The 144,179-nt window shown below is 49.6% G+C and overlaps 2 protein-coding genes and 1 pseudogene across 12 annotated transcripts; 1 reads left to right on the top strand and 2 right to left on the bottom strand.

The window, feature by feature from the left end:
• The first annotated feature begins 14,540 nt into the window (after positions 1-14,540).
• On the top strand, positions 14,541-16,207 carry LOC306658603 (arginine/serine-rich coiled-coil protein 2-like; annotated as a pseudogene). Its single transcript has one exon. The product of its transcript is annotated as an arginine/serine-rich coiled-coil protein 2-like (transcript).
• Positions 16,208-35,730: 19,523 nt separating this feature from the next.
• Positions 35,731-50,809, bottom strand: ASB1 (ankyrin repeat and SOCS box containing 1). Of its 2 annotated transcripts, XM_079133955.1 has the most exons (5): positions 50,649-50,808; positions 47,545-47,686; positions 45,402-45,704; positions 37,440-37,825; positions 35,731-36,283 (listed from the first exon to the last, which is right to left on the bottom strand). In XM_079133955.1, exons 1-5 carry the CDS (start codon positions 50,695-50,697, stop codon positions 36,156-36,158), a joined length of 1,008 nt encoding a protein of 335 aa, XP_078990081.1. In that variant the 5' UTR covers positions 50,698-50,808; the 3' UTR covers positions 35,731-36,155. The 2 variants fall into 2 exon arrangements, with proteins under 2 accessions (XP_078990081.1, XP_078990082.1); XM_079133956.1 differs by lacking the exon at positions 45,402-45,704 and having other exon boundaries at positions 50,649-50,809.
• Positions 50,810-71,594: 20,785 nt separating this feature from the next.
• TRAF3IP1 (TRAF3 interacting protein 1) lies at positions 71,595-135,296 on the bottom strand. Of its 9 annotated transcripts, XM_079133931.1 has the most exons (18): positions 135,062-135,290; positions 131,740-131,808; positions 131,165-131,326; positions 129,426-129,569; positions 128,923-129,333; positions 125,863-125,934; positions 124,647-124,722; positions 122,222-122,323; positions 120,754-120,849; positions 116,331-116,393; positions 113,849-113,869; positions 112,380-112,461; positions 111,937-112,020; positions 110,646-110,769; positions 110,403-110,439; positions 101,353-101,429; positions 75,694-75,917; positions 71,595-73,741 (listed from the first exon to the last, which is right to left on the bottom strand). In XM_079133931.1, the coding sequence occupies exons 1-18, from the start codon at positions 135,182-135,184 to the stop codon at positions 73,576-73,578; spliced, it is 2,133 nt and encodes a 710-aa protein (XP_078990057.1). In that variant the 5' UTR covers positions 135,185-135,290; the 3' UTR covers positions 71,595-73,575. The 9 variants fall into 9 exon arrangements, with proteins under 9 accessions (XP_078990057.1, XP_078990058.1, XP_078990059.1 ...); XM_079133932.1 differs by lacking the exon at positions 125,863-125,934 and having other exon boundaries at positions 135,062-135,291; XM_079133933.1 differs by lacking the exon at positions 122,222-122,323 and having other exon boundaries at positions 135,062-135,289.
• Positions 135,297-144,179: the final 8,883 nt, after the last annotated feature.

Here is a 144,179-nt window from a genome sequence, read left to right as displayed (position 1 = left end):
TTTAATACCCTCGACACACACAGGCTGCCAGCTCAGCATTCTTCGCAGCATTTCCAATTTTCTTGGTCCAAAATAAATAAATAAAGTGGCTTACTATGAAACTACAAATGAGATCAATATAAAGATATTTTTTAAAAGTTCACTTTGTTCTGACTGGGACTCCAATAAATATCTGTTAAATAAAGACCATCCCAGAACATTTCATTAAGCATCAGTCCTTTAAATTCCTGGTCGGAGCCAGCCTGCAGGAGGAATCGAACTGAAGGACCTCGAGAGCGTCCACTTGGCAGGCAGTGCTGGCCATCACAGGGCCCTTTGTGTGGCTGCACACATTGCAGCTTCGGGAGGAGAGAGCACACTGGCCAAGGGTCATTATCACCTTCGCCCGTGATTCATGCCACTGCTTCCCGGGAGGGGCTGTTACGATTCCCAGCTCCAGCTCCTTCCGACCTGTGGTGGGCTGGCTGCATTCCTGCCACGCTGGGCTGTTCATAAAGCACAAACGCCCCATTCACCATGCCCTGGGGGCCTCTGGAGGCCCGCGGCTCCCCCTCCCAGCCCAGCCACCGCCCTCGCCCTAGGTGAGCTGGCCCAGGGGTCTGCAGTGGGCCAGAGCTGGGGTGCCCTCTGCATCCAGACCAAGTCACAGAACACCTCCAGGCTGGCCCTGCAGGACCCTCACTCCTCCAGGAGAGTGAGACCATCCCCATTCCAGGTGGCCAGCTCCCCTGTCCCTACAGTGTGTCCCAGCTGTGCCGACTGCACCGGGGTCAGACCCAGACCAGGCACAGCATCAAGAAAAGAGGTTTTCTTCCTGGTAAGGTCTGCAGGGAGCCATGCTTTAGAGGGACAGCTCACCAAAAAGTATATGAAAGTCAGAACACAGACTGCCAAGAACATGGAGTTCCCGGTGGGTGCTCCCGGCCTTAGGCAGGAAACAGCAGTTTCAGACATGGTTACCACATGTTAATGGTCAAAACAAACGTTCGGACATCTGCCCACACAGCAGGAGTCGGTGTGGCTGGGGCCTTTGGGACCTGTGCAGTGTCCAGCACATGCCTAACACTGCCAGGCCCTCCTTCCCCACCTCCATCACTAACTCCAACAGCTCCGTCTCTCCTCCTTGAAGGGTCAGGAGAGATCCATTTTCTTCCTGAGACATGCAGCCTGGAGCCATCCGGAATGGCCAGAACCCTCATCCAGGAACCCAGAGCCTAATGGTGAGGGCCTTGCATGTCACCGAGGGTGTGGGGTTGCTGCTGATCTTTAAAGAAGCCAGGAGCCCACCAGAAGACGACCGTGGGAGAGGCCAGGGGAGCAGCATGTGGGGCAGAGGGGAGTGGGCCAGGCTCACTGCTTCCCTCGACCCTGCCAGGGGTGGACACAGGGAGGACCTCCCTCTTCAGGCTGGCATGGAGAATCCAAGTCACCTGCCCCAGGATACCAGTGGTCAGCAACGCGCCCCAGTGCTGCTGCCCTACCATGCGGTTGCGCCTGATGCTCTGCAGGGCGGCTGCACCAACATCCTGGCGCCCTCAGCAGAGCCGGCCAGCCAGCAGCCCCTGTCCTCCAGCTGCCATCCACAGGGAGTTCTGACCTCAGCTTCTCTGCCACGCCAAGTCCTCCTCGCTAACTCCGCAATGTTCCGGGGACTCCACAGCCTTCTGCCATCCCTCCCTGGGCCTGCAGCAGCCCCTCCCCTCGTGTCCTCAGACACGGGTGCAGACAGCAAGGGACCAGGGAGTGTGGGGTCCAGAGCAGTCCCCTTCATCCCCAGGCCCAATGCTGGGACTCCGTTTCCTAGGCAGGAATCCACCGCCGGTGAGGGGTTCACACAGCCTCCCTGTAAACTCTGGACCAGCCGCATGCCGCCCGCCACCTCCCCGTGGAGCAGCAAAAAGTGGTCTCAAACCCGGTCCGGGGGGATACTGGCGATCCAAAGACATTCTGTGCACAAGAAAAGGCACCTCCAGCCTCCCTGTCAAGTCCTGGTGAAGAAGGAAACCTGGCTGCCGGCAGCGCGCACCTCGGATGCCCCGCGTGAAGACCCAACTCCTCCCCCAGGCGCTCTGCACCCAAGGCCAGAACTGCCAGGACTCGGGGGACGTCGCGCCGAGTGGGACCACGAGGGCTGCCGTGGTTGTCCTTTCCCCTAGGCCTGTAGTCTTTCAGTAACAGGTGTGGGGGCAAAATGGAAGTAGCTGGAATATAATACAAATCTGCTTTTGTTCAGCTTGAAAAGAAAAGGAGCGGAGAAGGGAAAGGAAGTGGCAGAGAACGTGCTTCAGTGTAAATACAACCTGGTTCTTTGGTTTATGGACTCGGGGTCCCTCGCACCTGGAAATGACAAGACCCAGGAAATGCGCTCTGTGCCCTGCCTGAGAGGAAGCCAGCTTTCCCTGGAGCAGCCCAGGCCACAGAAGTGCCCGCCTGGCCTTGCCATGCCATCACATGTGACCACCTCCCCGTGACCACCAGACCACAGAAAACCCTCCTGTGTGGACAACAACCAAGAAATTGTGTTTCCCAAGACGATCACCAGAGGCAGGTGATGAGGAGGGAATCTGGGAAACAGGCCAGGCACACGGTGTGTCCAAGAGACGGCATCTGTCTGTGCTTCGGGAAGAAATGACTGTAGGTGGTGGGGCTGTCCTTGTGACAGCCATGAGAAGAGAGCCAGAGAGAACCTCTCCTCAGCCTGCGGCCCTGCCTGCATCACAGAGGAAGGAGGCCCAGGGAGCCGCTGCAGAGTCCCTGCTCCCAGCCTTCCTGGGCCAGGCAGGGGCTTCTGACTCAACAGCTGACCGCTGGGCACTGACAACTAGAGCGGAACAAGGGGGAAACTGGCAGCTTCCTGGTGCTGACTCCATGAAGCACGCGGGTTGTGGTGGTTCCTTCCTTTGCAACCACTTTCCTGGAGGAGGTGAACATACAAAACTTCACAGGAAATTTGGGATCCAATATCTAAACACACGTTATGAGCAGAAGAGTTATTTTACTGTTGGGTTCTGTCCCGGCAGCCCTGGAGATCTTCCTCGGAAGATCTAGTTCTTCCCTGACATGCCTTCTGTTACTCACTGATCTCCTCAACACAAATACTGGGCAACACTTGGGGACATGCTCTAAAGGGACTTGGTGAACGTGGACTCCGGGAAGAGGAAGTAAACAAAGCAGAAGCAGGGATTTCTCCTGTTAGATAAAACTAAAACACACACGTGCCCATCAAATTGGAGAGAAGGGGGAAGACCAGCTGGGGACCTCGGGCCCAGGGGAGGCTCATGGCAGGTTCCACGGCTTTTCTTTTTTAGACTTAGGGACAGAGAAGCCTGCAAACAGTAGGCACAGACCAAAGAAGACCCAGTAAAAGCCTGCCCTCTCTCACCAGAAGTCAGAAGAGGGCAGCTTCACAGGACAGCAGGCTTGGGTTCAGCAACAGCTCTGAGGCCCCCCAGGAAGGCTGGGTCCACACTCATACCCATAGCAGGAGCCAAGCAGGGAGCCCCAAGTTCCACCCTCCACACTGGCACGAGGCACGCCTCCCCTTACCACCACCAGTGGAAGGGAGTCCTGGGCCCTGTCAGCAGATAGGCTGCTGAGGGCTCGAGACTCCCAGCTTCAGCTTGCAGCGTTCCACACTTCCGTTTCCATTTCTGCCTTATCGATAGACATATCTGATATCCAGACATCCGCACCACAAAGCCAGCTTCTAAGAAGCAGAAATGAGAGATCGTCCTGGGATGTGGCTAAGGAGCTTTAACTGGGCAGTTCTGCTTTTGGCACGATGTGGAGGTCTGCAGGACAGGTGGGCCGGGGCCTTCCACTCTGGCAGGCTCACTGCTGGGGCGGAGATGTTCTTCAAGTATCAGCCTGTTGATTCCTTGGAGAGGACCCAGGACAACCGAAGGGTCTCTCATGGAACCCCTGGAGAGTTCCCAGGGTAGGGGCCGCCTTCTTTCCCCTGACAGACATAAGATGAGGCTCCATCTAGGCCCCGGTACAAGCTCAGGGCAGCCTGCAGGTTGGCAGGCACAGGCCTTCATCTGCTCCAAATGCCGCTCCACAGAAGCGTGCTTCTCATCACACATAGCAGATGTGGGTCCCCACCAGCCTGGGGCTTCCTGAGGACCTGGCCATATCCCCAGTGCTGGCACATTCCAGGCCATGGGACCACCTATGGTCAGGGTCAGTGACTGTAAAAGGACAAGGAGGCACAGAAAATAAAGAAGATTCAAGTATTCTGAAGGTCAGACAGGGGTCACAGAGCCAGGGTGTCATGAGCCAGCTAGCCACTGACACAGACCAGACGTGTCAGTCTTTCCGCAGCGTCGGAATTTATTGAGGAACAGGAAATTCACAAGCTACGCCACTTTCATCAACTTTAATTCCCAAAAAGTGCTCGCGGTCCACGTGGTGTGGTGACCGAGGCAGCACAGGCCTCTATTCCGTCCTGACTCGATGACTGGCGTCTGCAGCGCTCAGGCCTCCCGTCCTACTTCACACAGTTACATGTCGTGGCTGGACGGGTCTGTGTTTCTACGTGGCTAAGGAAGGGTTCAGGGGCCACAGGGCTTCGAGGTGCCTACGGGAGCCAGGCAGAGAGCAGATACAAAGGGCCGCCGCCCGCAGTCAGATGAGACTAAGGACCAGCCAGAGGACTGAAGCTCTTCAGGGTGCAGAGCTGTCCAGGGTGTAGGACCTGTCCTAGGCAGCTTCCACAGGGCCTCCTCAGGCAGGGGCACGGCTGGGCTGCAGCCCCAGGGACAGTCAGGAGTTCCCCACCATGGTGATTCTCATGGGAGGCTCATGACAAGTGACCAGGTGACAGCGTCAGGGGCCGCCATGCCCAGTCTTGGGAGGTTCCTCCTTTCACCTGCCTCAGGCGAGGGCGCTGCATCTTCAGGTGGTCTGCTGTGTCTGATGAGCTCAGGGCCCGGTGTCTCTGATGTGGGGTGGAGACACCCGTGCGTCCGTGTGCCTCTGGTTTAATTCTGTGAGCTCACAGGGGTCCTGTTTTGTTAGTGTGACCACTTTATCCGTCAGTGTGTGCCTGGTGATTGTGCTGTGTGTGGGTCACTCCACCTGGCCAGTTCTGCAGGCCCAGCGTCTGTGGTCATCCACGTGCCCAGACAAGGCACTGAGCTGTCAGGCCTCAGCACTGGCACTTGGAAGTGGGTAGCTCAGGGCACACTGCCTCTGTACAGAGCTGGATAGCTCAGGGCTGGGCACGCTGCTGTGCACAGCCTGGAGGGTTCGCCACATAAGCCAAGGAACCTTGGTGGGAACAGGAGAGGGCACTGGGTGCGGGGTCAGGCCTAACCAGCTGCCCTGGCTGTGGTTCCTGTTTCTGGGCTGCAGGTGCCTCGCTGGTCTCTGCCCGCAGCACGGCACTGAGCGACAACCACTCTGATGGCTTCCTTTTTGTCCCACACATCTCCCTGCACCCTTGAAGGTGTTTGAGACACTTGGAGAATTTGTTCAGAGCAAGCAGCTTGCTCCAGGCTGTGAAGTGCAGGAGAGGGGACTCTGGATGCCCAGCAGCCCAAGCCTGCGGTCCCCCAAAGCAGTGTGGTCAAAGTCTTTGGAAGAAAGTCTCTTCCTTCACACACACGTGGTTCTTAGTCTTTCATTTATCCACGCCTCCACTGGCCCACAGGGATGCACACTAGTCACTGGAAGGGGATGATTACAGGTCTCCAGCATCTGCACAGCTCCCAGGGCTGGATCAGACGCTGGAGGGGGCATGCCCCCTCCAGGGGCACCAGCCCTGGGGCAGAGGAATCCCTCTACAAGATGCTGCTAGCAATTTGTGTATTTTTCCTTTGAAAGGAGCCAGGGCAGTTCTAAACGTCACTGCTGGGGACAGGCCCTGCCAGTGGGGAACCAGCACAAGGGGAGATCAACAGGTTCTTCAACGCAGTTGGTAGCCTTCATGGTCTCTGCGGCCCTGGTGAGGCCCGCTTGAGCGTGGCCTGTGACAGGAGCCGTGTGGGCTGAGGGCACAGAGGACCAGCAGCCCAGGTCACTCTGGCCTTTGCTCCAAGCCTTTCTGAGGGGAGTGGTCTGCTGGGGAGTGGAGGTGGGTGTCTGGAGGGAAGGAGAAGTTGGTCAAGACTGATGGTTCCCAGAACTTCACAACCACTCAGATGTGATCAACAGGCGGCCTCTCCCACTTTTGAATAATTCTTAACACTTTGGAAGAATGTGGACTCCACCTCCAGCCTCTGGCCATGCAGGCCAAAGGTGAAGCTGATTAGAAGCAACTTTGGAAAGGCACTGGAGTGTGTGGGCTGTGGAGCAGGCTGGTTAGAATCCTCCAGGATGACATCATTCAGCTCGAAACAGGAACCGAGAGCCTTTGTACAGGCAGCCATCGGTCCACCCTGCCCAATCCCAATCTTGTAGCTTTTTCTGGAAAAAATCTTAGCATCCAAAGGTCACCCCCATTATGAGGCGCAGGCTCACAAGGGCTGCCGGCCCCAACACTGACATCCCTGCGGGAGCCGGGACCCACAAGCACGTGGCCCAGCCTGCCGAGACACTTCCATTATCTTTCTGTTGGTCACTGAGCTGAAAGTCCAGGAGGGCAGGACAGCACTGTCCCTTTCACCCAGCACCTGGGGCAGTGGCTGGTGCTCAGGAAATGCTCAGGACTTGGGCTGGCTTCCTGTGGCTGCCACAGCAGATTACCTCTCACTAGGTGGCTTAAAGCAACAGAAATGTATTGCCAGAGTTCTGGAAGCCAGGAGTACATAGGGAGTGTTGGGCCGACTGGAGGCTCTGAGGAAGAACTGGTCCCAGGGCCTCTCTGCAGCTCCTGGAGCGGTCAGCAGCCCTTGGTGCCCTCCTGGCTGCGTCCCGCAGTCTCTGCTGCAGCCTTCTCTGTCCAGGTCTCCCTCTCCTTTCTCTTTTAAGGACACCTGTCATGATCGAGCTGTGCCATTAACACAGCTCAAACAAACACACTTGTGTCTTTCCACAATGTCAGAATTTATTGAAAAGCAGTAAATTCACAAGCTGCATCGCTTTCAGCAACTGCAATTAATACTCGCAGGCCACCTGAGAGCCATAAGCTGGGTGGTCCCAAGTTCTTTTATTCCACTTTAATTACTAGTATCTATATTTTGGTTAGCTTTTTGTCACTGCCACCACAAGACCTGATAAGAGTGTAGAGGAGGGAAAGCTCATGTTGGCTCTCGGCCTCAGAGGTTCAGCCCATGGTGGGCGACTCCACAGTTCTGGGCCCTGTGGGAAGGGGCAGAGCATCAGGGCAGAAGGGTGTGCAGGAGGGAAGCGCTCAGGACATGGCAGCAGGGAGCACACGTAAACCCCCAAGGCAGCTCCCAGCCCCCAGCAGCTCCCAGCCTCCACCTCCTCTGCCACACCCAATGCCTCAGGCTCTGTGCAGTTAGTCCATTCAAGGGGATCAATGCACCAATCTGATTACAGCTCTCCTAATCGAATCATTTCACCTCGCAAAATCCTTACATTGTGTCACACATGAGACTTGGTGGGGGGTGGGCACCTAAACCATTAGGTCTATAACCTCGAGTCACATCGTACTTTCACAAAGGCTAAGAAAGGATTAAGGTGGCCACAGGTTCAGGAGACCGAACTGAGAGCCCGGAGAACAGACACAAATGCGGAGTCTCTGGGGGTGGTCCGGAAGAACCTAAGAACCTGCTCGGGCCCAGAGCTGTCAGAGGTGGAGCTTATTCTAGGCCAGGCTCTGGAGGGATGGCTGTTCAGTGTCAGCCTGCAATGGGCCATGCCTGGTTGTCACAGGCAGAGAAACCTGCTGGGCTCAGGTCCAGAGACAGAATCGGCTTCACTGTGTGGTGCATTTCCTGAACAAGGCTGGCTGACGAGTGCCGGGGGAGGAGCCAGGTTGCTGGTCCATCTCCGATGTCCCTCTTTCCATGGGTCTCGGGTGAGGGGGATTTTCATTTGGTGGTGTGTGTGTGTTCAATAGGCTCACAGGGCTGGGTGCATTGGTGCATGCCTGTAATCCCAGTGACTCGGGAGGCTGAGGCAGGAGGATTGCAAGTTTGAGGCTGCCTCAGCCACTTAGTGAGACTCCAGGCAAGTTAGCAAGACCCTATCTCCAAAACGAAAACAGGCTGAGAAAGTGGCTCCGCGGTAAAGTGCCCCTGGGTTCAATCCCAGGTACCAAAATAATCATAGTGATAATGATAATAATGATAATAATAAGCTCATGGCCCTGATTTCTCTGCTATGGGATTGATACACCCATGCATCCAGGTGCTTCTGATCTAATTCTGATAGGGGACAAACACACGAATGGTGGGAACCTGGTTCTGTAAAATGGTCCGCTGTGCTGGCCACCACATGCTTTAATTTTCAAAAAGCAGTTTGCCCACAGCCCTGCCTGGCCTCCCTGGACAGAACATGCTGCATTGCTTAGCGAACTGCCCGTTACCTGCAGGAGAAACGCAGGCCTGAGAGAACTTCCACAGGGGGACACATGTGCCCTTCACAGACCAGACCCAGAACCCAGGGAGATGAGGTGACTCCCTTGACCATGAACTCTGTGAGAATAGGTTCCAGTTAGAACTGGTCAGCGTGGGCCAAAGTGACTGAGTGGTCATGGCTGCAGGGACTTGAAAGTCTGATGTCATCCTGCTGTCAGTGAAAAGTCAGGACCTGAACCTGGGAAGGACTCTCTGGAAACTTCTCTGGGACCTCCAATAAAACTAGAGGGCAAGCTTGGTGCAGTGGTGCATGCCTGTAATCCCAGGGACTCGGGAGGCTGAGGCAGGAGGATTGCAAGTTTGAGGCCAGCCTCAGAAAACTTAGTGAGGCCCTAAGTGACTTAGCAAGACACGGTCTCAAAATAAAATCAAAATTAAAATTAAAAAAACACTGTGACTCAGTGGTTAAGTGTGCTTGAGTTCAATCCCTAGTACCAAACCAAACAAAAAAACCAAACCAACTAACCAACCAACCAAATAAACAAACCCCACACACAGCACAATCACCAGGCACACACTGACGGATAAAGTGGTCACGCTAACAAAACAGGACCCCTGTGAGCTCACAGAATTAAACCAGAGGCACACGGACGCACGGGTGTCTCCACCCCACATCAGAGACACCGGGCCCTGAGCTCATCAGACACAGCAGACCACCTGAAGATGCAGCGCCCTCGCCTGAGGCAGGTGAAAGGAGGAACCTCCCAAGACTGGGCATGGTGGCCCCTGACGCTGTCACCTGGTCACTTGTCATGAGCCTCCCATGAGAATCACCATGGTGGGGAACTCCTGACTGTCCCTGGGGCTGCAGCCCAGCAGTGCCCCTGCCTGAGGAGGCCCTGTGGAAGCTGCCTAGGACAGGTCCTACACCCTGGACAGCTCTGCACCCTGAAGAGCTTCAGTCCTCTGGCTGGTCCTTAGTCTCATCTGACCGCGGGCGGCGGCCCTTTGTATCTGCTCTCTGCCTGGCTCCCGTAGGCACCTCGAAGCCCTGTGGCCCCTGAACCCTTCCTTAGCCACGTAGAAACACAGACCCGTCCAGCCACGACATGTAACTGCGTGAAGTAGGACGGGAGGCCTGAGCGCTGCAGATGCCAGTCATCGAGTCAGGACGGAATAGAAGGCCTGTGCTGCCTCGGTCACCACACCACGTGGACCGCGAGCACTTTTTGGGAATTAAAGTTGATGAAAGTGGCGTAGCTTGTGAATTTCCTGTTCCTCAATAAATTCCGACGCTGCAGACTGCAGTCTGTCTACGCTGGCACAGCTTGCTCGTGCACCCACCCTGTCCTGCCTGCCCTCACCTGAACTTATTTTTATCTGTGAGGAGCCTGTCCCAGAGAAGGTCACACTCACAGGAAAGCCAGGCCAGTAGCTCAGCACCTGCTTTTGGAGGACACCACTCGGTCTGCCCCAGGAATGCATAACGGAGCCTTCTCAAGCACTCTTCTCCCTGGGCTCAGCCGAGGCCTTGGTGGCAAGCACTTCTGAGTGGGAGGTGTGAGTCAGGAGAGCAGGGGCCACCTGAGGGGCAGGTCAGGGCCTCCCTGAGTCACCAGTGCCCCACCTGGACTCCGTTATGACCTATCCAGGACACAGGACAAGCCACTGTGGTGGGAATACACACAGGGGTTGGCCTGCCTGTGGGCATAGGGGTGGCTCCCTGGGTGTGGGTGGAAGCCGTGGGTAGTGTTAGTGGGTGGTCTGGGTGGTGCGGCATGACAGCTGCCTGGGGTGTGGTGGAGGGGAGATGGGGCATGGGTTGTGTATGTGGGGTGGGTGTGAGTAGTGTGTGTGCTGTGTGGTGCACGGTGTGTGGTGGGTGGCGTGCAGGGTGTCATGTGGTATGTGCTGCATGGCCTGTGGTATGTGCTGCATGGCGTATGGTGTGTGGTGCATGGTGCATGGTAAGAGGCATGCAAGGTGTCACATGGTGTGTGGTGTGTGCTGCATGGTGTGTACTGTGTGGTGCACGATGCGTGGTTGGTGGTGTGCAGGGTGGCGTGTTCTGTGTGGTGCATGATGCACATTAGGAGGTGTGCTGCGTGGCACGTGCTGTGTGGTGCGTGGTGCGGGGTGGGAGGTACGCAGGGTGGCGTGTGGTGTGTGGTGCATGGTGCATGGTACGAGGTACGCAGGGTGGCGTGTGGCGTGTAGTGTGTGGTACATGGTGTGTGGTTGGTGGTGTGCAGGGTGGCGTGTGCTGTGTGGTGCATGGTGCACAGTAGGAGGTGTGCTGCGTGGCACGTGCTGTGTGGTGTGTGCTATGTGCTGTGTGGTGCCTTGTCGGGGTCTTAAGCCCCCTTACTCTTCTCGACCAGCGGCAAGGGAAGGGGACACTCCCCAACAAGGTCAGATCGGGATAGGTAGGGCCGACTGACCGCCCGCTCCCAGCCCTCCGGGCGGAGGACAATCAGAGCATCAGGGAGACCCGTCACAGCAGGAACTGGTTTATTGAGGAAGTCGCACAGCTTTTATGTAGGGTGGGGGCTAGGCAGGAACCAATCAGCTTAAAGGTCAGTAAGGGGGGGGTCACGCAGGCGAGAGTCCCATAGGACTATATGACAAGCACGAGCTGATCACGTTCGCAGAACTCTTGTTAACCAATCCGACGGTGGTCCGATTCATCGTCACCAACCCTTGAAACCGCCTTTGAGGCCCTGATCCTGCTCACCCACCAGGAAGTAAGGAGTGAGCCTGAGTTAGTTAACGTGTCATTAGTCCCAACAGTGCCTGGTGCGGGGTGGGAGGTGTGCGGGGTGGCGTGTGCTGTGTGGTGTGTGCTGCGTGGCATGTGCTGTGGGGGTGCAGGCGCCGTGTGACAGGAAGTCCTCCTCGTGCTGTCCCGGAGCAGACTCCGCAGGCCGGGCGCCCTGTGCTTGGAGACGAGGGCCCCCTTAACCAACCAGAAGAGACGCGCTGATTCCCCAGCGGGTGGGGCAGGAGGCCCGGTCGGGAGGTGGTTGGTGCGAACTGGCCAGCAGGCTGCCTGCAGAGAGCGTGCAGGCGCTGGTGGCACAATGTGGCCGCTCTCTCCGTTCTGGGCTGCAGAGGCAGGAGCGGCAGGCCTCAGGGCTGGCTTCTGAGGGCGCCCTCCAGGCTTCCAGGTGCCATCTCCTCACTGTGCCTGCCGGCCACCCCTCGTCTCCGCCTGCTGCTGCTTCCTCTTCTTTAGTCGCTGTCCCCGTGAGGGCCACCCTGGTGACCACGCAGCCGCGATCCCACTCCCGGCCCCTTCACCAGGGCTGCCACGTGTGGATCTGAGCAGCCCATCAGCCCATGACGAGTGACTGGGGAAACGGACACCAAGCCCAGCGTCCCCACCCAACAGCCATGAAGCTCGGAGGAAAAGGGATGTCTGAGGTGCAGGAAGGAAGGTGGGATGTGTCCCCTGGCCTGAGAAGCCACGGTGCAAGGTGGTGGCCTGGGCCAGCGCCAACAGGAAGCAGAGAGGAGCTCCTCTGCCCCATCAGGGCCCAGTGTGCCCAGGAGGGTGTGAAGAGCACGCCCACGAGGAGCGCACTACCGGGTCTCCCTCACGGAATCCCTGGTTGTGGACACGTGCACCGAGGGCGAAGGAGGCTTCCCAGGAGATCAGACACAGACCCAAGGCAGCCTGGAGCTGAGAGAGCTCCAGGAGAGGCCCAGGGGCCAGGGGCCATGGCACCTGTCCTGGGATGAGGATGCACAGATGCAGCAAAGCAGCCACAGGGTGCCGTCGACCGTTCCTCACTCCCTGGGGGCAGCGCTGGGGCAGCTACAGCTCCTCTGGGGCTCGTTCCTCACAGCACACTGAACATACAGAGGACCCTGAGGGAGTCCCCTGAGGAGGACACCGCCCCTCACAGGGCTGGCGTGGAGCCTCCCTTTCTGGCCTCCCATCAAGGCTCAGCCCCAGAAAGGCTGGAGAACCATCTCAGGGCGACACATCCCCACAGGGCCTCAACCTCTCATCCTCAGAGCCTCTGCCAGCAAAGGTGACCCCAACTGTGTTCTGCTTATGAAATCACTTTATAAATTGTTCTCACCATCCAGGAAAGGTCCACGATGCACCCCTGTGGCCCTCTGCATTGAAGAGGATCAGAAGCAGGCTCTCCTGGGTTCCTGAGCCTCTTCGACAAGGCTGGTGGCCACAGCTCCGCTTCACAGTCCTAAGCTCAAAGGACACGGCCACGGCACAGTTCACCTCAAGTGTTGCAGGTTTGTCTGCTGCTGGAACTTCCTGTCACTTAGAGCTAAAATGATTGCATGCACATGGCATTGTTTAAATAGAACTTCACTCACGTTTCACTGAGGGCTTCCTTTTAACTGAGTGACTGGACCACCACCCACCAAGTTCCTCTGTAGTTACTGCTGTTTCCTGTTCCCTACGCACAGCTTGGATTTCATTAGCTGGGGTCAGGTACAGTGAAAGGGGGTTTCAGGGTTGAGTAAAGGTTAGAAGATGGTCTATGTATGTAGTTATGTCAACTGTCAGCCATTTAACTCCTCCAAGCCTCAGCATTCCCATCTGTGAAATGGAGACAATAACTCTGCTAATTACCTCACAGGCTATTAATATAATCAAAACTGAGACCATCTAACAAGCTCTGTGAAACGCAAACCATGGCTGAAACAAGTGGTCAGGAATCACTACACGAATCAGCTTCTGGCATGACAGAACAGGTTGTATCAGACCAGATTCGCTGCCAAAAAGGACGGAAAACACTGGACAAAACACAGAGATCACAGGGAGACGGAACCGCACTGAGGTGAGTCTGACGTTCCGCGCTGCTCTCCCCCCGCAGGCACTGGAGACTCTATTTGAGAGAACGAGACACCAAGCAGAAAGCGGCTATGTGGATGAGAGAAGTAGAACAGACTTTCATCAACATCAGGGGCTGAGAAGTGCAATCCAAGGCTATCTACCCAGCCAAGAGCCGAGAACCTTCAGGAACAAGAGAAATGCAGGGAACTGAACCCACACTCTGCACCACTTCTCTCCCAAGGTGATGGCTGGTTTGCAATAGTAGCCCAGAGGCTGATAAGCCCTGGAGAAAGCAAAGGTCAAGGGTCTGAAAGGCCAAGCAGAGCTGTGGGCACTCTCACCTGCTGTGGGGAAAGCAGAGCTCAGTGGCACCAAAGAGCAGCAGTTATGAATAGGGATGATCCAGAGACAGATGTGGCCTTACAAGACTGAAAGGGACTTCAATCAGCTCACTAAGTGCTTTGACTACAATGATCTGCTTCTACTCTAACAGCTGTCATAGGCAAAAGTAAACTTTCTCTAGAGGAAGATAACGTCATTCAGAGCTGCAACAATTCATAATCACAATGTTCAGCATTCCATCAAAAATTACCAGACACACTGGATATAACACCAAGAGGGAAAAGTCACAACAGAGTACTATTGTGAAAACAATCTGAATGTCCAGCAACTGTAGAATCAATACATAAAAAGTGATATATTAATATAATGTTACATGACTACAAAAAACACTACTATGGAGAACACATGAATGAATCTTAGACATAATTTTGAGCAAACAGATACAAAAGTGCATATTTATAGCAAATTCAAATACAGATTAAACTAATTCATAATAATAAAGATTCTTGAGAACTTTCCTTATCTCTTCCTGAGCCCCACGTTCCCTTCGGGCCACGGAAATGTCTCTGACCCACCCTGGTAGTTGTCATTGAGTTTTCTTCGAGCTTGAGAATTTGCGTTCGCCAAGCAGAAAACGGCTGGAGAAGAGAGAAAAACTTGGAACTCATCTCTGAAAAGCGTGGGGTCAGAAAGGCGGTGTGTGTAGGGAACGGAGTGCGGGAGGCCGCCTCTGGTGACCGGGTGCCTGGTCGCATGGCACGGTGCACTGGGACAGTTCCGGCTGTGCCCGCCGTTTGCACCGTGGTCGGTCCCCGGCGGGAGCTGGGGTGGTCTTGGGGAAAGAGCGAAAATTCCCCCGACTCAGATTCGGAGCTGTGATGATCAGGCTAGTGATACAGAACGAGATGGACGAGCCCCAGAAAAGACATCCCCAGATAGAGATAAGAAAAAAGAGCAGTCAGATGTATCTGTTTCTCCTAGAGCCTCAAAACATCATTACTCTAGATCACGATCAAGGTCAAGAGAAAGAAAACGAAAGTCAGATAATGAAGGAAGAAAACACAGGAGCCGGAGCAGAAGCAAAGAGGCAAGAAGACATGAATCCAAAGATAAATCCTCTAAGAAACACAAGTCTGAGGAACATAATGACAAAGAACATTCTTCTGATAAAGGAAGAGAGCGACTAAATTCCTCTGAAAATGATGAGGACAGACACAAACGCAAAGAAAGAAAATCATCACGAGGCAGAAGTCACTCAAGATCTAGGTCCCGTGAAAGGCGCCATTGTAGTAGAAGCAGGGAGCGGAAGAAGTCTCGATCTAGAAGCAGAGAAAGGAAGAAGTCACGGTCCAGAAGCAGGGAAAGAAAACGGCGGATCAGATCTCGTTCCCGCTCAAGATCAAGACGCAGGCATAGGACTAGAAGCAGGAGTAGGGCACGGAGTAGAAGTGGAGATAGAAAGAAGAGAATTGAAAAACCAAGAAGATTCAGCAGAAGTTCAAGCCGGACTCCCAGCCCACCTCCCTTCAGAGGCAGAAATACAGCAATGGATGCACAAGAAGCGTTAGCTAGGAGATTGGAAAGGGCAAAGAAATTACAGGAACAAAGAGAAAAGGAAATGGTTGAAAAACAAAAACAACAAGAAATAGCAGCAGCAGCTGCAGCCACTGGTGGTTCTGTTCTCAATGTTGCTGCCCTGTTGGCATCAGGAACACAAGTAACTCCTCAGATAGCTATGGCAGCTCAAATGGCAGCCCTGCAGGCTAAAGCCTTGGCTGAGACTGGAATAGCTGTACCTAGCTACTATAACCCAGCAGCTGTGAATCCAATGAAATTTGCTGAACAAGAGAAAAAAAGGAAGATGCTTTGCAAGGCAAAAAGGAAGGGGACAAATCCCAGTCTGCTGAAATATGGGAGAAATTAAATTTTGGAACCAAGGACCAAAACGTCAAATTTAGGAAATTAATGGGTATTAAGAGTGAAGATGAAGCTGGATGTAGCTCTGTTGATGAAGAAAATCACAAGACTTTGAAGCAACAGGAAGAAGTGTTTAGAAATCTAGATGCTCAGTATGAAATGGCAAGATCACAGACCCACACACAAAGAGGAATGAGTTTGGGTTTCACATCTTCAATGCGAGGAATGGATGCAGTTTGAAAAAGATCACACTTTTAATGTTTGGGACTTTATAGACTTCTTGTTCTGTTGTGAGGTCCTTGTTCACCAAACAGCTAGCATTCTAGCTTGCATGGGTGTTGTATTGACTTTAATTTATTGAAAAATACGATTTTTGTAAATATCAAATCAGTGATACTGGTGTTAGTGTTGTAATCAGGTTAAACCCACTTCCATTAAACTTGACAGGACTATAGAAAGACAATATTTTTTAGTTCATGAATTCTACTTTTCAAAAATATATTAAAGCTGCAGGTGGGATAAAATCTCATACATAGATTTTTTTCGTGTCCACTGTCTTGTGTACTTTTGTACTTGACCTTGTACAGTTATTTTCATCTCTTGAAACATGAAAGAAATGTTATGTAGATGTTCTTTAGAAGATCTGACCATTTGGTACATAATCCAGCAAATAAGCTGGGTGGTGATGATAATAAAAATGGTTTTCTCAAAACTGGTGTTAAAAAATAATAATAATAATAAAGATTCTTAAAAATTGGTTATCTTTAAGGTAAATATCAAATGCAAGGGACATGAGGGAGACTTTTGGATGATAGTAACAAAATATCTTGATCTAGGTGATAATTATTTGCATATAGAGATAGAGATATGTGTGTGTATAACAATTCATCAGGCCTAAAAAGCACTTGAGATGGTCTACTTCATTATACATAAGTTATACCTCATTGAAAAAAGAAAAAAAGAACTTATTGTAAATAAATAGAACGCAATAAATGACTTTCAAAGAAGATTAAACATAAAGAATTAGAGAACTGGAAAACAAGTCGGTAGAAAATTATACAGAAATAAAGATACAAACAAAAAATACAGATCATTTTAAGAGAAACTTGGGACAAGGAACATTTCATATATACAAAGAAAAAATAAAGTGATAGGTAGATTGAAACTCAAAAATATCACTATCTACATGTAAGTAACTAAATGTAAGTTTATTAAACTTATCAAAAGACAAATTCTCAAAGATACAATAAGAATACAAAGTTCAACTCTGTGATGCTTACAAGAGAGATAAATACCTTAAATATAAAGATACAGAGAATATAAAAATAAAAGGATAGAAAATAATATTCCAAGCAGACACTAACCAAAGGAAAGTCCAGGTAAAGCTATAATATTGAATTAAACTCAAAAGCAATAAGCATTAGTGAAGATAAAGTAGGATATTTCATAATAATAAAAGAATCAGTATAGGAGGAAGACATGACAATTTCAGATTTATGTGCATCTTACACAGACAGTCCCTGAATCACAACTATTCAACTTGTGACTTTTTTCCAACTTTACAAAGATGTGAAAACTATACTTTGAAATTTGATTTTTCCTGGACTAGCAATTGAGGCAGAATATCCCTTCTGATGATGGAAACAATGAGTCATAGCCAGTCAGTCACATGCCACAAGGTTAATGAACCAATCGACCATATTCAGAGAGAAGTTTTATGAATTTAAATGCATATAAGAAAAAAGGAGACCAAAAAACCAATGATGAAAGTCTCCATCTCAAGAACTGAAAAGAGAACAGCAAACCAAACCCAAAGAAGGAAAAATCAAAGCTTAAGGACTTCTCTAGAAGTCATCTGCAAATGTACCTTCTGTCTAATGAGACACACCCCCAGTAATATTTGAGAATTCTATATGAGCATAAACACTGCTAACTTAAGCTGAAAGGAAGAGACATAGCACTGGATGAAAGGGATCACGGGCCTGCAGGGATCACGGGCCTGCATACCTTGCCCAGCCTGACACTGCCTTCTTGATGTGTCCTCACATGGCAGAAGAAATGAGCTGTCCTAAAGCCTCTTTTACAAGGGCACTACTTCAGCAGGGCTCTACCCTCAAGACCTAACCACTTCCCAGAGCCCTACTTCTTAATATCATCACTTTGGGGGCTAAATTTCAACATGTGAATTCGGGGTTGATACAAACAGACTACAACAACATTCAAACTGTCCCAAGTGGGTGTGGGGTCAAGGTTTTAGGAATTTGTTATGGAGGTGAGTTTGTAACAATGGTCACCCACCCTTCACAAGTCATCTCTTGACTTCCCCTCACTTTGCCAAGCATTCTAAATCCTAAGGAAAATGAAAACCCAAATGATTAAGAAATTAACTGCTACGTAGCCTTTCTTTAAATTGATGGAACCCAGAACATTTGGTGACCTTCATATAACATTTGAAAAGGCAATACCCCACTTATTCTTTAATCCTGCACATCACTAACATAAAGCATGCAAATTGCAGCAGGGTTTAATGGGTAGGAAACTGGTATGTCCATCTACAATTACAGGAACTAGTTCCAAGAGGTCAAGGTCTATTGCAGTGTTCTAGCAAGAGACATGCATCCTGGATGAGGAAGATTGTGCCCAGCATGAAGATCATGCCCACTGCCCCTGCACCTCCCTCCCCTTCCTATAAAAGCCCGTTTGTGTACCTGAGTTCCCTACAGCGGTCTTTTTCGGGGGACAACAGCTCCCCCCACTTCTCAGGGTTCCAGCCTTCAAATAAATTAGATTTCCTTCTTAACCAACTTATCTCCCAAATACTGGATTTTGTGCAGAGAGTTCAAGGACTTGGGTCTGCTAACCATTCGAGACTCCAGTATAGGTCAGGAGAATCTACTATGCCTCTCAAGATGAACGAGAAAGCTACACAGCTGTGGGTGTGGGTCAAGGAAAGGGCCCGCACAGTGGTGCACACCTATGATCCCAGTAACTAGGAAGGCTGAGACGGGAGGGTCACAAGGTGGAGGCCAGTCTTGGCAATTCAGTGAGCTCCTGTCTAAAAATAAAGGATAAAAAGAACTGAGGATATGTAAAGCACCCCTGGGTTCAATCCCCAGAACCAAAAATAAAAAGGAAAAAGAAAAGTGGGCCCAGAGCCCACCTCTGACTCCAAATCGTCAGGTTTAGCTGACCTCCTCCTCATCCTTTGCTAGACGTTTCAAAGGTCCTTGAAATCAAGCATTTCCAAGACCAGGCCAATCTGGAATACATATCACTCAGTGAATAACAAGAGCAGAAGTCCAGGCTTTGTCCCACCACCATCTGCTTCCTTGCTACCATTTTCTATCTGGTTCAGTCCCCAAGTTCAGAACCATACTCCAAACTGCCACTGTCAAAACTGGATTCCAGCAATAACAAAACTGTCAGCCCCCGATGGCAAGGTCAGCTCCTGGCGTCAGAGTGCTCTTTCCAAAGTGCAGTTCCCACTGTGACCACACTACTTAAACTCCTCACGGTGCCAACCTGGCCCAGTGGATGCTCCATGGCCTCCCTTGATCCTCTGCATCCAGCCTCACTGACCTTCTCCACTGAACCCTCAAGGTGAGGGTGCCCCTTCCCTATCACCCTCTGCACAGGCTGCCCTCAGACCGGCCTCTTCAAGGAAACTCCTCGCAAATGTCAGCTGTCAGCCAAGCGCAGCCTCCCACGGAGAGCCCTCTCACCCCACTCGGATGCAGCCTGCTGAACAGTGCTTTGCCTGGGCCTCACCTGGTGAGAGCAGGAGCCAGCTCCTCACACAGGCACTCAATAAATACTGGCTGAGTGAGCCAACGAAATAAGCATAAGCGTGCACGTTCTCAGTCTCCCTCCACAGAGGGAGGCCCAGAGAAGCAAAGATGAATGGCCAAGGCCACAGAGCTGGGGGCAGGTCTCTCACTGAAAAGGAAGAGGAAGCTCAATTCACATCTGATTAATGGAGAGAAGAAAACACCTAGCTCCAAAATCATGATACGAGGCCCAGTGGAGAAATGAAGTGCTAGGGCTGGCAGGGGCCTTGCTTCTACCTCTTCCCTCCCTCAGTCTTCTCCTCTGTGCCTGCATGCAGTAGCTCATGTGCAGCTCTTTAAATACTTCCCAAGGAAGCAGCCTGAATGGTCTTTCCCACAGTTCTGAAAATTCCTTGCAGTAAAAATGTCAAGGGTGAAATAAGACGATGCATTTTCTCAGCTCTACATCAGGCCAGATTACCTATTAGAGGGCCAGCATCTGAACAATAGAACTCAGAATGAGGGTCACCTTCAGCGTGCTGGAACCCTGCTTAAGGCTGGGATTAAAGGCTCGGGACTGGAGCGAGAGTTGTCATTCTCCAGGGCTTTCCAGACACGCGGCACAAATCCACTTGGCCTCCTCCCACCTCCTCCGGGGCTGGCCTTGGCTCCCTGCTGCTGCCAGAGCCCATGCAGGCCTGGAGAGGTAGTGGCGAACTCTCTCTGAGGTCAATCACTGACAAGGCCAGAACTTCCTGAGCCTGTCCTGGGTCCACCTACCAGAGGACAGAGTCCTAGGGCCCTGCCCCTCTCCTAAAGGGCACATGGGCCAGTCCTCACCCAGGTCTTCCCTCTGTCCCAGCACCAAGCTGCACTTTGTTTTTCTGCTGATGAGCAGCACACCTTTCTCCAGGGCCTTTCCTATGCGAGGAGACAGTGGGCAGTTCCTCAGAGCCTCTGACCACATGGAGTCTGCTTAGGAGCCAGGAAACCCATAGAGGCACAGCATCCTCCCTGGTCCAACCCAGGACAATTCAGCCCCAGAGGCTGACAGGCTGGAGCCAACTATCCCCAAGACACCCCATAACAGGCCAGTGTCAGGTAGTCTCTCAGATTCCTATAGAGCTGGACCACAGCAGAGCCGATTTCAATCTCAAGGGACCTGGGGGGAACCACACATTCCTAGGGTTGACCCTGACAGGGCTGTTCCACGGATTGCTAATCCCTAAGTAGCCTGCTCTTTCCATCCTGACTACTGGATCCAAACTCCCCCTAGTGGCCTGAGCAAATGTAACTTCCCTAATCCTGGATGCCTCCCTTCCCGCCCTGATTTCCCCATCAGACAAGAATAAGGAATATCAAAGATGATTAGTTATTCTCTGGAGATTATCAGTGTCTCCTCCTTGATTTGCCAAGGAGGAAAACAGGACCCAGAGCAGAGATGACCTACCCAAGGATAGAGACCCTACCAGCACCAGACTCAAAGCCCTAAAGCCCTCCCAGCAGGTTCTCTGCTCACAGGAATACTCTCTTTAGGATGTTGCAGTCATCTCCTTCATCAAGAGTCTACAGGGCTCAACCTCTGTAACCAGGCCAGTAGCCTCTACTCCTTGACCTTGCCCATCCAGTTCTATAAACCTACTACCGTTTTTCACCCTATTTTCTGTGAAGATTCAAGATAATGCTTTGCCGCAACCAACACGACCAAACTCTCAGGTCGGCAAGAGGCAAAAGGGGACTGGAAAATAAAGATGCACAACCAGATTTTGAAGATTAGGCTGGGATCAGGTAGAACTCTGCCCTCTGATGGAGATGCAGATCTAAAGAGTTTCGCCAGCAATCTTTATTTATATCTGTCTCATTATCAGGTTAAAGACTATGCAACCATTATTCTTTGTATTCAAGAAAGTTATAGAAACTAGGACATCTATGTAGCTTTTCCAGAGTTGCAATCCATGGTTGCAAAGTGCTATGTTGGAAGCTTTGTGTAGCTTTCAAGAAAGTCCACTGTTTAAAGTTACTATAAAGCCAGCAGGAACCGGAGAAACATAGCTGGTGAAACACTGTGGTTGTCTAGCCTAACGGTTCCTTCCTTCCTGGAGCTGTGTGCCTGAGATCAAGGTCAGAGCTCATAGGACTCTTGCACAGCCTCCTCATGCAGGGCATTGCCACGGCAGCTGAGCATCCTGTGCCCTTGCACAGAAACATTCCCAGGTACCAGGCAGGCCACAGCTGTGAGGTCACCAGAGACCCCCAATCCCAGTCACTGCTCTCCCACCCTCTGTCACCACTCTCCACAGTGCTTGAAATCTAAGGCAACACTGGGAGTATGGCTTCCTGTGAGATGGCTTCTTCTGAGTTCAGGTAAAGAAAAGCGGTCCCTCCAACCAACAACCCAGGGTGGTGTCAAAGAAGTCCATGCAGGACTTCTTCCCCCACTGCAACCCACATCCATCCCCTGGGTGTCAACAGAGACTGAGAGGGGAACCTGGACTTCCACCTCTTCTGACCTCTCCTGCTCAAATAATCAGGCATCAGAGGAAGCCTGCTAAAACAGAAAGAGTCGGGGAAGATCCAAATGTCCAGGCAACAACTGAACATCACTCATCACACCAAGAAACAGGAACATCTCAGTTTGAATGAGAAAAGACAGTAAATTGATACCCATATCAAGATGACACACACTGGAATTATATGATGAGGATTTTAAGGCAGCCATCATCAAAATGCTTCATAAAGGAATTGAAAACACATTGGAAATAAACTAAAAAACAGAAAGTCTCAGCAAAGAACCAAAGATACAAAAAAGAAACAAATGGAAACATTACAACTGAAAAATACAACAATCAAAATAAAGATGAAAACTTACTGGACAGGCTCCACAACAGGATGGGGAAGGCAGAGGGAAAAAAATCAATGAACTAGAAGTCTGAACAACACAAATTACCCAGTCTGAACAGAAGAAAAAACAGTCTGGGAAAATGGACAGAGACTCAGGGACCTGTGAGACTATAACAAAAGATGCGACATTCACATCCTCTGAGTTCTGGAAGAGAAGAGAAAGAGGGAGGGACTAAAAAAGTACACAAAGAAAAAATGGCTGAAATTTCCCCAATTGGCGTATGGGGGGAGCTATAGATTCAGGAAGCTGAGTAAATACCCTGACACACACACACACACACACACACACACACACACACACACACAAAACACACCAGGACATATCATAATGAAACTCCTTAGAACTAAGGAAAAAGAAAAATATCTTGAAAGCATCATAATAGACATGTCACTTTACCTGTAAGAAAACTGAATGACAGCAGATTTCTCATCAGAAACCATGGAGGCCAGAGGAAGTGGTACAATAGTTTTCAAGTGCTAAAAGGAGAGAACTCTCAGTGAAGACATTCTTCAAAGATGAAAAGGAAATCAGGGCACTCACAGAGGAAGAAAAACCACAAATTTGTCACCAACTAACCTATCCTGACAAAATGGCTAGAGGAAGGAAAAGAAATGGAAAGGAAATGAGAAAAAAGGAGAAATTCTAGAATGTCAGGAAGGAAAAAGAACTGCAGAAAGGATAAAAATATCAATATACAAATACAACTAACCAGGCTTTAGGGGCATATTTTACTAAACACTCTTGTTTTTCAGGCCACTGCAAAGTTTCTATTGGCAGATACATGAAGGGTGAGCACCAGGGAAATTGCTAATTCTCTTTAGATTGTTTGAAAAAGTCAATTTAAAAGAGGTTCATTCAGGTTTCATAAAGAGAAAAATCGATATCTCCCTGGTCATTCTGTTTCCTTTTTAAAATAGTCAACATCTTTATAAGTCAAATTTCCCACGGAGAACATTACCTATTCATAAAAACTCTAATTTCAAGTTTATTCCAAATAGAGCTGCCACATTAAACAAATGAAAATATAGGAGGCTCAAACTAAAGTAGTATTGAATAAGAATAAAATTATTCCGTTTATCTAAAATTCAAATTTAAGTGGGTACCCTGTGTAGGCTGGTAACCCTCTGGGGTCAAATCACCAGCATCTGTGGAACAGGGACTCTTCCCAACCAGAACACACAACTCTTCCAGATCCTCATCATCCAAGAGGCTGCCAAGGGACCCTTCCATCTCAGACTCACAGTCCTGCACAATAAATAGAATTCCTTCCCCAGAAGTGACCCATTTCCATGGTGCACTGATTGGAACGTGTATGTCCCACCATGTTGTACGCTGGAAACTAAGCCCTCATGTGATAGGATTAAGAGGTGGGTCTTCAGGAGGTGATTAAGTCACAAAGGCTCCATCCTCATGAAAACCTTTATATCTTATAAAAGGACTTGAGGGAAATAGCCAGGACCTTTATCTTTTCTGTCCCTTCTACCTGTGAGGACACAGCATTCAAGGACCCAACATAGAAGCAGAGACTTGGTCCTCACCAGAAACCAAACTTGCTGGTACTTTGATCTTGGACTTCCTCCAGAACTGCAGGAAATAAATTTCTCTTCTTTTTAAATTACCCAATCTCAGGTATTTTGTCATAGTGACAAGGTTAGATTAAGACACGTGAATAAGGATGTCATTGGGTGAAGTTGGGTCAAACTTAACTGGTCCTAGTGGACTCAGAGGAAAGCTACTGTCAAGCAGAGGCACCAGGGGTGTCTATAAGGTAGAACCCAGTGCACCTCTGCAGTGCCCACTGATCTTCATGTATTCACCAGGCACCCACTCCAGCTCCTCAAGGTAGGAGAATCCTGCACTCTGACCCTTATAACAAATGCTTAGCTGGGGCATGCCCTAGATCACAGGCCTTGGGAACATGGGAAGATACCACTCAGCCAGAGCGGAGTGTTAAGTCTGGCAACCACACAGGCACCTGAAGCGGGCAGCCCCTAGAGACAGCATGTGGTTGGGTGGACAGAGGGGACATCTACCATCTGCCAGTTACAATTACCACAGTCATGGATCAGGAAGTGGGAGCAAGTGAACTCTGCAGCACTCATCCGTGAAGCTTTTCAAGGTCTTACATGTTGACTGCAGTTTTTTTCTCACACACCTGGAATTCCGATTGGGTTTTACAAGTCATGAAATATGAGCTCTGCAGTGGAACAGGACCCCTCCTGGCCCAGCCCCATGGTCTCCAGAGCAGCCCTGGAGCCCAGAGCTCATCACGTCTTGGCCCAGGGCCACCACTACTCCTTTAAAAACAGCATGGACAGCCCACTTGGGATTTCAAAACCATAAATGCACAATTTTCAAGAACCCCTTCCCAGGGCTGCTGGATGTGAAGCCAGACACCCCAAACCCAAGAGCTGGGAAGGGAGGAAGTGACCTCTGGGAGTCACAGGCAGCCCAGGGTAGGATGGTGGCACATCAGGGCTCTGCAAGCAATTCCCCAGTCAGGTTTGATATGCGGAACCAGCCTATAGAGAGCAGACTGGAAGTGCCAAGTGAGGAAAGGTGACAGTCACCTCCTGTGTTAATCAACCTTTTGTCACTGTGACCAAAATACCTGACAAGAACAATTTAAAGGAGGAAAGATTCATTTTGGCTCAGTTTTCAGAATTTCAGCCCATGATCTGCTGGCTCTGAGGCTGAAATCATGGCGGAAGTGTGTGATGGAGCGAACTGCTGAGTTCATGGCAGCTGGGAAGCAGAGAGGGAGGGAGAGGGACCAGGGACAATCTATAGTCCCCAACGGCATGCTCCCAGTGCTACTTCCTCCAAACATGCCTCACCTACGTACAGTTTCCACCTCGTTCCAGTAGTCCATTCAAATTATTAAACCATGGAATGAATTAATCCACTGATGAGACCAGAGCCCTCATGATTCAGTCATTCCCAAGAGCCCCACCTCTGAACACTGCTGCACTGGGGACCAAGTTTTCAATACATGAGCTTCTGGGGAATGTTCCAGATCCAAACCATAATACCTCCATTCTTCCAGAAGCAGGGAGTTGAGGTTTCCCACCTTTTAGAGGTTCAATATCCCTTACCCAAATTGTTTGGGACCATAAGTGTTTTTGAATTATTTTCAGATTTTGGGATATTTGCATATATAGAGATATCTAGGAGATGGAACCCAAGTTTAAACATGAAACTCACTTAGTTTCACATACACTCCATACACATAGCCTGATGGTAATTCTTGGCAATGTTTTAATGACTTAGTGCATGAAACAAAGTTTAATGGTACAGAATTTTCCACTTGGGGCATCATGTTGATGCTCAGAAAGCTTCAAATTATGGAACATTTGATGTTGGATTTTTAAATTAAGGATATTCAGCCCACACCTCCACAAGTTGTGGTGAATGACAGGAACCTCAGAGCTAACATCAGAATATGGGGAGCAGGACTCTATCAACAGCACAGAATTCACAAGAGCTCAAACTACATACAGGAGCTCCCCAGGTCTCTGTTTCTATGCTGGGTGCAGGAGGCCTACCTTGTGTGTGTACAGTTTCATGTGGGAACTAACAGAACCAAGAGCAGCTTGAAGACCCAAGGTCTGATTCTCCCCGGACTATGGCCCCAGCTGACTCACCAGCTAAGGTGCAGCACTTCAAAGTCACAGGGTGCTTCTCTCCTGATCTTCAAAGGGCTCCATGAAAGAAGTCTCAAGCTCTACCGGCCTTTACTGAGAGGAAGTGGCAACTGAGTGATGAAATGTTGCTTTTTAATTCAGGAGACTTCTTCACCCACATGCCACCACCTCCATCGCAGGGAGCACGGCGAGTTAATGGTGGTGTCAATTTGCAGCAAGCATTTTCAGCGTGGCCTCCGATCAGCACAGGAATCCTGGGTGCAGGAAACATGGGCCATATGTTCTGCTAAGCATCTGCCCTGCACTGGGTCCTGTATCCTTCACCATAGCCCACAAAGCGCATCAGCCACCCACATGCGTGGGCTCCATATACACCGGTTCAACCAACCATGGATCAAAACGGGACTTTTTTTAATCATTACTCCCTGAACAATACAGTGCAATGCCGTTTGCACAGCATCGCATTAGATGTTGTTAGTAACCCAGAGGTGACTGAGAGATCACAGGAGGATATACATAGTCATGTGCAAACACAGCCCTTTTTATCAGTGACTGGAATGCCTATGGAGTTTGGTATCCGCAGGTGTCCCTGGAACTGATTCCTGAGGGAGGGCTGTACAGCACCTTGGTAGCTCCACTTTACAGATGGGAAACTGAAGCCCAGTGATCCTTGACTCTCCCAAGGGAGTGTCAGAGCCTGATCTTAGCTGTGCTGGATTCCACTCAACACTTAGACCTGTGGTGTGAGGGGAGGAGAGGCCACGGTAGTCTCTTCTCCAGGGTGACAGCCCTCACCTGCTTGCCCAGAGACAAGGCTTGAACAGACCTGTTGTGCTCTTGGGTTCATGCAGGGCTCAGCTCACTGCTAGGGGAACATGGGATGTTGGTACTCAGGACTAAGTACTCAGTAGCAGCATCAGAATTAACGGAGCGGCCTCCTTCAGTGGGCTGTGCAGTGCCAACCAGGGCAAGTGCTGTGGGAGCCACAGCAGGTGCTCGACGAGGCTTGTGAGCAGCAATGAGGACACGGGGACTGCAGTGCATGGGGTGTCTCCTGAGCACTTCTTGCTGCAGGAGAGAAAGTGACAAGCTCAAGTCTGTCGACTGACCGTCAGCACACACCAGAGTCGGGCGGGCAGCACAGGGCAGCACTGCAGCCAGCCCGTCCCCGTCGCAGGCTGTGTTCCCAAAAACAAACCTAAACACATTGACTGTGAACACAACAGAGTCATAGTCCCAGCAGCATCTCACAGGGAAGCAGGCATTGGCCGGGACAGAATCGTGGAAGCCCGAGGGAACACTGGGTGGGACCCAGACGAAACTCAGAGAAACTACGTCTTAATCGTTCTTGTCACTCTGAGCCTCCGTGCTAGAACCAGTGCGACCCATACTGTCACAGAAGACTATGCTCCCTTTGAAAATCCGGGGACAACCTCATCAGGGGCGGAGGACTGGAGAGGGACGCTCACTCTCCATACCCACGATCACCCTTGTTGCCACCAGATCTGTGACTAGGGCCAAATCACAGCAGGCTCCAGAGGGAGGAGGAAGCCCAAGAGCAGCTTATAAAAACAGACAACGAGCGAGTCTTTCTAATATGAATCAGTAGGTAGGTGGGAAACGCGAGGACACGGATTCCCAGGATGTGAGGCCAAGGCAGGTAGACCGCACACCAGAGCAGGCCACGTCTCTCCGTGCGGCGCCGCCCTAGAGCAGCTAGGCGGAACTCCCGCGTGGGCAGCCAGCGCGGCTTGAGCAACTCACCTGACTGCCTCAGTGACACTTGAACTGAAGAATGACCTCATGGGTTTCCCTGGCCTGAGGAGAGGCCGCGAAGGCATGGAGAGAAAGGAGATATGTGCGCGAATGCTGCTCCCAGCAGTGCAGAGCCCAGCGGCACTCCTCCCCCCAAGGCCCTGAAATGGCTAAAAGGAGCACTTGGGGCTGCTTTCCTGGGACACAGGTGAGGTGGTGGAGATGCTGCCACTCAGGTGGGCTCTCTGACTTCAACAGGCATCAAGGGACTCTGGAGGAGCAGAATCCCACCGACCAACGTGACCACCCAAGGCAAGGGGACTACATCTGCCAAGGGAGAGGAGTGGACACATGCCGGTTACCAAAGCACCTTGGTCCACGGGGCTTTGGTGATGGTAACTGATCGCAGTATCCCTGGGAATACACGATTACTAACTGACCAAAGAGAAAGAAAAACAACTTTCTTTCTGGGAGTCAAAAACCTGAGTTGTCACAATGTGGACGGTGACGGCCTCTCCCCCGGTCCCTGGCTGAGATCCTGTGACTAAGGGAGGAGGAGTCCTGCAATACTGCCTCCAGTGAGCACATGGCAGGAGCCCTCTCCAGCCCCCAGCCCGATTCTCCAGGGCCCGTGATGCTGGGACCCAGACTCCTGGCCAGCGGGCCCTGCTGCAGAGCTTGCCAGTAGAAGGCACTGGAGATACCCTGGGAAGAGGACGGTTTGTCCTCCTGGCCCCACCGGACCCTCCTTCCTCTCACCACCGTGGCTCCTGGCCAGGATGTGGGACACCCAGCATCACTCACCTTCCCAGATGCAGCTCCATCACCACGACCCGCAGGCAGCTGCTCAGCATTCCCAGGGAGGCCGGCCCGGTGCAGCCAGAGCCCGGGAAGTTCAACACCGTCCCCTGCAGGCAGCCACCCAAGAAATTTCTTTACCCCAACCCCAGAAACAGTTTCCCGCTCACCAGTTTTGGACCCCCAAATATGAAGCACTGACCCAAAGCAACCTAATAAGTTCCCACGCTGGGTAGGCTGCAAGCTGTATAGAGCCTGTAGATGCTTGCTCTGACAGTGAGTGAAGCCGTGGAGACACAGCCTGCGTGTCGTCTCACAGGACAGTCCCTGTGGCTCCAACAGTGCGCCTGAGCCAGGTGTTGTGCAGTTCATGTGGCTCTTGGTTCTGGAGGCTAGGAAGTCCGAGGCTAGGCGACATGTTGCCTGCACTCATGGCAAGCAGGCAGTGTTAGAGAGGCAGGGCACGAGGGCAGCCTGATGGTATGACCTGCTCTCCTGGTGGCCAGTGCGGCCCACTCACTCAGTCCCAGGAGACTGTGAGTCCAATCACAAGGGAGAGTCCAGCCCCAGCCCAGAACTCCCACTAGGCCTCGGGGACACGGGCCACCTAAAACCACGGCAGTCACACTGTTCCACGTGGGGCCAGAGCTTCAGCTCCCTTACAGGTGACACGCCAGCTTCCTGTGGTGAGGACTAAGTGCCACCCTCTCTGGAGCAGTGGCCGCCATGGTCACAGACCACATGCCACCTGCATGGTAGTTTGGTAAGTTACACACCCTAGAGCTCTCCCAATTCTTCTAGACTCCCGCGTGCACCCTCACGCTGCCCACGCCGGGCACCTCTTTTCCTTGATGAGTCTCTCCCAAGCTTCTCTTTAGAGAGAAGCAACTTCAGGCTCTTTCGCTGCCCTCTGTTGTCCATTTGGGACTTTAAAAATCAATCTCTGCTCCTGCATGCTGCGCCCTCCTGCCCCACAAGCCCCTTCAGCTGCCACTTTCTGGCTCACTGGTTTTCGGCCTGCCTCCTTCCGCTCGGGCACCTTCCATTGGCACCTCTGTTCCCCTATCGTCCAGCCAGGCATCGTACCAATGCCCAACCCACGCTGAGAGAACCACGTGCACTCGCGGCAGCTGGTCCGGCGGTTCGTTAGGCTGACTCTTGCTTGTTCAACTTGTTCTTCTTGTGTCCCTTGGTTTCCCAGGACCTGGTCACCATTGCAGCCCCCACCGTCTGATCTTCCCTCAGTGTACAAAGGCAGCAGGTATTCTCTAAACCAACCCTCTGGAGTAAGGACTGACCCAGCCAAGCTGTCACGCCTGGGCCTTGCCTCTCCTCGTCCGTGCCTTCTCCTTTCTTGGTTTACTCTCGTTTTTGTGAAGTGTATCCTCTAATAACTTCCTAGGAAAGGGTGTGTGGAATGCAAACTTTCAAAGAACCCATGAGTCTCTCGGCATGACTTAATCTACCTGGAAATAATGTCCCTTCAGAGATCTGGAGCTCAAGGTCCACACTTCTCCAGTTTCTGTGAGGCCTTCTAGGATGCCTCAGCTATTCTGAACCCTGGCTCTGGTTCGGGGTGCTATGCCTTCTCTCCAGAAGCTCCCCAGTATGCTGGAACTCCGCGACGACATTCTGCCAGCCAGCCTCGGCTCGCCCTGGCAATGTGCACACTGACACCTCCGTTCTCTCGTGGCATCTGCTGCAGTTCACCGTAAGATGGGTGTGGCCATTACCTTGGCCACAGCAGCAGCATTATTTTCTGGTCTCTCCTCTGAGGCTGCTGAGAGTCCTTACAGGAGGTCCCTCTGCTTCCCGCCCTCCCCAAGGACTTCACATGCTCAAGACTGTTGGGCTGCACACTTTCTGTCCCCCAGGCTGGAGGGGGCACAGCTGCCCAGTGGAAGGAGCATGAGAGCACCTGCTTCTCAAAAGGCTGCCACTCAATCCTTTCTCCAACCCCTCCCCAAGGTGCCTGGAACTACCAATTCAAATTCTTGGGATCTCAGATTCTCACGTGTACCCATTTCCTTTTAACAACGCCATTTTCTTAGATGTTTCTAAGTCAGTTGCCATTCATCGAGTTTCTTGAAGAGGTCCTGATTTAGCTGCTAGTTTAAGTCATCCTCGTGAATACATGCTTTTAAAAAAAAATCCAGTCATTCCGATGGAATTTCAAGAAGGAGCCATGGAAAATGGCCACGTTTAGCCACACAGGTGGCTGGAAAATGCTGCCTGAACTCTAGGAATCCAAGTGTCCATCCCAAAACAAAGAGTTCTGGTGTCACAGGGGGAGAACCAATGGTGATGCAAAGTGGCAACCTCTACCGCAAACCTGGTGAGGCGAGGGACTGGGGCTGGGTGTGACAGAAGTCCTGCTGGGAGGGCGTGAAGGCTCAGCATGAGGAATGACGAAAACACCAGAAGTGACAAAAACAGAAGACACGCCGTGGAGCCACCAGCAAGATGAATAGACAGTTTCTTTATTCAGTTAATTCACTCTGGAGTTCATCCCAAATCTCCACACCCCCAGGAGCCCCAACACATGGACAAAACCGGTCTCAGAGAACAAGGGCCAGCAACAACATTCTCGCCAGGTCTCCCTCGCCCCCACCCACACACACTGCACTGCCTCACTGGCTGGAAAGCGGTGGGCTGTGAACACCTTGCTGTCAGCAGGTCAAACCTGTGCACAACATCTGGGTGCCTCCCTGGGCCCTGGCGCACCTTCCAGAGCCCGACCCCCAGGCATGGCAGGCTGTCCAGAGCCACCGTCGTGAGCCGCGCACACCAACATTTCACAAGGCCGGTGCTTCCACCCAGTGAGGCGGTCCAGAAAATTAAGGCATTTGGGGGGAACTAGAAGGGGGAAAAGCATTTATTAAAGTTATAATAACATACCAAAAACGTCCATCATACTTTTTTGGGGGGAATCTGGGGATGGAACCCAGGGCCTCATGCCTGCCAGGCAAGCAGTGTACCACTGACCACATCCCCAGCCCTTCATCGTACATTTGAAAGCTTTAACTAGGCACAGGAGCAAAAACAGCCATGGTCCTAGCCACTGCAGATAAACTCATGCTCATCACCAAGGCAGAAAGTGAAACAGGGTTGGTGGGAGCATCTCTCAGCATGTCCCAGGCAGAGGCCCCAGTGCCTATCACAACCAACACAGGTGGTAGGAGCTATGCAGACACCACAGGGCAAAGCAGGGTGCTGCTGGCTAAACTGCAGCTGCAAAATGTCACCCTGTATGTAGAACGCTGTGTTCACACACATCACATTCAAACAAGACTGATGCCCTTTTGAGGTTATCTAGTATATCTCAGAGACCTCAAAATCAAAGCAACTTAAGGAAGAAAAAGACCCTGAGCAACACACAGTAAGGCAACGGAAGTCCCTCCCGCCACACTCGCTTCTCCCACTGACAGCCTAGAATGGTTGGAATTCTGCGGCAGGACCTGAGTCCCACTATTCATGCATGCATATCAATTACTTTATTGCACACCGAGGGTGTCGGATTTAGAGCAGGAGGAGGCAGTGAGACCTAAGTGAGCAGGGAGAGAAAGGAGGGCCTGTGGGAACAGGCACTTCCAGGAGTACGATCTGTGCTGGCACAGAATCTAAACTCCTGGAAGCAGCACTGGTTGCTGAGGGCCTGGTGGGTGAGCAGGCAGGAAAGGAGGCAGAAGCTAGAGCCTGTAGCCCCGGTGCCATCAGTTCACTGAGCCACGCTTGGCACCATCACCAGCATCCAGGGGTGCCGTGGTCTCCCAGGGCCTGAGGGAAGGGGCAGTCCACCCTGAGAAGTGTCTGCACTTCCTCAAGCTTAAAAGGATCTCAGGTCTGGTCCTTGGGCTACAGGCAGCAGGAACAAGCAACACTCTGTCCCCATGGGCAGGCAACTACAGACCCAGAACTCTGGTGCAGACGCATGCTCACTGAGCTCGGCAGGCCCTGCGTTTCGGGCTTAAAGGAGGGCAAGCTCAGGGAAACTGGGCTGATGAAGGGCAGCTGACACTGTTCCATGACCAAGAACATCTTAAAAAGCCAAAACACTGCCCTCTGCCACTTCATTTTATAAAAGGACATTTTATCCTCCTAAGAGAAAGGACATGATTTCAGAATCAAAGACAATCCTGTTGGTTGAATAAATGTGTCCTCATCCTTCTCACCTGCACAGAGCCTCACCGCCCAGTGCCACACTGTGGGCCACATGAATCCAGTCACCCTGTGACAGCTCTAGGTCAAGCTTGGGCCTCCAAGTCACCAGCTCTCCCAGTACTGTCACTGCCTCAAAGGCAGGTCCACTAGGAGGAAGGACAGCAGTCCTGACAACAGCAACTCACAGCTGCAGGCTGCTTCAGCATGGCGCATGCAGCCTGGGAGAGGTGCTGCCGCCCTTCCACCACCGGAGCCCCACTGCTCCCAGGCCTGCCCGCCGCCACATGGACAGCAGTGCAGCAGAGGCCGCAGCAGCTCTTGGGCAGGCCCCTCCTCCATGCAGGCCCATGAGTGCTATAAATTTCTCTTCCACAGATTTTTTATTTAAAGAATCAATTGACAGAAGAAGAAGAAAAACTTAAATTTATGGTACTTAAGCCTGATGACAGAAACACAGTCAATGTTAGAAACTGCTAGTGACAGATGACTATTAGGACACTTTGACCATTACCAAACATCAAAACAGAACACCAAAGAACAGACACTGCTGCTATAAACCCTTTTCTGGAACAAGGCAGAATATAAATAAATAGCTATATAAATAACACCCACTGATGGGTTTCTGGAAATACATCTAAAACCCCTCACCAGGACTCCAAAGCTGAACTCTCAGAAGCACTGATGCCCCCACCACCCATGCTCACAGCACCACAGCTGGGGCGGTGGAGCGGGAGGAGTCTAGTGGCCAGCAGCTGCCCAAAGCAGCGAGAGACAACACTCAGCAGTCCACTGAGCCCCTCTCCTGCACTGGGCCAGGAGGCAGCAGCCTCACTGGCTCCACATTTCCTTGATATGTGGGAGGCAGGTGCGCCAGCACTTAGAAGCATGACTTCATAAAGTGCTCAGGTGGAGAGAGCTATTTTTCTTACCCTGTATCCTAGCCTTGACAACACAAGAGAAAAGAAGTTTTAGTAAAGTGAGTGTCACTAAAACAGGAAGATGACCTTTGTTAGTTACCAACACTATTTTCAGATCCAGGTTTGGCAGCTATGAAGTCTCAAACAAAAGGCTAAACCTCAAATTTGTGATTCAAAAAAAAAAAAAACTGGCAAAGGGGAAGCTGAACATGTCCTCTGCAGATGAAGAACTGGGACCTAGCCAGGCAGGGTAGCCTCCACTGTAATCACAGCAACCAGGAGGCTGAGGCAAAAGATTGCAAACTGGGAGGCCAGCCTCAGTCATTTGGCAAGCCCCTAAGCAACTTAGACCCTGTCTCAAAATAAAAAATAAAAAGGGCCAGGAATGTAGCTCAGTGGTAATGTACCCCTAGGTTCAATCCCCAGTACCAAAAATAAATAAATAAAGGCCGTGACGCTGGCCACCTGCAGACCAGCTGGGGTTACCACCCATGCCAGGGGAGGACCAGGAGTGGGTCACTTACCCTGGCTCACTTTCCCCCAGAGACACATGACCTCCTTGGCCCAAGGAGGATGATCAGTTTAGTCCATTCTTCTAGAGATCATGGGAAGGGTTCAATAACCAGAAGCGAGCCCTGAGCGCGAGGTGCCGGCATAAAGGCAGTCCTGCACAGCAGCACTCCGGGCCTGCAGCCTGAGAACACAGCCACCTCCGTGTGCGACGGGCTCTGGCATGCCGCAGCTGCGGGTCTCTCCTGAGCAAAAAGGCAGAACCAGGAAACCTCCCCAGGAAACCACGAAATGGCTCCGAGTGGGGTCAGTGAACTGCCCACTCCTGAAAGCACTCTCAGCCTTACCAAGGTGAGAGCCATGGCCAACCCATCTCCAGTGAAAGAGGGCCCTCCAGGGTAAACTGTCTATATGCAGGTGGCTCAAACATTCACATGAACCTTCCTGAATTCAATAAAGCTCCTGCCTCAGCCATAGTGCAACTCGGGTCCTAGTCCCACATTGACTGCCTCAAGGAACACACCTAGTCCCTCTCCAGGACTGGAGAGCACGGGCACGTGGCTCCAGCTGTCTCGGTCCTCATCTAACCCCTGCCATTCCTCTCCTCTCCTAGGAAAGTTCTCTCCAACTCAGTCTGACCTGTGCCCAAGTCCCACGCAGGAGCAGCACAGAGACCCATCTCAGGCCTCAGGAACCCAGCCAGCTCATAACCACATCCTTACAGCCGGGTAAATGCCCTAAAACTGGTTTTGCCCTCTGAATCACCTGCTGGCTTCTCTCCCTCACAGCTGCATGCATCCACACATGGGTGGGCACAATGCTCTGGCAGGGAGCCCACCTAGGACTCCCAAAGAGGTGAAATTCCATCTTTAAGCTGTAGAACATGAAGGCCATATTTCACCTGCCTGGTTGGCTAAAACACATGATGATGCTAATTATTAAAATATCATCAGTTTAATTTTTACAAGTTAGATTTTCATATGGCAGAAATTCTAAACACTTCTGAAGTTTAGAATCACCACAAATCCAAACAAGAGTCCTCAGAGTCTTCAACTAGCTAAATGACATTTCACTGGGAACAGTGGTGGAAATGCTCTGAGGTCACAGCCCCTGGCCTACCTGCCAGTGACCTTTACTCCTGGCTAAAGAGTCTTGAGTAAGGGAGCAAGCCCCACCCACACAGCCGGACACCCGCAATGACAGGTCCTTTCTCCACTACCGCCAACTTTGGCCTCACTGCTCTCCCCTTCCTTAGACTCTAGACACAGCTACCAAGGCAGCCAGGCCCAAAAAGAGGAGGACAGTCAACCAACGCCAGATGTGCTGTGCACTGGACACCTGCAACTAAAAGCCTGGAACCACTCGGAGGACCTCCTGGTATGTGCAGGGACTGAAGACAGCGCCGCAGATGCTTCTTATTGTGACTGGCAGTGAATGCTGTAGGGATGGTCCTCCTCTAAATGTCGGCAGTCATTTCCTGGCTGGTTCCTGTGGGCCTCCTTAAGTCAATCACAGTCTGGAAGCTTCCTGAAGTGAAAGACAGAAAACTCCTGACGCCACTGGCACGAGGCGAGGTACGGGATGTATGCAAACAAGTCGTGCACCATGCCCGCCACACCAGTGATACGGACAGCCGCACAGCCAGGAAACCACCCGTGAATGGAGACAACTCACAAAAAGAGCATGAGGTGACAGGAAGTGGCGGGTGTTGATCACACACACCAACCTCAGCAGCCGAGAAAACACACAAGCAAGTTCATGACTGCGTTTCTGCTTCCTACTTCTTTTTTTTTTTTTTTTTTTTTTTTTTTTTTTTACCAAAACTCCATTTTCATTAGGTTTTAATAGAATAATCAAATTGCAAAGTAGAAAAATAAATAGAAGCACAGTTCCGGAAAGTGCTAGGAGTCTTCCCTACTGGGGAAATCGGCAGGCCTCCAGTCTCACCCACACCTGCACACACTTCATGGCCCATTTCATTAATATACAACTGCAAAAATCCAAAACAGAAGTATTCAGGAAGAACAAAATTAAGTTTTGTATGAGCCTCTCGGTTGACAATGACCCAAGGACTGTTCAGTGGCCCCAGCACCTGAGATGGAATTACAGTCCATGAGAACAGGCCGTCTTCACCAACATTGGCAACACAGGAGGGTGCACAAGATGCAAGAACCGGGGCGTCTTTCACTCAGATCACCTGCATCTTCTACTCATAAAGCAGGAACTTTTTAATGGGGTCCGGCAGAGGCAGCGAGGGAATTAGATGAAGCCGGTGTTTGCCAAGAGCTCTTCTCACGGCCACCCGGCACAAACTCAGCAAGGTCCTGGGAGCGCCTGGAGAGTAGGGAGAAACAGAGACCAAGGAAGAAAGGTAGATCACGGTCCCAACTCTGAAGGCCAAAGGCTGGTGTGACTGACTGAAAGCACCACACTAACGGCCACGCCAGCTCCCCACTGAGTCAGGTGGGCAGGCCCTGGGAGCAGGCTCTTCTCTGCTCCTTCCCGCTTCACAGCCTTGTTAACCTGGGGCATCTGCTCACTGCGACAGCATCTGCTCTCTCCACTCTGTTTAAAGCCCTAGACAAAATAAAAGCTGCCCACTGAAGGCCCAGCAGGTGCAAGCAACTGATTCCCAAGAGATCCTTAAACGGTCTGTGAGTCTGGGACTCCCAAGGGAATGGGGGACCATGAACTGATCAGGACTCAGTCCACGAGTTCATGAGGGGAACAGGCTGAGCATCGGCTCTGGGTCAAAAAGGCACAGCCAAGTTCCTGCCTGGGCTAGTAAAGAGGGTGACAAGTGACACTCATGGACATGTATCTTTATTCTATCAGCACGGTTCCCAAATCACCAGCCAACTAATTTTGGGACAGCTGAACCAACTTATGTGAATTTAACAACAAAGGGCTTCAAGGTTAACATTCTGTGCAAGAGGTAAAGTGCTGAAAAAAAGTCACGGACTCTGACACTCAGCACCCAGGCAGAAATCAGGGAGGGACATGCAGCCTAGAGGTCAAAGGACAAGGTCAACTTCTGAGGCCCACAAAGAGCTCTCAAGGCCAAGGCACTGATCGATTCCAAACTCTGTCATCAACTTTTCCCTCATAAATGAGCAAACTACAGACTTTATTCTAACAAAAATATTTATCACACAATCCAAACTAACAGTATTTGAGTGGAGCTAAAGAAAGGAAAGTGAGAAACCCTAGAAAATGGGCTTACTGTTTTGCTCTTTTTAAAACCATGTGAAAAAGAAATCAATGACTAACACAAAACAGCAAAGAGGTAAAGAGAATATAATTCTAGAAATTCTGTTATCTGCTCCTGGTGTTTAGGAATCAATCTGAACAGCCATTCTGGAAAACTACAACTGAGGACTTGGGCCAAATGCTTAGTTGGATCTGTTTTGTTTTATTTTTAATTACTATCTCTTGCTCATTCAATCAGTCCCACCAAACTATTCATCAGAACCAAGCTCAGGTCACTTACTTCTGGCCTCTTTAAAGATCTGCAAGGCCTCGGGGTCCACTTTCCTTCTGCCCCTTGACTCTGGGCCTAATGAGTCCCACTTCACCAGGTTCAGGTCAGCTCCAAATTCCACCAACAGACTCACGAAGGCTGCCTCACAGCCATGACGCAGGACAGCATCCATGACACACCCAGGGGAGCCCCTGTAGAACTCCTGTGTGTTGACAGGACCATTGCAGTTGAAGTCAGGGTTTGCCCCAGCCTGCAGGAGCAGCCTGAAGCACTGCAGGTTGTGGTAGGCCGCACTGATGTACAGGGGGCAGACCACCAGGGAGGTGAGCCGCCTGGAAAAAGGGGGCTGGGTGTCAGGAGTCAGGTGGTGATTGACATCGACGTCAGCCCCATACCTACAGGGGAGAGGAAAGTCAGGCTCACCATGGACTGACCGGTCCACAAAGACTGCCCCACCACCCTAGGCAGGAGGCTTTAACAAAGCGACACGGGGGCCACGGAGACTCCAGAGGTCACAAGCGTGGCCACGTCTCCACTTGACCAGGTTCTGCATTTGAGGATTCAACCAACTGTTGATCAAAAACATTTGAAAAAAAATTGTACTGAACATGAAGAGTCATTTTAGTTTCATTATTCCCTAAACAATACAGCATGACTATTTGCACAGCATTCATGTTATATTAGGTACCTCAAGTAATCCAGAGATGACTGACAGTCTAGAGGAGGTTGTGCACAGGTTCTGTGCAAATACCCTTCTCTAAGAAGGACTCAGTATGCTCAGATGACTGTCCACCAGGGTCCTGAAATGTCCTGGAACCAATCTCCACAGACCCCAAGGGCAACTAAAGTTTATTCCTTCCAGCAAGGTAAGGCAACAGGTAAAATGTGGAAACCAGGGCTGGGGCTGTGGCTCAGTGGTAGAGCACTTGCCTAACATGGGTGAGGCAATGGGTTCAAATCTCAGCACCACATATAAATAAATAAATAAAATAAAGGTCCATCAACAGCTAAAAAATATATGTTAAAAAAAAAAAATGTGGCCAGGCATGGTGGCACACGCCTATAATCCCAGCGGCTTGGGAGAGGATAGCAAGTTCAAAGACAGCCTCAGCAACTTAGTGAAGCCCTAAGCAAATCTGTGAGACCCATCTCAAAATAAAATACAAAATAGGGCTGGGGATGTGGCTCAGTGGTCAAGTGCCCCTGAGTTTAATCCCCAGTACAAAAAAAAAAAAGGCGGAAGCCACTCACCCAAAACACTCGAAGTCTTTCAGACCTTTAAAGATGCAGTGATTCCAAGACTATTTAAACTATTTCAGAGTGAAGAAAGAGAAAACTTCCAAATTCATCTTATGAAACTAGCACAATAATCCCAAAACATGACAAAGGACATATACCAAAGAAAAACTACCAACTAGCTTCATTTACAAGTATCAAGTGACAACTTTTCAAAAGGATATTAGCAAAGAAAAGAATTAATACAGGAATATACTATGACTTCATGGGGATTATCCCAAGAACGCAAAGCCAGTCCCAACATCAGAAACTCCATTAACATAACGTAGTACACCCCATTAGTGGAACTAAGGGGGGTGTCTATGCACAAATGCAAAGGCAAGGAGGGGCATGTGACAAAACTCAACACTGAGGATGTCCTTAAGGTGATAAAACGTATTTCCTCCACCCATGAGTCAGCAGAAGCTGTGCACAGACTCCCAGATTGTGGCCGCCTTTGTGCACTGGAGCTAAAGGAATGGACAACACTTGGGCAAGGAAAGCAACCAGAGGCGTGAGACGTGAAGGAAGAAGCAAACGCCTCCCACACTCAGGGTGTGACCAGTCTCTAGAAAGGCCAGAGCAAGCAACCAGAGATCAAGACAGCAGCAGGCCGTAAGCAGACTGCCTCAGTCACACACACAAACAAGCTAAAGACACAAGGGAGGAGAAGATGCCCTTTGTGCTAGCAGAATGAATGTCAAAACAACAAACGTAAGCACGAACTTAGTAAATGTTCCAGGTTTGCATGAGGAAAATGATAAACCACGGATTAACGTTACGGAAGTAGACCTAAGAAAATAGAAAGACATGCCACATACTTGACATTAGGACATCAATTTTACCTACCTTTATTTTATAAATGAAAACACCACTCCTGAACTAAGTCAATGACAAGTATAAATAAACACAAATAGCATCCTTGGAGCTATAAAAATTGATTACACAATTGAAAAATCAAATAAGATGAACAAGTTACTGCGGGGGAGGCAGACCTATCTCAAGCAAAGCCTGTTACAAAGGCCCATAAAATACAGGCATATGGACAAGCCAACAAAACCAAAGAACTTCACAGAAAATCCAGAAATGGACCAAACTGCATACAGAAATGCAGGCTATGGTAAGGTGTTATCTCAAATAAGCAGGGGACAAATGGGCTCACACCAGCATAAATTCAACTCTATCAGAACAAAAAATGTAAAATATGTAACCATGCAAAGTCAGGAAAAAAAAATCTCTGGGTAAAATCTGCCTGATGGTTACACAAAATTAAAGAACAAAAAACTTTTGCATAGAAAAAAACAGCACAAGATAAGTAAAACAATAAAATTAAAAACTGGGAAAATGCAATAAAGGGTTAATACCCTTAACACATACAAATCTTATAAATGGCAAAAATTGACAGCATTATGAAAAAAACAAGCTAGAGATATGGACAGTTATACATGGCTCTTAGTCCCATGAAAAGATGCTCACCCTCAATCAGAACATCAGAAATGCTCATTAAAAACCTCACTACAGCCAGGCATAGTAGCACACGGCTGTAATTCCAGCCACTCGGGAGGCTGAGGCAGGAGGCAAGTTCAAAGCCAGCCTCAACAAAAGCAAGGTGCTAAGCAACTCAGTGAGACCCTGTCTCTAAGTAAAATACAGAATATGGCTGGGGATGTGCTTCAGTGGTCTAGTGCCCTTGAGTTCAATCCCTGCTACCAAAAAAAAAAAAAAAAAAAAAACTATACTACAATACCACTTCTTACCTATCAAATGGGGAAAAAAATCCAAAAATTCATTGACCAGGCTTTAAGGAAAGAGGAAGTCTCACCCACTGCTGGTGCGATGTAAAGTGAGACAGTCCCTACAGAAGGGAAACGCAATGCTCCCAAAAGGACACCGTCCTTCACCCTTTGCCTCATCAACTACACTTCTTGAGTCTAAATCCAAAAGACACATTTGCAAAACTATGAAAAGATACTTGAACAAAACAGTTCACTGACACACCGCCTTTCACAGCTGAGGACAGGAAAGCACCCACATGTCCATCAGCAGGGACTGGCTGGACCGTGGTTCATCTGAAAGCAGCAGCGCTGTGCTGTGAAAAGTAAGGAGCACCACTGCTCTGCTCCGGGAAGTCCTCCAGAGCACAAGTACGGGGAAGGCAGGTGGTGGCAGTGTGTGCTGTGTTCACAGCACACACTTACATACAGTTGCTTATCGGTAACAATGAAAGGAGAAACCATAGACTTGTAAGTGGCTACCTACAAGGGAAGGAGGAAACAGAACAAAGAAGACAAGATTAGAAGTTAGACTTTTAAAAATATAACTGTTTTATAGATTTGATCTGGAACTATGTAAATATTTTGCATAGTGAAAAAAAAATTAACTAAAAAGCCATCCCTAAAAATTGAAAGCAGAAAGAAACCAACGAGCCAACCACACAGCCAGTTGGTGCTGTCACATCCTTCCCAACAAGGTGGCTTTTCTTTTCCGATACACTAAATATTTGCTCATTCAGTGAGCCCAGACCACATCCAGTGTCCGCTTCACTTGCAAGACCCTAAGACATGGAGCCAGCAGGGCAGCATGACACAGCCCTACATCAGAGGCATGTGCACAGCAGTAAGGAAGGGAACCCAGGGGACACCCCCCTCCTCATCCCCAAGGAGAGCCCAAAGGTAAGAACACCAGTTTCACATAGGGCAAGCACAGGATCCACCAGGCCATCTCTAAAAAATGACGCCACAGGCAAAGCTATACCTGCCCTTGTCACTGCACTCCAAGAGGCCTAAGTAAGTGGCTCTCAGCCAGTTAAAATTCTCCCAAACCAAATGTACAGTTAACTTTTACTCTACATAGGTCAGCAAACTACAGTAGTAGAGAAGGCAGTGTGACAAGAGGCCAGAGTCCTGGCAAAGTCAGCAGGGCACCTGCGGAGGATGGCTGCCTGGCATGTGGTACTAGATCCCAAGTGGGACAAGGAGGCATGTGGGAGGAAAGCAACGGGGGCTGGTAACAGAAGTAAACATACTAGGAATAAGGGGAAGCAGGTTTCTCACTGCTAAAAGGGAGGACAAAATCAGGAAAAGGAGAAAACCAGGATGAACCCTGCGGTCTCAGACTCCATCAGACGTATCCAGATGGAACTCTTACCAGCACACAGGCAGAATCAGGAAAGCATGGGCTGCGCACAGCACACGCCTGTGATTCCAGCAACTCACAAGGTTGAGGCAGAAGGATCACAAGTTTGAGGGCAGCCTCCACAACTTAAAGAGACCCTATCTCGAAAACAAAACACCGGAGCTGGAGAAACAGCTCCTTTTGCAGAGCGTTCGCCTAGCATGCGGAAGCCCAGGCCGCTCAAATGAGAAGAAAAAAAAAAAAAACCCGCAGAAAAACAAAACACCTAGGTTAGATCCCCAGCACCGCAAAAAAGAACGTTTTAAAGGGTTAGGTGTGCAGCTCAGTGGTAAAGCACTCCTGGGTTCAGTAAGGGAGGAAGGAAGGAAGGGTAAAGGAAAGGGATCAAAGGAAGGGAGATGAAAAGGAAGAAGGCAAGAGAAGGAGGGAGGAGGGAGGAGAAGCGAGGGCAGCTAAAGTGCCAAATCTGGGACAATTTGAGCATCAAAATAAATAACAATAACACTAGATTGTAGCTCACTGGACAATCTCAGAAACCATGAGTCTACATGATAAGTAAACAAAATTCTGAGATGAGGCACAGGAGATGGAGATGGAGAGAGAGAGAGAGAGCGAGCGAGCGCGCGCCCGCTGGCTGCCAAGTGCCTCCACAAACGCTAATTACAAACAAGTATTTTTGATAGGAAATCTGACAGACACCACTTTAATCAAAAGATCAAAGTGAACAGCAGCAGTAATGGACAAACTGAAACCATCTGCCATCTGATCAGAGGTAATGGGAACACAACCTCACTTCTGCAAGACTCCTGCCCAAGATCTGATACCTGACTCTGGACTCTCTGGACTCTTTAACATAGGCAGCATCAGCTAGCACCAGTTTTTTTTGAGTTTTCACTGGCCCCAGACAGTTCTGTGATGTTTCAAAAGCCACGTACCTGAGTACTTCATCTGAAACAGGAAATGGCAATATGGGAGAAGAAGGTGAAGAGCGACATTTCCTTAATAAGTACAGCTGGCCAACAGTCCAGCCAGCAAGCACAGTTCATAGTCTGTCTTGTCAGCACCACTACAAGGGTCCACAAGAACTTTCCCCTGGAAGCAAAAGTGATGCTTCCAGGCAACACGGGCCTGAGGCCGAGCACCCAGACCAACACGCCCATGCCATGATGATGTGTCCACTGAAACGAAAACACCATCCACCCCCGAGACCCTCTGGGTGTGAAGGAGAACAGGAGAACACTCAAGCACAGATGAAACCCACCAGACCAGTGTTCCACTGCACGACTCCAGAGGGATTTCCCCTGCTATCCTCAAGGACACGTCTTCCAAGATGCTTATAATTTGGGAAATATGACAATCTGGTATTAGTCAAGCTAATTTGCCCACTTATTGGATTGAATCCAGTTAACTGTAATCCTGAATATTTTACAAATTCCCCTATTGCTTTTAATATCTCAGGTAAGCAACCACTGGGATGACTCAATAAATCAACAAAACTTTAGCTCATACAGAAATACCACTCCTTACCATCATTCCAAAACATCAAAAATACAAATACATCAAAGAAACTTACAAGTAAGAAAATGGTGGTTCCTATGGAATAAGACAAAAGTCAAAGATGAGAGCCCTGCCCAAGGCAGAAACACCCAGGGCAGGCAGGAACTAAGTTTATATTGATGATATTCTGGTAATATCACCTGTTCAGTGACTTAACCATATCACCCCCATTATGTGCCCTATGCTGGCGGGGGACAGGACATCTTGGTGAGTTTTCTCGAAGGGCCTCTGTACATGCACTTCTCAGCCAAGCAAGCAGGCAACTCAAAGCAGCCAGGCATCACAAGTAGACCGAAAGGCCCAACGGTGTTCCGGGAACCAAGACATGTTTCACTGACTGACCCTACTTGAGAAAATTCCCAAATTAAGGACTTACATTCTCCAAGAAACAAGATCAGAACTGAGGCAGCTTAGACCATCAGGCTAGAAATCCTTAAAAAGAACGAAAAGCCTCACAGCTGTATCATCCTCTCACACAAAACCTCATCAACCTTAGCTCTCTTGGCAAAAACCAACTCTACAGTCATTTAGTACAAAACCTTTAGATGGAACCCCACATTCCTCAGCAGGTAAGGGAAGGCCAGGCCACTGCCCACCCCACCGTCCTGACTGTGGCTTCTCACGACAGAACCCTGACCTGATCCTTCTCAGTAACAGCTTATCTAAAGTGCACCTGTCCCATCACAGAATGAGCTGGCCAGAGTTAGGGCAGGAAAGAGCACATGTGATACAAAATCATGACTGGAAACCCAAAAAAGAAACATAGCAGGGTACAAACAAACAAAGATAAAAGGAAACTACTCGTACAATTAAGGTAGGACTACAGACCCCCTAAAATAGTGGAGGGGAAAGTAGATAAAACACTATCACAAAACGAAAGACAATGACACACGTCTCTGATCCCAGCTACTTGGGAGGCTGAGGTGGGAGGATGGTGAGTTCAAGGCCAGCCTCAGCAACTTAGCATGACCCTGTCACAAAACAAAGCAAAAAACAAACAAGAGATATCAAATAAAGGAAATAGTTAAGGAACAGATAGCAGAATAGACTCTCACATCAGCTATGACACTATTTTTAACCATATTAAAAAACAGAATACCAGACAAAAAATTGTATATGAACACACAGAGCTATTTCGACTCACCAGGATTAAATACTACATAATGCTATGTAGATGAGCCTTAAACGAAAGCAGTAGTGTTCATTTGGATAACAGGCACAATCCATAAATAACAATTTTATGAGTTCAGAAAGCATCAAAATTATTCAAAGCAAAAGCTACCTGAAACACAGGGGAAACTGATAAAAGTCCAAACAGTGATTAGAAACTAACGAGCCTTCTCTACATTTCTGGCAGGTTCGATGATTAAAAAAAAAAAAAAAAAAAAAATTTAACAATTTTAAAAAAGAGGGATTCTGAACAGAATAATTGAGGCTAACAAATTGTACTATGCAAATAAAACACCCATGGTCATGTGCTTTGCTCAAGCATCCACAACAATGTAGTTTGACTTTAAAAAATCATAATAAATTTGGAGAACCTCCAAAATGGAAACTACACGGGCCACCATGATACAATAAATTTAGAAAGTGATATTACACTTTCTCCTCTGTAACCCTAGACCAACTTCAATTATTTAAAAAATAATAACTTCGACTATTTAACAACAACAAAAAGGAAGTTTAGAGAATGTGGTCAAAGTTCTAATGAAAGGTAAATAAATAACCTAGAGTGTTTACATTATTAATCGAGGAAAAAATGAAAAAGTGCTCTCAGCTCAAAAAGCTAAGGGAAAAATAAAGATTAAAAAGTACAGAAAAATGAATCATTAGGCAGAAACATAGAAAACTGATAAAGCTATTTATTAAAACCCTAACCAAATACAAGAGCAGCAAGTCTAATTTTAAAGAAAGGGAAAACCAAACACCAAGGAGTGCAAAGGTGGCTGCAGGGGCCCCAGGGAAGTGGCCGCCCACAGCGGCCGCAGCTCCTACAGTACTGACCTGATAAGAGCCTTCAGAATGTCAGCCCTGCCCACTCGAGAGGCGTGGTAGACAGGGGTGCTGCGGTGGTGCCGGCTTCCGTTGGGGTCGGCACCAGCTTCGAGAAGGATCTGGGCACTCTCCAGGTGCCCATTCACCACAGCCACATACAGGGCAGTCTGCCCCTTTACGTCCACCAGGTCCACCTCGGCCCCCTTCCGGATAAGGAAGTCCACACAGTTCCCGTGGCCTGCGGTGGCAGCAATTCGCAATGGCGTGCAGGGGAGCCAGCCACAGCACCAGACAGACTTCTCGTTGATGCGGCTACAGGGGAACACAGAGAGCTTGTGAGAGGCACCCCCAGAAACAGACCGGCTGTTCTGCCCTCTCACGATGGCAATGTGATGCAGAGGCTGCCCAAGAGGACCACTCGCTCACGGTTAAATCCCTCAGGTTTAACAATGCCTCTACTTGCCTTGCTCGCGAGTCTGGACCCTCCGAGACCTGGGCAGGGCAGGGCAGGACAGGGCAGGGCAGGGCAGGGCAGGGCAGGGCAGGGCAGGGCAGGGCAGGGCAGGGCAGGGCAGACCCTGAGATCCCGTTCTGGAGATGAGAAAACTCAAGGCTCTGGTGGAATGATCAGCACTAGAACTGAGACTTCTGGTTCTTAGACTTCCTGATCCAAGTTTCAAAGCACATTCCTCTACAAAGGAGAGGAGAAGGTGCCAGACAGCACAGTACAGACAGCACCCTCAAGTGGGAATCCATGTCACGGACCTGAGGCTCCTCTCTCCAGTCACGGCCCGTGAAGGCCGAGGCTGGGGCTGGGGCTCTCTCTGGGCCTTGCCATTGATACCAGGGCTACATGACCATTATGTTCCCTGGAAGAGCCTGAGGAGTCACTAAGATGGCACAGGAAATGCAGTCCTGGCCAACACCAAGAAACTGTCCAGACTGAGGTCCCAGGAAGTGGTATCATCAGACGACGCTGCCAAAGTCATCCACTGAGTCTCCAGGTCAGGAACAGAGGTGCAATTCACCTTTAGCTCCCAAGAGAATTCAGAACAAATCTCGGGAACCTAGAACACTGAACCAGGAACATGTGGTGGGCAGCATATCCCCAAACCAGCCCTCAGGGATCCTCCTTCAGCTGTGTACCAGTTTGGATGGGCCAATTAAGTCCAGAACTCATCACCAAAGAAATGAAAATAAAAATAAAAATATCTCAGGAGAGTCACTGAATATAAGAGAGGAAAATACACAGAAAAGCAACATGGAAACACTTGGGCAAGGACCTCCTTCCCTCCACTGTCACATCTGCAAGTTTCACCCACATGGGAGGTGGGTAGGAAGTCTGTCATTCACATTAATTAAGTTAAAAATGGTTTGTTTTAATATTGATATCTGATGAAATAACACTAAAACACCAGAAGGACAAAAAGAAAGAACATCCTCCTGGGCTGCTAGCAACCCTTTTCTCAGGAATCATCTACAGAAAAGCAGTACATTAGTTCCAGCACATGGGCACTTCCATCGAGTCATGGGGCCACCTAGTTGTAAAGTGGACGCTAAAACACAGAAACAATACAGAGGAGTTCTGAGTTGCAGCTGAGTTTTAAATGTAGTTGGGACTCTAGCTACACACAAAGCAACCAGGGAACACTCCAGAGAGAAGGCAGGCTGGGTGCCCTCCCAGTGTCCTGCACAAGGAGGTAAAGAAGCAGGACTTTGGTGACTAGCTGCAAGTTGGTGGAGGGAGGACAGCGGCCTGCCACGACAGCTGCAGGCCAGAGAGCACCAAAGGAGAGCCACTGAGGAAGGTGGCTGTGGGCGCGCAGGACATCAGGAAGGCAGGGCCTATGGGAAAGGGCGAGGGTGCTGCCACCAGGAACAGCACTGAGAAAGCTGATGTCCAAGGAGGACCAGCAGCTGCCAGAAAACACAAGGTCCATAACGGAGCTGCGCCTGAACTCAGTCCCCTGCCACACTGCCCGGCCACCTCTGACCACTCTGATGATGCACCATGAGTCTCCTTCCGTCCTCTGAAGCTCGAATGCGTTCCTCCAAGCACCAGGGGCTGGGTCTGCACAGCGAACCATGAACTGCAGAGTCATGCAGACACGAGGGGCCTGAGAACCCAGAGCGGCCTGGCAGTGATGCTCACCTGCGGTAGTTCTCCTCTTGCAAGAGGTCCCTGAGGGTCTGAAGGTCTCCCACGTAGGCCGCATCGTGGAGCCTGGTGTCCTCACAGTGCTCCAGTGGGTGGTCACAGAACTGCTCCCTCAGCCACGCCTTCAGATCAGGACCTGCACTGAAGAGAGGGCCCCTGTTAGCACGGAAACCTTGAGAGGCCGACCACAAAGACCATCCGCACTAAGCTCTACCTCTTCTAGCTACACAGGTGCTTTCGAACTCTCAGTGAACAAATCACAGAAAAAACTAGAGATCTTCCCTTACCAAACTATCACATTCCTGACACCAACCCTGATTTTAAAACAACTTTAAGATGACAGAACCAATGAACAATAGGCCAAACCTACTTTAGAATACAGAAGTAAGAGCCTAAATAAGAGTATCAGCAAATTTAAACCAAAACTACTATATCAAAAATCTAGCATGCAATTACTCTAATTTACCCCAAGTATGTAAGAATATCTTAAAATAAAAGTCAGGGAACTATGAAGGAGAACTAGTCATCTCCATCACTGAGAGAGACTTATGTGGTAAAATCCTAGGACTAAGCCTTAGCTGCTACTTGCATCCTGGGTGATGCTACTCCATGTTGCTGTCTATATAAAAATGACTCATAAGATGTGCTACTGTCCCCTCGGAGGTTCCTGTGCTGGAAAAGGTGTGGCTCATGGGAGGTCACAAGGTCAGCTGGAAAATACCTTTTGAAGGGACTGGGGTATTTCTCAAGGGACACTGGTTAGTTCTCACTAGAGGGCTGTAAGAACCTAAGCCCGGCCCCACCCAGTGGCTGGCTTCTGGTACAGTGATGTGAGCATACTTTTCCACCATTACTGTTTGTCATTACTTGCCATAAGGCAGGGCACATTCATCAGAGCCTGTACCAGCTGTTTGGCCTCCAACACCATCAGATAAATAATCTGTGTGTGTGTGTGTGTGTGTGTGTGTGTGTATTTGGCAGTACTGATAACTGAACCCAGGGGCATTTTACCACTGAGCTACAACCCCAGCCCTTTTTTATTTTTAGACAGACTTATAACTTGGAGGGATTGGCTTTGATCTTGTAATCCTCCTGCCTCAGTCTCCCAAGTATCTGGGATTACAAGTATGCACCACCATGTCCAGCTAAACCTCTTTTCTTTATGAATTTAGACTGCTTCAGGTATTCCGTTACACCAATGAAAATGAACTATTCAGACAGTAAACCTAAAATGACTGCACTTTGCTTAGAGCTATACCTCAATGAAAAGGAGAAATAAATTATATGTATATAAATAGAAACACAACTGCATATAATAAAAGACAATGAAGAAAACTAGGTTGAGTAGAAAAATCATACCATGTTCAATAATATAGAAATTTTAAATGTTACCAATAAATGAAGCTTAACCAATCTCTCTGGGTTTGTTTTTTTTTGTGTGTGTGTGTGGTGCTGGGGATCAAACTCAAGGCCTTGTGCTTGCCTTGCAACTGAGCTATCTCCCCAGCCCTCTTTGGGGTTTTGATATCAGATATTCTAAAATTTATCTGAAAATATAAATAAGAGAGAATACCTTTCCAGTAAGAATAATGAAACAAGAGACTTGTCCTACTAGAAACAGACCTCTCATCAGAATAAAAAGGTAAATCAAACAGAATCAACTGTCCAGAAAGACCTTAGTAAGAAAAATTCAATTTGTGATAAAGGGGCATCAAAATCAGAGAGGAGGAAAAGGTATCTGCACAATCAGATACCTATTTGGATCTAACTGAGTCTTCATTCACACCTTAGCCCAAACACACCACTGCCCAAAAGAAATTCCAGAATCCTTAAAAGTTTGGCAAGAACAACCGCACAGACAGGTGTGTAAGTAGACAGCATAAACTCAGACTGCCTGCATTCAAGTCCCTGCCCTGCCATATTACCCTAGTGTGTGACCAAGCACTACCCTGAAGAAGTGGGCTTTTCCCAGATGTCAAAGCTGCCTTTTGTATTCAAATCGAACCTCCTTTGAGTGCCTTGTGTATTCAAGACTCAGCCATAGGTACAATGGGGATGTAATTATCTTTACAAGGTTCAAAAACACACAGTTCTCCCACTCTGATCCCATAAGCAGACCTGCAGCAGAACAACAGGCAGGCATCAAGCTGGAACAGCCCTTTAAGCCACCACCTCATCCTCATTCGGTGGTCTTCCTCCGCCGTAATTATTCCACAGATGAAATTAACACAGAGTGGAAAGGCTCAAAGCAGGAGTGGGGAAGAGTCAGATGAAAGGCAACCACTCACGGTAAACAGGCCTCTCTTCATCACTCCCTGGCCCAGCTCACTGCAGCTTCAGAATCTGCATAAGCTCCAGGGTCAAAGACAACTTCATGTTCACATTTTTCTAATCAGCTACTCCAATGACAACATAATTACCCCAGAATAACGTTTAACCCTTGCCCCTCCCGTCAAGGCAGAAACGTACTAACGAAACACTACAGTACATGATACAAAAGCACCCCTGAGTGAAGGGCAAAGCCAGATAGGACCCCTCTCTATCTTGGAAACTTGCTGCCTGCCTCCTTTTTCCAGAACCCCTCTCATCTCCACGAGAGGCATTCCAGACCTACGGCCCTGGCCGTCCCTGGGGTAGAAGTCAACGCCAACCAAAGCGAGCTCGTTCGGTTCACTGCAGCCCCGCTAGCGGAGTTTGCAGAACGCATGGCGCGAAGGAAGGAGGGAGGGAGAAAACGGCCACTCGCAGTCTCCAGGACAACTTCGTGACTGCTCCTGAGATCTCTGCACCCGTGGGTGGAAGGGCGAGCAACTAACTCTCGGGGCGGGAGCCCCCCAGAAAACAACCGATGGACCTGTGGGCACCCGGCGCCGCTGGGAGCTCGGACGGCGCCGGGGACGGAGTCCCTCCCCGGGAAAGAGGGACCCTCCCCTGCGATTTCACATCGGCGCGACCCGGACGTGCCGGGCCGCGGACGAGCCTTGGACCCACGCCCCTCCCGCGGCGGGTCAGGCAAGCCGCACGGCCGGCGGGTCGCAGTTAGCCGGCCGGGTCCTGGGGCGGCGGCCTGGCGCCCCGCGACCCCGCGCCCACGCTACCTGCGGGCCCCGGCCCTGCCCGCCCGTCGGGGCCGCCACCCTCCGCCATGGGTGCTCTGGCCGCGCCTTGGCCCCGAATCCCGCGGCCCGTCAGCGCTCCGGGAGACCCGGGCTGGAGAGCACCCCGCCCGCCGGAAGCAGCGCGGCCACGACCACTTCCGGTTCCGGCGCAGGTCTGGTCTCCGCTTCCGTTCTCGCTGCCCGACTCCAGCGTTGAGGGGGCGCCTACTGCGCCGACGCGTCCTCGTAGGAAGCGGAGGAGCCTGGGAAACGCGCCCTCTGGGGGCGGAGCCCTATTTGCATGTCGGGTGGCCGTCCGCGAGCTGAGGGTCTGCGTGCTCAGTGCCCTTACCCGCCCTGCGGCGGCAAGGAGCAAGCCCTGGAGGGCGTCGCAGGTGTGGGGTCGCGCCACGCGTCCCTTGCAGCAAGGCCAAGGAAGGGAATGTGTAAATATGATGGGTAAACACTCCCCAAAATTCCTCCCATGAAACCAGGAGTCCTGTCTTCATCTAATTACAGGTGGTACCTGACGGATTGCATCGATTGCATGAACCCATTCGGGAACAAACGAATGACTTTCCCTGCACACTCGCAGTTTCAGATATTGCACCGTTGTCAGTTATGTGTGTTGCATTTGGGTTTATAAGCATGCTACCCCCAGCTGCTTTCATCGTCCCACTCTTCGCGCATGAGGAAGACTGCAGTGGAGAAGCAGCAGCGCTTGAAGAAGAGGGAAGAGCATCATCAGGTTCTAGAGGCAGAGTAGTACAGAGCCAGCAGCAGGTTGAGACCAGAGGCCAGACACTCCCACACACTCCACCCCAAGAGGTGGCCGTTACTGGCTAGCCAGACTGGAGTGAGGGAGCCCCCGGGTGGGAGCTATGATCCACAGGCACCCCCAAGGGCCGGCCCAGGCTGGCTCAGAGGCACAGTCCTGTTGGCGCAGATGCAAAGGAGGGACCACCTGGGTACAGGCCTGCAGACGCTGTGGGTGTTCTGGGGACAGTGGTGTCAGCTTGATAACCACTGAGGGCGACACCCTGTGACACTGCCTGGCAGGAAGCCAGGGGTGGTGTGCCCAGCTCTCTGGCTCTGCCCCACAGCTGCACGTTTGGAGCTCCTGGGAGCCTCAAAAACACCGAAGGCTGAAAATGACCTGAATGTGCACGAATTGGGCAAATAGATAAACAGAACCCCGAGAGGGGGGGGAGCATCCATACAGCATTCCGCTTAAAAGGAAGGCACTCTGAGGCAAGCTGCGCCGGTGCTCAGAAGATAAGCCCACACAGGACAAATACTGCATGATCCCACTCCTCTGAGGTCCCCAGAGGAGTCAGTCATAGAAGGGAGTGCAGTGGTGGGGACCAGGTTGCTGGGGCAGGGAGGAATGGGAGTTAGTGTTTTAATGGGAACGGTTTGGGAAGAAAAAGTTTTGGAGACTGGTTGCACAGTGATGTGAATTGTAAATTAACACTGAATTAACTGTACGCTTTAGAAAAGTTAAAATGGTAAATTTTATGTATGTTTCACCACAATTTTACATAAAACTTTAAAAAATCCTGATGAAGTTGGTCTGGGATGTGGCCTGGGCTTTCGGTATTTCAAAGCTCCTGGTGACTCTCGTGTACAGCCAGTCTTGAGGGCCCGTCTTCATCCAGCTCAGCTGCACTGCTTTCTCTGGTCCCAGGGGGTCCAAAGTAACTGGCCCTGCTTGTCAGCAGCCCTCACAGGAAGGGACCAAGTGGCCTGAGCAGAGCCTCACTCCGTGCCTTCAGCTCGCCCCACGACCTCTGCTGCTGCCCTTGGGAGCCTGTCTCTTCCTGTGAAGACCTGTGGTGCCACTTCTTCCATGGTGGGGAGGTGGTCTCGCATCCCATCCTGCTCCGCTCATGGTGGTGTCCAGCCAGAGTGCTACAAGTGGAAAGTCCACTTTCCCACTTTACCAAATAAATAAATCTTCAGGACCCCAAGGTCAGCAGCCTGGTCCATGCCACACCCATGACCTCACAGCCCACAGGAGATCGAGTCAGGACTCACACCCCCAGGCCCTCAGCCTGTCTCTCTTCTCCAGGGTCCACTTCCTCCAGGTCCTCTGAGCCCAGAAGATCCATCCACAAAGGGCCATTCAGTGAGTGCTGGAGACGTGACTCAGGTCATGTCATCCACACCAACAGGAATCCGCCCCAGCTGTCACTGCCCAACGATACAGGGCCAGCACCACCGCAGGTGAAATGGGGGCTGTCTCTGCCCCCTCTGAGTCCCAGCTGCATCCTCCTGCTTCCCCTCCCCGGCACCATCTCCCACCATGAAATCCCTGTTGTCTTCTCACGTTATGAAGGAGTTAAAATTTAAGTGCCCATAATAAAGCACAGAATCTGTAGTCTAGCAAATGAACTTAGAAAAAGAAACAAAGAGGGACAGGCCTGAGGCCTGAACATACCTAAACAAGCCTAAAATAAGACTGCCAAATCATCAAAAACTAACTGGCCATGGAGGATAAACAATCTCCACAAGGCCGTGGACCATCTGGTGTCACCCACTTTCCCCCTTCTTCTCTTTTCTTTAAGGTTAACTTGACCCCTGCTAACCAAAATAAACTGCCCTACCACATTGCTGGAATGTCAATTTGCACGTACTACTTACTGGTGTAATCAATGTAGTCATGTGCCCGCTTATGTTTGAATCAGCCAATTATGTGTACCCGCGCCAAACTCCCTAACTTTTCCTATATAAACCCCTGATTTCTGAGCCTCGTGGTCAACTCCTCTATCTCCTGCGTGAGATACGTGTTGGCCCGGAGCTCCGTTATTAAAGTGCCTCATGCTTTTGCATCAAGCCGGTCTCTCGTGCTTCCTGGAGCGCGCCATCCTGAGACTCGAGTAAGGGTCTTCCTTTTGGGGGGTCCTACAGTTACATCCACTCATCACAGCCCCAGAAGAAAACGTTCAAGGTCCCCACATGGCCCCTTCTTGGAGTCTAGCCCAACTTTGGGGACATTGTCTGGCAATCCACCTACAGCATGCGTTAAGTCCTTGATCAGAAGACCTCTCCAGTGCTTGGGGTCCGAAGAGTCCTTGGCTGTGGGAGGGACTTAGCCATGGGGGGGCTCCTTAGGCATAATTTTTATAACAGGACTGGAGATGAAGCTCAGTGGTAGAGCACTTGCCTAGCATGCTAGATGCCCTGGGTTCAATCCCCTGTACGTCAAAAAAAAAGTGTATACATACATATCTATACGAACACATACTTTTATATATATTGTATATACATATATAAAAAACAAATCAACATATATATAAAAACATGTATACATATATGTATATATACACAAAATGTCCACCACAGGCTTTCTGGTTCAGGTGGTCTGGAAAGGGGTCCCCGCCTCCTGCCCGCTGCCCACTGCAGGGAGCCAGGAGCCCCTATGGAAACAGGGCAGGCCCCACCGCAAGGCAGGGGAAGGATGTGGCCTCAGGCAGGGTGTGCTCCCTCGGTGGAGCCCACCTTGGGAATCCAGTGGCAGGTCATCGCCCGGCAGGGTCCTGAAACAGTCACCTCTTCTGCCCTGAGCCCAGGCCCTGTGTTCAGGGCAGCTCCGCCCAGCAGGCCATGGTCCTGTTTCCTTTCCGTGGGACCTCTGTTGCCATCCTCCACCCCTTGACTTCCAGGGTTACCTAGTGAGGCCCTGAGACTCTGGACTCCCATGTTCTCCAGCCCCTGCCCCATAGACCCTGTCAGCCTGAGCCCTGGAGTCCACCCCAGGGAGGGAGCAGCCTCTGCACGCACAAGGCTGTGTCCACATCCTGCCTGCAGGTCCTGGAAAGGGGGCTTCCCCAAGCACCAGTTCCCTCTCCTGAGGCTGGGGCTTCCTCGTGATCTGGGGGCTACATTCCCACCTCCAGAGAGAGTCCAGGCAGAAGTGTTCCATGCAGCCCTGGCGGGCACGCAGCATTGCCCCCCCTGGATTCCAAGAGTACCACAGTTAGGAAGGTCTGCCCAGGCTCCAGAGCGAGCGTGGACCCCGCCACCTCTCCGTGGAGGAATGCCAACGCCATCCACGCTGTGTGGGATGGGGTGCACCACGCATGCTGTGTCAGGGCTCTTCAGTCAACGTGGACATCTGAAGGTGGCCCCTCGGCTGGGGCTGAGTCATATCACCTCATGACAGCCATCGTAACATCATGGGCAACATGTCACTCACACCTGGCGATGCTGGTGTCGGCCATGCTTCCAGGCCTATCGAGGTACAGCACACACCACTACCTCACACTTGATAAGCAACCATGATATGAACACCTCCCTTTTACCACATCCTTCAGCTGCACCAGAAGGCCCCAGGGGGGTGTGGGGCAGCTCGGTGGTAGGACACTTGCCTAGCATGCACAGCATGGAGCCTGAGTCCCACCCAGCACTGTGCAGTGGTCACCGTGCTCGCTGACCTAAGCCATCGCTAGCTTGGATCTTAAGTGCTCTCGGCAACCCATGTGTCGAAGGCTTGGTCCTCCCTGTGCTGCCGGGAGGTGGTGGGACCTCTCAGAGGTGAGGCCCGGAGGGAGGGCCTGAGGTCACTGGGGCAAGCCCTCAGAGGTCCCTGGCCCTTCCTTGTTCTTCTCTTTCCCTTCTTGGCCACAAGGTAAAGGCTTGGCTCTGCCACATGCTGCCACCATGGGGTGCTGCCTCACCATGGACCAACCCACCACTCCACTCAGCCATGGACTGACAACTCCAAAGCTGGGAGCCAACAGCCTTTTTCTCTGTAAGCTGATACCTCAGATATTTGTGATAATAACAAAGCTAACGCGACATCTCAATTTCTGCAAGTGCACCCCGTGATGCCTGCTCAAAATTAGTTGATGGCACAGTTCTTACAGCGTGCCCCTTGTTAAGAGAGACACGACTGCACACTATGTGTTGCTTAACAATGGAGACACGATTTTTAAATGATCCAACAACTTTTAGTAATGTAAAATATAGCTGTAGCTATTTCTTTACTAATACAATCTCTCTCCCCCGCTATCTGCCCCGCTGGTCATCTCCTGGTCTCTCCCTGTGCCCAGGTCTCTCCCCCATCCCTCTGTCTCCTTGGCAGTCTGCCTCGGCTCGCCCGTTCCTCTCCTCTCCTCTGCCTGTGCATGTGCCCTGTCCCCTCTCTGCAGATGGATGTCCTTGGCTCTCTCTGAGCTTTGCCCCTCCCCTGCACTGAGTCAGAACCACCAGCCTGACTCTTTGTGCCCCTCAACTCAGACATCCACCTCCTGGGTCCCTCAGTTCACATCCATGGCCACCCTCTGGTCAGGAGCCCTGCTGCTGCCCGCCAGCCTCTGAGCTCCGTCAGTCTAGGGTAAAGGAGGGGTGGCTCGTCAGCACCCACGGCCAGCAAGCCTCCACAGGCCTGGACAGCAGTTGCTGTAACTTGCAGCTCCAGAGTCACTGCACCTGGAGGGAAGAGAGAGAGAGGCCCCTGGGATCACAGCCCCCTGGGCACTGGCGGGGTGCAGGCGAGCCCTCTCCCTGAGGACAGACTTGGAGGTACAGTTTATACCCGGGAGCCACCAAGCGACTGATGCCTGAAATCGTACCCTGCAACCACAGCCTGCCCTGAACACTCTGCTCCAGGAACCCGGCTCAGCCTGGGCCCTCCAGAGAAAGAGAACCCACGGGGAGGTAGGTGTCTTAGAAGACACGTAAGTAACTGGCTGGTGCATTACAGGGGCTGGTGAGCCTAATACCGAGGTCTGCAGGCTGGAAACTCAGGACAAGAGGCGATGTTTTCTAGAGTCCAAACTCTGCAGGGAAGGCTGGTAGGATGAACCCAGACAGTTTCTGCACTCTGGAAGCAGAATTGTTTCTCCTCAAGAAAACCTTGGCTGTGGCTCTTAAAGTCTTCAACCGAATGGATGAGACCCACCCAGAATATCAAAGGTAATCTTAAAATCAATTGATTATAAATGTTAATCCCATTTACAAAATGTCTTCACAACAACATCCAGACTAATGTTTGACCAAGCAACTAGGCACCACGCTCTAGCCAAGGTGATGCAGAAAACCTGCCATACCTACGACATCCACAGATCTGGGATGTACAGGATAGGACAGTGCTGAGGCACAGGAGCTCAGACTCCCCTAGCCTTGGTCCCACCCACCTTCAGACTTGCTGCCTCTGCACACAGCCCCCCTGTGACCACAAGCCATGGAACCACAAGCCAGGAGCAGTCAGTCCCAGGGAACGGGACTGATCCCTCCTGGGCACACGCGGGCCCCACGGCTGTCCCTCCACTGCTGTCCTGGGTAGGGGGCTGTGAACAGTAAAAGGCTCTTTCTGAAACCATAAAGCAACAGACCCCCGAGCCAGAGTTAAGCAACACCATTGTTAACGGACAGGGGCGGAGCTGCCTTCGTGTCCTTACACCAAGGGGCCCCTTTGGTGAAGTGCGGAGTCGGCCCGGGCCAACATACACACATAACGGTTTACTCACATCCTGTGAATTTATTTTTCCAGAGAGAAACATTTCTGGGGGAAATGTTGTAGGAACAACCTCAGCGGAGGGTGTGCTTCCTGTAGGAACCTGTTCAGTTTAGGTCCCAGCCTCGCACACGGCATGTTATAAAGACGGGTTCAAAGAACTCGATGACAGCCCCAGTACTGGTGGTGACTGGTGGAGAGGAAGTCCCCAGGCCGCTCTGACCTCCGCCTCCCCAGCTTTTCCCCAGCGGACGGTTCGCACAGCCTGGCGGGCTGGCCCGTTCTGCCCTGAGACACTGGAGCCCTCAGTCAGGTACCCTCTGCTGGGGTCTTCTTACCTGGCCTTTGTCTATGCTGGGAAAAGGACCCTGTTGGAAATGGAATCATGAAATTCTCTTTTCATGGTTCAAGGGAAGTCACAACTTCACGTTTTTTCTGTGACTCTTATTGTCAACTCAAACAATTTGTTTGCCAATTTATTTGCCCCACACATACAACTGCTGGGTTTTTTGTTTGGTTGGTTGTTTTTTTTTTTTTTTTTTTTTTGGTACCAGGGATTGAACCCAGGGGTGCTTAACCACTGAGTCACATCCCCAGCCCTTTTTTATATTTTATTTAGAGGCAGACGGGGAAGAACCAGCAGCCACACAGTCTAAGACGCAGAAGCCCCAGAACAAGAAGGATCAACAGTGCTACTCTAGTCTTGAGACCAAGGCTTCTGGAAACTCCATGGAGAATTCCTAGCAGACTCCACTGTGGAAGACTGAAGAAGCAAGAGTCCAATATCCTCAGAGGCTTGAAGCAGCGATCAAGAACCCGTTCAAGAAGAGCCGAGCTGCATCTGCATCTGCTTCTTGTTCTTCCAGCTGTTACTCCATCCTATTGGGCGGTGCTGCCCACGCTTAAGGGCGGGGATCCACTTCAGTTCTCGATCCCACCTGCCAATCATTCCTAGGCACGCCCTCACGGACACACCCAGAGGCCTCTTAATCACGGGCACCTCTTAATCCAATCGCGTTGACAATTCAGGTTAGCCGCTACACAATGAGTGTTCACGGGAGGTGGAGGGGCCAGAACCCCTGGGCACTGCTGGTGGGGACGAAAACTGGTGCAGTCGCTGAGCCAACAATGTGGCAGTTCCCAAAAAAACTAAGACTGAGATTACCACCGCAATTCCTCTGCTGGGCAGTCAAAGGAAATGTAAGTAAGGACTCTACCCACATCCACCGTGGCATCATTCACAACAGCCAAAAGAGGGAAGCAGCCCTGCTGTCTGTCAGGTGAATGGATACGAAAGTGGCACATCTATATAATGGAATAGTATTCAGCCTTACAAGAGGAAACTCTGTTGCTGCTGCAATGTGGCTGAGCCTTCAGGACATTATGCTAAGAGAATAAGCAAGTCACAGTAGGACTGCACCTACGTGAGCTCCCTAGAGACAGCAGAATGATGGTGGCCGGGGCGGCCGCGGTGGCTGTGGGAACAGAGCTTCAGTTTCCCATGAGGAAGCCCTGGAGACGGCCACACAGTGACACTCAAGGCTGGCGAAGCATGCAGTTACCAATGGTCAAGATGGGGAGCTCTATGTTACCTGTATTTTACCACAATTTATTTTTTTAAAAAACAACTAACCTTCATTTTGGAGGAGTAATACTCTTTAAAAAAATAATAATAATAATAAGCCAAACAACAAATCAAATCCTGACTTGTAGCAGCTGCCAATGCCCACCATGTGAACATGCCCACTAGGGCCAGGGGTCACCTGGACTCACGAAGACAGTGTCCCCCTCACAGACACAAGGTGAGTCAGACACATGGAAAAGTACAATGTGGCAAAATAACTGAGGATTTTTCAATATGAATCACCTTTGGTTTTTAACAGAACAGCCCACGGAACTCCCGGGTGTGTTAATGCTTGCCAGTACAGGCCAGCTCCTGTCCATCCCTCACCTGTGACGTGATCCCCCGCCCACCCCGAGTGCCAGGTAGTGTCTGGGACAGAGGGCCTTAGAGGATGGAGAAGAGAGGAGCAAGCAGGCCCTGGAGGTAGCCACACAGCTGCCCAGCTGCCCACAGGCCCGGCTCACTGTCCAGTTCACCGGAGTCTTCCTTGCCTGGGTAAGCTGCAACCTTTTCCATTCCCCTGCTAAGGAGTCCAACTACCTCAACGCCACAGGTGGGTGGGGAAGGCCGAGAGGACGTGTGCAGTTTTACAGGCAATGGGAGAGGCTCCCGAGGAACAACGAGCTTCAGGAGCCTGACCTCAGCCGCAGCACCCGGCCACAGAGCCGAGCCCGTGGAAGGGTTTCATTCTGAGGCTCTCTGCACCAGTTTAATGCCTAAGGTCCATGCTTTAAGAGCTTTTATTTGGAAGGTCTGTTTTTAAAAGCATCCTGATGTTTGCCTTGCAGCTGCCCCAAACACACCTACCCTTACAGCTATAATCCCTTGAAGTGAAAGTCACCAGAGGAAGCTGAGCTTGTTCCTCTCCCACGTCCTGGGGTGCAGTCGTGTGAGGTCAACTTCGAGGTGGTCTGAGCTACGCGGGGGTGGGACAGGGCTGAGTCCAAGCTAGCGGAGCTGCTCAGGGCTGTGTGAGAGGTTCGTGGGCCCTTCCTCCATAAAAAAATATTAAAAATTCTACTTTATGACTGCACTGATATAAAGACAAATATATTAATAGTATATAGTACATTTACTTCAACCTAAAGGTTCATTATTCTTTCCGATTATAAAATATGTTAAACCACCCCTCCCTCCTAAAAGCACTGTGGAGGCTGGCGGTGGGCCCGCTGGGCCTGCCAGGCCAGCCCACCCTGCCCAACTCAGGTTAAAACCTTGGGGTTGGTACCGTCTTGGCACCAGCCAGAACACAGGTCACTGTGCTGGGACTCCTGATGCGCCTTCTCAGCTGAACTCATCCATGACAGGTGAGCAGGGAGGAAGTAGGCCACACAGGCCACCCTCTCAGGCCTGCCTTGGTGCTGGGCAGCCCCTCCTCTGTCTACTCACCAGGCCCATCTGCCTGAAAAGGATAAGCTGTAACTTGCTCCTCATCCATGGAATGGTGAGGCAAGACTGACCCCCAGCTACGGAGGCTCACAGGAGGCAGCAAGAGTGCACCAGGGTCCTCCTCTCTTCCCCTGTAGCTCCCAAGTCAGCCAAGAGCTTCCTCAACAGAGTGCATGCCAAGCCCGGTCCCAGGGTCCAGCAGGCCCTGAACACCAACCAGCATGTGGTCACAGGGGGTCTGAATACAAACTGTGGAAACCGCCCAACAGGCTTTCTGGAAAAGGAGCAGGCACAGTGGCAGGGCCACTCTCCCGGGGTCTGAGTGAGGTGCGCCAGGCAAACCCCAGGAGGATGGTTTCTATTCAGGAGAGAAAGGCCATGTTCGCCCTGGGCTGGGAGAAGGGCAAGGTGAGGGCGGACGGGCCTCCCGGCTCCCCATCCTTCAGCGGGCAGCCTGGGGCTCCTGCGGCCACACCTGCTGAGGCCTGGAACACAGGGCCTCCCGGGTGAGGGCCAGCAGTGGAGCTGGTGGGGGAGCCGGGAGGAGCGGCGGAGCCCCTGTCTGCCTGCGTGCTTAGCGAGTGGTGAACGGGCAGAGGACAGACAGGTAGCGGGTTATCCAGGAAAGGGAAGGGAAGGGGGCTCAGCACTTCCCTCGCCTGGGTGCCAACAGCCCGGCAGGGAGGAGAAGGGCCACACCTTCCCCAGAAGCAGTCACCCCCTGGCTCTCTTCCCACTGCCTTCGGGAGGAGGGGGCCTGAGAAGAAAGGAAGCCTAGGATCTTAAAGGGGCAAGACACCCCGCTCCCTGGGGCACCCGCTCTGGCTCCCTCCTCTCTAGAGTGAGTCTGCCTGTCTCCCTGTCTCTCTCTCTCTCTCTCTCTCTCTCTCTCTCTCTCCTATTCCATAACTTCAACTGATTTTCCAGGCTGGCTTCAGCTGGGGGCTCGGCCAGGATCAGCACCAAGGTAAGTCCTCCACACCCCACATCTTCCTGAGGCGCCTTTCGGTCTCTTCCTTTCTGGAGGACATGACGGGCACACATTGGCTAGTTAAATGCAGCTAGCGCGAGCCGCCATTCTACAAGACTCGGGGACAGGATTCACGGCCGAGGTGGCGCCTAGGCTCCGTCCTGCAACTCAGGCATGTTGGGTTCTGCCAAAGCCATCTCATTGTCCTGTCCAGGCCCGGAGCGAGGAACGAAGGGTTGGAACAACTGCGAGATTCTGGCTGGGCCACTCCCTGGTGACTCTTAAAGCCTTCTTCCCGACCTCCACTCCAGACAGCCCTTACGGGTACCCTGTGGGGACGGTCTTAAGTGGGGCTGAGTGGAAGCCCGGGGACATGAGCCTCCTGATGAGCCGTGCTGCCGTCCTGCGCTCACTCCTCCCGAGCACTCCCTCCCATCGCCAGCCAGACTCCAGCCGTGGAGGACGATTCCTAAGGAAGCGCCTAGGTTGCCGCTGCCCACACATTAAGCCACTGTAAGCCTGCAGGGATTTTCCCCACTGTTATTTCTGGGTTCCACGAGTTTCTCTGGCTGTTTTGGGGAGGCTTTTCTTTTTTTTTTTATTTTTATTGTAAACAAATGGGATACATGTTGTTTCTGTTTGTACATGGAGTAACAGCATACCATTTGCATATTCATATATTTACATAGAGTAATGTTTGATTCATTCCATTATTTTTTCCTTCCCCCCACCCCTCCCACCCCTCTTTTCCCTCTATACAGTCCCTCCTTGCTCCATTCTTGTCCCCCTCCCACCCCCCATTAAGTGTCATCATCTGCTTATCAGTGAGATCATTCCTCTTTTGGATTTTTGAGATTGGCTTATCTCACTTAACATGATATTCTCCAATATCATCCATTTGCCTGCAAATGCCATAATTTTATTATTCTTTATGGCTGAGTAATGTTCCATTGTATATATATACCACAGTTTCTTTATCCAGTCATCAATTGAAGGGCATCTAGGTTGGTTCCATAGTCTGGTTACTGTGAATTGAGCCGCTATGAACATTGATGTGGCTGAATCTCTGTAGTATGCTGATTTTAAGTCCTTTGGGTGTCCGGAGCTAGCAGGTCACACACCCTGCCTTGCCTCATGCTGAGCTAAGATGGCGCCTGTCGGATGCTGGCGGGCGTGCCTCTACCTGTTTACACACCTGTCAGACTATACCAGGTGCATCAGACTAGATTGCGTGGTGCTTCATGATTGGCCAACTACACTTCCTTATTCGAGTTCTGGCGCAAGACTAGTCTTGCCTTCGCGTGCTTTCCTCTGATTGGTTTTTGTACTTTATATTAACTGTGTTTATTCCCCTAATAATCGAGACTTGATCAGGCTTTTGTCTTGTCTCCATTTCCTGTGTCTCTTGTCTCTCTCAATCCCCGCTCTCCTCTCCAGGTTTCTGTTGAAGTCCTGCGGGTCGGGACATTTGGGTATAGGCCGAGGAGTGGGATAGCTGGGTCAAATGGTGGTTCCATTCCAAGTTTTCTAAGGAATCTCCACACTGCTTTCCAGAGTGACTGCACTAATTTGCAGTCCCACCAGCAATGTATGAGTGTACCTTTTTCCCCACATCTTCTCCAACACCTGTTGTTGCTTGTATTCTTGATAATCGCCATTCTAATTGGGGTGAGATGGAATCTTAGTGTAGTTTTGATTTGCATTTCTCTTATTACTAGAGATGTTGAACATTTTTTCATATGTTTGTTGATTGCTTGTACATCTTCTTCTGTGAAGTGTCTGTTCATTTCCTTAGCCCATTTGTTGATTGGGTTATTTGTATTATTCTTGGTGTAGAGTTTTTTGAGTTCTTTATATATTCTGGAAATTAGTGCTCTATCTGAAGTATGGGTGGCAAAGATTTTCTTTGGGGAGGCTTTTCAATTCATCCCTTCCACAAACTCCTCAGAGGACAGGGTGTTAGGCGTCTGCCAACCACTCCTCCTCACCCTCCGGAGAGGCCTCCAGCCCACAGAGCAGAGAAGTATACCCCACCTGAGGTCATTCTCTTCCCTGGGTTATCATGTCTGGCAGTTCACAGTGGCAAGAGAGGATGAGTCATGCCGCTACGCCTGGACTCTGCACGGTCTTCGGCATGTGGCGAGCAAAGGCTCCTGCATCCTGTGACTGCACAGCAATAGGTCTGGCAGGACCACGCGGCGAGAAGGGTTTGCTGACCGTCACAAGCTCAACTGGGGAGCTGTCCCCAAGGAAACACACTCAGATGGGAGCTTCCTTCTCCACAGTTATGCCAGGTCCACCACTAGCTGGCGTGCTGGAAAACGGGTAAGTGTGACCCACACATGCTCAGAAAGTGCCTCGTTGTCTGCTGCCAACCCTGGGAAATAACCCAGTCACAGTCGGAAAAGGAGATGTCTTGTAACTTCCAGCAACCACACCTGGCCTGATTACCAACTGGGGAATGAAAAGGGTCTCCAGAGAAAACAACTGTAGCACCACACCTAAGGAGACTGATTTTACAAAAGAAACAATGGCTAAATGCCCTAAGTATGAGGTTTTTCCTCTCAAGCCCAGAATAGTCGCTCCCTTTACTTCTTAGCTTCTGCCAGATCTCTCTCTCTCCAAGGCTTGCACCTGAAATGCAGAGGGTATCATCCAAACTGGTCTGAGACCAAAGCAGGGAAAAAGGTGTCACTTTTAAATGAAGCCACTGTGGGACCGACATGGCTGTCCTATTGCTCTCGCGCTCTGCCACCGACATTCTTAACAAGTTCCTCCCTGAACACTACAGCACAGGAGGAGAATGGACTGATCTCATCAATACAAGTCTTCTTTACTTGAGAATCTACCTGAGGACCTCGGGACTCTCAAATGCTTGAACTATCTGGGCTGACTCTAATCTGACCCAGAAGTGCACTCTGATCTGATAAAGGGGTTCTGCATGCTCCTTTACTAGGGTAATTACAGCTGTGTCATTTTTTTTAAGAACTCCTGTTTTTTAAACTTTTCTGTCTTTCAGTTGATGGTTTTATGGTGAATTCACATTTGATCCTGTGTGCCTAAATTAATGTAGTTTTCTGATAAGTCTTATTTTATCTAACTATAGAGGGTTTTACACTCTTTGTTCAGAGGCCAATTTTTCAAGGGTTGGCTCTCAAATACATTGGAGAATCTCCTTTTCCAAAATCCTAAGGACACACACGGTGATGTTGGGAATAAATCTGACAGCCATCAAGGACAAGCGGCCACCTACCCTTTGGTTTCAGTGTCCACCATGGCCGTTAGACTTTACACTGAGGATTTCCAGCTATACAGGCCTACCCTAAGTTTAAGTCACACTGTAAAAGTCTGATAGGCTCTATTTTAATTTCTAACAGGTTAACTCTAATAGAGGCTTTAGTAAACATCTGTGGTGTTGTCTCCTACCTGTGGAGATCTATCTACAAAAAGCTACAAGATCTTTGTTTCCTGTGTATTGTATTGTTGTCTACACATGTGCTTGTGTCCATATATCATGTACATGGTATCAAAATTGGCATATAGATAAGTGAGTACTCATAAATCAAAATTTAAATGAGAAATGGATCCAAATACCTTTGGGTTTACATGACTTTAAAAAAAAAGGGTTCAATTTAAATTAGGTAAACAGATGAGAGTAAAGATGTCTTTAAAATTACTAACTCGTAAGTTTTTCTAGGTGGTCAGAAAATAAACAAGAGTGTTGGTTTCTATAAGAAGTCTACAATGCAATATCCATTGTTTCTAGGATTTTTCTTTAACAGGGAAGACATGGCTAATACTGTTAACTACACTTGTCTGATATCTTGTTTTTTTACAGGTAAATTGAGTAAATTAGATTAAATAAATGGGATTAATAATCATAAATGTGTTAGAGGAGACATCTGATTAAAGTGCTAAACAAAGTTAAAGTGCTAAAACATCAACTGCTAAATATAAAATCAAATACTCTTGACTTCTTAAATTTCATAAGGTAATATATTTAAACATTAAATGTTTTCATAAATTGGGAAATAAAATAAAAAGGTTTATGGTTGCTTTGTTTCTGTGTTTTCACTAAAAACAAGGTGACTAAGAGTTAAGATTCTATCAGGTGTAATTTTATATACAAAGAGTACAAAGGTTTCAGTTGGGTTTCAATTAAATTATTTTAGAGTATTATACTACATTACAGATTTTGAATTTTTTTAAAGCTAAACTTAAGAATATCAATGTAATTGTGCTGCTGTTACTGGCTTCTTTTTATGCTAGATATACTCGTATCTTCCAAGTTTGTAACTCTTCAAAACATACATTTAGAAAAGTATTTTACCAAGCTGGTGTTCTTCAAGCTAAACTTTGAAGGTTTGGGATTATAAAAATTATGTTTCTTGGTTCATAGCTATTATACAAACTCAATGCATCTTTACTAGTAACTTCATTTTATAGTTTACTTGTAAACTTTGTAACTATTATCTGTTAATGACTTACAAAAGTACAACTTTAAATATAACAACCTGGGTTAATTTGATATATAGGCCATCACCTATAGGACAGACAAGATGTAAGGCTAACTTTCAGTACTAACACTGACCCCAAGTAAATATAAGGGGTAAATAACTGTAAAGTTATAACATTAAAGTTAAAACCTAGTACTCCTACTTTAAGACTGGTAAAACTGGCTTGTTGGATGTTTAAGACCAAAAAGTGGAGATTAAAGATCAGGAAGTAAAAGGATTAAGAAAGAAAATACCCAATATTTGGGTCTTGCCCTCTGAGGTCAGCTCAACCCCAGGGAACAAGGGGACTTCTCTTTGAAACTCTAGGCCACGTGAAGGGGGACCACACCAGCCATCACCTTCCAACACAAGCAATCACGCCCTGTGGCTCTCTTCCTGCCTTTTGGGCACCAAATAGGCAGGATGGGAGAAAGGGGCATGAGAAGGAAACCTGAAATCTACAAAGGGACAAGGCACCCCCACTCCCACAGGCACCAGCTCTGGGCTCCCTCCTCTCTGGAGCAATCTCTCTCTTTCTCTATCTCTCCCTGCTGCTCTCTCTCAGTTCTAGCCCTTAAATACAACTTATTTTCTTGCCTCAGCATTTCTCAGGTGTTTAATCTTCAACATCGGGGAATCGAGGATCCAATCCTGATTTTCAAACCAGTTTCAACTGGGTGCTCACCATCTACCTGGGCATCCACACCACCTTCCCCAGAGAGAGCCTGGTTCTGTTTCACCATGGCCTGGGTCCCTGAGAATGGGTTCAGCCCACTTCCAGTGAGACAGTCACTTGTTCTTCTGTTAGCAAAATAGTCCTGTTTTGTTTTTTTAATTTTTTTAAGATGTTGATAGACCTTTATTTTAATTCACTTATTTATATGCGGTGCTGAGGATGGAACCCAATGCCTCACACATGCTAGGCAAGCGCTCTACCACTGAGCCACGATGCCAGCCCCAACAGTCCTGTTTTGAATCTTGAGAAGCATTCAAAATACCCCCCAAAAGTACTGAACAGCTTACACCACCACATCCTCAACCCGCCACAGAGTCTCAACTGCTTTAACCTTTTTTTTTTTTTAAATATATACATTTTTAAGTTGTAGGTGGATGTAATACCTTTATTTTCATGTGGTGCTGAGGATCAAACCCAGGGCCTCACACATGCTAGGCGAGCGGGTTACCACTGACCATCTTTGAAGAGTGTGTGCCACTGTGCTCTGAGCCCAATTTCTAGAGGCGACCAGCCTACACCCCCAGAGAGCCCATGCCTGCTGAGTGATCCTCTCATCATCTGTAACTGGTCACCACGGACCCTGACAGCAAGCCACAGATGTGGGGACATGTGGATCAGCCCAGAGTGCTGATGAAGCAAAAAATCTAGGTAATTTAAAAATTTAGATAACTACCCAAAGTTAAACAGGCCAAGGGACTTTGTCTGGCTGGACTGGAGCCTGGGAGACTTCTCTTCCTGTTGAGGTCCCCGGGCTCTCAGAGGCTGAACGCTGATAGGCTCCCATCCTTCTCCGTCATTTGACTGCCATTTATGTCCTCCTTCCACTGTTCAACTGGGCTGTTTTTACTAATTAAAAAGTCTACTATGAACATTAACTCTTTGTTAGACATGTTGCAAATTTTTTTGTTTTTACTTTTGCTTGGCTATTTGCAAACGTGGACTTTTTAGTGGAGTCAGGTGTCAGTTTTTCGTGGACAGACCAACATCATCTCTTTGTCCTCAGGAAGTTCCTGCTGGCCCAGATGTGTACAGTGCTCACCAGGCTCTCTGCGCAGGGCCACAGTCCTGCCCCAGCCACCTCGCGTGAAGCAGACGCTGGCAAATGTGCTCAGAAACGTGATAAACGGAAACACACGGAAGGAGCGCCCCAGTCACTTCCAGCACTGCCATGCTTCCGGAAGCGCTCACACTCTGAAGACTGCCCTGTGATGTGAGGTGAGAAGGCGATGGTATGCTTGCCAGGCTGATGACCATGTGTCCAGACACCACTTACCTGGACAGTATGAAATTCTTCTGCCTTGAGACACTGCCACACTTATCAGAAACTGAGATCTCCAACTCATCGCCTGGTCGGGGCTCCTGTCCTGTTCCTTGGGTCACCTGTCCCGTGCAGTGCCTGTCTGCTTTAGCGAGTATAGCTTTATGGTCTATCTTAATGCAGGGAGACAAATTAATCTTTTTTTTTTTTCAATTTTTTCTAGGCAAACTATAAAATTGGCTTAGATTTCAATAATCTCATTTGGTTGTTGTTGCTGTTTTAATAACTGGGTTCAATTTTCAGAGTAAGTTGGTGAGAAAGGATGTCCATCTACAAATGGCCCCATGGCCCCAAAGGCCCCAGCACAATCCCACCCAGTCTTCTCCCTAGCCCTGCAGGGATGTCAGCAAAGGCCCCCAGGCTCTAGGGACACCCCCAGGACCTTGGCTGTGGGGTCCCCAGCAGTAGACTTCTCCTGTTTTGTCTTGGGCTAGGCTGCAGGAGGGCAGGGGGACCTAGGGCTTCTGGGTGGCTTCACCCTCACTAGTGCCCAGCAGAGTGCCCACACCAGAACTGGACACAGGGACTGCAGACCCCTCAGGAGTCCAGCCTCCTGTTGGGTGTCCTGCACCAGCTCACCCAGGTCTCACAAGGGCCTCCTATTCGCCTGGCAAGTGCTGGCATCTCCCTCCTCCAGGGTGCCCTCGCTGTGCTCACCTGGCCCTGTCTGCCCCGCAGGCGGCAGGCCACTGCTTTCCCCAGGAGCGCCTACAACAGCTTGGCTGGTTCCTCGCTGCTCAAGACCCAGGATTTCACGTCCTTCAGGAAAACAAATGTTTCCTGGAACGATTACCCCGTCAGCTCCACAGTTCACATGCCTGGCTGAGACCACAAACTTCCCACTCTCCTCACCCCACCCCACAGAGGGCCCACCCACCCCACGGGCCTCAGCCCTCTGTGCAGCCAGCCTGAATGTTCTCCAGTGACCACCAATGGACAACGGAGGCTCAGTGACAGAGGAAGAAAGTCACATGACAAACTGGTCCCCAACTCCAAACCCTGTGCTCCTTCCACACCACTGTTCCAGGGTAGGGGTTGGCTGGGGAGCGGAAGCAGAAGGAAGCCCTGGATTCACGGCCCTCTGCCAAGGGACAGGCCCACCTGAAAACTCCTCTCAGGACAACACCAGCTCAAAACGCCAGCCAGTAGCTAAGTCCTTCAGCCAAGGAGGAAGCCAGGGCCCATTCTGCACCCTGTCCCAAAGCACAGGACACCCTGCCCAGTGCCCGAGGCCTAGGGCTCCTGCACACTGCCGTATCAGGCCCAGTGACCTCCGGGGAAAGCAGGGGAGCGGCAGAGCCACTGTGGCCACAGTACCCACAGTGACACTCAGGGCACCCTGTGCTCAGAGCCCGTCCCTTCACACCACCAGCCACTGCCCGAGGGCCACGCCAGCCTCACTCAAATCAGTGGGGAGGGAGGCGATCCATCGCCATTCCACCAGGACCGTGCCCACACTAGACCTACCCCAATGCCGCGGGGACAGCAGCGGTCCTCTGCAAAACCACAGCAGGCCAGGCGAGCAGTGGCGCTGACCGAGGTTCTGAAAGACAGACTGAGGCGGGCTGTGATTCATGTCACGGCACTGGCGGGCACTGGCGGGTACGGGTGGGTACTGGCAGGCACTGGCGGGCCCTGGGGGGGTTTTGCTGAGAGCGGAAGGGGAACTGAATCCACCAGGCCAGCGCAAGGCTTGGGCCCTCGGAACCTGCAGCAGAACTGGCCCTGCAGGCTGCCACACCCACTGTCTGAACCCTTTTCTTACCAGAAAGACCAATTCGCTTGGTTTGAGAAACTGATAAATTTTAAATGCAGCTGTAAATAGTCTTAAAAATAAGTTTCATGGTTGAAAAGCCATTTAAATTTATTTTCTCCTGCTGAATAAAGAAAAAAATATGGACTTATTTGGTATGGTGCTTGCCTCACACGTGCTAGGCCCTGGGTCCAACCCCCAGGTTATGGCTCACCTGTCCAGGGGAAATGGTCAGGTTATGAAGGCTGCAACCTATTCACTGGACCCATCCTGACAGGGATGGACTGGGTGGTGGCCGCATTCAGGCAGGGTGAGGCTGCAGGGTTGGGGGTGCCTTTGAGCAGAGCTCTGCTTCTTGGCTGCCAGGAACCAAGTGACTACCGTCCACACACCCTTCCTCACCGAGCTCTTCTGCCTCACTGGGGCCAGAGCTGTGGAGTGGGCTGGCTGTGGCCGGAACCTGAGACTTTCCCTCTGTTGGCGTCAGACCTGCCATTTGCCACCGCCATTATTCCGCTCCCCCACACCACCTTAACAACCCAAGTCATTAGCTCCCGAACTTTCCAGACAGAACTGGTCCAGATCGTTAGCCCGCAATCCTCCTCGCCAACCACTGATCCACTGGTGTTAGCCCATGGAATTCCACTGCCTAAGAACGACTCCCCCGCCATTCTCCCTCTCCTCCTGGCTTGCACACTCTCTCTCGTGAGCACACTCTCTCTCACCTGCAGGGAGACACTCTGTCCACTTAATAAACTCTCCGGTGTGAGTTCCGTGTCCAGAGTGGTTTCTGGGTGCTTACACCCTCCAAGTTGTTCCTGTGGGTCTTGGTCACAGTGACGAAAAGCTGACCAAAACGCCCCAGTAACACACACACACACACACACACACACACACACAGTCCCCCCAGCCCCGCAATGTCAGCACAGGACAAGCAGGAGGGATCGTGACCAGGGCTTCACTTGCGCCAGCATAAGGCTTGCATAAACTATGCTGACCAAGTGCCTCCTGGAAAAACAAGCCCAGGGCCTCAGTGTCCTCGCCAGATCCAGGGGCAGCTCGCAGGCACCTGGGGCAGCGATGCTTCCCCTCCGAGGGCCCGCTTGCCTTCCTCTGCCATTCCCAAGTTCTGCTTTGCCACACTAAACCCTGAGGACCCAAAGGGCAGTCACACTGAAGCCAGAACTGGGGACAAGCAGTTAGTGTAGAAATAGGGAATCAGGTCAAATCGAGGCAATGGAGGCCATGAGAGCATCTGCCTCCGAAGCTGGAGACTGCTGCTTGGAGAATGGAAGGTGAGGATCTCTGATCACCAAATCCACCTGTCCTTGTCAGGGACTGCAGGCAGGGAGCTGCTAGTCAACGCCCCCGGGCCCTTGCCCGGCTGAATCACTTGGCCCGCCCCCTGCCCCATCTACTTCTCACTTTTTACATCTCACCTGCAAAACCAGGCCTAGTCATGTAGACAGGAAGGAGAGATAAGGGGAGAGAACTGGAGAACAAAAGAGACCCTAACCTATAAAAGATGTAGGGTGCGCTCACTTCTTGGGACTTTAGAACATCAGCCATGGCCCCCTTCTTCCTGCCGGCAGAAGTCTGTATTATCACCTTTAAATAAAACCCGCTTAATCTGCTTGCCTTGGCTGCTTCTCTAGTGTTCAATCTTCAACACCTGAGGAAGCAGAACTCGTCTCCGGTAAACGGCGGTATCAACTCCGGTCTCCTCTAAGGCCTCCCGGATGAGATGACCAGCTCTCTGTGCCCCTGGGCAGAAGTTCCCAGACTGGGAGCCACATCCAGCTCTGTGATGGCGACAGATGACCCTGTTTGCCTGTGGCTTCGTTTTAAAGCAGATTTTTGTGCGCGCCTTCTGCCCTTTGTGAGTCAGAGAAAGGCTCTGGCTGTCCTTTCCCTCGTGTGCCACAACGCCGCCCGGAGCCCCACAGCCCAGTCCCCAAGTGCACTCGTGCCCTGGAAGCTGTCTTCGGCCTTCTCTGGTCTCAGTCACTGTTTTTTTTAAAGGGTGATTTTTTTTTTTTTTTCAGTTGTTGTTGATGGACCTTTATTTTTATTTATTTATATGCGGTGCTGAGAATTGAACCCAAAGCCTCACACATGGTAGGCAAGTGCTCAATCACTGAGCCACAACTCCAGCCAAGGTTGATTATTTTAAAGAAAAACAAGTGTGAATATCAAAGTGGAAAGTTCAAATTTTAGATTTTAGTCTTGAACTATTTTTTCCAAAAAAGATTTACACATCTCCTTTGAACATAAATTAGTATCACTGAATTTGTAAAATCAAACTCCCAAAGAATAACTCCAGCACTTATAAGTCATAGTAGAGGAAAATACTTAAGAATTCCATTGGTACAGTCCCTCAAAATGTTAAATAAGATTAGGATTTAATTTGTAGATCATAAGATACAGTAACAGCCACATGCAGAGACCCTCACAAACTTTTTAAGTGATATTAAAATTTCTGGTAAATACTTCACTGTCTTATAAAACTTCAGTTAATTTAGAAAAGGGTGTTACAACAGGAAGTAAAAGATATATTTTCCTACACACCTTGGAAAACTAAAAATTCAAATGCTGATGATTTTTTCCATGGGTGAACTGAATTGTACAATTCATACACTTATAGAAAAAATAGGTGATCATTTTTATGATTCACATATAAAAGAAAAATAAACTTTATGATACAATTTGACAGACTACTTCATACAAAAGTTTGTTCACATACAATTATGCAATTTCTGCAACACACAAATCCTCCTCACGAGTACAAGGTCACGAGAGGCCTGTGGCTTCACCTGAAGCAGAACAGGAACCACTCAGGGTCACGGCTGAGCCACTCAATCAGTAGGAAAGAGACTGTAAATACATGGAGGACTGTTCACCAACAAGGGCAACGAGGTCAAAGGGGCTGCAGGACGCCCACAGGAGGCGGCTGCAGGTCTCCACACGCTGCTCCTGGCACGCAGTGCACGAGCCACACGGCCACCTCAGAGGGCCTGTGCCACAACTGAAACAAGCTGTGCCACCGGGCTGACCTCGTCAGAAACGCTCCCGCGGACGCAGACCCTCCGTTCACACAGTAACAAGACACCTGAGGGAGGAGGGCCAGGAGCCAGCCTCAGGACCGCCAAGTACAACTCCACACACGACCCTCTGCGCAGTGACTGAAGACTCGGGAAGCACACGCAATATTGCATTAAGTGGACAACAAAACACACACCAGGTTTAAAAAAATCCATAACTTTCCTTTAAAAAACAATTTCCAAAAAAAGTGGTAACATCAAAAAACTTTTGGTATTGGCATATCCTCTAAGTCTCCTGGATGTGGCTTCTCCTGAGGCCCCTGCCTCTGGTACACGGTGCACAGGCCTATGCGCAGGAAAAGGAGGACGCCACTGCCTCCCACAGAAGGCCTCTTCCTATGGGACGGGGTCTGCTCGTGCTGACTACAGGGCAAGCACGGGGCGAAGCGTGAGGAAAGCAAAGTGTCCCTGGGACAATCCATATCAGACGAGGACCTCAACAGCCACACTGAAATCTCTCGAGTCCGTTTGTAAACGTCAAGGGCCAGAAACACAAGCAGAAGTTAACAAGGCCAATAAGATCACCTCATAAAGAAGTCTATGCAATCACGAAGAGGAAGAAAAATAACCCAGCAGTTGACACGTACCTAAGGATACAGGCTCTGATCCACCCTTTTCAGCTGGAAATTTAAAATATAATTTGATGATTTTCAGGCCTCAGTCTATGTATAAAGTGCCCATCAGAAAGTTCAAGGTGACCCTTCATTTGGGGCCAATGCAGTAAGTCCTGACTCAAAAATGAAAATAAAGGACATTTCCTGGGTGCCAACATCACTTACCTGCATGAGAATTCTGGTACAGGACTAACAGCTAGAGAGAAAGAGATCAGGCTTGCAAAAAAACCTCTCACAAACTTGTTCTGAAGAGCATTTATAACCAACAAGGGGTCCAGCCAGGAGGAGGGACACATGGCTGCCCACATTCAACGTGCTGGCCTTTCAGGGCTCAGATGCGCGGGCTGAAGACGATGCTGCACACAGTCCACCTTCTCAGCCAGCTGCAACTCAGGGGCAAGGATTTCCTAGCTTTCTTTCCATTTTCACACCAAAGGTGACTTTTCGTCACTGAAATTCTCCGTGTTCACCTTCGCGATGTCAAGTTGATACTGTACACCATCTTCTGGATTTTCTCTTCATTCTTTAGGATGTTGGCCTTCACGGCACAGATCTTGTCTTGCTGGTCCTTAATCATCTGCTCCAGCTCGGCCAGCTCGACCTTCAGGGGCTCCACGGCACAGTCGGTGACACTGAGGGAACACGACCAGTGCACATCAGGCCCCCCTCATTTTAAATCTGCTTCGTAATTAAACTGCCAGAGACGGCACGAGTCTACCACATCCAAAGAGGAAGGGCGAGCCACTCAGGTCTGGGCAGAGCCGCTTCTCACTCCCACAACCCCTGCACACCGAAAGCGAAGGCAAACAGGAGATGAAGAGGCCAATCTTTCTAGAGGGATTAAAATCCTCAAATTATATACACGACAGAGTCCCACGGTCAGCCAAGAGGTGCACAGTAATGTCCCTGGACATTAAGGACCACCACCTAGACCAGCGCCTTCTGCCAGAGGACAGGAGGTCTTGCCACAGGCCAGCAGGGTCTCCTGGCACCAGGAAAGTCTTCGCGACTTTTCTGACACAGTGACAGGAGACCTCTCAGCTGCTGCACTAAATAATGGTGCACGGGATCTAAAATATACTTGGGAAAGTTGAAGTCAAAACTAACCTTCCCTTTATAGTCTATTGTTGGGGTTTTTTGGGTTTTTTAAAAATATTTTTAAATTGTAAATGGACAGGATATCTTTATTTTATTTATATGTGGTGCTGAGGATTGACTCCAGACCAAGGCAAGTGTGCTACCACTGAGCGACAGCCTCAGCCCCGGTTTTGTCTTGTTTTTTCCCTCCCTGTACCAGGGATTGAACCCAGGGGCATTTAACCACTGAGCCACACCCCCAGGGCGTTTTATTTTATTTTATTTTATTTTTTGAGACAGGGTCTCCACTAAGTTGCTTGGCCTAGCTTTGAACTTGCGATGCTCCTGCCTCAGCCTCCTGAGCTGCTGGGTTTATAGGTGTGCACCAACACACCTAGCCTCTTAGGTTTTTAAAACATAAAATACAAACTAAAATATACAACAAAGAAGAGCAATAGTCGTTGTTTTGTTTTTTTTGTTTTTTTTTGTTTTTTTTTTTCTTTCACCATAAAGCAAAATCAGGTTTTGTAAGGAAGAACTGTCAAGACTGGTATTTTCAATCCCTTAAATCAAAATGTAAGTGCTGACCAGCAGCCATGCTGGAACAGGTACCAAGATGTACATGCAAGGACATGAACATAGGACATCAAACACTTCCCTAAAACGGGTTTCTTTTTTGGGGGGTGGGCAGGTACTGAACCTCAGGGGGACTGAACTCAGGGGCACTCAACCACTGAGCCACATCCCCAGCCTATTTTGCATTTTATTTAGAGACAGAGTCTCACTGAGTTGCTCAGCACCTCACTTTTGCTGAGGCTGGCTTTGAACTCTCAATCCTCCTGCCTCAACCTCCAGAGCTGCTGGGATTACAGGCATGCACCTGGCTATTATACTTCTTTTAAAGTCACTACTTTACATGGGCTCTTCAGCATTTCTTTTAGAGTAAAACATTAAAATACTTTGACACTGTAAGCAGTTACACTACTTTGATAAGACACATGAGGCAAAAGGGATCCAACTGCCAAGTTCCTTGTAGTTTGTAACGTGCGAATCTATCTCGTGTGTGATCATGAACTCCCTGTCTTTTCTAATTTTTGAAAGAAATGTGTGCTGTGGTGAATGAATAAGAAATACCAGTTTCCCCTTGGGGTAGAGGGTTAAAAAAGAGAATTGAGAGGCAGTAGTTTGGGGAAATTTCTCCAGGGCCTGTGCACACTACGGTCCCTCATCATTGCCCACTCTACCCCTTTGTCATCAGGCCTCTGCTCCTTTTCCATACTGCTCCCCACCTCTGTTCCTTCTGCAGGCCCCTCCCCTCCTCTGCTCCTTCTGCAGGTCCCTCCCACCTCTGCTCCTTCTGCAGGCCCCCCCTCTCCCCTGCTCTTCTGCAGACCCTGCCCCACCTCTGCTCCTTCTGCAGGCCCCTCCCCTCCTCTGCAGGCTCTTCTCCATCCCTGCTCCTTCTGCAGGTCCCCCCACCTCTGCTCTTCTGCAGGCCCTGTCCCACCTCTGCTCCTTCTGCAGCGCCTCTGCATGCTGCTTGTTCTCCATGTGCCACAGCTGCAGCTCATTCTGCATGGCATCCACATCTTCCTGGATATAGTCCATAATCTTCCCCAGAGGAAGTGCACTCTTACACAAGGTCTGAATGGACACTCGGAGCTTCTCAATCTCCTTGGAAACAATATCTTTCTCCTTCTTCCATGACGACTCAAAGACAAAGGATTTCTCCTACAGGTAGGGAAGCCAGGAAGAGAAAGAAGTATCCTAAGTCATAGAAAGGAGGGCCTGCTAGGCACAACACCACAGGACTGGACAGAAAGGTACAGCGTGGCGACCACACTGGCTGGGGACATGGTGTCACTCCTAGAACATGGGGAGCAACAGAGCCTGACAGGGTAGATGTGAGGCATCAGGCTCCATGGGAGCACCCACACCTTTCCTTCTCAAAGGAACACAGGTCTGTCTGCACCTGTCAATCTGTGTGAGGGACACATTTCTACACCATTGACTTTAGTTCCTAAGTGACTAGAACATTACTGAAGGTACTGTTGCAAGAGCTTAGTGGCAGGGATGATTTCCCCAAAGGACTGACAGAGAGGGGATGCAACTTTGCAATACCCCACGGACCATCCCAAATGACTCCAAAATCCAGCTCTCCAAGAGGAAGAAAGAAAGAGAAACAGGTGACACAGTAGCGAAGGTGGAGGGTCAGGGAGCGCATGGCCAGCAGCACCGTGCAGGCAGAGGGTCAGTCTTATTCAGGCTGATGGCTGGCTGCTCTGAGTCACAGTCCCAGGGCCCTGGTGGGTGCTGCTGGGCAAGGGCAGGGCTTGGACAGCAGCAGGCAAAGGAGGAAAGGAGGTGGGCACACGGCGATGAGCGGAAAACTTCATTCAATCAATGCCAGGGCTTCTTGAGACTTCGACAAGCAATGTTTAGAGTCTCCTCATACAGTTTTTATTACAGATATCTCTGAATTCCAAGAACTGATCCATGTCGATAAGGATTATTGTTTCTTTCTCTCTTATTTGGGGGGGGGGGGGGTCCTTTTCATTGTCTTTTTTGGAACCAGGGATCAAACCCAGGGCTTTGTGAATGCGAGGCAAGTGCTTTGCCATAGAACAACATTCCGGCCTGATGTATACTGATAAGATGTAAGACTGATAACCACTTTGGCATAGGAGTCTCTCCTGGAAAATGCACGCTGTTTCTCTGGGAAGCCTCATCACTGACTTGTACTCAGTGAGCCAATGCTACCTGACCTTCTCAGAGTTCATGCCCACAGCACATGAGGTGAGCAAAGGATCTGCCGATCGGGACGCAGCCCTCCACCCACGGGCATGACGAGTGCTAGGAAAGCCTGAGCAGACTCTTTTTTTTTTTTTTTGCAGGGGGTGGGTGCCAAGGACTGAACTCAGGGGCCCTTGACCACTGACCACATCCCCAGCCCTATTTTGTATTTGATTTTGAGACAGGGTCTCACTGAGTTGCTTAGCACCTCGCTTTTGCTGAGGCTGGCTTTGAACTCCCTATCCTTCTGCCTTAGCCTCCCAAGTTGCTGGGATGGCAGGTGTGCGCTACCACACGCAGCCTGAACATACTCCTGACACACAGAAAACACTAAATAAAAGAAACAACAGGTAGAACTCGTGGAACTAAGCTGCAAGTTCAGCAAGGTTGCAAGATACAAGATAAACACACAAACATCAACGACTTTTCTCTCTACTGGCAATGAACACATGGCCAGTGAAATTTAAAATATGCCATTTACAGTTGCTCAATAAGAGAAATGTTTGGGTGTAAGTCTAGCAAGTCACACATGGAACTTGAATACCTAAAACTAAACAATGAAGATACAAGGAACCAAAGGAGATTCAAATAAGTGCAGAGACCATATGCATGGATTCTAAGAGTCAATACGGTAAAACGTCAATTCTTCCCAAATGGACACAAGGTTAATGCAAATCCTATCAAAACTTCAGCCAAAGATTTTTAATAGACAAGATCACCCTAAAATTTATACAAAAGGCAACAGAACTAAAATAGCTAAAACATTCAGAAAAATAATGAAGATAGAGAAACAGTATATTCACTTTTAAGACTTTTTAGATAGCTACTCTAATTTACAGAGGGATAGAATGTATTCAATGGAACAGAAAATCCAAAAGTAGATCCACACAAATATGCCCAAGAAATCTTTAACAAAGGTGCCACGTGATGCAGGGAAGAAAGGCAGGTTCTCTCCACATGGTGCAGAAGCAATCAGACATCCACAGGCAACACCAGACAAACCAAATCAACCCCATCCCAGACCTTAACAAAACTTACCTCAAAACAGATCATGCACTTAAAACACTAAACCAACTTTTAGGAAAAAACCTAAGAGAATGTCTTGGGGATAGAGGGCAGAAAGTTCCTAAAACTCAATACCGTAAGTATGACCTGCTTAGGGAAAATAGATAAAAAAAATACTTTGTCAATTTAAAATATTATATCTAAAAAAATGTTGCAAAATAATTGCAAATCACAGTCCTAAAAGGATGTGTCTGATATCTGGAATACAAACTCAACAGCAAGAAGGTAAACAAACCAGCTAGCAAATGGGCAATGCCAGATGTTCCACTGAAGAGCATGTGCAGACAGCTCCAGCACCCTGAGCACGTTCAAAATCACCAGCTGCTGAGGAAATTCAAGTTCAAGGCAAGTGAGACTACACCACCACCTCAATGGCTAAGGCCAAGAAGCAACACCACCAGATGCTGGTTGGGAGAGGCGGAAACTCACACTTGCTGCTGGGACTGTAAAACAACACACCCCCTCTGGAGAGCGGAGGTATGCAGCTGCCGAGCGCTCCAGCAGCCGTCCTCCAGGTGTCTTCCAGCACGACAAGACCCGCTGCACACGATGCTTACAGGCCCTCCACTCAGCGCAGGCCCCACAGGGGGTCAAGTGAAGCGCGGGGCACTCACACCATGGACGACCACAAGATGAAGGAATGCAGACAACTGTCAGCAGGACCCTTGAAGGCTCACGCGAGCGAGCAACTGCACGCCACAGGCCTGCACGGACCAGACCACAGACCCGGCAACAGCCTGGCAGGGCCGGGCCCGAGGGCAGGGGGAGGTGGCAGGCTGTGTCCTGGCTGCGAGGGACACTGCAGTCTTGCAGTATGTTACCACAGGGCACCGCCCTCTTCGCCTTCCCGCTGCGGAGGACTCTGTGGCACCATCAAAACAAAATGCTCACTTTAAAACAGAGGTGCCAGTCATACAGGCGCCTTTCAGACAAAATGCCAGCTGGCGTCAAGGCCTTCACGACCATGCCACACACCTCCTGAGGGGGAGGCGCACTGTCTTCATCCTACACAAACGATAAAGTCTCCTGGACTCCGAGGACAAACTGAGAAGTCTATTCAGACCCCTCGCCATGCCGACGCCTCGGACACTGTGCCCGCACTCCTGCAGGCCCTCAGACCGCCCTTGGGACCGGCGTGACCGTCTCGCAGAGCCACACACGACGACACAGAAAGACAGCTGATCTGGGCAAGCTCCCCCAACTACTGGTCACCCTGTCACATTTCTGTGTCACAGAACCAAGCACAATTCAGGGACATGGAAGTTAATAATCTTTATTTTAAGATGCTAAGAATTTAAAACAAGATATACGTGGGTTGGGATTATGACAGTTGGTGAGACTTTTTTTATTATCCTAAAGGCACTGGATTACATTGCGACAGAACTTTAAAATTCTGGAAACTTCTAAGCTTTCATCTGGATGAGCGTGGCGGGATGGAGGGGGACAAATTAGGCAGTGACTGCTTATGCCGACACACACACAGCCCGCCAAGGACAGACTGGTTCTCGTGTAGCTCACGCAGGTCCACCAGCGACTTCTACATAAACTGACCTGTTTTAAAGGATTTTTACTATGTACAGTAAAATTTGAGAATCTACAACCATCCTCACCACACAGTAATTAAGTCATAGGAAATATTAATTTTTGGAAACAGCAAAAATACTGAAACTCTATCATTACACAAAATACAACCTACACCAACCTGGAACGCAGCAGGTTCGTGGGCACAGGATGAGAGATCAGGTCCTGCAGTCTGGGGCCTGGGGCCAGTCCAGCCACAACACCTCCCAACTTTATGGTCTTGGGAGCCTGACTCAATCTCCTGCTTCAACTGCCTCTTGATAAAATGGAAATGATATGCCACAAGTAAGGTTAAGTGGGGTGATAGCAGATCATAGGCTGGGGAGATGGCTCAGTTGGTAAAGTGCTTGCCTAGCAAGCACAAGGCCCTGGGTTCGATCCCCAGCAACACAGAAAAAAACAACAACAACAATTCAGTGTCTCATACACAGAAAACCATCCATACACATTACTATTACCATCGACTTATCCCCAGGAGGAAGCTACAGGCCGCAGTGGAAGTCTGGGCAGGCTTTCTGAACTCTCACAAGCCCGCCAGCTACACAGGCCTCATCAGGCATGTCTGGAGTAATACTGCACATGTTGAAAAAAAAAATTAGATATACCACCAACCTCAACCAACAAGCTATATGTCCAGGTCCAGGTGGACAAGTTCTTTCATTAAAACACAATTTTTCACTGGGCAAGTAGGCAACTCACCCAGTCACCCACTCAGGAGGCTGAGGCAGGAGGATCCCAAGTTTGAGGACAGTCTCAGCAACTTAGTGAAGCTCTGTTTCAAAATAAATTTTAAAAAAAACAACAAACAAACAAACCTAGGGATAGTAGGAACATACCTGAACATTGTAAAGGCTATTTATGCTAAGCCCATGGCCAACATCATTCTTAATGGAGAAAAACTGAAACCATTCCCTTTAAAAACAAGAACAAGACAGGGATGTCCTCTTTCACCACTTCTATTCAACATTGTCCTCGAAACTCTAGCCAGAGCAATTAGGCAGACTAAAGAAATTAAATGGATACGAATAGGAAAAGAGGAACTTAAGCTGTCACTATTTGCTGATGACATGATTCTATATTTAGAGGATCCAAAAACCTCCTCCAGAAAACTTCTAGACCTCATCAATGAATTCAGCAAAATAGCAGGCTATAAAATCAACACACATAAATCTACAGCATTTTTATACACAAGTGACAGAACAGCTGAAAGGGAAATGAGGAAAACAATTCCATTTGCAATAGCCTCAAAAAAAAAATAAAATACTTGGGTATCAATCTAACCAAAGAGGTAAAAGATCTCTACAATGAAAACTACAAAACATTGAAGAAAGAAATTGAGGAAGACCTTAGAAGATGGAAAGATCTCCCATGTTCTTGGATAGGCAGAATTAATATTGTCAAAATGGCCATACTGCCAAAAGTGCTATACAGATTCAATGCAATTCCAATTAAAATAACAATGACGTACCTCACAGAAATAGAGCAAGCGTCATGAAATTCATCTGGAAGAATAAGAAACCCAGAATAGCTAAAGCAATCCTTAGCAGGAAGAATGAAACAGGGGGTATTGCAATACCAGAACTTCAACTATACTACAAAGCAATAGTAACAAAAACGGCATGGTACTGGCACCAAAATAGACAGGTAGATCAATGGTACAGAATAGAGGACACGGACACAAACCCAAATAAATATAATTTTCTCATACTAGGCAAAGGTGCCAAAAATATGCAATGGAGAAAAGATAGCCTCTTCAACAAATGGTGCTGGGAAAACTGGAAATCCATATGCAGCAGAATGAAACTAAACCCCTATCTCTCACCCTGCACAAAAATCAACTCAAAATGGATCAAGGACCTCAGAATCAGACCAGAGACCCTGCATCTTATAGAAGAAAAAGTAGATCTAAATCTTCAACATGTCGGCTTAGGATCAGACTTCCTTAACCGGACTCCCATAGCATAAGAAATAAAAGCAAGAATCAATAACTGGGATAGATTCAAACTAAATAGTTTTCTCTCAATAGCAAAGGAAACTATCAGCAATGTGAAGAGAGAGCCTACAGAGTGGGAGAATATCTTTCCCACTCATACTTCAGATAGAGCACTAATTTCCAGAATATGTAAAGAACTCAAAAAACTCTACACTAAGAATACAAATAACCCAATCAAAAAAAATAAAATAAAAATAACCCAATCAACAAATGGGCTAAGGAAATGAACAGACACTTCACAGAAGATGTACAAGCAATCAACAAACATATGAAAAAATGTTCACCATCTTTAGTAATAAGAGAAATGCAAATCAAAACTACACTAAGATTCCATCTCACCCCAATTAGAATGGCGATTATCAAGAACACAAGCTACAATAGGTGTTGGAGAGGATGTGGGGAAAAAGGTACACTCATACATTGCTGGTGGGACTGCAAATTAGTGCAGCCACTCTGGAAAGCAGTGTAGAGATTCTTTAGAAAACTTGGAATGGACCCACCATTTGACCCAGCTATCCCACTCCTTGGCCTATACCCAAAGGACTTAAAATCAGCATACTACAGAGATACAGCCACATCAATGTTCATAGCTGCTCAATTCACAATAGCCAGACTGTGGAACCAACCTAGATGCCCTTCAATTGATGAATGGATAAAGAAACTGTGGTATATATACACAATGGAATATTACTCAGCTATAAAGAATAATAAAATTATGGCATTTGCAGGCAAATGGATGAAATTGGAGAATATCATGTTAAGTGAGATAAGCCAATCTCAAAAATCCGAAGAGGAATGATCTCACTGATAAGCGGATGATGACACTTAATGGGGGGTGGGAGTGGGAAAAAAATGGAGGAAGGAGGGACTATATAGAGGGAAAAGAGAGGTAGAAGGGGTGGGGGGGAAGGAAAAAAATAATGGAATGAATCAAACATCATTACTCTATGTTAATTTATGAACATGCACATGGTATGTGTTACTCCATGTACAAACTGAAACAACATGTATCCCATTTGTTTACAATAAAAATAAATTTAAAAAAAAAGAATTAAATTAAAAAAAAAAAAAAAACCTGTAATGAAGTGGGTGGGAGGTAGGGGTGGGGATGGAGTTCAGTGTAAACCCCTGTGTTTAATCCCTACTATTACAAAAAATAATTGACCTTTCTTAGTGACATATTCCCTTCCCTTTCTCCATTTTAAAATAATACATAACCCCAGCTATGAAATTAACACCTAAACCCTTTTCCTTACCAAAAGGTTTGTGATCCCGAGCTCTGAGAAAATCTGCCATGAACCATTACCATTCAGAACCACCCACAACTCATGTATGTTTCATAGGGACACGGACCCACCCTCCTGGCTCCTGCATCCTTTTCGTGCAGACTGGAGGCTACTTTCTCAGCCACCTCTGGCAGGAAGGACTCTAGCAAGGGTACAAAGCAATCAGCTGAGCACTGCACACATCACCATGCACACAATGCACACACCACCATGCACATACACTGCATACACCACCATGCTGGCCACTGCAAGCCACACCCTGCACACATCACCATGCACACACCAGCACGCACATACACTGCATGTACCACCATGCACATGCTGCACACAACACCATGCACACACGTGTATACACCATCACGCACACACCAGCACGCACATACACTGCATGTACCACCATGCACATGCTGCACACAACACCATGCACACACGTGTATACACCATCACGCACACACCAGCACGCACATACACTGCACACACCAACATGCACACACAGCACACACAACCATGCTGGTACACTTTAGAAAATGATTTCAAGATTTTTTTCTGGTGATCAATTATGTACTTCTAAAACTTAATACTATTTCCATTTTTCACACCCACACTTGTCCCCAGAAATGTGGACCATTGTTTTAAGAATTTTAAATTTACAATCATGTATAAGTCTTACAAAAAAAAATGATCCAACTTAAGAGATCTGTTTCAACTGCAGTGCTTCAAGAGAAGAAAAGTACTAACTTAAGAATGATGTCTTATGAGCTGGCCCTTAGTATTGCCGGAAGTCTTTCTCACAAGCAGGAGGTGGCCACAAGGGAGGCCGGGCCTCTACACTGCCCCCCACTCCTCCACTGCATTTGACCAGTAGGCAACCAGAGCTCTACCTTACATTAAGCAAAGCCAGTAAACAAAAGCACGATTAACTGGGGGGCAGAGGGTAATAAATCAGAGAGCACTGGCTTTAAACAGCACACTCACCCTTGACCCCAGGAACTGATTTATATGCAGCCTGTCAAGAGTTCACACACTTCATAAACAGGAAAACCTGCATTCAAGTTACAAAAGAAAAGCTGGGGCCAACAGAACAATCATCCTGTGTCCTGTTCATCCAAAAGTGCTCCGCCATCAAATGCTTTTGTAAACCAGACATTCACCTCTGACACAGGTCACGAGGGACCCTGCAACACAGGAACAAAATGATCCCTAAACAAACACTTCCACCTTTCAAAGCACATACAGAAAAGCACATCAAACACATACGTTCAATTTAACACACAACGAAGTGGTGGCTGCAGCTGTCCCCTGAGCTAAGGACACACACCACGAGTTCTTCCTGAAACCCCACGTGGACCCCCACCCCATCGCACAGCATGAGCACAGGGTCTGCACAGAGGCCCTGGTACAGAACCTGCGCCTGCTGCACATGGAGTCATGAGCAGAGCTCCTGCCTCCACCTCTTTTCTTCAACATTTTTGTTTCTGAATCAACCGTGCATCGCGGGTTTTGTTCATTGTACTGCAGAGCAGTCCTCCATTATGTGAATGAAATGCCATGAGTTATTCACCCAATCTCCTGCTGATGGACGTCTGGGTTATTTTTCATCTAGGGCTATTAAACAAATATGCCTCTGAATGATCTTGCGTGAGTCCCAACACGAGCACACGACTCGCTCTGGTCCCAAAGAGAAGCAGCACTGCCGGTCAAAGGCAGGCGCTGCTCACGACAGTGCCACACGACTCTCCAAGATGGCTTTGGAATTCACCTCCAGCATCACTGAGCCAACACCTCGCTTCTGCATGTATCAAGGAGCCTCGGCCTCCATCCTACATCACCTCTGCAACCTGACAACTATGGGTTGCAACCACTGGACTATTTCAAGGGCAGTCGGCAGGACACTGCCACTTGGTGTCCAGAACACGCTGTTAATATGGACGTTGCAGAAGACAAACAGAATGAGTGTACTGCCAGACTGGGGCCGAACCCAGGCAGAGCAGCATCCCACCCTATCACTAGAACTTACGTCCACACAACATGGACAAGATGACTTTGGGCCTCACTTCCTGACTCACTTAGGGATTACCATAAGCATTAAATGGAGTGACGTGTGCTATTCTTTGGTTGCTAAGCACTCCGCAGTTGTCAGTTACTACTGTCATCCATTATGTCCTCTACGGCTGTAAAGAACCAACGGTAAACCTCCCCAGAAGAACAACGCACACAGAGTAAAGGGTTAAACATGAGCTACTTCTACAAACATGTCATCCTTCAGAAGTGAGCAAGCGACCTCTTGTAACTGTGTGAGAAGAACAGTGAGCAAGCACAAGGTCAGAGCACAAGACAGCTTCAGATCAGCCCTTCTGATGGGCTGTGAAACTGAGATGCTTTTAAGAATCATCCTATCGACGAAGGGTGGCAGAATAGGCTAGTCTGAAATGTAGCACTTCGGCAGAAGGATTACCCCGAGCCAAAGGCACCTAACAGCAGGTGCGGGCAGAGAGGGGGCACACTCCTGTAACGAGGCTGAAGCAGGAGGACCAGGAGTTCAAGGTCAGCCTGGGCAGTGCAGCAGGTGCTCAGCAACTTAGCAAGACTCTGCCTCGAAATAGAAAAACAAGGGCTGGGGTGTGCTCAGTGACAAAGCACAGCTAGGTTCAACGCCCAGCCCCAAAACAAAAGGCGCAGGTGCAGGCCAGGCACGCTGATCACCCCACTGCTCCCCAGGAGGGAGATAAACCCCCACACAGAAGGCCCTCCCTGTTCCAGAAGGGAGAAGCAATCTTGTCACCGGAAAGGCAAGTGTCCAGGCCAAGGGGTCTGTGTGGGCCGACCCAGTTCCAACAGCAGCAATCTTCCTCCTGTGCCCAGGCTCGGCCTCCACCTGTATGGCCAGGTGTGGGTGTCAGCGCACCTGCTTCCTGCAGTCCTCCTGTCCCTGTGGGGCACCCCGGCATGTGAAAGTTCTGTGTGCTTCTCTCCTAGTGCTGATCAGCGCTCTGCTCACCTGCAACCCGCGGGATCTGATCATGTGACACCACGGGGGACGCTGGGGAAGGGAGTCTTGCGCCCAGCAAGAGCCCTGAGAGAGGGCGGCGCACTCCACTCCAGACCACAAGCCCTAAGGGCAAGTACGAGTCGGCACTGGTGCCCACACACCCTGAGCTCCCAGGGTCAGGCCTGCAAGCTGTAACTGAGAAGCACCTGAGGCAGTGGCCAAGGGAGGCCAGTGTACCCAGCCTCAGGTGCCACTGAACCTTGCAGCACCAGGTCACTCCTCAGACTTTAACAGCTCTTGCTCAGGAAAAAATGAAGGGTCCCAAATTAATTTACAAAATATCACCTTGATTCTAAGACCTCTTAACACACACACAAAACAGCCTGAAAACTCTAGGTCAATTCCACTGAACGCAGATACCACGCTCTAGTTTAAAGTACCGTGCGAGCAAGTTTTACCACTATGGATATAACTGGACGACATGAAGCTGAGTGAAAGGACCAGGCCACTAGAGACAAGCAGCAGCCTTCCCACTGCGGGACTGAGCAACGAGACTCAGAGGCAGAGAGCCGGTGAGGTTTCAGAGGCCGGGCTGTGGGGAGAGGCCGGCAAGGGGAGCAAACGGCGGTTCATAATTGTGTTAATAATCTCAAAATTGCCAAAAGTAAACTTCAAATGTTCTCACAGCAAAACATAAGTATGTGAAGTGAGGGGTATAATCATTCCACATCACGTTCATGAATCACAACATCACTGTGCCTCATAAATATGCACAATTATGAATGATGGAGTCAGAATTCTAAGTTAGCAGATGAAACACACGTTCAATGGCATAACAACAGGCGACAAAGCGCAGACACACTCGGGCTGGGAGAGCAGCTCAGCAAGAGGAGCTGGACACATGAGACAGCGGGGACCTCAGCGACAAGAAAACAGACAGAGAGCTATGCAAAGCCGAAAGTCAGCCCAGAAAGACAGGAACAAACTCCTGGAAAAAGAGTTCTGAGAAAGCAGAGGGGGCAATGCTGCTACTGATGGGGCAGACCAAGCCCCGTGCGGGGCGGTGCTGAGCAGACGTCTGTGGGGAGCTGTGTTAGCATGCAGCGGGCAACGGCCAGGGCCGAGTGCGGGCGGGCGAGTCCACAGGAGCAGAAGGGCAGCGCTCTGAGAGCCCCAGGCAGAGGGAGGCCACCACCCCTTTACCAAGGTCCCCCAGGAAGAGGAAGCCGTGGGCCCACCTTGCGAAAGGACCCACCTGCAACAAGTGTCTCGCAGTGGGTCAAAAGACAGCACAGCTGGTCTACACCAAGGATGCAGGGGCAGGTCAGTGTCACGAAAGCCATGAATACACTCGGTGAGTCGAGAAGAAATGCAGCAGACTCGCCTCAACCCAGGCAGGAAAGCATTCCACACCCATTCACAACACAGCCCACACCGGGGAACAGAGAACTTCCTCACTCAGTCCAGTTCCCAAAGGCTACAACAAAAATACTAGAAGGGTGAATTCCAGAAGCATTCTCGTTAAGAACCGTCGCTGTCACCTGCCTGCTGTCAGCAGTGAGACAACAAGCGATGGACCACAGGTCAGGCCTGGAAAGGGCGCAGGTCAGGGGGACTCTGGAGGCCCAACAGCCTGGGTTCCAAACCTGGCCATGCCACTCACCACTCCTGGGGCCTCAGGCAAGGTCCCTAACCTCTAAGGCCCCAATTTCAAAACTGGCTAACTTCGGCTCCCAGACACTATTGCCTGCACTGCTGCCCGGGGGCTTGCAGAGCAGAGCCTGGCCACGCAGCACTCCAAGTGCCTTGCTGCTCTCACAGCTCAGAAAGCACCAAAGAACCCACTCACTTCAATCCACTTACCAAGGACTCAGCTGGGTACGAACAGCATTTCAACCCCCAGCGACAAACCCTTAGAAAGCAATTTTAAAACATGCAGTATCAACAACAGCACAAAAACAATTGAGTCCCCAGACGTACACCTGACCCAAGACATAACCAAGCTCTAGAAAAGACTGTTCAACATCTACTGGAAGGCATCATGATCAGGAACAAGCCACCAAAAATCCCAGGAGACCCTCAGGGCACTGCACAAGCAGGTCACAGCATTCCCCCAAACATGCCGTAGGATGGCCACGAGGAGCAAGAAACGGGCGTGCTGCCAGGCGCCAGGCCCCCCTTGGAGCAACAGCACAGAAAGCAGGCTGTGCAGGGAGTCCCTGGGCAGAGGGCATTGTGGTCTGCAGGCGGGGCCCCACTGCTGTTTGTAGACCCCATGAGTGAAGAGTGGATTTCATGCTTACCAACAGTAGAAAGAGTACTTTAGAGTGATACTTTGTGACATAGAAAAGCATATAAAATCCGTGTTTCCATGTCCATAAGTCAACAGCGCTTTACTGGCAGCCAGCACACGCTCATTCACATCGAGCTGCTCTGCCCGATGCCACAGCGTGGACAGGGCTGGAGCGTCCCCCGAAGCTGCGTGTGTTGACACGTAGTTCCCACTGTGCGCTATTAGAAGGCAGGAAACTCCGCCCCACCACAAAGCTCAGGAGCGATGAGGGCTGGACAGGCCCCTGGAGCAGAGCCCCGGGGACAGACTCCCAGGGGCTCTGGAAGGAGGGAGGAAGAGCTCCGAGCAAGTGCCGCCCTGCACCTCCTCACCACCCTGCCAGCGAGCAGCCAGCACAGATGCAGCGCCTCAGCCTTGGATGAGGCTCAGGACAGAACAAACCTCTTTCCTTCTGCTGTACCTGCTCGTGACCCTGTCATCATGCCACAAGGCAGCTGCGTAGGGCGGCAGACAGCGAGCCAGCGCTCTCACGGCAGAAAGTCACTGCCCAACCTATCAAAGAAGAGTGACGGCCTCTGGTGCGGAAGCAGGAAGACCCCGTGCCTCTGGAGCTTCCTTACATGGCGGAGGCCACACTGCCCCTCAGCGCGGAGAGGAGCACAGACGGGCTGCTCACTCGGGGAAGAGAAACGCGGCTGCACCTGCAGCCGCACCTGACCTCACCTACAGCAGGACCGGCGGCTCCGGGACAGGTGCACACAGCACCACACCAGGCCTCCCATTTTCAGAGAACACACATCCTCCTGACCTGGGAACAGAGGGTCTGCAGGAGGATTTCTTGACTAAGGTGCAAAGCACATCAGCCATCAGAGACTGGGAAGTTTGATTGATTAACATTAAGAACTCAGCCATCAAAAGATTCCAGAGTGAAGAAAAATCTCTGAAACAAAAGCTCTCATGTGGCTTTCCTTCCTCCATCCCTAGTAGATGCGTGTTGTTGATAATCATGTAACCAACTTCGTAAGAATCCAATTCTAGGCTTGATCAGTCTTAACGCTCAATTTTAATTCACTTCATCTGTACCAATGCTGCCCAAAAGAAATGATACCACATTAATTTGATTTATATATTTATATACTTTAACATAATTTCCCTAAAATAGTAACTTTGTTTATTCCAGTTTATCCAAAATATTGTTTTAATGTGTAATCAAGATAAAATGCCTGGCGAGCCCTTTTCGCTCTTCTTTTCCCAGGTCTCTTGAGTGTGCTATGTACTCACACTCCGGTACCCATCACGTGGACCAGTCACTCAAGGGTCCCGTGCCTTGGCTGACAGCCACAAGGGGACAGGCCTGCTGTGCGTCTCTCCCGAGGCGAGATCTGGGGATCCTCTTTGATTCTTTTGGCTCTCCGAGCTATCGAGATGCACTATGTCTTCCAAGGAACTTTTCCTAATAAGCATCCAAGACCACAGTGTTTAGAGACCTCTCAGGACCTGGGTGTGCCCTCCACCATGTGGACAGGAGGTCACCAGCTGCGAGGATGAGAATCCTGGGTCACACTCCAAGCAAGTCTGACTGGGCGATCTTGAAGAAGCCTGGCTTTGGGGGACCTCTGCCATGCGGGACAGTCCCAAGACTACTGTTCTGTTTGTCTTTAAAACAACAACATCGCCTATACTGTGCGCTCCCTTTCCACCTGGAGTGTGAAAGACCCTTTCAAGGGCAGACTCACTCTTCATGACAAGTACCAAATCACCTCTAAAGAAACATACTTTTTTAAAGAGACCTCAAGAAACTAGCAGGGAGGCCTGCAGAGCTGAGGAAGGGTGCGGGGGAGGGCAGGCAGGGGAGGCCCTGGGGAATGAGGTGACAGAATGCTAATACCTGCAGGTCCCATGCCTCACGGAGAATCCCACTGTACTATATCATCAAAGCGCGTGGCCACAGTCACCATCAAAGTCACAAGAGGTGCCAGGTCTGAGAAGGGAGACGCAGCCAGGCCCCCTCGGGTGTCTGCATCTCTGAGCCGTTCCTTCTATACTCTCCTTTCTAATGTTTTAGCAACAGCATGATCCTCACTGGGTGCCTTCTGCAGTCTTCCTACTCAGCAGAACAGAGATCTCAGCCAGGGCAGCCCCGCCCCATGCCTTCCTGGGGACCACCCCTGAGCCCAGGGCCTCGGCTTCCTGGCTGCCCTCCAGAAACCTCCCACATCCTGCACTGGCTTCGCCTGCTGTCCAGGACCGTTTGCCTAACTCCGGTGAGTTCTGACCCTGGCCAGCTGCGTTCCTCCCTGGGGCCAGCGTGGCCCCCCCATGCCCTTTCAGCAGAAGTCCACACCACATGGTGCCTCAACGGCTGCCACAAGCCATCGGACCCAAGGTTTCGTGCAGAGCAGAGCAGGGTACTGAGGGACTTAAGGCCAGGAATGACCTCTGGCCACACAGGCCTAAATCCAGATGGGAATTTCACACTGGCTTTGAGTAAAACCATCTCTGTCATCACGAGAGCACTCACTGAGCGGCCGTCATAAACAGAGGACACTGACGAGCCACAGCGTGCCGCGTGTCCAGGCAAGAAACATCCTGGCTCAGGGGTCGCTCCCCGGTGCTGTCTCTCAGGGGAGGCACTGAGCCTCCAGAGGCCCCTTCTTGTCTCCAGTGTGCCCGTGGACGTGCCTAGAATTCTTTCAGTGATAGTTCTGGTGTGTCATTTCTACAAGACAATGTTCTGGTGGCAATTTAATTTTAGAGCCAAACTGAAAATTCCCAGAGATCTGACCTGGGAACATAAAACTATCACCTTATTCCCCAAAAAACTAACAGACCTTCCCCACGCCACCACGATTAAAACCCGTGTCCTCGTTCCCCAGCCGCGGCGAGCGCTTCCCAGTGGAGAAGGACCGCAGCAGCAGGCCCCTTTACTTCCTTCGCAGAAATGTCAGTGGAAACAACATTCCGTGCCGACAAAAAATTCCAGTAACACGAAGACCACACATAAACCAAGCCCAACGGGAACACCCTTGTGAGGTGCAGGGCTCTGCTGGAGGGGGATCTGAAGGGCATCTGGCCAGGGGGCTACGGCGTCTACGGTGAAATCCCACCACCTAGCGGCCACAGCAAGAAATACCTGGCCATCTACACAGATGACCAAGTAGCCAGAGGAGAATCCCGCGGGAGCGCCAGCTCAGGCCTCTGCCATGCGGTCTCCACACGACCCAACCGTCTGCGGGTCACTTCACCCACCAGAGGCCTTCACCAGTGCTGCTTCACGACAGCACCGCAACCCTCCACCAGCATCTGCCGCATCCTGTTTCCAGCACACCTCGCGGGACTGTCCTTCAGAAGGGCAGCGGGACGCATCCGCGCAGCTCAAACGCCATGCGCCCTTTTCACTGGGAAGTGGCCTGTGTGACCTCCAGCACGCCCAGAACAGGGTGTGGCTCACACAGCCCGGAAGGCAGAGGAGAGGCGGGCAGAGGAGAGGAGGGCAGAGGAGAGGCGGGCAGAGGAGAGGCGGAGAGGAGGGCAGAGGAGAGGCGGGCAGAGGAGAGGCGGGCAGAGGAGAGGCGGGCAGAGGAGAGGCGGGCAGAGGAGAGGAGGGCAGAGGAGAGGCGGGCAGAGGAGAGGCGGGCAGAGGAGAGTGCAGTCCTAGGAGCTACACTGTGACAGGAGGAGGGGCCTGGGAGAGAAGCACCCCAAGTCTTCAAAATGAAGACTCCAAAGGGGAAGGAAGAGAACCTGGCACCACCTTCCACAGGAACAGACTGAAGACGGAGCGAGAAACCCAAGCCAGGAAGCTGAGGAACCCGGAGTGAGGAGCCCTGAGATGCCAAAGCACGCTGCCAGCCTGTGACGACACCAGCCAGGACTCCAGGGACAGCACACTGCCAGCCTGTGTGACTATACCAACCACAACTCCGGGCACCTTTTCATAAAACTTCAGAACAAGAACTTTTACAGCACAAGAAACACACAGTATAACTGCTCTTTTGGTTGTTTTTCAAAAACTTCTTCATGAAGCTGAACTGGGGGACATGCTGGCGGAACCCAATAGCTTACTGTTAATAACCTTCACACTTCTTCCTCTGAAAAGACAGCACAAAGGCCAGGACAATGGAGACGACGCTCCCAGCCTCCGCTCCCCGTGTTCATCCTACGTTTTACTCAAGTCCATGAGCACAGGAAGAAATGGCTTTTCCTCCTAAGTAACTTCAAAGACAGGCTGGAGACATGACCAGATTACAAATATGTATTTCCTTAGGGTTAGAAAATGTTGCCGCCAAAAAAATAAAGTCATGGGACAAAGGGCACCCCTGACTCACATCCACCCACAACCTGAGCTGCCACAGGGGCAGAAGCAACTAACGCGGGGAGGGACGGGGAGGGACGCGTGTCTGGACCCCAGGGGCGCGATGCAGCCATGCCCCCCCAGGACACGTCCTCATAGACATGACAGGCCTGCCTGTAAAATCAAGGGCGCCTGAGTCCAGGGCTCAAAATGTGCCCAGAAAGAGAAATGTGTCACAAGGTGCTCCAACACACTTATAAAAACTGATCAGGAACTAGGCCACAAAGAGGCCTCATCAATGCCACGTGATCGATACCATCAACAGACATTTTAACAGCTGACACTGGAAAGCCAGAAACGGACCTCCTACCACACACATGCTAACGGAGGCATGAGACCGAGGTACGCAACACTAAAGCTGAAAACTGTTGACATTCAACACCAACTTAATATTCACGGAATTTAAAAGCAAGGGTAGAGCACACTAGGAGAGGCACAGTCTTAAAGCACTTACATCAGGAGGACAAAGACTAAAACTCAATGAGCCGACTGTTTGACTCAAGCAGCTAGAAAACGTCAACAGCCAAAGGAAAACAGAGAAGTTAACAGATGAAAACAAAAGCAAATATCCACAAAACCAAGGTTCGCTCTTCTCTGGATAACGTTTATTTTCCTTTCAAAATCTCATTGAGAAATAAAAAGACTGAATATTTTTGGAAGAAAAGGGAAAGAACCACTTCAGGTAGGATCAGAAGGTTGTACTTCCACTGTCCCATGACACGACTGTAAAATACAGGTGACATAAAGGTTCCCAGAGACACACTTCGGAAGGCGCGGCTAGTGGACAAGTCTGCTCTCTGGGAGCCGCTTGCCGGGTTGCAGCCCATGGGGGAGAGACGTGCGGGCTGCAGAAACCCTGGCGTGGCCAGACAGGAGGCCACTGACCCGAGCGCCTCGCAAATACCAGTGTCTGAGCACGTGGCACCTTAAGAAAATGGGACGTTCTAGTGCTGGCCATGGGGTTCCTGAACCAGGGAGCTCTCCTCAGGGTTTCCTCTGCGACAAAGTTCTGAGCAGAACAGTCTCAGTGGAAGCGGTTCGCACGGCCTTCAGTAAACATCCTAAAGAGGAGCTCCAGTACCTCCCTCTTCCTTTCCTGCTGGCTGGAACACCATGGGCAGCTGCAGCTGGACCGGCCGACTTGTCCCTGAGGCACCCTACAGGATGGAGGCTGTGCGTGTGAGGGAGGACGAAGGCATGCAGGCACCGCCACCGGGATCATGGCCCCAGAACCTGACCCGCCCGGCAGCACCCGCCACGTTCCTGAAGCCATCCTTGCTTCAGAGCTTTCTTTGGCTGGAGGCAGATCTAATCTCGAATGAGTCAAATGTTACTTACCAAAGTGAACTTGAGAAGAGTGGGAAAACGGAATATGACCACTAAGAAGTTGCTGTGGTAAAAACAGAACCAGAACAGCTTGAGAGAACAGAAAAGCTACTCCAGTACTAGGAAAAGACGAGCAGCGAGAGGCTAGCAAGGGACGCGGAACGAGGGGCCAGCGGAGAGAAGCACCAGACGAGGCCCCTGTCCACGCGGAGGGGGCATGTCAGAACAGCGACCAGTGGCATCGAGAGCTTCTGACAACCTAGTTAGATGAGGACTGAGGAGGACACCGGATGCAGCCCCGAGCAGGTCTGCTGACCTGGGAAGGCGGGGACAGAGGAGCAGAGGCGAGACCTCGCCAGGGGAAGGGCACACGGGGAAACTCTGGGCAAGGGCGGCGGCAGCCCTGGAGCTGAAGGTTCCGACAGTCCCCCACCAGAGCCCCCCAGGCCGTTGCTCATTCACACCGAGGAGAGGAGGGTGGGAGAGAAGTGGGGGGTGGCTAGAGTCTTTTCCAGACTTAAAACCACAGCACCAATACCAAGGCAGTGCAGGGCAGAGACACAGGAAAGAGCCCTGGGTCACAGGCAGCGTGGGGACCAGGTCTACCCGCAGCATGAAACAGCAATTCAAAACAAAACGCAACACTGCAAGGAAAGAATTCAAACTACCTTTGTAGACGGAACAAGAGATGCGGAAGGCCAGATGCAGACCTGCATGGTGTTTAAGACCGGGCTGGGCACAGCCAGTTTCAGCCCCCTAGGGGCCTGAAATGGGAGGATCACAAGTTCAAAGCCAGCCGGGAGAGCAGAGTGAGAGGACAGGAAGGAAAGGAGAGAGGGTAGGAGGGCAGGAAGACTGGTTTCCACACTAAAGCAGAAACGTGTTTAAACAAGAAGCCAACGCTAGCCCAGGGACATCCTGTGAGGGCACTTGCGACATCTGAGACAGAGATTCGATTCCATGACATGTATTATACGTATAACCGTGACACAGGCCTTGGCACAGAGGACACCTTGGATATTAGAAAACACATCCACACTGGTGTCAGTGAGCTTTCTCATGGACGTGACCATGAGAACCGACCAGAACAATGCACAGGGAAAGCTCAAGCTGGCTCTCGGCCTCAGAGGTTCAGCCCATGGTGGGCCAACTCCACAGCTCTGGGCCCTGTGGGAAGGGCACAAGGGTGTGGAAGAGGGAAGCGCTCAGGACATGGCAGCAGGAAGCAGAGAGCCCCGCTGCTTACCAGGGAGCAGATGTAAAGCCCCAAGGCAGCCCCCAGTCCCCACCTCCTCCACCACACCCACCTGCCCTTAGGCCCTCTGGGATGGGCGCTCTTGACCTGACTGGTTTGCCCTTGTGCAGGCGTGCTCAAGTGCACCATCTCAGGGTGGGCTTTGGCCCACCCCACATCCAGAACACAACAGCCAGGAACAAAAGACAAACACGGCAAGAAAGGCAAACAGGTGAGCTCTGACACCACCCGCCCGGCCACCACAGCCGGGGCTCCAAGGGAGTGTTCTCTTTGCAGAGGTGAAGCACCAAAACACACTTCAGCGCTTCATCCAGTTACTCACTGCAGAAGAAGCAGGCAAACCTGGCCGCCCTGACTTCACTGAGGCTGCGGCATAAGGTGCACACACGATGTGACACCTCTACGTTCCACCTGGGAGTCAGGGGCCCTGCATGAAGCATCGTCTCTAGACCATGTCAGGGGTGACTGTCAGAACAGAGGGAGCAGACACAGGAACTCAGCAGAGAACACGTGAGTGTCACTAAGAAACAAAGACTTGCTCTCCCAACCCTCAGATCGGCACAAAATGAAAAAAAAAATTAAGTGAAAAAATCCAACAAACAATGCTGGAACATTTGGATATTATGCAACAATAAATGAATGAACTTTGAACCACACCCTACACTCCATACGAAAAGACATAAACAGGGATATGGGGAAGGAATGACAGTAGAGTGAAACAGACATTAATACCTCCTGTGCACGTATAACTGCAAGACCAATGTGATCCTGCAATATGTACCATCAGAAAAATGAGATGACATTCCACTTCTGCATGATCTATCAAAATGTATACATGCATCCTACTGCCATGTACAACTAATTAGAACGAATAAAACTTTAAAATGTTTTTAAAAAATACAAAACTTCTGGAAGAAAATGTTAAGACAAACTCCCATGACTGAGGGTCAGACCCCAAAAGACTTTTAAACACACAAGAGACAAATGGACAGATCTGGCAGCATCCAAGTGCAACAGTGCTGCTCCTTAAGAAACACACTTTGAAACTGTCCCACTTATGGATTTTTTTATTTGATTTCTCGAGCTTGGCTGAAGAAAGAAGCCAGAGCCTGCACCAATGTCCTGGGGAGTGGACCCTGCATTTTCTTCCAGCAGCTGCAGTGTTTCCGGTCTCACTTCTAGTCTTGGATCCACTTTGAGCTGATTTTTGTGTAGGAGGCAAGCAGTTTCATTCTATCTCTGGATACGCAGTTGCCCCAGCACCACTTGTTAAAAAGGCTATCTTGTCTCCAACATGTAGTTTTGGCAAATGTGTCAAGGATCAGTTGACTGCACCTACATGGGTTTGTCTCTGTCTCTTCTGTTCCATTGGTCTTCATGTATAAAGAACTTTAAAAACTTTGTACGAAAAAACAACCCAACCAATAAATAGGCAAATGAACTAAAAACAGACATTTCTCAAAAGAAGCAATACGAATACAAGAAAAGATATTCAGTATCCTTAGCAATCAGAGAAACGCAAACTGAAACTACAGCGAGACTCCATCTCGCTCGTCAGAATGGCGATCATCGAGAATACAAGTAATGATAAATGTCGGCAAGGAAGTGGGGAAAAGGTTCCCTGAGCATTATTGGCGGGCCTGCGAATTAGTACCAGCACTCTGGCCCCTCAGAAGCCCAGGAACGGAGCCACCAGGAAGCACTGAAGCCAGTCCTGAAGATCAGGGTGCGGTCCTCAGTCCTCTGTGTCAGAGACTGAACACCCAAGAGACGCTGAGGCAACAAGACACTTTTTCGAGAGGCAGAACAGAGAGAGAGAAGAGAGACAGTCCCCTGGAGAGGAGGGGTCCAAACTGGTGCCCGAGGCAGTGGGGTGTCTGGCCCCTTAGAGAGTTCAGGTTTCCTTTCTTCTCATGCCCACTGAGCAAAAGGCAGGGCGAGAGCCTTCCGGGGCTGCCATCCTCCCTCCCCAGAGGCTGCAGGTCGGCGGGCTTGGGAAGTGCAGTCTGCCCATTTCCCTTTCTTTGATGATCAGTTACCCACCTCACCACAGGACCAGCCACCGCACTCCTTGGTAAAGAACTGAGATCAGCATACTATAGTGATACACGGAGAGCGAGTTTACAGCAGCAGATCCACAACAGCCAAGTCGTTGAACCTGCCCATCAACAGAAAAGTGGAAGAAGAAAACGTGGTACACATTCACACGGGAGTTCTGCTCAGCCACAGAGAAGAATGGAATTACGGCACCTGCGGTAAATGGATGGAACTGAAGAACATCATGCAACGTGAAATGAGCCAGAAAGAAGGGGACTGAGGGTGAGGGGGCAGAGACAGGAAAGGACAGGAACTTCAGGTGAAGGTGCTCACTCTCCACGGCCCGGATGACTACGTCGCCGTGAGCTCCACTCTGTATGTGACTGCAAACACCAACTAAGGAACGACCAGGAAGAAGAAGGAAGCCAAGAGAGCAGAGGAGGGGCCGAGGACGGGGAGGAGGAGGAAAGGGGAGGTGCTGGGGCTTGAGACAGCGGGCGATGTCACGCACTTGCAAATGTGTCAGAATGAACCCCCCATTATGTGTAACTATAATGTACTAATAAAAACATTTTCTAAAAACACTGTCAAGGAAAAGTCAAGTCACAGGCTGGAAGAGAATTTATCTGATAAAGAACTTATATCCAGAATACATAAATTTAGAACTTTCAGAGCTCAATAAGAAACAAACACCCTAATTAATACTGAGTGAAAAACTTGGACACTTTGCCAAGGAAGATACAAGTCGGCAAATAAGCACATGAAAAGACTGCAGCATCATAAGCCATTAAGGAAATGCAAATTATAACCATGAAAATTCAAGACTGACCATACCAAGTGAAGACACAGAGAACTGTGTAAGGTACAAAGCTGCTGCCCCGCCCATCCCGGTGCAGCCATTTCCCCGCCTCCCGACCACTTGTCAGTCTGTGAACATCCTGGCTAGCTGCTGGTTCATCAGTCAGCTTGCAAGTGTCCTTCTCCAATATTGGTCCCCTGTTAGCCCGGCGGGATTCAGCGGCTTTAGGGTAGCTTCCCCGCCATCTTTCCTCATCCTCTCTCTCCTCCTCACTTCCTCCATCCTCCTGGCTTTCACGCTCTCCTGCGCACACCCTTTCTCGTTCCCTTTCTCTTCCTCTCATTTTCTCTCTTACCCTGCAGGGAGACACTCTGCTTGCTTCATAAACTCCCTTAGGTGATTTCCCGTGTCCGGCGTGGTTCCGTGGGATCCCTTACATTGGTGCCGCGACTCGGGATGAGTCCTTTCCACTGTCGCTTAAGCGAGTGGAACCCCATCTGAGCCCCAGTGCCCCCGGACACAGCCCCACCTTCCATTCTGCCCGGACGCTCTGCTCTGCATTCATCACCGGACTTCAAATTGGTGAGTCCTCTAGGCCGGTTCCCCTAGGCCAATTTATCCAGGACCCTCGAGGCGGCTGAGGGGTGGGGGTGTCTTATCTGCCGGGTGCATTCCTGATTTTGTGGTGGAGATTCTCTCTCAGGGTTGAGGCTCATCTCGCACTCGTACTCGAAAATCCTGGTATCAGGTCCTCAACTCTTCTCGGCTTTTGCCTGGCCCCACATTGATGTTTGTGTAATGACACAATCGATGTGCTGCCTTCTCGTCTCCAGTTGACTACTCTGTGGCCTCGGGACGCCGGGCACAGACTCGGCTGTATCAGCCTCCACCATGGGATCTAGGTCCTCCATTCCAGCAGATTCAACCCCTCACCTGACTCCCGGCTTATATTTGGCCACAGTACCCTTTAGATAATCAATCCAAAATGGCCGCGTACACCCTGGCCACAGACTCGGCTGTATCAGTCTCCACCATGGGACCTCCACCTGGGACCCCCAATCTGGCAGATTCAACCCTGGGAACCCTTCGCCTTACCCCAGCTTAAAGCCATCAAAATTCCTGTTTGCTTAATAAACTCCCTTATGTGATTTCCCATGTCCAGCGTGGTTTTCGTGGGATTCCTTACAAACTGGAACTCACACACGTCCAGAGGAATCTAAAGTGGGGTCATTACCTGGGAAGACAGGTGGGCAGTTTCTTAAAAAGCACACTTGCATGCACCCTAGATACCACAGTCTCACCCCAAGGCACCAACACAGGAGAACGGAGGCACTGATCCCCAGGAATGCCCACAGCAGCTCTGTGTCCACACTAGAAGCAGCCCATCGTCACCAACCCACACACAGACCAAGACGCTGGCACCCCCTACAGAGGAGTCCTGACTGTCCAGCAGTAACAGGAACGAACTGTGGATCCATGCTGAGACGTGGGTAAGCGGGAGGGTAGTCACGCTGATTAAGAGAAGCCAGAACCCCAGAGAACACATTATACGATTCTATTTACACACAGTCCAAGGACAGGCAAATTTCAGCACAGCAACAAAAAGCAGGGGGCTAGGAGTGAGGTGGGAGGTGGGACATTCCCACCCGCCTCCTCTGAACTCGGTGCCCCTGGGAGAGTAACCTGCAGCAGCCCTTGGAGGAGCCCAGCAGTGACACCTGGCAGGTCTGCACATGGGCTCAGCCCCTAAAGCCAGTGTCAGTCAGCAAACCACTGCCCAAGGCCGAGCCCTGTCTTTCCAATGGTCCTGCGGAACATAGCCACCAACGTTCACCTCCACGGTGGCTGCTTTCACACCCCTCGGGCTGTGCAGCAGCTGCCAGAGACATGGACACACTGTTTAGAACAGCAATGCCTGAGAAACCTACATGTGCACCAAGAAGGAATCAGTACACAAATCAAGGAGCACAGTCTTCAGTTAGTGAACGAATGGATCGATAGGCATGCGCTACCGAGGAAAGCCACCTGCACAACGTACCAGCAAGAGCGAGCACTCACACAGAACGCACCTCACAGGGAAGAAGGAGGCACGCCAAGGTCGGCTGCGGGTGCCTCAAGAGAATGGGACTAGCAAGGGCAAAAGGCACTTCAACTTTTCCTTTATTTAAAACAAAACTAACCAAAATGTTTTAAGGTCAAGTTAAACTTAAGTCTGATGTTTATCAAAATCCTAAAAAAACCACAGAGAGACTTGCTGATTCTTCCCACCCAGCTGTAACACACTAAGTGAACTTTTTTCAAACCAACAAGTATTCACGGAACAAAGACGCTTTTCCCTTTTAGCTTCTGAATCAAACGATGTACTGATTTCAAATTTACCCTTCAGAGGAGGCTCTGAAACAAACTCCCAGGATGCTCTGCACAAAAACTGCAGCTACGAAATCTAGACCAAGGGGCCCCTGAAAGGTCACCTACATGAACAGCCTGGAGGGACAAGCTCAAGGGTCTTAAGTGGGTTTCATCACCAGGCACACTTAGATGACCCAGGGACAATGGCGTGTAGAATCCACAGCAACAAGTGGCTGCACAGCCTCTCCCTTGGCTGCGGCCAGAGGATGCCTCTGAGGCCAGTCCCACCGCGCAGGCCTCACTGGCTATTTCAGGCCATAGCTTCACAACAGGACATTTTAAGCAGAATTTTCTAAAACAAATAACCATTAATTCAGGTGGGGAAAAACACGTGTGTGCACTCAGTCTCGTGCGTCTGCACGCATGTCTGCGTACACAGTCCTGTATATAAAACTTTTTGGAATCATTGGTTGATTATCCAAAAAACTTCTGTTTACAAAAAAAAAAAAATTTTATTCTTAAATTCATAGCGACTGAACGAGAAACCCAGCTGTGACACTGAGGGACGCCACCTGAGCAGCAGGTGCTCACCCTGAGGGTCACATGCCTAAGGAAACAGCACTGGCACAGCAGAGGCAATAGGTCCTGACAAAACCCTATCGCATATCTACAAGGATGACCCGAGAAGCCAAGGACAAACAGAACAACACTCTAATGCAGCGTGGCACCCAGCCCCACCCTGCCACCAGCTGGAGCGAGTGGTCAGCCTCCCCACTCCACAGGGAGGACCTGGAGAAGGGAGGGGCGCAGCTGGAAGCAGAACAGGCCCTCGGCCCTGGCTCCAAGGCCAGTGGGATGCCAGGACAGGAAAGCACCCCACTCAGAACCCACACTTCCACCGTGGCAACTGGGAACGGGAGGAACGGTACTCGATACGTGGACCGGCATTACTGACCATCACCACGTTTGAAAGCACCTCTGATTTGAAAGGAACCACGTGAGACAGACTGCTAAGGTGCCAGCGCCTGCCGACGGCGTTCTATTACCTTCTCTCCAGGTTTGGGTGACTGCTGCAACTTCTCATAATCTTTCTTAGTCTCCAAAATTTTTTTCACAAGTCCACCTGTTGAAAATCAGTGGTTTTAGGTTAAAGATTATTCTCTGTCCCAAGGAGTTATTCCAAATGGGTGGGAGGGTAAGAAAAATATTAACTTCTATACTGAAAAGTTTCAAATAATCTATTTGATGAAGATAGATTACAATTAAATGGTACAGTAGCTGGTAGTGGAAATCAACTATAAAACTTCAAAGTGTTTCCAGGAAATCAGCTCCTAGAAAGGGGAAAAGCTTTAGAAATAAAATAGATTTTCTTTTCTATTGTCAAAAGTTTAGAAGTATAGATTAACACCCCAAAACATAACCACCTATTACAAACACAGTAATTTCAAATTATTTCTAAGTACTAATACTTTTGTTTTTTTATATTGGGGCAAGAGTACTACATTCCTTTTAGAATTACAGATGTGGTAAATATCATATGAAAATCATTTTCTTGAAAATATTGTTCTACCCAACCCCACATCAATATGGCACTGACTGAATACCTTACACACATCGATATGATGAGGACCATGAAACTCCAAATGGGGCTGAGGACTATTTCCTCATAGTGCAATAGAATGAATGCCAGCATAGACTCAGATCACACTGAATGGAGATGAGGACAGGTACTAACACACACACACACACACACACACACACTTTTTCTTTTTTGAAAATGCAAGGATTCCGCCAGGCACGGTGGCTCATGCCTGTAATCCCAGTGGCTTGGGAAGCTAGCAGAAGGATTATGAATTCAAAGCCAGCATCAGCAATGAGGCCTCAAGCAATTCAGCAAGACCCTGTTTCTAAATAAAATAAAATATTAAAAAGGGCTGGAGGGCTGGGGATATAGCTCAGTTGGTAGAGTGCTCGCCTCACAAGCACAAGGCCCTGGGTTCGATCCCCAGCACCACAACAAAAAAAAAAAAAGGGCTGGGTATGTGTCTCAATGGTTGAGAGCCCCTGGATTCAATACCCGGTACCAAAAAAAAAAAAAAGACAGAAAAAGAAAAGGAAAATGGAAGGATTCAGATTACAGGCTACAGTGGCTGAGCGCCACAGTTTTTTTTTACAGCAAGACATATGAAAAAACAGATACAGAACCCCACCCCAAGGGTGAACCAAGCAGCTGGGATGCTGCCTGCAGGTCCAGAGCCAGGGAGGACACAGGCCATGTCTGACAGCTAGTGACCTCAACAACTGCAAGCACTTCGGCAGAACTGCAATCTTTTTCACATGTGTCTGATTCCCCTAATTGTCTTCCAAGTCAGTTTGTTTGGTTTCCTGTTATGCTTTTTATTTCAATTGTAAAATAATTTTAATATTTTAATTTTTCCTCTTTTCTTCTCTCCTTTTATTTTTTGATTTCTCTTCTGTTCCTCTTCATTCCCCAACACTTTTTCATTTTTTTCTCTCTTGTCCTTTTCCTTCTATTACCCAACTTTTTAGTATATCCCCACTCCCCGTCCTCTCTCTGGTTAATGGAGTGGTAGAGATCATTGCCCCAACTATACACTATTTCCAAGAAACACACCTCACATTAACAGACTCTAAGTGAAAGGATGGAAAATGGAATCTGAAAGCAAGGTGGAGCCACTATCATGTCAGACAAAGCAGGTCTCAAGCCAAAATTAGAAGAGACAAAGAGGGTTTTTACATACTCATAAAGGGAACAATGTAACAAGAAGATATAATAATTGTAAATATTATGTTCTGAATGCTGGAGCACAAAATTTCACAAAACAACATTGCTAAATATAAAAGGAGTAATAGTTCCCAATATAGTAATAGTGGGAATTTCGAAATGCCTCTCTAACTAATAGGTCATCCACACCGAAAATCAATAAGAACACATCAGATTTAAACCTTATTACAGATAAGTTGAACTTTAATAGACATCTATATAATATGTTATCCAATGACAACTAAATATGCTTTATTTTTAGTTGCTCCAAAATTGATCATACATTAGACAATAAAGTAAATCTTAGCAAATATGAAAAAAGAAAAAAAAAGAGTATTTTTTATTTTTTCAAAAAACAATGGAATGAAATTAGAAATCAACAAGAAAAACTACAGAGAATGTACATACTTTGAACAATACACTTTTGAATGGTGAGTGAGTCACTGAAGAAATTAGGAGGGGAAATTTTTAAATATTTAGATCAAAGAAAGATAGGAACACAACAGACCAGAATCTCTGGAATGTACAAAGGTAATGCTAAGAGAATTTCACAGCCATGACTGCCTACATTTAAGAAACGGGGAACTCCCAAACAACCTACTGATGGATTCTAAGGTCTCAGAAAAACACAAACAAACCAATCCTAGTTGTTGGAAAGAAGTAAGGATTAGAGCTGAAATCAACAAAACAGAAACTAAAAGAATACAAAGGATCGATAAAATAAAGAGGTGATTAAATAAGATTAATAAACTAACCAAAAGAGAGAAAACACAAAATAATCAAATCAGATGAAAATGGGAAAATTACAACAGACACAACTGAAATTCAGAGGATCATTAGGAAATATTTTGAAAACATACATTCCAATAAACTGGAAAACCTAGAAGAAATGGACAAATTTATAGACACATATGCCCCTACCAAAACTGAACTGAGAGAGAAAACCTAAGCATATCAACTACAAGAACTGAGATTAGAACAGTAAAAACAAAAGTCTCCCAACAATGAAAAGTTCAGGACCTGACAGATTCACAGTTGAACTTTATCAGATCACTAAAGAATTAATGCCAATACTCCTCAAATGATTCCATAAAGAGCTGAAGAAGTAGTTCATTCTGGAGAGCGCTCGCCTAGCATGCACAAGGGCCACGGTTCTAATCCCTGGCCCCTCAGGAGGGGAAAAATAAAAATCAAAACAAAACAAAAAAAAAAAGATTCCATAAAGTTCAAAGGAAGGGAATGCTTCCAAACTCATTCAAGAAGCCTATACCACCCTGATAGGAAAAACGGATAAAGATACTTCAAGAAAAGAAAACTATAGACCAGTATCATTGATGAACATAGATGAAAAATCCTCAATAAAATATTAACAGCAAATCAAATTCAATTGCACACTAAAAAGGTTATTTACCATGTTCAAGCTGGTTTCATTCCAGGGATACAAGGGTAGTTCAACACACACAAATCAATAAATGTATTAAACCACAAAAACAAAAGAAAAGACAAAAATCACATGGTCATCTCAAAAGATGCAGAAAAGGCCTTAGGCAAAAATCAACACTTTTCATGATAAAAACCCTAAAGATATTAGGAATAGAAGGAATTTACCTCAGTATCAACAGGATCTGTCTGTCTCAAGTCCAAAAACAACATCATACTGAATGGGGAAGACAGCAAAGGTCTCCACTGAAGTCAGGAACAAGACAAGATGTTCACTCTTGCCACTTCCATCAACACAGTACTTGAAATTTTAGCCAGAGAAACTGAGCAAGAGAAAGAAATAAAAGAAACAGATAGGAAAGGAAAAAAGTCAAATTTTCTCTATTTGCAAATGATATGATCCTATATGAAGATCCTAAAAGTTCTACCAGAAGATTTATAGAGCTGAAAAACTCAGTAAAGTAACAGGATACAAAATCAACATACAAAAAACCAATATTCTATACACAAATAATGAATCTACTCAGAAAGTAATCAGGAAAACATTCCCATTCACAATACTTTCAAAAAATGAACTACTTGAAAATAAACCTAATCAAGGAGGTGAAAGATCTCTATCATGAAAGTTACAGAACTCTATAAAAACAATTGAAGAAGACTCACGAAAATGGAAGGCCCTCGCACGTTCATGGACAGGCAGGATTAACACTATTAAAACAGACATTACCAAAAGTGATCTACAGATTCAATGCACTCCCATCAAAACACCAATGCTGGGCTGGGGTTGTGGCTCAGTGGAGGAGCGCTTGCCTATCACGCTAGAGGCACTGGGTTCCATCCCCAGCACCACATAAAATATAAATAAATAAATAAATAAAGGTATCGTGTCCATCTACAACTAAAAATATTTAAAAAAAACAAACGAACAAACAAAAAAGCCCACCAATGACATCCTCACTAGAACTCGAAAACACAACCCTGAAATTCATATGGAAGATCAAAAGACCAGAAAAGTCACAGCAATCCTGAGCAGAAAGATCAATGCTAGAAGCACCACAGCACCCAATTTTGAAATCTGCTACAGAGTTAGAGTGACCAAAATAGCACAGAACTGGCATAAAAACAGGCCTGCAGACCAGTGGAACAGAACAGAAAATAACCCACATAACTGCAGGCATCTCATGCTGATAAAGGTCCCAAAAACATACTTTAGTGGAGACAGCCTCTTTAACAAATGATGCTGGGAAGGTTGGATATCCATCCCTCGCCCTGTACCAAAGTAAACTCAAAATGGGTCAAAGACCTAAGTATAAGATCAGAAACTTTTCAAATATTAAGAGAAAAAATAGAGAAAACATTTCAATTTATAAGCACAAAGACTTCCTGAATAGTACAACTATGGTTCAGGAAATAAAGAGAAAGAATCAATAAACTGGATGGCATCAAATTAAAAAGTTTCTGAGTAAAGGAAACAACTAATGCAGTGAAGAAAGAACCTAGAGAATGGGAGAAAATTATTGCCAGTTATTCCTCCAACAGAAAGTGAAGAGTCAAAATACATAAAGAATTCAAAGACTGAACACAGGAAAAAATAAAATGGCACATCAATAAATGAGCAAATTAACTGAACAGACACTATGCAAAAGAAGTACAAATGACCAACAACAATTATATAAAAAATGTTCAGGGGCTGAAGTTGTGGCTCAGTGGTAGAGCACTTGCCTGGCATGTGTGAGGCCCTGGATTCAATCTTCAGTACCGCATATAAATAAATAAATAAATAAATAAATAAAATAAAAGATCCATTGACAACTAAAAAAAACTTTTAAAAAATGTTCAACATCTACAGCCATCAGAAAAATGAGATGAAACTTCACTGAGACTCCTTCTCACTCCGATTAGCATGGCAAGCATCAAGAATACAAATAACAGCCAGGCAGGCGCAGCGATGCACACCTGTGATCTGAGCAGCTCGGGAGGACCACAGATTCAAAGCCAACCTCAGCAAAAGTGAAGCACTAAGCAACTCAGTGAGACCCTGTCTCTAACTAAAATACAAAATAGGGCTGGGGATATGGCTCAGTGGTCAAGTGCCCCTGAGTTCAATCCCCAGTACCACCCCACCAAAAAAAAAAAAAAAAAAAAAAAAAAAAAAAAAAAAATACAAATAACAATAAGTGCCGATGAGGATGAGGGGAAAAGGGATTCTTATACCCTGTTGGTGGGAAGCACATTAGTACAGTCACTATGGAATTCAATATGGATAAAAAGAACAAATTAAAAAAAAAAGAAATCAACATGGAGGAAATCAAAAAGCTACAAATACATCTATTATATGATCCAGCTCTACCACTCCACTCCCTGGTGTTTATCCAACAGAATTAAAGTCAGCGTGTTTCCAAGATACTTGCATACCTGTGTTTATTGCAGCATAATTCACAATAACCAAGTTATGGAATCAGCCTAGTTGCCTGCCAACAGATCAATGAACGAAGAAAATGTGCATGCATGTGTGTGTATGTATATATACACACACACACACACACACACACACATACACACAATGTGCATATACACATACACACAATGAGACTTTATTCAGCCATAAAGAAGAAGGAAATCATGTCATTTGCAGGAATATAGATAAAACTGGAGAACATAATTTTGAGGAAAAAAAATCACAGAGAAAAAAGTATTGTATTTTGTTTTCTCTTATATATAGAAGTGAGAACTAAACACAAAAAAAGAAGAAAAGGGAATGAGAAGGGAGAGCAGTAGGGAAGGAAGGGGATCAGCAGGAGGGAGGCAGAGGGCGGGGAGGCACTGCGGAGCGAAGCGGGTCGACACGCGTCTTCACATGTACACGACGAGATCCGCCATTCTATATAATCAGTATACACTGAAGAAATGACACTGATCATGAAAGTCGATGATATCAAGGAACCTAAGTGAGTAGCACACAGGAATTTTCTGTAATAATCTTTGCAACTTTTCTGTTAATCTAAAATGAGTCCAAATAAAAGGTTAAATAGAAGAAAAGAAAATAAAGGATTAGTCATATACTTTACTGTGCCCTACATGGGGCGGGAGAGTATAGGGTGAAAGAGACAGGGGTCCATGCCCCACAGCTTTAAATAAATACACCTGGTCTTGGTCACTTGGCCTCAAAGCTATGTGAACATTCTATATGAACCGAAAAACAAAATCATAAATATCAATGCAAAAACATGAAAGGAAAATAAGAATGTCAAATTAGCAAGTATATGCTAATGAATTATTCCCTCACTTTAAAACAGAGTTACAGATCTGTTTCTCCTATATCCCTAACGGGATATACCCTAAGAACAAAAGGACAGCAACCCTGACCATGCTGTGCACACACTGTGGAGACATGCATGGCTGGTGCAGCGGGCAGCCACGATTTGAGCAGGAAACGGAAGAGGAGCCTGAACAAAGGCCAAGATCACAGGGAGAACCTTCAGGCCTCAAGTCCAACTGGAAGCCTCAGCAGAAACACGGGATATATTTTCTATACGAAACTGTATGTCGCCTCTTTGCGTAGTGACAACACCTAGACACGGGAGGACGCCAGAAGCCACAAGCAGCCAGCCAGACCCTTAGAGAGACGGGACGGATGAGGGCAGGAAACACACAGAAAGCCTGAAGCTCTCGTCACCAAAGAAGCAACCCAAGAAGCTGCAAAACCCACAGGGGTGCACGGAAAGGTCCCCAGGAGGGAGTTCCTCCGGGCTGGCCCACCTCTTCTGTGGGCTGCCTCTCTGGGTAAGCAAAGCCGGGACAGGGACAAGAGGGTGAAATGCCATCGACACTACCTGCAACCCTTAATGAGAAACAGACCTGGCTGCCGTGACCAGCAGAGCCAGGCAGACCACCCATGACACACTCTTACCAAACAACCTGAATCCACGCAGGTCTCCTAGGATAGGTGTCAGGGCACTTAGAGGAAGAACATAGCAAAACACACCACAGTGGCCCAACCAGCTACACCAAATGGTGCCAAACTCGAGAGGACAACCGGGCCAGCTGCACACCACACCCATGTCCAGGAAGGGCTGCAGGCCACCAGACATGGCGTTAGAGCAGGCAACTGCAATGCAGGGAGTGATGGTTTCCTGATTCCAACCAACAAACCAGAAAACCATACAGGAGGCTAGGTATTTGGCGATGTTCAGAGACTGTTGGTAAGTTCTTTTACATACAATAATGGGAACTGTTTGTTAAGAGTCCTTAATTTCTTAAATGCACACACAGTTACGGGGGAAACATGTTCTCTGGATCTGCAGAGCTGGAGTCGGCTGTGAGAGGCTGAGTCAGAGGCTACTGCTTCATAACTATTCCTCTTACTTCTGCGCGTGTTTGAAATGAGAGGAACGTGTTTAGGAGGAGCACAAATCAGGCACGGAAGGACCTGAGGCTCCAACCCCACATCTGAGGGAACAGGCGGGAAGGTCAGTGGCCCAGGAGCACACAGCTCCTCCAGCAACAGCTCTTGGGCTGCACCCCTCGTCAACTGTGCCCTAAAATAGCTGAGCAGACCCCCAACCAGAGCCCCACACACAATGGCCACTCATGGCTGACCCTTCCAAAGCACACACAGAGAGGGTGCTCACATGTGTACACCCACACAACACAGAGGGGTGCATACATGTACACACAAACATACCAAACATGAACATGCCAACACACGAGGAACAGATACACACAAACACACGAACAAACAGGGGAAACACACATATACAGACGCACACCACCAACACAGATAGGGGTATATGCATGTACACAGGAACACAACAAGATGGGGTACACGCATGTAGAGGTAAATGCACCAACACACAGAGCAGAAGCATATGTGTACATGGGAACACAATACACAGGGGCACAAGAACATACATGCAAACACACCAACACACAGGGAGTAAGTAAATATGAGCATGCCACACAGAGAGAATAAATACACACAAGCATACAAAAGAGGGGGCTCACATATGCCAGAAAACACAACAAAAGGGGCATGCACACACACATGCCAAAGCAAAGGCACATGCACACATGAGGACAGAGCACACAAGGCATGCACACACATATGTGAGGACACATGACACACAGGGTGTGCACACACACACACACATGAGGACACATGATACAGAGCACGCATACACGCAAGGACATGTGACACACAGAGTGCACACACACGAGGACACAGAGAGCACATACATATGCACCAACTCAGCTGTTGGACAGGTGCATGTGAGCACACCAGAATAAGGGAACATGCACGCATGCACAAACATGTCAAACACGTGAGCTCACAAGTACACATGAACATGCCAACACATAGGTTACACACATACACCAGCCCACCCAAGGAGTGCCATCCTGTGCACACAATCACCAACACGTACAGGGCGCAGGCCCACACACTCAAACATTCCAGCACACAGGGTTGCACGCATGAAACAAGTAAACACACCAACATACAACAGGGTGCATGAACATGCACAGGATCCTATCAAGGTGGACATGCACAGGTGATAACACGCCAGCATGCTGGGCACACCCATGCACATGAACATGTCACCAGAGGGGCCTAAACATGAAAAACCAACACACAGAGAGCATGCATGCACACCCAAACATGCCAACACACCCACACATGAAAATGCCCACACACGAGCATACCACATACACATGAACAGGACAACACACTTAGTAGACACACAAATGCCCAGGAACACTGACCACCTGAAGGACACGTCTAGGTCCATGCCAACACAATGGGCACATGCACATACATCAGCAACACCTACACGCAGGCGCACCAACACACACAAGACCAGTGTCAGGACTCACCATGCTTCTCACTGTCCTCCAGCTCCATCGCTGGCACCTACACAGGAAAGGAGGAAAGAAAAAGAGGATTCAGGTACGTGGAACTCTCAGAAGTAACACTCTTGTGGAGCTCAAAAAAAGGAGTAATAAAGAAGGTAGGAAACAAACCAAAACATAGGAAAATTCTATGTACATCTAAAAGCTGGGGCACTACTCTAAGGCTTGTGAATAATTACTAAAAACGCCCCCCTTTGGTGAACTAACCATTTCAATTTCTGACATTTCAGACATCTGAGGGGCAGCCTCCACCACAAACTGGTCATCCTCTTCGTTGTCTGAATTCTGTGAATCTATAATCACATTTGAGACGGTTTTACCACTCCCTGTCCTAAAGAAGAAGAAACAAGGCCATATCAGAGTGTCCCGTCAGTCCAGGTTTCCACCAACCCTGTGCATCCACAACTCTCCCAGCTTATCGACAGGAAGCTCCACCACGACCCCAGCTGCAGGGCCTGGAGAGGACTCGAGGCCGGGCCGCGTGAGCCCACCATCTCCACACTGCCCAGAGCGCCTGGCCACAGCCAGCCTCCCTCTGCCCCACAACCACCCTTGGCCTCTGTGTGCCCTACCCAGGCCTTCATCCTCTGCCCGCCACCTCAAAGGCACAAATCTCAGGACAGGGTGGCATGGGCAGCCCCACAGGCCACAGCTGCCCCAGGACTCCCCTGTGCACAAAGCAGCTCCTCAAGGCCCCTCGTGGCACCCAGGCCCTGCTTGGGCCACGTCCCCGCCATGGCCTGTATTCCCCACCGGCACCCACTTACCCACCTCCTCTCAACCCAAGTCCTACCACTGTTATGGGCCAGTCAGCACCCATAGCCTGCCTGCCACCTTGACCTCCAGGTGACCACCTGCTCTCTCACCAGTGTCCCCAACGGGTCCACCATCAGCGTCCCTCAGCAGAGGCCTGGATGGCACATACCTGGGCCTGACCACAAGCCCCATACCCACACGCTCTGTGGTATGTCAGTCCCCCTGACCTCAACCCTCCCTAGGTGACCTGCCACCATCATGCTTTAACAGTGTCCTCGACTCGCCCACTTTAGCTGGTGTGCACGTGGATTCATGCACACACACCATTCCTCTGTTGCTCTTCACTGGAAACTCCTGGAAAACAGGTCTACACGTGCTGCCTCCAAGTCCCGCCCGTGTCCCTGCAGGCACCCCACGGAGCATGCCTGCGGTCTCCGCTGCACTTGCACCTTCTGGACACGCATAGCCCTTGGCAGCTAAGCCTTGGACCCTTTGACCCGACTTTGACCTGTTTTCCCGCATAAAGTCTTCCATCCAGAGAGCAGAGGCGCTGTCCCCTGGATCTTCAAAACTGACCGTCTGTGTACACACACATCCCTTGCTCTGTGGCCTGAGGCCAGGGCCGGTCTCACTTCTCTTCCCGGGCAGCACGTTCCTAGCCCAAGCCCATCCATCCCACAGCCCCATCAGTGGAGTGATGGGCAGCCTGTGCAACTGGGCCACCCTGCCAGCCAGACCTTACCTATCCGCCATCAGGGTCTCGGCGCTCTCTTGCCGTTTGACCCGGGGAGGCGCAGGTCTTGCACTGCCGGGCCGAGGTATTCTTCTAAACCCAAACAACAGAGTCAAAAGGAGACAAGATAATGAACACGTCACACCAGACAAGAGAAAACCCAGACTAAGGTCAAGGCTAATTCCCATGCCCTCATCAACACGCTCGTCAGGACTGCTCTGCAGAGGGTGAGAGCGCTGGCGTCACCCGACTCGCCAGCACTCGTCAGTGCGGAGCGCGGGAAGGACTTCCCCACCCGGGAGGAGCTCCGCGGGCAGTTCTGCGGCTCGGCAACAGGGAAGCTGCAGGAGGTGCAGGCGTCCTCTGTGTGCAAGGCTCCTCCTGACTCGGCTCGGGCACGGAAGAGCCGCAAAGAGCACCACGGCTCCACCCTGGTGGCCGAAGGCACACACCTGGCGCTGGAGGACAGCTCGCCAGGGGCTTCGGGATTCTCAGACACCTCGGATTTATCTTGAGTAGGTCCAGCTTCTCCTTCTAAACAGGTACAATCCCAGCAGCAATTCAGAGAAAGAAACACAATTTCATTCAAAATTAATTCAAATATAAAAATTGGTTAATTCAAACATAAATATTTGAAAAGGCAGCAAACAATTACAAGTACAAATGAGTTATTTTCTCATCCATCATTTTGGTGAAGATAAAAAAGATGTACAAGATCTAAATTGAGTGAAGACTTGGGGAAATGGGTACACTGAAACTCCGGAAATGCAAACTGGCTCAGCTACTCAAGAAATAAAATTCAAAAGGTCGGTAGATCTACTCAGCAAATTAACCTGAAATACAAACCAGGAAAAGCAACGGACAGGTGTAAATGTGCGTCTGTGCAGATGTACACTGCTCATCACAGAAAATGGGATCACTCAGTGACTAAGTAAATGAAGCTACCATCACGTGCTAGGCCCTCTGTGCACAGCGACGTCTTCACGTTAACGTAAGATTAATAACAGCGCAACAATATATCTAGTGATCATAAATACACTCCCGGGCCCAGAAAGGTATCAAGTCACAAGCACTGGAATCACCAGTGCTTTTTATTTTCACCTTCATATTCTTCATTTCTAGAATCTTCTACATTTGGTTATATACTATAGATAGTATTTTTATAATCTGAATAAGTTTTCTTCACAGTGGTTAAAAAGATTTAATCAGCAAGTTACAAGCCAAAACTACTAAGGCAAATTTATTCTACTATTTTCGGTAAAAGAAATTTACACTGTAAAAAGTAGTAAAAACATCAGAATTTGAAAATTGGGAATGTACTTTATGGTCTGGGGGAAAAAATCCTGAAATGTAATCTTTCCAGGAATAAAACATATAAGCACATGTGTGACCACACACGTGAATTAAAACTTAAAACACACCAATTAGACCTGAAGTGGATGCTACGGTTTGGATATGGAAGGTCCCCAACAGGCCCAGGAAGTGCTGAAGAGGTGCTCCCTGCTGAGCACCACGTGAGGTGATGGGCACTTTGAGGACCTCCAGTCACTGGGACAGGTCCTCCAAGGGGACCCTGGTCTCCTCTTTGATTCTCAGTCACAAGGTGAACAGCTTTGTCCCCCACAAGCTTCTGCCATGATATGCTGCCTTGCCACAGGCTCAAAGCAACAAGGCAAATTGATCATGGACTGAAATCTCTGACACCATGATCCAAAATAAACCTTTTTTCTCTGTAAGATATCATCTCAAGTATTTGTTACAGTAACAGAAAGGTGATGAACACAATTGATAATAGTTAAGATACATTTCCTCAAAATAAACTATTTTCACTAGTGCAGTTTGTAAAACAATTTGAGAGTGCATGTTTTTACCTACATATGTACACAAATATGCCACCAAGTATACATAAAGCCATTCTCACCTGCATCACTGATGGAGTCACCTAAAAAAGAAAAAAGCACAAGAAAAAATTAACTTTTGTGTGAGTCAACCTCTGTAGCAAGTGACCTGAAGAGAATCATGAATGACTCTGGCATCTACTGGGAAAGGGCATTTCCCCACAGCCTCTGTCTAGTGCCCTGCTGCCATCTTGCGCTGTTGTCAACTGCAAGTCAAAAAATGCGACCCACGAAAACCAGAAGCAAGGACGTGAAGAGGTGTATCAGAGAGAAATGAGACAGAACCACACACAACACCAGGACGCCAGGGAAGTCACTCCGGAGCGCCAGGGGACGGCAGCAGCTCTGTGCAGGGTGACCGGCTCCAGGCCTCCCAGGCAGTTGCCGAGATTCTGACAGAACCAAATGAGCTCAGCCACCCAAGGAGGGAGCAGCAGCCTCCCGCCAGCTCCCCAGGACAGCTCCCCAGGACAGCTCCCCGCCCACACGGTCCCTTTCCCAAGGTCCCTCCTCAAGTGCTGCACCTGGGAGGACACGTGGCCCACAGTCACAAGCAAGCGAATAGCAGTGCCGCAGGGCAGGGCAGGGCAGGGGTGAATGCTAAGCTGAGACGATGACTTTTCCATCATGCTTTTGAAATACGTGAGCTCGTTTACAGAAGGGCCAACACCAGGGCGTTTCCGAGTCGGCCAAGGACTTCAGGTAGGGAGAGCGACCAGCAATCGTCCACACCCAAAGTCCGGCCCGGGTCAGCCCCACCCAGGCACACAGAAATCAGACCCGCTCGCAGAGTGAACGTCTCCTGGACACGTCAGGTCTGTCCCCCACCCCCCAGGGCTTCCCCAGCACACCACAGCCCCAGAGCCTAGAGGGCAGCTCAGGGGCAGGGCAGGAGCTCAGCGAGCAGCCAGTCGGAGGCCTCTGGGACCCCATGTGTATTGGGCCGAGGCTCCAGAGGTTGCACACCAAAATGACACAGCCGAGGAGATGACAGTTAGCAGGCCAGAGTGCGGGACTCCAGGCAGAGGAACAGTGTGACAGCAAGCAGAGGTGCATGCCCAGAAGGGTGGTGTGCACAACAGGGCTCAGCTCAACTGGGGCAGGGCTGCGGAAGACAGGCAGGGCAGCTCAACACACTTGGCTGGACCGGAGACCAGCACAGAGTCCTCACACCAGTGGGGACCAGTTCCAGTCTGGAACCCCCAAGTCTCCTCTTTAAAACTAAGTCTGTGGGTGCGTTGAAGACAGGGCCTGGACTCCCCGGAGCTCAGCAAGGTTCCTGTGAGGGGTAATTCTACATGAGGACAAGGTAAGGGAGCAGACTAAACTGTGCACCTTTCACAGATCAGTCCCTAACCCAATGGACACATCCCACCCCAGGCCCCTGGGACCCTGAGGCACCCTCCATGCAGAGGACTCCCTCCTTCCCAACTGGCCACACTGCCACACTGGCCCACTCTCTGGGTTTGTGCTGCCCTCAAGCCAAGCCCTGGTCCCAAGCAAGCGCACAAATCTGAGCTCCGCCATCACACAGGTGTAGCAGCTCCCAGTTCCCTCATCCACACCGCCCTCTCCAACTGCAGGCCTGCTCTCCCTGCTCCTGGGGCACCCCCAACCTGTCCCCCTTGCCACAGCCCGCGCCATTCTCTCCTCCTCTCTGGACTACTCTCAGCCTCCCAAATGAACAAGGCACTTCTCAAATCCCAGCAGGACTGTGCACTGCCCCTAGAGACCTCAGCGGCCTCCCTGGCACTCCTGGGGCTGGCAGGACCTGGCAGGTCACTCAGCCCCTACCGTGTGGAGCAGACTGGTCTCCTGAACACCTCCCACCATGCACTTCCTCCTGCCCACAGCTCACCCAGCAACCCACACTGCCCGGGTCACCCAGTCCCTGACCCCGGCTTCCTCTAGCATCACTGGTCCCTGGCTCCTCCATTTCAGCTCTGCAGCCTCATTCAGTTCTGTGCGGACAGGGGGACAGCCTAACTGGTGGCTGAGGCACTCTGCCTCTGACCCTCCACAGGTACTCCCTGTCTGAAAGAGCCCTTGCCTGGCCATGCCCATCACAGCTGCCGCCTGCAGGAGCTGAGCTGTGGACATGGCACTGGACAGGCTCATCAGGAGCCCCAGGCCACAGGAAGCCAGGCTGGTGTGTACTTTACCACGATTCTTTTTAACTGCGAAAAAGCAGGCTGAGAGTGGAGCTACAACCTGAGACGGGCGCTGGAAGAACATGACGGACAGGAAATCCAGCAGCAACCAGAGGGCTGCTCAAGAGTCCTCCCTGGACATGAACCAGCCTGCGGTGCTCTCCAAGCAGGGGCCCTGAACCGTGGGGGCCATCTGTGGCAGCCCCAGAGTCCTGAATGCTGTCACCTGCCCTCACACAGGGGGTATTCTGAGCTCAGGCCCAGCTGCACCCCGGGAACACGTGCCATGCCGGGGAGTGGCTTGCTCTGGGGCAATTTCCTCCCACCAGCAAGGCGCAGGTGGGGCCGTTCTTACCTTTCTGCTTTACTGCTGGGTCTGGCTCAATGTTCTCACGCCACAGACTAGTGGAGTTATCATCTGAAATACTAGTTGAGTTAGTATCGGTTTCTTTGGTTCCTGACATAAAACAGTTTAAAACTGGTCACTCAGACTGTACCCTGCAGGGCTGGTGGGCAGTGCATCCTGAGCCCTCTGGGTGAGGGCTAACCAGGGCTCACTTACTTGCCCTCCTTTCCCCACACTCAGGCTAACCAAGGCCTGACAGGGCCGCTTTTGAAAACACGCATCGAGCACATCCTCCTGCACCATGGCTCTGGGGTGGGCGCAGACTCCGAGCAGGCCCCTCCCAGTCCGCTGACCAGCAGGGAAGCGCAGGTCTCCCTGCGCAAAGCAGCCTGGCCTCCACTGCCTTTCAGAACCGCTGGGGCCGCCCAGGCTCTGCTGGCTCCCACCCGCCAGCCGGGAGCCGACTGTTCCAGGAAGCAGGAGGAAGAGAAAGGCACGTCTGACACAGTGCGCTGTCCTAGGTGTACGGAAAATCACCAAACAGGTGTCAACTGATTGCTGAATTCTGAAGTTGTGAAAATAGTAAAAAAAAAAATCGAATACCTGAGAAATAAAATATGTCCCTATTAAAAACAAAAAGGGCAGGGGAGGTGCTGGAGGCACAGGTTTTGAATCATGGCAGATATTGAAATCAAAAAATAAATAAAACCTGGCAGCTATAGATCATCAATTTCAGAATCCCCAGAGTTGAAAAACCAGCCACAGCAAGGAACACACCACTCCCTAAAAGAAGATGAAGCTGAAAAACACCCCAACACCTGATCCTGCTACCTTAGAACTATCCAAAGAGAAAGCTCGCCTTGGAATCTGCCTGTCACTAACTGTTGAATAACTGCTTTATTTATGATAGAACTTCATTAAATAGATAGCACAGCTTTGTAAGGAAATTTCTGTCTATAAAATTGATGCCAACTTGAATAGTCTAACAGCTAATTATTTATGAAATTTCCTAAAGGGTAGCAAAAGAAAGAACATGAAATATTAAAATCGAAAAATAAATAAAATTTGGCAATTATAGACCATCAATTTTAGAATACAGCACTCTAATAAATTTAACTTGTCATATTTTATTTAAAAGTGTCAAAGATGTTCTATTTATTTACTTATTTATTTGCAGTACTGAGGATTCAACCCAGGGGTGCTCTACCCCTGATTCACACCATTAACGCTTTATTTTTTAATATTGAGATAGGCCCTCAGTAAGTTGCTAAGGTTGGCCTTAAACATGTGATCCTTCAGCCTCAGCTTCTCGAATTGCTGTGATTACAGGTGTGCACCACTGGGTTCAGCAAAGACTTCCCACATTCTATAAAACCCAGCATACAACAGGTAGATGCAAATGCACTACCTTCTGTCTGAAGTTCAAGGAGATCAATGATACTTGGAACAATTTTATCTTTTCCAAGTTCTAGTGAATTCTTAAATAAGTTTTACTAAACCCTAAGTTCCCACAAACACCAAGGATATACAAACAGGCTACATACTCACTAAAAGCACTAAAACCAATTTTTACTCACAAAGGGCAGATCAACCCATTTATTGAATAATACCCTTGAAAAACTAAAATAATGCGCTTACTAAGAAATTAAAGTTCCTGTGCATGGTGAGACAGTCCCACCTCAGCACAACCTGCTGTGTGCAACTATCTGGTAAGCAAGGACCCCACAGGGAAAGACATCATCTCATCCCCAGACGTTCGAAGTTCAGACCCTGGGACGCCACTCAACACAGCCCTGGAGCAGGTCCCCAGCCCATCCCGAGCTGCAGTCCGTCCCACCTTGTGGGGCTGGCACCCACAAGCAGGTAAGGGCAGCAGAACCGCCTGGTGGCGCGTGTTCCGCCTTGATTATTTTGACTGAAGCCAGGTGTTGGATGGACTGCCCAAAGAGCCACTGCAGGCTGTATGACATTCTGGAGTGGCCTATGCAGACTGCAGCCGTGCTGTCCTCACATAACCAGGGGTTTTTAAACATGAAAAACATTTTGGAACAAAAATAGCTATTATTGGAAATTTTTAATTCTGTCCAGCGAGACAAAAATTTTGTGACTTTGTAGAATGTGTCTCGTATTTTTGAGCTGCATGCTGAAGTATTTAGATATAAATTATGAGGATGTCGCAATATGCCTTGAAATCGTTCATAAGAACATAAAGTTAACGTCAAGCTAACGTCGGCACCTTCGGCCCAGAGAGAGTGCTGAGTGGGAGCTGCACTACCCGTCCTGCCTTCCTGCGTTTTTCATGATGAAGAAGCATAAGCAACAAAACAAAAAGGAAATGAGAGAAACTAAGCAAAGAACTGGAAACTGTCAAATAACTGCAAAGGAAAGGAACAGCCTCCAGCTCAAAACACAACATGGAGAGCAAGAAGAAACATTCACACTTTAGAAAGAAATGGATGAACGCCTTTCTGAACTCTTCGCCCAAAATGCAAAAAGCTAATAAGACCCACACGCCTTCTTATGACAATCAGACAGAAGGGTCAGCTGGCCCTGGCAGGCCCCAGCGGTGGGCACAAAGCTCTTGGGGTCTGATCTGCATCGGGACCTACAGCTGCCTGCACCTTTTTTTTGGTCCTGGGGATTGAACCCAGAGGTTGCCCAGGATGGCCTTGAACTTACAATCCTTCTAACTCAGCCTCCCAGGTCGCTGTGATTACAGGTGTGGCCAGCACAACCACGCTCTTTGAAAACACGGGTGTTCCTCTGAAGTACTTAGGAGTGAGCGGTAATGGTGAAGAAAGGTTCACTCCCCAGACCCAGAGCAGTGAACCTGGAAACCATGCTCAGTGCCAGAAACAACTGCTGGCAGCTTCTGAACTGCAGTTCTCAAGGACACGCAGAACGCAGGGTGAATGTGAAGGCACCGCCGAAGGGAGGGGCTGGGGAGAAAGCAGGCCCGGGGTCTCTCCCCTGCCCCACAGCAAGCGGCCGCAGGGAGCACAGGGGAGCAGGGCCCTGCTCGCCCGCTGGACCACCGGGCTTCGTTCTCACCCACCGAACACCCCACTGGGAAACGAGGTCTAAGGTGGCACCTCTCCATGGCCCTGCTTACACTACTTTCACACTTACAGATAAGACTCCTAAAGTGCTCAACACGGGACGGAGGACAACCCATGAGCTCTGACTCAGTCTGACTTGGGGCTTCAGTTCAGGGGCAGTGATCTGTCACACAATATACCTGTCATTCACTGCTGGACAGACATCACCCGCTCACCCTCAAGGCAGGCATTTTTAAACACATTTGCAATGATCAAACTGTGGTGCAGAGAGCCCGTCCACGCATGTGCTCCAGGCCAGGAGGTGGGTGAGCGGGACAGGTGTGAACTCAGGGGTCCCCGGCTACACTGACAGAGGTCCTCCAGAGACCCACAAACGGTAGCCTCCCTCCAAGCTTTCGCCACTGCTCACACCCTCTCCTGCAGCACAGGATCATAGGACACATGGCCGGTTCTCCCACAGGAGCCCCGAGATAAAAAAAGGTCCCTAAAAAATAAGATCCAGGGGCTGGGGAGATAGCTCAGTCGGTAGAGCACTTGCCTTGTAAGCACAAGGCCTTGGGTTTGATCCCCAGCACCAAAAAAAAAAAAAATAAGATCCAGTACAAGATGGGGCTGAACTGTAACACAGGTGCCACAGTGGAGGAGGAGCCAGCAACCCTTACCCAGCCTCCCTCACAGCAAGGCCTCTGCCGCACCACGCCCACCACTCCAAGGTGGCAGGTGCTCACAGCACCCCTCCAGGCAAGGGAAGTCCTCAGGGAGAACAAGGCCCAGAGAAGGGCCATCAGCATTCCAGCCAAGTTCCCATCAAGATTCAAATGGACACGAAAACCTTCGTCTCCTCCTAGAAGAAACTTACACTATGTTTTTTTCTTTGAATGCAACTCAAAACTTCTAGTATTTCTGAAGAATTTGGTCTCAAGTCACAGAAGACTGGCATGACTGATATTCCATCGAAGGCTGCCTGTCGGCCCACGGCGGCACCCTGTCAGTGTTGGGTATAAACTGGCGAGTGCACCAAGTCCCAAACACGCTTTTAAAAATCTTTATGAGTTACTCTAACAGCACAGTAGACTAAAGAGTAAAAAAATTCCAATAGCAAGATTAAGGATGCACTTTGACTTAAAAGAAAAAATTAGTTATACATAAAAATACATGTGAAGATTAACTTAAAGCTGAGTCACAATGTCACAATGGAGCAAAATTAAAGAAAACAAAACATCAAGTCATTTTTGATCTTCAGCACATTGTAAAACAATCTGACAAACAATGAAATGGTAAGAATAATAAAAAACAACTTATAACTACACCAAGATGTCAGTATTTTACATCAAAGTGTTGAGGAACTTAAACTAAAGAATATCTTTTCTTACCTATTTCTGAAGCTGTCGTTTCCTGATCTGGTTCATCATTTAATCCAGACGTTATGGGGTCTAAACTTTTACCTGAAATATTATCCTCCTTCCTTCCTGACATAAAATAGTTAACAACAGATTAAGATAGTACAAGGTTTCGGTGTCTGCTTGCTTTAGTTGGGATTTAATGGGGTCTAGGCCAAGGCCACCAACATACCGCCCTATCCTCTAGGTGGTCAACTCAGCCTCCACACCTCTCCCCCTAGACTGGAGAGAAGCCCCTCCCCTCCCCAACAGCCCTCCCCACAGCCAGGACACGCCTCTCCCACCCCCCCTGCCCTTTCTTTTGTCCCGCCCCCCACCCCTCCCAACCTGGAGTCCCTACAGAGGTCAGCACCCCTGCTCCACCCACTGGCAGCACCTTGGGGTGAGACACAAAGCTACCGCTATAAACACCATCACAGCCAGAACACTCAGGATGTCTCCCTCAACCTCCGCGACTCTCTCTGACCACAGGTCACACATGCGCAGTCTACACACACCCCACCTTCGTAGTCAGACCTGGGTTCTGGTCCTGCCGCCCACCCCAATAGCCGGTCTCCCCGAGCCTTCTGTTTTAGCAAGTGGCACTGCCTAGTGCCTAGAACCCCCCAAGGGGTCTTCTCTTTGACTCCTCTACTGAAACAGTGTTATCCAGCCCACAGCACAGCCATCCTCTTCCCCCGCCCCACACGCCCTGAACCTCGGCTGCCCTCTCCACAGACACTTGGTCCAAGCCACCACACTCCTCGTCCAGTCGCCACAAGCTCCTCGCTGTCCCAGGCCTCCACTCCTGGCCTCCAATCTTATAAGGAGGTCCTCCAAACTTGTCTGTCCTGCTCAAAGCCCTCCAGGTCTTCCATCCAGCAGTTGTAGACACCCTCCTATAGACTTGGCAGAGGCCATCCTGGGCCCCCTGCTGGGGCAGCCCCTCCTGACACCGCCCCGCTTCCACTGCAACTTCACAAGCCCACACCAGCTCAGGCCTCTGCTCAGGGTCCCCAGACAGCGGCAGGTCCTGCTCCTCAACCAGTCATGTCCAGATGTCCCCAGAGGCCCTCCCTGCCTTTGTCCCTGCTTCTCTCGGCTTCCTTTTTTTCCAAAAGACTCATTACAAACTAACATGAATTAGGCACCCTCATAGTCTCCTCAAGATGACAAAAGTCTGCAGAATAAAGGAAGGAAGGCTCAACTGGACAACTTTGGTCCCGGGCAGACTTAGGGTAGGACATTCTCAGCTGGCTAAGAACAGCCCTGGTGCTCTGCCCCAGGTCCAGCTGACCTGCTGCCCTCTCCACTCCAGCCAGGGCAACACTCCAAACTCGGGCCCAGGTGAACCTCTGTGAAGCTGCCCCTGCTCAGCGATGGCACTGAAGCAGAAGATCAGGCAGCGAACAATTTCAACTGGCAAACATTCGCTCACAGTCTCGCCACGGCTTAGTCTTACCAAGCTGTTTCCCAGCATGCTCCTTCTTAGCTTTATTGTAGGAAGAGTTAGGTTCTTTCTCAGGGGAAAGACTGTGTTCACTGGTTCTAGAGTCCCTTCTTCCTGACATGAAATTGCACAATGAAAATAGGTATTACACTTAATTTGCAATGCTAGATAGTTATCAAATGAATGAAATCAAAATATACTAACTCCAAGTTATGAGTTCCTTTATAGTGTACTCCTTATGAATGAGCAAACACTCTCATATCCTTATGTTGGTCTGGGTTCTTTAGGGCTAGTACGGCTTTAAGAGCTACAGTCATTGTGTAACCATGGTGCGCCACTTGGTAGGTGCAAGGCTCACCCCGAGCAGGGCACAGAGTCCCATGCCCTGAGCACCCCCATGTCAGGGCATTTGCCCAGATACCAACCACCCAAGCAAGGCCAAAAGTTTGGGCACAGTGCCAGCTCTGCTGGGGCAGACCTGTGCCAGGTCAGTGCCTGGCCAACCAGCAGCAAAGCAGGAGTCCCGAACTGCTGACAGCTAGAAAGGTTCACTGCCATCAAGTGGGCAGTCTCCAATAAAACCTCTCTTGAAGGTCACACAGAAAGAACTCCACAGCAGAAGGCGGCCAGTACACACAGACAAAACCCCCTGAGTGGCCGGAGAAGGAGCGGGCTCAGCTGTCTGCTCAGGAAACCCAGAAGAAATCAGTGAAGATACCCCAGATCAGACTGAGCAGCCAGGCTTGAGAGCTCTGATTCTGTTAGAAAACAACAAAACCGAGTATCACTGAACAAAAAACCGGAAACAAACAAGCAATCGAGCCACCCCCTAGAGAAACAGACCCTGCCAACTTGAAGCTGGAGGCAGCTGGCCTCTGAGAAGCTGCCTGCCCATGGGACAGGAGCGGCTCCTGAGTCGTGGCAATTTTAGAATTCTTCTGGACAAATACGCAAATAAAACGGCTCGAAACTTTTCTGAAGAGAACACTGACAGGAAACAGCGGTAAAATACAGACCAGTGAAAGTGTACAGGAAACAGATCCCAGACCTCCATAGGTGTAAGGAAGACGGGCAGAAGGCCCCATTAGCAGGTGACCCGGCACGGTGGGCAAATTATTCTGAAAAAGTCAGTCAGAGCCTCAGGGTCGTACACAGGCATTACACTGAGAGATGAATAAGAAGACTCAAGTTAAAATGTACCCTACAACACAAATCTTCAAGTCACCAATCTTTAGACAAATTACCAAAAGGTTAAGTACCTAAAAATTAAACTCTCAGGCAAATCCAAAACCAAACCAAACATAATTGGTAGAAATGAAGTGCAAAAATACAAAAAGCACGCTTACTTAAAAAATGGCAGATGTCCTTAACACACGGGAGTACACACAGATTAACAAGAACCCTCAGAACTCCAGACAGACCATGAAGAATCAGGAAAGAGCAGACAAATCAGAGACCCCAATCAAAACTCCAGACACGCATGAAAAAATGCAATCTCACTAGGAATCAAACTTCCCAGTTTTTGTCAATCGAGATCAGAAAGCCTTTAAAACACTAGAGGCAGGTGGGCGGAGGGCACCCACCCTGGAGCCCCATGCCAGTGCCCTCTGCTCTGCGGCCTGTGCCAGGGCAGTACAGAGGGGAGAGGACGTCCCGAGAGCATCGCTGACCGTTGGGAAGGGAAGGCACTCATGTGCCTTCACTTCTGGAAATCTCAACTACTGCACTGCTGCCACACTGACTTCCAGGACTTAGGAAGAGTGCCATCTCAGAAACTACTGCTCGTTCAAAGCAGCTTCACACTCTGATGGGAGGGGAGCCTCCCGCACGAGCGACTCTGGCCAGCCCTGCTCTGCTGCTCAGGTCCTGCTGCTGGTGTGTCACAGTCAAGTTCCAGTCTCAGCCAGCCTCCGGGCCAGACCTGTGAGCTTAGCTTTCTGCATGATTCCAGGGGTGATTTCTGCTATTCTGAACACACACACATCGTCTGCCTTATGCTCTTCATGCCCGAAGTGGAAACAAGAGCCACTGTGACCTGCATGACTGACAGACACTTCCAGAAAATGAGAATTCAATCACGCCTTCCAGGTTCCAACAACAGATCTGCAGCAAAAGTGGCGGCTCTGCCTGGGTGGTGTGAGTTCACACGTTGTGCACTCGTGCATCCTTCCCAGTTCCCAAACACGGCAGACCTGTGTTGCAGCCAAGAGGGTCTGCTGCCAGGGGCTGGGCTGTGGCTCAGGGGTAGCGCTCACCTGGCATGTGTGAGGCACTGGGTTCTACCCTCAGCACCACAGGAAAATAAGTAAATAAAGGTATTATGTCCTCTACAGCTAAAAAATAAAATACTAAAAAAAAAAAAAGTCTGCTGCCAGATGCATGATCAGGGCAGAAGAGCCAAGACCCACGTCTGCAGCCAGCGTCAGCTTTGCAGTACCTTCCACTGAATTTTTGGATCGTCGTTTTGATGTTTTCGATGTCAAGGACCTGGACGCTGCCGTGGAAACCTCAGCCTTAAAGAGGAGAAAATGAAAAAAAATTAATTGATGCATCACACAGCAATAGCATCCATTATTTTTCAAGCTCTACTTGAGGGAAACCAAGTATGACACAGCAGCAGCATCCACAGGCTTTAGGGGACGAGAGACACAGCACGCAGCATGCAACACAGCTGAGCGCTCAAGACCAGGGAGCGGGAACCAGGAGGTGTCCCAGCCTCTTCCAGCATAAATGTGGGTCTTTCCGCACAGCCCTAGGCGGCTCAGCAACCTGCTGAGGGCCCCGGAGAAACACTGCCTGGCACACGTGCTTCTGAGGACTGGCCCCGTGCTGCAGCCAGGCCCTGCTGCTTAATACCGGTCATAGGCATCAGAGGGCTGCACGGTCCAGTGCCCTAGAGGACACCTACACAAACTGAGAGGGCCTGGTGTCGCCAGGCAGCACACCCTTATGGGACCACCACTGTACGTGCACTCCACCACTGAGACGCTGCTGTGTGACACACGACTACACTCAACTACTCAGATGCATTTGTGCATAACTCGGAAAATAAAACTTTCACCCCGTGTTTCAGGAGAATACAAGCTGGGGAGGCAGCACAGTCTGCCCTCCCGAGGCACAATTCCACTCCCACCACCTGTCCCGGGAGCAGCCAGGTGGCCTCCCAGCCCTGGTGCAGCTGGCTCCACCTCCCTACTGTCAACCGTGCAGATGGAGATGAAAGTCAGCTTAAGCCCTCGATGGCCTTCTACTGACCTCCACAGCATGGCCTACACAGGAACGGCAGGCCACGACCACATCTCAGCCACAGGCAGCACCCTAGGCCAAGGGGTGCCAAGCAGAGCTGAGAGAGCGCCTCAGCTGGCCCTCCCTTCCCAGCAGCCCGTGACTTAATCCCCTCCCAGACTCATGCTGAGTGCCCCTGTCACCACCTACCCCCTCAACACCACACATCACACTCACCAGAAATGCCCAGAGAGCCACCCCACCACATGTGCCTGGAGGTGAGCCGCTCCCACCATCACTGAGATGGTGCTGTTGCGCGTAAGCCCCAACCCGCTCTCCTCCCAGCCCCGTGGACCAGGAGAGGACACATGGCCACTGCGCGACTCAACTACCCGTTTACAGCTCTTAAAACTGCTTTTAAACTTTACCTCTGTTTCCGCCTTGGAGTCTTTAAAGGAGCCATCTGACAACTTTTTAGAAATCTCCCCTGAGCTTGCTGACTATATAAAAAAAAAAAAAAAAAAAAAAAATTATTTTTCTTCAAACTGAAATTATTCAAATCTATAACATCTAAAAACAAATCAAGCTCTGGTTCATGATACTGATGAGCAAACAAGACAACCCTTTGCACAGACCTGAGCAGCCCCTCTGGTCGCTGCTGCTGGAACCTCAGTCCTCCTACCAAGCAGCATGGGGTACTGGGACACCAAACACTCCTGCTTTCCAAAGAACTCCACAGATGCCAACCCCTCCACCATAACAAACCCCAGGAAATGCAGAGGTGGAATGGGGTGAATTTAACTCCAGTGCCCACAGAAAATTTGCCCCATCTTCTGATATTTGAGCATCTTCTGATACGGAATAACTAGAACGGAAAGATTCTTCATAAGCAAAGGCTGCAGACAAAGTCAGGAAGGCACCCTGGTAAGCCGCATGACTCCTGTGAACACCATTCTATCCTCTGGACACAAGGAGGGTAGACCACCGTCAACAGGACGTCAAAGGACACCCATCCAGTATTCCAACCATGAAACATGCTCTTTGGACAGACGTACCAGATGGTACTGGTGGTAATCACCAGACAGTAGGTGGGCCCAGCAGGTGCCACACTCACATGCTTACCATGTCACGAGACATCTGGGGCCTGGCACCTGGGCTCCAGCCACCACACCATACTGCCATACCACTCCTGACTTCTCAGGGTGCCTCCATGTCTCTATTCCCCTTTCTCCACAAAAGCCCAGGGGCGAGCCAGGTGCACACCTATAATCCTAGCATCTCAGAGGCAGCTGAGGCAGGAGGGTGGCAAGTTTGAGATCAGTCTCAGCAACTTAGTGACACTCCATCTCCAAAGAAAAATAAAGATGGGCTTAGGGTGTGGCTCAGTGGCAGGGGCTTGCCTAGCACGTGCAAGACCCTTGCTGACCCCTAGTACTGCCAAAAAAAGAAAAACAGCATGCAAGCCTGTTCATCCTCTCTCCCAGACAGTCAGGTTTTGGCCAGAGGGGGCAGTGATATGGCTGAGCAAAGCAAGCGCTTGCATTTCCTGCCCCTGCTAAGGACTGGCACCTCAGAGCAAATTTTACAATCCCTGGAACCAGGTTCTTTGGGAGGTACCTCACAGCAGCTTGTACCTGCTTGGAGCTTGTGACCAGGAGACCTTGCTGCTGCTGCCCAAACTCACACAGTTCAACAAAGACACCCCAGATTCACAAGAGGTGGGCAAACAGAATCACCTGAAAGACCTAAGCAAATCTGATTTCACCTGGCCATGGTGTCCAACCCTTTGCAACAAAACCATCTTTCCCACTTGGTTCTCACAACCCAAATGTCAGCCCTGCAAAGATTCCTCTTTAGAACAGTCTTTCTCTCTATTTAAATGACTAGTTGCAACACTGGCAATTTCAGTGAACTTGAAGTGGAATGCTCAATCTGAAGACCCTGATTGCTGAGGAAGGCTGTCCACTCGGGCTGTCTCATACACGGAAGAACACACCAGAATATGACAACACCTGCAAACATCAGGCCAGTGAAAATACCTTTTCCCGGACTGCTAAAAAGTGGTAAAGATGGAAGCTGCCCCAGTGGTTTCTACAGCTCACTCTCCAGGGCTCCCAGGTTTTCATGACAACACCCGGGGTGTGTTAGTTACTCCAGGATGTGCATGGACGGAAAACAATGCTTTGAAGAGTACAGCCCCACAGGCCCCAGTAGAACACCAACTTCAACTACTAACAGAACCACGTCTTTTTGGACAGGGGCCCCTCACCCACTGAAGCAGGCAGATCTCAAGGGCTTATGCCGACTGGCACAGAAAAGCCAGTTGACAGACTCCAGCAAGGTTGGTCCCGTGGAGCCCACATGCAGGGAAAGTGACACCCCAGCGGCCGAGCTACTGAACAAGATGGCCATCGTGGGGGCAGGAGCTAGACGCCAGCACAGACCGTGCCCCTCACTGCCTGGCTGCATCACCTGGGCAGAGTTGCAACCAAGTCAGACCTCCGCCTCCCCTGCCAGCAGCCACAGACCAGACAACTGCCCTGTCTTCCCAGGACATTTTGCAGGACAATGTCCCACCAGAAGGGCGTCTGAAAAGACAACCCTGACATGTGGGACAAGTCCAGAAGTGACTTGCACATTTAGAAGAAATGAAGCCTGAAACCAAGGGCTTTCTGGTCTGTCCTAAAATCACCTGAAAATTCCATTGAACAAGAACCACAGTGGACTGAGGAGGTCTTGTCGTACTGGTACACCATGCCCAAGAGACTCAGTGTCTCCAGTCCCTCACACTCAGCAGAGCCTGAGCTCTGAGGGCCACATGGCCCCTGACCCCACCTGTAAACACCACTTCCATTGATGCCAGGGACAAGTGCTGCCACACACGAGCATGCACCATGCCACAGAGGGCAGAGCGACACAGCACATCCCGCAAGGTGACAAGGGCACCTGGGGCAAATGAGCTCAGCCTCAGAAACCTCCGAGGAGAGCAAGCGCGTGGTGGCACTCTCCTGGCTCCCTCCTCCAGGCCATCTTCTGCTCCTCCTAGAGTGGCACTCCGTACAGAGGTCCATGAACCACTCGTAACTGACCTGCCCTCCTGTGTTCTATGGTCTGAAAAGTCCACCAGCCCTTGCCAGACTGTCCCCTTGTTCCTTCACCAAACAGCTCTTGTAGACCGCCTGTGGGCCAGACACCAGGGCCGGCCAGCAGCTCCCGGGCGACCGCAGCGGTCACAAACCCAGCTCCACTCCTCGGACGTGAAGGAGGGATGGGCTGGAGCTTGCGGAGCTGCCTGACAGACGTCGAGCACTAGCTGCCGGTGATGCCCAGCAAACAAGACAGACAGACGAGGGCCTGACGGGAAACGTGGTCACATCACGGCGGGGAACCGAGTCAGCCACCATTTTAACTGGCACGGGAGAGCGGCTTCCTCAGCACGCGGTAAGAAACTCGGGACAGCCACTCAGACTCGCTGCCCAGCGCCTCACCTTCCGCTCCAGCTTGTCCGGCTCTCTGCTCTTCTCCCGGTCGGGGTCCCTGGAGTGCTCCCCATTTCGCGCTCTCCGCCGCTCCCTGTCCCTGCCCTTGTCGCGGTCTTTGGGCCGCTCCTTCTCTCGCCCCGCCTCGCCCCTCCTCTCCCGCTCCCGCTCCGCCTCGCGGTCCTTGTTGCCGCGGTCGCGGTCCCTCTCCCGCTCCGGCCGGGCCCTGTTCCTGCTCCTCTCCTTCTCGCCCTCCCGGCACTTGTCCCTCTCGGCCTCCTTGTGCCGGTCTCGGTCATTCTCCTTCATCTTTTCCTTGTCCCGCTCCTTGTCTCTCGATCTGCTGTCCTCTTTCACGTCTTCCTTCGGCTTTTGATCTCGGCTTGTACTTCTCTCTCTTACTTCCGAATTTCTTCTATCCTAAAAATATATGTAGAGATAAATTATAAATGCTTTTCCCTAAATGACAACAAGATCATTTCGTTCTCAAGGATGTGCAACGGGCAATTCACCTCTCTATCTTTGTGAGCTCTGGAATCTTCTTCCTTCGCGTTCTTATTGTCCGACTCATGAGACCTCGCGGTCCGGGAGGACCTTCCTCTCGCGTCCACCTTCTCTCCAGCTAGAACCCTCTTCACTGCGTCCTCACTGGAGAGCTTTTTTCCACAGGTCAGAAGTGAAAGAGAAGGCAAAAACGTGATTGGCACATGCAACGACATAAATGTCAGCAAAGACAGTTCATTAGACAGAGTCTGAGTAAAATTTGAATAAAATATTAAAAGAAAATGTTATTATCACAGACAAAGCCCTCTGTCTCTTGATAACCAAGACTAACAACTCATCATTAAATCCTGGTCCAGTCCTACCCACACTGCCCAGGGTAGACGTGTGTGTGGTTCAGGAACAGTAAAGGTGACCTTCACAATTCACAAACCCCTTCTACCTCCCCCCTGGGATCAGGGTCCCAGCGGAAAGGGCCATCAGATGTGACCCAACCACTTCATGCCCTGAGAACCAGCACACACTGAGGCAAGGTCGCTAAGAGTGGAGAAAGCCCAGTGCAGGCCTGGAGTGGGGCAGGCATGGGAGGCGAGAAAGGAAGCAGAAGGGGAGAGAGCATTGGCAGGTCTCCGGGCACAGGCTAGGTTGTGAGCTAACTGTGCCCCAAGGCAATCTGAAGCCAGCGAAAGAGAGAGCAGGAAAATGAGGGTCATACCAATTTATAAATAAAGGAGCAACATGGCCAGGTGCCAGGAGCACACCTGTAATCCCAGCAACTTGGGAGCCTGAGGCAGGGGGATCACAAGTTCAAAGCCAAACTGGGCAACTTAGTAAGATCTGTCTCAAAATGAAATATAAAGAGGGCTGGGAATGTAGCTCAATGGCTAAACCCCCCAGGGTTCAATCCAAGTACCACCAACGAAAAAGAGCAACATAGAGGATACTGGGTGGAGGCAGAATCTCAGCCTGAGCTGGACCTGGAACAGGACAAGGGTGTTGTGAGGCCTCCTGGACCTGGCCTGCCGCCACTACGCACCCACCCTGCATTGCTCCCAGGTGAGCTACTCCACAGGCTCCATCTGGCAACATCTCAGGCTAGCCCCCAGCCAGCCAGCAGGTACCTAAAGGGCTGCATTACTACCCTCTGGACGAGGGGCCCCCGCAACTCCTCCACAGGAGCTACGTGGCTTGCACAAAGAAGGAAAGTCCTGGAGTGACTCCCCATCAGGAAAGAGCCATGCTAGACCTAACCAGAGAGGTGAGCCCAGACACCCAAGTTCCCAGCCCACGGCGAGGAATGCAGGAAGCAAAGTGCAACCGGGCCTCTGAAGGCGGAAGAGCTATTCAAACAACAACGGGGGGCAGAAGGAGGGGAGCAGACACCAGAGGCTGGGACAAGACGAGAGCAGGGGTCCCCATAAGCCCCAAGGAAGAAGAGGAGCAGCTCCTACAGCATCCCCTGCCCTGGGTGGGTACAACCCTGTCCTCAGAGGAGGCCCAGAAGCAGGAACCAGCCTCCAGCGCTAGAGAGGCCCACTAGAAGGGAGGCCTGCCAGCCTGTGCTGTGCCCCGCTTACAACCACAGGAGCTCCTCCTGCACCTCCCGGGCGCCAGAGCACCTGGACCTGCTTCAGAGTGAAGGCGTCGACGGGCACCACTGGCAGCCCTCAAACACCTCCCGCCACTGTGTGCCACTCAGCACCTAGGGTCAGCATGCCAGGGCCACAGCCCATGACCTGAGCAGCGTTACCTTGTTGATGCAGCACTTGGCGATTATCTGAAGCAGCTCGTTTGTTCTCTCAGGTTCGTGCCCAGCCACGATCCGGGCGGGTTTTGCCAACAAGGGCTCTCCAGAAACCATCGTGACCACATCTATGGCCTTCTGGAGGAAGCCGATTTTGGCATCTTTATCCTGAAATGTTTCCATTTAAAACAGAAATATTAAAACACTTCAAAGAGCTCGCACCGTCCTCAGTGTGTTCCACAGGCATGGGTACTTCCTCTTCTGAAGAAAGCGACTTCTAGAAATACGACACATTTAGAAACACTGACCTCTTATGACACGACAAAAACAATTAGTGAAAGCTTTTAAGTTAGTTGATAGACTAACCGGAATCTCTGAACTACTAATTCTGCTTTTCAGCTGGTAAATTTAGCACAACATGTAGTTGCCACAAGAATATGAAATGAGAAGGGGTCCGTGCCACCTCGCAGGGAAACAGCCTCCTCTGCCCACCACACAGCGGCATGTTCCCGATGCAGGGGCAAATAGCCTAAGACAGGGCTCATGGGGGGAAGGCCAGGGAGAGGGGGCGCCCCACCTACCTTGACATTGTCTGACTTCATCTCCATGTCGGTGTAGAGGCCCTTCATGAAACCCGTCGTCCTGATCACCTTCAAAACACAGAGGGGCCATCACACACACCTCCTGAGATGTCCGCTGAACCCCCACCTGCACCCAGGATTCTTGCTGTCCGCTCCCTCGACAAATGTTTGATGGCACAAGCGCAGGGTGCTGAGGCCTCACAGAAAAGCCTGGCTGTGGGCACAGAGTGCCAACACCAAGGCACTGCCAAGGCAGCCCTCAGGAAGGAAGGGGCCTCAGGTGCCAGGGACAGCTTCCCAGGGGAGGCCAGACCTACACTGGCCCCAGAAGCTAACAGAAGAGCTAGGGAAGAGGGCATTTAGGAAGAAAGCGATAATCCAGAGAAAGTGACTCCACAAAGTCCAGGGCCAAGTGGGTCCAATTCAAGGGATCCAGAGAAGGATGGGACAACAGGAGTCTAAGGCCTCCAGAGTCCCGCAGGGCCTGACCCAGAGCCCTTCCCAACCACAGGGTCACGAACTGTGCCTAAGAGACAAGTGGCTCCAGCACAGGGAAACACCTGGCCACACTGAGCTTCACTGGAGTCCCTTAAGCACAGTGGTGAAAACGGAGTCCAGAAAGACAAGGAAGAGCTCAGCCTGGGTATCCAAACCAGGAACTCCAGAAGGGTCTTTCTCCTAACCTCTTAGGACAGTGGGGACTATGCACCTGTCTCACCTCCATTCTCTCCCTATCTGCCTCTCCCCTCAGGTAGCCTGTCCCCAGATTATCCTGAAAGAGCTGCAGCTTTCTCTGTCCCTCCCTGCCGCCCCACCCAGCATCCTGGGTATCCTAAGGTCAGAGTTATTCAAAATGTGGGGGGTTACTGAAAACTCAATATAATGAATTTTCTAAAAAATGACACAGAACAGAAAATATCAGGTGTATGCTCCGGAGGCCTGCAGGTGTGTCCTAGACATTGAGCTTTGAGCTTTATCAATGTGAGTTAGGTTTTAAAAACCAGTGGCTGGGCTGGGACTGTGGCTCAGTGATAGCACACTTGCCTAGCACGTGTGAGGCACTGGGTTCAATACTCAGCACCACATATAAATAAGTAAAATTGGGGCTGGGGAGATAGCTCAGTCGGTAGAGTGCTTGCCTTGTAAGCACAAGGCCCTGGGTTCAATCCCCAGCACCCAAAAAATAAATAAATAAATAAATAAATAAGTAAAATAAAGGCCCATTGACACTAAACATTAAAAAAAAAAAAAACAGTGGCCAAAGACAAGCCTGTAGACATCAGTCTATTACTTCGTTGGTTGGTTCTGCTTTGTTCTCAGAAGACAGCCAGAATGTGGGCTCTTAAAAGCATCCTGCAGAGGCTGGGGAGATAGCTCAGCTGGTAGAGTGCTTGCCTCGCACAAGGCCCTGAGTTCGATCCCCGGTACCGGAAAAAAAAAAAAAATCCTGCACTTAATATTCCTGACAACTGCTCACTTCTCCCAGGTTGAGGTTTTCCCAGAGTGCAGGCAGTTTAAGTTGCGAGCAATAATTGAAAGCGACGAGACAATGTCACAGAACGATGCTTAATTTAATGAAAGAAGCCCTTAGTTGGCTACAGCTAAATACTAAGACATTGACTTGAACAAGACATTCAGGGACAGTAGGATCTTCACAGGACACTCTCCACCCACCACCTGAAAATGCTATCCAGCACATCAACCATTGTAACATTTTATCAAGGAGGTGGCAGTGTATTTATCTTGAAGCCAGAAAAGAAATTGATTTCAGCATTGGAAAACATCTAGAAGAAAAGAAGGCCTGCTCCTGATGGAGCGTGCACCTCATTCCACACCTGCCTACCTGGCCACAAAGTTGATTTCTGCTTGAATGTTCCTCCTCGATCCCACAAAGACACCCACTGGCCAACCACGACACGGTCACGAAGCACTACCCACAAGCACCCACAGGATGAGCACACTCCCCCATGACTCCCTCCTGTGGCCCTGCATTTCGTGAGCACAGGAAATGAAGTATAGCTTTGGCAGCCGCAGCTCTAACAGGCCAGGCTCCAAGTGGGCCAGTTCTTCCTTGCTCCCTCAGGGTCAGAAGCTGGCACCTGGTACTTCACAGAGCGGTGGTGACACAGCACACTGCCTGGCTCCCGCGGGACTCTCCACACAGCTGGGTCCCTTTCCCACACACCATCCAGGGCAGGCTGCAAGGGCTGCAGAAGCCGAGACAGGGATGAGGGTGGATCTGAGGGTTTTCCAGCACGACCAGGTTCTGAACTGAGGCATGCATTCCAGGGGAATACATGTTACAAGCTGGTAGGACGGCCCAAATGAACAAAGCAAAGTCTGTGAACCAACTGGTGACCCACTTGTTGAAATGAATGAGAAATAAAGTTTGAGAGCACCCACTTGTGAAACTATGAGCCCTGGAAGCCCGCAACCTGACTCCTAAGTCCCAGAGAGCACCAGGCCCCTGGGCCCTCTGGTGCACCCTGAAATGGGTGCTGCCACCCACTGGGGCAACACTCCTGAGTTACCAAGCACCTGGACAGACTCTATTCAACAGTGAATGTTTGTTGTGCAATTTCTATGTACCCAGTGCAACTCACTGGAGATACACTAACAAATAAGTACTGTCTTGTCACTGAGGAATTCACCATCCTTAAGTGAGAAACTCACGGTGACAATAACCTCAGTTTAGTTAAAGGAGGCTGCGCAGCTTATCAACAAATACCAAACCGCACTTTTATCTTTCCTTTCAGGTTCCCCTACGACCAACATATTTATTCTCCTACATGTGTCTATTAAGCATCCAATCTGGTGACTGCACCAAGCAGGGAGAGAAACTTTGAGGGGAAGGGAACCTAAAGAATTACGCTCTCCCAGGACTTGCGGAGCACCTTCCCCTTGAGAACGCTGCAGGGTAGCCAGGAGGAATGACAGGATTAGCGAGGGGAGTCAGAGTCAGTTCTGCCAGGCCCAACCCAGAAGGGCTCAAAGAGACACGCGAGGGCCACCAGGGATCCCAGTCACCGGGGAGGCTGCGGCAGGAAGATCGCAAGTTCGAGGCCAGCCTCGGCGACTAGGCGAAGCCCTGTCTCAAAACTAAACGTCGACAGGGCTGGGACGTGGCTCGGGCCGGGGACGCGGCGCAGTGGTACAGCGCCCCGGGTCCAAACCCGGTGCCCCCGAGGCGGGAGCCCATGAGGGGCTGCGGGAGGCGGAGGGCGCCGGGCCCGGCCTGCCGCTCCCGGGTGGGGCTCTCCCAGCCCGGATCTCCCCGCGCCCGCCGGCCGGGCCCACGCCGACCCCGCCGCCCGGCGCGCACCTCCGTGACGATGTCGTGCAGGTAGCGGAACGGGGGCTTGCTCAGCAGCTTCTCCGTCAGCGGCGGCCTGCGGATCACCTTGCCCAGCGCCTCCTGCGTCCGCCGCACCACCGCCGCGTTCATGGCGGCGCCGCCGCGCGGCTGCCCGCCCGCACCCCTCCGCCCGCCGGGTCCCCGCGGCCGCGGCGATGAGCCGGGCTCCCATCCCACAGTGCACCGCAGCGCGCACGGCGCCTGCGCGGCCCGCCCCCGGTCGCCAGGGCTGCGCGGCCTTAGCAACGGACGCGCGAGGCGCCCGTCCGCCAGCCCGCCAGTCCGAAGCCCCGCCCCACCAGCCCCGCCCTACCTCAGCCCGCCGGAAGCCCCGCCCCACCAGCCCCGCCCCGACCTCAGCCCGCCGGAAGCCCCGCCCCACCAGCCCCGCCCCGACCTCTGCCCGCCGGAAGCCCCGCTCGCAGCGTTCGCCCCGCCCCGCCCCGCCCCTCCGCGGCGCGGCTGTGCTGTCCTCCTGGCGGTCCGCGCGCACAGCTCCCAGGACCTGTGCTGCCTGACTGGCAAAGTTGAAGGGGAACGGTAGCTGAGGTCAGGGGGCCGGGCTGCACGGAGTCACCCCAGAGACACGAGGAGGCAGTGCCCAGCCCCTCTGGTACTCGATGTGGCCCCTGGACAGGGGCTTGTCCTCTCTGGCACTTCGTTTCTGTCCCTGAGCGGACACTGAGGCGTCGTCCGGAGGTGAGGATGCGGCTCTGTCCCGCCTCTCTCCATCCGCACGGCGCTCTCAGCGGTGCGCGAGCGCTGTCTGCGTTTGTCCTCCGTGAGGGCGTCTAGGCCTTCCATTCACCTTCGTTCTCCGCCCTCCTCCGCTTTCTTCCTGCTTTGTGTGGATCCAGGTTTCCGGCTGCTGTTGCGTTCTCGTCGCACGGCGGAGCTGGGGACTGCGCCCGTCCCGAGAACTCCTTCAGGTGCTCGTCGCACGGCGGAGCTGGGGACTGCGCCCGTCCCGAGAACTCCTTCAGGTGCTCGTCGCACGGCGGAGCTGGGGACTGTGCCCGCCCCGAGAACTCCTTCAGGTGCTCGTCTGCACGTGGAGCTGGGGACTGTGCCCGTCCCGAGAACTCCTTCAGGTGCTCGTCGCGCGGCGGAGCTGGGGACTGCGCCCGTCCCGAGAACTCCTTCAGGTGCTCGTCTGCACGTGGAGCTGGGGACTGCGCCCGTCCCGAGAACTCCTTCAGGTGCTGGTGTGCACGTGGAGCTGGGGACTGCGCCCCGTCCCGAGAACTCCTTCAGGTGCTCGTCGCGCGGCGGAGCTGGGGACTGTGCCCGTCCCGAGAACTCCTTCAGGTGCTGGTGTGCACGTGGAGCTGGGGACTGTGCCCGTCCCGAGAACTCCTTCAGGTGCTCGTCTGCACGTGGAGCTGGGGACTGCGCCCGTCCCGAGAACTCCTTCAGGTGCTCGTCTGCACGTGGAGCTGGGGACTGTGCCCGTCCCGAGAACTCCTTCAGGTGCTGGTGTGCACGTGGAGCTGGGGACTGTGCCCGTCCCGAGAACTCCTTCAGGTGCTCGTCGCACGGTGGAGCTGGGGACTGTGCCCGTCCCGAGAACTCCTTCAGGTGCTCGCCGCACGGCGGAGCTGGGGACTGTGCCCGTCCCGAGAACTCCTTCAGGTGCTCGTCTGCACCGTGGAGCTGGCAACTAAGGCTTCATCTTTTCTTTACCCAGGCCTTTATTTCATCTTCACATGTGAAGGAATTCACCATCCTCAAGTGGGTAAAGTTATACAGACAACCAGCCTCAAGTCAGGCCGGATGACCTATCAACAAATACTAAACTGCATACTTTTTTCTTCAGTACTGGTCTTGAACCCCGGGTGCTCTACCACTCAACTACATCCCCAACCTTTTTTATTGTTTTATTATTTTTTATTTTTACAGACTGCATTTCGAATCATTGTACACAAATATTTTTTTTTTATTTTGAAAAAGAGTCCACTAAATTGCTGAGACTGGCCTCCAATTTGCCATCCTCCTGCCTGAGCCTCCATTGTGAAGTTCCTTGGATTACAGGCATTCAATATCACACCCAGACTAAACTGCATTCTTGTAGTTTGCTTTCAGGTCCCCCTACAACCACCTCCAATAAATTTACCCCCAATTATTTATTAAATGTACAAGTGTAGAATTGAGATGATTTTCCTTTTGGTACTTTGAGAATGTCACCCCATTGACATCTAGTCTACATAGTTTCTGAAAAGCAGTCTCCTGTAATTCTCATTTGTTCTGCTTTGTTCCATTACAATTCTGCCTGTCTTTAAGATTTATTTTTTTTTTTATCGGTTTATCAGAAGTTTGCCAATGACATATGTAGATGTGTTGTTATATTTTGCTTTTTTTTTTTTTTTTTTTTTTTTTTTTGAGACAGTCTTGCAGTATTGCCTGAGCTGGCGCAAACTCACATTCCTCCTGCCTCAGTCTACTGATCACCTAGGATCACATACCTCTGCACCTGATGTATGTGCATTTTTTACCTTAAATGTGTCTCTGTTAATTGTTTACATACAATGAAATTGACACACTGTAAGTGCGTAGGCTGATGCATTTAGTCATTGTACGGTCATGCCACCACCATGCAGTGCAGCTGCAGAAGAGGTCCCTTGCTCTCATACGTTTCTCCCATTTGCAGTCATCTCCTTCCCCACACCAACCCTAGGCCAACACTGATCTGGTTTCTGTCATTATAATTGTGCCTTTTCTAGAATTTCATATAAATGGACACACAGTATAGTCTTTTGTATTTATTCTTTTTGCCGTAGTGTTTCTGGGATTCTTTCCTGTCACATATTTTAAGATGCCATTCCTTTTTGTGACTGAGCAGCACCCTGTGGTGCCCTTTTTGTATCCATTGCCCAGTGTCCATTTGGACTGCTTTCAGTTTTTGATTATTTTTGAGCAATGCTGTGACCATTCACACACAAATCTTTGTATGAACATAAGTTTTAATTTCCCTTAGACTGGGATTTCTGGGTTGTATGATAAGAACGTGTTTGACTTTACAAGATTCAGCCTTCCTGCTTATAATCATTCCCTCCAGCGATACATGAAATCTCCACTTGCTCCATACCCCTGCCAACATCTGATGAGCTTTATTTTTTAAATTTAATCATTCTACTGGGTGTGCAATAGTATCTTGTTATAGTTTTAGTTAGCATTTTTCTAGTGATTAGTGATTTTGAGCATCATTTCCTGTACTTATTGGATATTCGTATGTCTTTAATGAAGACAGCCCAAATGGTGTCATTCAAACACTTATTGAATCTGTATACAAGGTCAGGTCTAGATACTGGGAGTTTAATGGGGAACTACATGGCATTTTTTGTTTTTAGTTTAGTTTTTTTGTTTGTTTGTTTGTTTGTTACTAGGGATATAACCCAGGGGCACTTTACCACTGAGTTACATTCCCAACCCTTTTTATTTCTTATTTTGAGGCAGGTTCTCACTAAGTTGCTTAGAGCCTCACTAAATTGCTGAGTCTGGCTCAAACTTGTAATCCTCCTGCCTCAGCCTCCCAAGTCACTGAGATTACAGGTGTGCACCCCTGCACCCAGCAGGAACTACATTCCCTCTAGAGGGCAGCACCATGCCGTCTGCTGCTGTCCACTGCCCCTGGTATTGTCAGGTGCAACGTAAGAACAGACCAGTCACCACTGAGAAGTCCAAATTTCAGTCTTTATTAGCTGGCAGGCTATCTCACACAGTGCCCAAAATGGCTATTGGGAGAACAGTCCCGACCATAGGTTTTAGGGTTTTTACACCATAAGTCAGAGTATATAAATCGAAAGTGTCTGATGCTGATTCAAAACTGCAAACACATCATGAGGTCTAAAAGCATAAGCAGAAGGGGAAGTGGGTCAAAATGACTTTAGTCCGGTACAATTTAAAGAATGGTTACTAACATCTAGACAATCGTTGCTGGTTGCTGACAAGGTACATTGTCCAAGAAAAATAGGAACCAAAAAGAGAATAATTTTACATTGTATAAGAATTGCCATTTTGTGTTGCCAAAGGTGCTATGCTAAGCAACTGTTGATGGGTACAGAGGCGGGGTGTTCCCATGGGAGAAGCATCTCCTACATGACATGGAGTCTCAGGGTAAAATGGAGTGTGTTTAGTCATTGCCCAGATAGTCTGGCCTGTAACGTTTCCATGGAGTCAAGTCTGTCAGCCCATCACACAGGGAACATCCCTCTCCAAGCTGCTCACTGCTTCTAGGACGTGTGAGCTTTAATCCCTTGGGAAGAGGCCAGGTCCTGCCAGCAGCATCGGCTTCAGTACTTCACCCTGCAGGTGCACTGGCTTCTTGAGGCTTGCCCAAGGGGTCCAGAGAAATCTCAGAATGACAACCCTTGAGAGCGAATTAACAACACTCACTTCAGAGAACCATCCAAGGTCCATGGAGTAAGTCCCCAGGGAACCGCACCCTCAGGGAGATTCCATCCCAGCTGGCATCCATTCCTTTTTAAATATTTTTAGTTGCAGATGGACATAATACCTTTATTTTGTTTATTTAGTTTTATGTGATGCTGGGAATCAAAACCAGTACCTCACACGTGCTAGGCAAATGCTCTACCACTGAGCCACAACCCCAGCATCCATCCTTAACCCTTCCCTATGCTCCAGGTTCCAACCTCTGACCCTTGCCTTGTCCAGTCTCCCTGGCTTTCTGGAAATTCCACTCTCCACCACAGGGGCCTTGGGGTCTTTCCACCACCTCCTTTCTGCACACTACATTTTCCAGAGTGAGTCTCCAGTCCAGACTCATACCCCAAGTGCCTTGGCAGAGCAGCCCACGGTGGTGTTTGGCACTTCAGGCCCTTGGAACAGTTCAGAGTGATTGTAGACATGGTGAACCGGCTTCTTCCGGGGCTTCCAGATTTCCATCACCCTCCTAATGATCCACCGATGAATCCTTTCACACACCTATTCTCCTTCCCACATAGAAACATTAATCCTCAAACAGTTCATCAAGTCTTACAAAAAAGAATGAACTAGTTCTCTAAAGCAGCTCTTCTGGAGCTGGTTCCTTGTGCCACACCCTTCTGCCATGATGTTCTTCTTCATCTTGGGCTTAAGAATCCTGGAGTCAGATGGCCGTGGAATGAAACTAGAAACTGTGAGCAAAATCACACTTTTCCTCCTCTAAGTTGTTCTTGTCAGGTCTTCTGATCACAGCAATGAAAAAACCTGACTAAAACAGAAATCAGTTCCAAGAAATGGAGTCCAGGCGGTGGCTAAACTAATCATGTAGTTCAGAAGGCTTTGGAGCTGGTGTGTGGGACGAATTCTGAGAAATGTAGAGATCTAAACAGGAAAAGCATTAGAATATTATTATCAGAGCTCAGTGCGTGATTCTCCTGGGTGCTCAAAAAATAGACTGCTCATAGGACCCTGTACAATAAAGACTGGGTTCGTGAGGTTTCCGAGGAGGAGAAAATGGACTAGATGCCATTCATGTTACATCCTGGCTACAACATTATCTACATTTTGCCCATGTCCCAAGACTTTGTGATGCTGAGTTGAAAGATGATGGACTAATTAATCTGGTGGAGGAAATTTCAAGGCAGCACAGCATTTGGGGTTGGGGGTCGTGGATGTGGCTGACAGCTCTTAGTCATGTTTATTGTGATAATCAGGAGCAGAAATAAAGAAGATTTGAAAAGCTTGCAGTTTGGCCAGAAAAGAATGAGTAAAACTAGAAATAAATAAATTGTGGTTGTTCACATTACAGCCACTAAAGAGATACAAGTACAATGCACAGAGTGGAAAAACAGCTGAGCGCATCTCAGGAATTGGCAAGACCACACCCAACTCAGATTCAAGATAGTAAAAGTAAAAATTCTTTTGAAAACAGATCATGAGGGCCTAGGAAGTCCTCGCACCGTGCTCAGCCCCCCAGGCACTCAGAGGCTGGTGCAGCCACAGTTCCAGGAGGCTTGGATACGGCTCAAGATATAGCAGACCTTGACATCGATCACGTGGTGCTCACTCTGCAGGAATGCGAGATGCTGGGTTAGGGGCTCATGGAGGTTTCCACCAAGATTTCAAAGGAAGGCCCGGGAGGCCAGGCAAAGTGTGGCAGGTCAGGGTTCCTGCAGGGTGCCCCTGAGAGGGCGATGCCTGAAGATGTGAGAAGGAAGTCAAAGCTGCAGCAGAGACACCCCCGCCTGAGATGAAGAGATGCCAGGAATGTGGGATGTCTGCCCACAAAAGCCGCAGAAGTCGGTGAGAGGCCAGCAGAGAGAGGCCGAATGGCTGCGACCAGCAAGGCCACGGGCTGAACCCACACGAGCGCTCGGGGCCTCACGATGCCGTGTGCCTCGTGCTGGGAGTGAAGCCTCAGGATCTGTTTGTCCAGTTGAATTTTGGTCTTGCCTGGGTTCCATCCCTTCCTCCTGTGCCCTTATTTCTCCCCTTTGAAATGAAAATATTGATTCAATGACATTCTTTACTGGATATTATAACTTGCTTTTGATCTTTACAGGGAAAGAGCTAAAAGTTTGCCTTGAGTCTCAAAAGAGATTTTGGACTTGGACTTTCGGCATTACTGGAACTGTTAAGACTCCACATCGTGCACAGCCACAAGAGCAGAAAGTCGTACTCCACGTATGTATGATATGTCAAAATACATTCTACTGTCGTGCATAACTAAAAAGAACAAGTAAAATTTTTTTTAAAAAACCAACTCCTTGGGGGCTGGGGTGATAGCTCAGTTGGTAGAGTACTTGCCTTGTAAGCACAAGGCCCTGGGTTCGATCCCCAGCACCCCCCCCCAAAAAAAAAAACCAACTCCTTATGAATCAAAGACCTAGGAATTACACCAGAAATCATGCAACTCCTAGAAGAAAACATAGGGTCAACACTCCAGCTATAGGCACAGGCAACAAGTTTCTCAGTCGGACCCGTAAAGCTCAGGATAGAAAACCAAGAATTTAATAAATGGGATAGCATCAAATCAAAAGGCTTCTGCACAACAAAGGAAACAATTAGGAATGTGAAAAGAGAGAATGGGAGAAAAATCTTTGCCAGCTGCTCTTCTGACAAAGGATTCATTCCAAGAATATATAAAGAACTCAAAAAAGTTCACACCAAAAGAAATCAAATAAGCCAGTTAATAAATGGACAAATGAATTAAACAGACATTTCTCAAAAGAAGAAATACAAATGACCAACAAATATATGAAAAAACGTTCGACATCATTAGCAATTAGAATGTCATTCATCAATAATACAAACAAAAAGAAAATGAATAAAAAAATATAAGAAACGATAAAAAATTAAAAAAGAAAAAACAAAAAAATAATAATTCTTTTTTAAAAAGAATACAAACAATACTTGCTGGGCACAGTGGCGCACATTTGTTATCCCAGTTGCTTGGGAGGCTGAGGCAGGAGAATTGCAAGTTCAAAGTCAGCCTCAGCAACTTAGCGACGCCCTAAGCAACTCAGAGAGATCTTGTCTCTAAATAAAATATAAAAAAAGGTCCCTGGTATGTAAGGGGGGAAAAAAAAAGAAGGAAGGAAGGAAGGAGAAAGGAATACAAACAATAATAAGTGCTGGAGAGCATGTGAAGAAAAAGAAAAAATTTTGCACTGTTGTTGTAAAAATGGTGGGTTTGTAAATTAGTACAGCCACTATGGAAATACGTATGGAGATTCCTCAAAAACTAGGCATGGCACCACAATTCGACCCAGCTGTACCACTCCTCAGTATTTATCCTAAAGATTAAAGTCATCATACTATAGTGATACATGCATATCTGTTTTTATAGAAGCACAATTCACAATAGCCAAACTATGGAACTAGGTGTCTATCAACAGATGTATGGATAAAGAACATGTGGTATATATACACAATGGAGTTCTATTGAGCCATAAAGAAAAATAAAATTAGGTCCTTTGCAGGAAAATGGATGGAAGTAGAAACCCATTATGTTATGCAAAATAAGCCAAACTCAGAAGGTCAAGGGTCATATTTTTCTCTCTTATGTGAAATTGAGAGGAGAAAGGGAAAAAAAGCTGTGGGGGGTGGTTCTCATGAAAATCAAGGGAACAGAACCAAGGGGTAGGAGACAGGTAGAGAGGGGAGTTCTGGAGAGTGGTAGTGGTCGGATCACAATGTCACATCATGTGCATGCATGAATACGTAGCAATGAATGCCACCACTGCGTACAACCATCAGGCACCACTAGAAAAGGTGGAGGGGAAGCCACAGGGACTCTTAGAAATGGACCAAATGTGTTTAAATTGTGAGATGGGCCTGAACTTTGGGGGGCTGGGAGTAGAATGTCATGCTTTGGATATGAATCCCCCAAAAATTTTTATAAGAGAATGCAAGAACATTCAGAGGTGAAATGACTAGATTACAAGGGCTATAATCTAATAATGCATTAATCCACTGATACGGGTTAACTGTAGGCAGGTAGGGTGTGGCTGCAGGAGGTGGGTCACTGGGTGGGGATGTGCCTGTGGGGTACACATTTTGACCCTGGGCCTCACCCTCTGCTTCCTTGTACTACACCCTCCCACCATGTTTTTCTGCCTCACCTTGGGCCTAGAGCCATGGAGACGGATGAGTGTGACTGAACCTCTGGAACTAAGCCAAGATAAACTGCACCTTCTCCCACCCAAGTACTAACCAGGCCTGACCCTGCTTAGCTTCCGAGATCAGACGAGATTGGGCGCGTTCAGGGTGCTATGGCCGTAGACAAACTGCACCTTCTCTAAAGGACCAGGAGGAGGAGGAGGAGGAGGAAGAGGAGGAGGAGGAGGGGGAGGGGGAGGGGGAGAGGTAGCTTCCCAACTCGCTCATCATTTTCAGATACCTTTTGTAAGAAATCCCACGAAAACCACGCCGGACACGGGAAATCACATAAGGGAGTCTATTAAGCAAACAGTGTCTCCCTGCAGGGTCAGAGAGAAAATGAGAGGAAAAGAGAAAGGAAAAGAAAGGGCATGCGCTAGAGAGAGTGGAGAGCCAGGAGGATAGAGAAGAGTGAGTAGGACAGACAGAAGGATGGAAAAAAGATGGCGGGGAAGCTACAGTACAGCCGCTGAATCCCGCCCGG

The sequence above is a fragment of the Sciurus vulgaris genome (genome assembly GCF_902686455.1).
Source record: "Sciurus vulgaris genome assembly, chromosome: 3".
Lineage (NCBI taxonomy): Eukaryota > Metazoa > Chordata > Mammalia > Rodentia > Sciuridae > Sciurus > Sciurus vulgaris.
Note: the sequence above shows the minus strand (reverse complement) of the source record. Positions and strands in the feature narration are given on the sequence as shown.

Excerpts from the sequence above, each read along its gene's own strand:
- ASB1 (XM_079133955.1), bottom strand. The coding sequence starts at position 50,697 with ATGGCGGAGGGTGGCGGCCCCGACGGGCGGGCAGGGCCGGGGCCCGCA. Across the intron at positions 47,687-50,648 it reads GGCAGGGCCGGGGCCCGCAG|GTCCTGATCTGAAGGCGTGG; the intron begins GTAGCGTGGGCG and ends TCTTCAGTGCAG. Across the intron at positions 37,826-45,401 it reads ATTCTGAAGGCTCTTATCAG|GTATGGGGCTGACGTCGATG; the intron begins GTCAGTACTGTA and ends TCTCCCCTGTAG.
- TRAF3IP1 (XM_079133931.1), bottom strand. The coding sequence starts at position 135,184 with ATGAACGCGGCGGTGGTGCGGCGGACGCAGGAGGCGCTGGGCAAGGTG. Across the intron at positions 129,334-129,425 it reads GAGCTCACAAAGATAGAGAG|GATAGAAGAAATTCGGAAGT; the intron begins GTGAATTGCCCG and ends ATATATTTTTAG. Across the intron at positions 110,770-111,936 it reads GAGACCCTGATGGCGGATAG|GACAGGGAGTGGTAAAACCG; the intron begins GTAAGGTCTGGC and ends CTTCTTCTTTAG.